Genomic DNA, 143,790 nt, shown 5'->3' with positions numbered 1-143,790 from the left:
TCATACAGTCAAACTGTGTACACAGAAGGCATCTGTCAAGGCTTCTGGTCATGAAATATCTAAGTAGGACTCAGCGTTCCCAGAAAAAAAGGTGCTGCACTGAATAGTACCCAGAGAAAGTGTGGTTAAAAATTCCTGTATAGTTAGTGAATCCACAGGAGTTATCTGCACCTACTCTCTGAAGTGTATTTCCACATAGCTCTGAACATAAGCGTCAGAACTAGGTACCTCTGATCTCAAGAGAGTTATTTTCTATGGGGATCAATTGTTCTCTGCTGCATTCAATACAAGCATTAGAGGACATCAAAACCAGTAGGAGCCAAGTTCAAAACAAGAAAAGGAGTGGGTTCTTCAGGCAACATATAGTTAAACACTGAAACGCCTCCCTACAGGATTTTTTGGGTGCTAGCAGTTTACAAGGGTCAGAAGAGACACTGGAAGTTCACAGGAGAGAAATCTATTACATGCTATTAAAGCCAAAAACCCCCTTCTGAGTCAGGAAGTCCCTGAGCTACAAGTGACTGCAGAATGGAGAGTACTCCAGAAGTATTATATATACTTACTGTTCTCATACTTTTCCCTTGACAACCACTTTTAACTAGTGTTAGAGACAGGATATTGGCTAAACAAGCCTTTAGTCTGACCCATCATAGCCAATCTTTGTGCTTGATGTACAGTAAGCCTAAATAAAAGCAGAAACTCTGGCACTCAGTGAGTGCTCCCTGAACTGTTAATAGCTACCATATAAGAAATTAGACATTTATTAAATCTACATCTGGCTTATTTGGTCCCACTCACCATTTAATGACAAAAAAAATCTCTCAAAAACTAAACAGGAAAAAATTTACCAAGTGGATAGAAATACATGGATTAGAGAGTAAGACAAATACAGGAGCAAGAGCCTACACAAAAGATCAAAGCACAGCCTTTGTGAGACAAAAGTCATTCAAAACTTCTGAAGCAGCAACTTGGCAATATAGTCAAAAGTCTTCTCAGCAGGTACTGAAAGCTTAACTTACCACCGGAGCAATGGATGCTGCACTTTGTCACTCAAGAACCTTTTACTATTATAATAATAATTTGCAGTTGTAAATAATAATGGAGAATCCAATTCTGAAGTTTATGTTAAAATGGCAAGCCAGAAAAGGAAGGGCTACAGAGAATATATCAATACCGGCAACATTTGATCTCTGTTCCCTCTGAGCACACGGGCCGTTCAGTTGCATCACGGTGTCTCTCTATTTCTCATCTCTACCACGATACCAAGCAGTAATATCCAATCATGAATGGTGACCAATCTGTACACATGTAGTACTGGGAAACTGAAAAGAAAAAGACATTTTTCCCTCCCCTAAGTTTTTATTTGCCCTTAAGAAAGCACGTTTTTGGGCTAGACACACTTTTTTTTTTTTTTGGTGATTCACTACACTAGCCGAATTTGTGGCAACTATCTGAATTTCACTTCATTATTGTTTAGTCAGTGGTGTCTTCAGATCGCTATTCTTAATTAAAGAATCAGAAAGAAATATACACAGCAATTTTTATACTTCATGATTTCCAACCAACTGTAAAAATCCTTGGTAAAGGAAAGGATGCATTTTCAAGAATTCCAAAAAGCTACGTGTTATGAAACTCATTCTTTTACAGAGTTATGTCAGAACACAAGAAGTTCATTCACTACACACCCCAGGAAGAAAGAAAGTATTAGAGAACTGTATGCAAAAGCTGGCAGATGTTAGAAATGCTTCAGTTCTTTATAACTCACTTAAGAGATCTCTTGTGTCATGCCATGAAACAATTCTATTTTTTAAATGAGCCTGCCAAGTATGTCAACCTAAATTATACATATATATTTCTGAGACTTCAAAGCACTTCCTGGAGATGCTGCTGTAAAACAATCCAAAGGATGGGCAGCTGGATAGGAACACGCGAGCCAAAAGAGCGCAATGGAAGATAAAGCAATGTTGTACGGTGCCCCCCTAGCAAATTAGAGATGCTTCAGAAAAATGATTTGGTGATCTGAACGGGGCACCTGTTCTTTTAAACTTGTCTCTCAGCTTCACAAAAATACAAAAATTTTTCTGCACAAAATTAAAGTTTGCAGACAGACTTTTCGGAAAAATGTCTCAAAATATGGCATTGACTATACTCACAAATTATGTAAGTTATGTTAAAGGTACACTACTGAAGGCTTCTCGGATTCTACTAGGTCACTGGTCAGAGGTGATTTTTTGATGGATTCATTTCTTTTCTTTTGGTAAAAGAGAGAAAGGGGATTCTCTGTTTGAACTAGTGGTGTAAGGCGATGATTTATATGCTGAACTAGGGTAGCTGTGCTACTAGAAGAGACTATATAATGTTACAAGCTAACCACACAAATACACAAATGAAACAAATATTCACTGCCACATTTCCTCCTGCCCTGAGAAGAAACATTTATGTTTGGATTTGGTTCTATTTAGTTATATTAAATCTGGCACACGTTTTGCTAATTTAGTACATCAAACCTTTCTGCCAGATATGTCTGGAGAGAAAAATGTTCTGTTCACCTTGGTAAGCATGAGTTCTGCATAAGAAGGTATTTTTTTAAAAAACAGTACATTTAAAAGAGCTAGATTCATTCACACATGAATGACTACAAGATGCCATTTCAAATGCAGTTAAAGTGAGCACTCTTTTGACCCATACTTTTTAAATTATTAATTGGAAATTCTGCATGCCAAAATCATGAAATAATAAAATTAAATTAGTCAGTCTGATGACATAAGCCTTCTGCGGGAAATCTCATACCATATGTGAGAGGACAACCCCACATTCTTCAGAGTTTGCAGAATTACCTGTTATTTCTTTCTCCCCACCCCTTTCAAACTATTTATTACGCAAGTTTAATTTTGGAAGTAAATTTAGGAAAAACACTAGTTATTCTAAATACACCATTAAAAACAATTTCAGATATTGTTCATAGTCTGCAAATGCCCAACCTGTAAGAGGGCTGTCCAAGAGGCTACAAAGCTGCTGGCTCAGAAGTCTTATCTTTCATCTGCTGCAATGATTCTCATCAAAAAGAAGTACACTACAGAATGAGACTTTATAAAACTGTTAAGTGGCCATTCACATAAAATGAAAGCTTAAAAGAGCTACAGTTAACACACACACACACACAATAAAATTAATCAGTTAAATAACTTGCAAATTTTATGAAGCCAGAATAAATGCACTCCTTATTCCAATATAAATAGCCCCACTCTCAGTCCTGAGGAATGCTAATGCTATTCTGCCATCTGTACCAAGTTTTTTTCCGTACTAGCTAACTCCACACCCAAGAAGGAATGAGCTGTACCACCAAACTGTCTGTATTTAATAAAAAAGTATACATGCTTTGCTAAAACTGCTTATTTTGCTTGGCAAAGCTTTTTTTTTAAGTAATCTACAAATTAAATTCATCAACAAAGCAATTTACTTGCCATTTTGTTTATGCCTTATATAAACCTTTGTTTTTCAGATCCCAAATACCTTAAACATAACCACTAAAATCTGAAACCAGATAACAGAACAACAGAACCATTTCTGCTGCTGAATTTAAAGTAGCATCAGCCTTTTTCATTGAGAGGCAAAACTTGATCCAGAGTTGTAACGCAGTAGTCCTCCTCAAAAGTTGTAACCGTGCACTCCTTTTCCACTAATATGCTATATAAAAAGAAACGAATCAGTAAATTTCTTTAGAAAGCTTTCTGTTAATATGTAAAAGTCCATGTGTACAGTTCATTTTACTTTGACACATTTTTCCAGATAAAAAGATAATCTAAAACTTAGCCTGTACAGTGAAAGAAATACAGACTTTCACTGAATCTCTTGAAAAGTAAACTAGCTACTTTGGCTGTTTCACATAAAAGAATTAAGGTTACAGCATGATTCAAAGGCAGGCATGCTCTCTTAGCACAGTTGGATCAAGTGGAAAGATAAAGAAATTTTTACTTCCTTATACAGTTTTACACATGGACTTGATCCAGTCTTTATCTAATATTTGCAGTACACATCTAATTCTTCACATGGGTTGTCAATTCTCCAGAAGATAATTCTGGAGAACAAATACAAGCAATCCTGTTTTAAGGTGATGGAAAGGTGGGCAAGGGATTCATGTTGAGGCAGGTAATCATGCTGACCCCGATTTTTTTTCTCTGAGTTACAGATCTCCATAATAAAATCAGTCTGCAACTATAACCTGACATTTCCAGTCTCAAGACATACTGCTTTTTATCTGGCAGCACTGCTCGTCTTTGAGACTGCAGCAGTTTAACCAGTTACTAGTATTGTAACAGTAACACATGTTTAGGGTTTACTAGTCACAAAGGCTTGTGCCATTTGAAAATACTACCAGCAGAGAGTTTCTCCCATGAGTTACAGCCCTGATAAGCATGCAAAGGAGCTCTCAATCAAGAGCAAGTCAATATGGGTGCTTTTACCTAAACGATTTAGATTAGGTTCTTTTTTGGTGCAAATCTGCCTTGCATTTATACTTGGGAGCCTTGCAGTATGCACAAGTGAGTTCTCTGGTGGTGGAACCAGTCACACACAAGGATACCAACCAGAGCAGCCCAACTGTAACATCTTGCAAAGTCCTCCAGCAGTTGGTTCCCTCCACTAGCAGAGTGCGTACCTATACCTGGCAATTGGAATAAACAGCATTGCTAGTAAAGATACAATATAGCTATAAAACCCTTTCACTATAACAGATTACAGCAAATCAAGCCCTCCTCCTTTCCGCTCTAGGCTGTACCAGTAACTAATGCAGATATACCCAATGGTTCCGTCTATGAATTTACCTGAGGTTCATATCGAGCTAACTACCCTACAGTTCTCAGAGTCATTTCTTCTGTTTCTTTAAAATACTCAATCTACTTTCATGTTTTTCCATTCTTCTGGAAAACCCTCATTTTTCCCAAACTTGCGCAATGTTAGCATTAACTAGTTTCTCAAATAGTTCCTGAAATGAGTCTTGGCCTACAGCTGTAACAATGACTGATTTAAGCAGAAATTTTCTCCCAACATTTGTTCCCTTGATGACTTTACATGGATGACAGGATTGAGAACAGCACTGCAGAAAGGACTCATGAACATTTCTGAGGCCCTATTTTCAATCCTGCCATCTTGCTCTAGCAAAGCCTTGTGTCTGACCCACATTTTGTCTCATTCTTAATATAATTCTGAAAAGTGTTATTATCTATAGACTCTATGGCCTTGGATACTCCAAGGATTCTTTGGAGTCCAAGGACTAAAGCTGTGCCAATTCTGTGCAAAAAGTAAGTTCATCCATGTATATTAAGGGAAGAGAGAGTGCAAGTAAAGATCTTTGATTACCTTTGCTCTCTCTACCTGTGTTCAAGAATGCTGAAAAGCTCTTGACAGATTTTACAGGATATTTTAGATGCCTAAAAATGTTTCAAAAGTATCCATTTGGATTTTTGAGAGAGCATTAAAAACAATCTTATCTGTAGACACTCTAAAATCTAGTCTGTTATGCCAATGTCTTACCTCGCACGCTATGCACATAAATAAAAAATGAGAATCTATTATTTGGTGATTATTATATTTTTTCGGAAATACACATTTATCTACTATTACCATTTAGCCTGTAAACACACGTTTCCACTCTCAGAGAATATACAACAAAGTACAACCCCATGGAGCTGTATTAGGTTCCCTGAGGGATGCAAGATGAAAAAAATCAAAGGATTGGGCATCAGCAATATAAGATGTATTTTAACAAGAAAACTCTTCTAGAAACATTGTTTCTTAGATGGAAATCAAAATGGTGCAAATCAGGCTTCTTTTAGAAATCCTTAAATCCTTTAAAAGAGGAAATTAAAAACCTGTGAATGTTGAGAACCCTTCTCTTACCTGTACTGGCATCTTTTACTACAATGTCAGAAATCTCAAAGAGTTTCAAAGGCAAGGGCATCTTTCGATTAGCAGCAATAGTTTTCAGTAGCCCAGGAAGGAGGCTCGTCCGTGCCACCTGCAGGATAAACACGGATGCTGCAAGTGAAATACCTTCCAACATAGCTAATACTGCATTTCCTAATTTCTTGTTTTGCTCATTTGTAACAAGAGTTTAAAAGTAGTCAGGTGCAAATATTGCAGTAATCTCTCATGCTTGAGCATCTTTTTTTTTACAATTATTAAACTCCCAAAAGTACATTTTCTGTACAGACTGTATACTGCATGGTCTGAACATACACAAGCTTAATAATAGATAGCATTTTGCAGGTGCCAGAGCTACAGCACAGAGTAGGATAACAAACAATACTCAAAGAATTGCAAAAAAGTTCCCTTAAAATATAATCTTGCTTATGCAAAAGGTAAATACTAAATGATGTTTTGTAAACATTAAATGCTATCTGAAATATTATCTTGACACCTCCTGATATAAATCAACGACATAGGCAGAACCTAAGTTCAGAACTGCTGATGATACTGTGTTTGAGCTCTCACTCTCTGTCCTAGCAAATATAAAATGATTTAGAAATGGATGCTAAAATACCTGAAGAACAATATACATTTCCAGAAAAAAAGAGTAATAATGCTTAACAATTTTTAAAAAGCATACTCTATGCAGAGCTTAGAAAGATTACAGATTGCCAGGTCTAATAATTCCATTTATGCTAACTAGCATTTCTGAATGCGGGAGTTGCTCAATCATCTGGGTGGAATTTTCTGTAATAAAACAGCTGTGTCTTGCCACATGCTGTCATAATCTGTACGGTACCTCACTTCATGGAGAAGTTAATAGTATTTCACACTGAATACAGTATTACTCAGTGAAAGAGTAACAGCAAATGAGTGCTAGCAAGTCTGGAATATAAATGCACATCCTTTTTACTTCATTAAAAAGCAGTTGTATATTTTATAAATTTTATTTTCTGCTAGTTCCTTTCTGCCTTAAATATAGGATCTGTGACACCATTACTCTCTCAAAATTGGACCTGAATTAAGTCATCTCACCTGAAATTCTGCAGTTTTGGGGTTTGCTATGTGTACTGCTTTTGTTTCAGAAATATCCATGCCAAGTTTATCTGCAATATCTTCTTGAGAACACTGAAAGGAAGAGACAAAAAACCCACCAAGGTCAAGCAGTTAAAATAGACAGTGAGCCAATGATGAAACTTGATACCAAGAATGAACAATGCAAGCGTAGCAGTGGCTCTTAGGCCCCACAGTATGCTCTCTCATATGCAACATCCACTCATAATATAAATTAAGCTCCAGCCTTAAGAATAAGTGGGCAAACTGGTTTATTTACAAATGTTAATGACTAAGTAAAATAATGCTAGGGTTTTTTTAAAAAAAGCGTTTGTTCAGGCTTCTGTCATGGATTGCTGGCATCTGTTTTAAAAACAGAGGTTCATATTTTGTCCCCTGACTTTCATTGGTTAAAATATTTTATTCTGAAAACAGTACTTATAAAAGGAATGGTACCCAAGCATTCTCACAAACAAAACAATTCCTTGGTCTCTGTGCAGAAAGTAAAGTACCATGTACAAAAAACAGGTCACATGGCCAAGCCTTCAATTTTTCATGGCAACATAAGATTCTCAAAGTTCATTGTTGTTGTTTTCATTTTTTTGAGCTGGAATTTGGAACCCATTCTCAAGGTGTATTTTTAAGCTGGTCAGTAAAGCAATACACATGCACTTTATCAAGCTCAGCCAATGTCTGTGCACATACAGCAACAGATGCTATCGTCAAGATCCACACTACAGATTTCCAGAATTTATAGCTTCTTTAATGTATTACGAAACTGATAGCAGACTAGGCATGTAATTGAGGATTTGCTGGTATACTGCAGTCTCCCAGAAGTGTTCTCTTTGCATTGGCAGCACTCTGAAAAGGGTGTTGATAGACCAAACGTGAGGAAAATGAGCAGATGATACCATCTGAAAAAGTGGATTTTTGAACAGAACAGAAGTCTTAAATAAATGCTAACCTTAGGAGGAGAAAATTGTGTTCAACAATTTTCGGGTGTGTAGCTAAACTATAGTATGTTGCTATGATGTAACTGAACACATTTTGGCTAAATCAGAGCTCCTCACAGAAAACAGTGTTATTCTGTAAGGGTGATAATTTGGGGCCCAACCCAAAGAACAGATTGTGTGTGCAAATGCATAAACAGGGTTTGTTGTGTAACACTGGGCTACAGAATGTTGTAGTGTAAATGATACTGGTCATAGGCATAGGCCTCACATCTGTGTTTTAATAAAGCGACAGTGACTCAGTAGGCTGTGGATGTCATCATGCCACGGCACAAATACAACTATGTAATGTGATAACATGATGTATTGTATGACCTTACAAAATTCTAGCGCTGCAGTTCATAAAGGTCCTTCTGTTGTGATGATGTAATCACCATCATGATGTTTTAATTTCAGAAAAAGACTGAGAAACTTAACAGAAGTTTTAATAGACTATGTATGTGATGGTGGCTCCATGTATGCTAAAATGGCCACAAATTGCACTTCGAGACAAAGGCTTTCATCAGACCTTGAAACAGAAAAATATTAGAATGTATAGTGTATGTTCAATAGCTAACTATGCCAATATCCACATACTGACATCTATTGTACACTTTTGGGGGTGGGGGGAGGAACTTAAATTTTTTTTTAATGGTAGATCAAGTTCTCTGATTCAGTTCACAGCTATGGCAAAGAGATAAGAACAAGTGGCTGTGACAAAGATGGCATTCACTACTGAAAATTTCATTTCATCAAAACATAATCCTGCTGCAAAATTTCTGTATTAGAAATCATACTAGCTGTTGGACTGGCACACGCTGCTGCAGAGACCTAATTCTTGGTAAAGCCTATTCACAGTGCTGTAACAAATAATGTGAGTAATATCTGCAACCACCATTAATAATGAATAATATTTTTAATTGTTCTTCCATGGGAAAAAAACCTCTCATGAAATTTACAGACGCATTTGTGTTCCACTAGTGTGCATTATGTCCTTTTTACAGGAATTCTTAAGATTAACTCTTTTGCTGACTGAATAACTGCGTATTGACTTTACATTTAGTGCAAGGAATCATGGACAAGTAACAATATTCAGAAAAAGAGACAAATAGAATGAGCATAATCTCTAAACTGTAGTAATATTCACCAAAAATTACTAAATTTTGATGTCTGTTTTCCAGATTATCAAACTATGATGAATTTTACATCTGGTGATAAAAAGTCTTGAGAAAGAGACTTGCTGTTTTATAATTTCATACTCTCAGTACTAAGCTAAACTAAAAACCATACTATTTCAGCTATCTTCATCTCTACACTTAGAATGACATGCCAAATGAAGAGTCAGCCAGTAAATTCGTCTGACCCACAACTCACAAAATATGATAATGTAATATCAAAGCACTGGCAAACAATCACCTGCCCAAACAGTATCAGCTAATACTGGTACCTTAAGACATGACTACCCTCTACAGTTTTGGCTGCATCACTGTTCCAACATGCAGCTAAGAAAAACATGAAATCAATATAATATACCAGGGCAAAAGTGAGAGCTTCAGTGAATCCCGCAGCTGCCAAGTCCAGTCTGAGAAGTTCTGTGAGCTTATTGAGAGGGAGCTAAAATGAAACAAAAAACAGTTTTTAACTTCCATCTAAAAACACTTTTCTATTCTTTCCCGAGGTGTTTCTGCTTGTTACATTACAGCGAAGCCACTAGGGAGGTACTATGCTTGTGTGCTTAACATTTTTGAAAGCGTCAGCCAGCTGCCTTTAGGCTTGCCTGAGGAAATGAATCTCCCAATTAGAGATTTAATATGGGCTCCCTACTTAAACTGTGTTTTGGTTTCCCCCCCCCCCACCCTCCAAGTACTAGCAACCACTGATCTTGGACTTATTCAAATCAGTGGGGCATCTGTTTTGTATCCTATCCATGGTAAATGCTTCTCAAGGCAAAGCATGTCAAAATATTTAATTCCTAGGTTCTGTTTTCCCCAAAGCCCTTCTGGCATGCACTAGTCATTTACTAACAACAGAGCGTTTATTTGAAGGGGCAATCTTACTTGATTAGCTATGGTGTACGTTTTCGGAATAGTCATCTGAATGTTGTTATAACCATAAGCTATTGCTGCATCTTCTACGATATCACATGCATGGATAATGTCTGCTCTGGTAGGAGGGATTTCAATCTCTATATTGTTCCCATTCCCTGTGACATGTGACTTCAAACACATCCTAGTCAGCAGCTTTGCAAGGTTTGATGGAGTTTCACTGAAACAAAACAAAAGAGTAGTAATTTACAGATCTTACACTATATTGACTGTTTTTTAAAGTAATCAGTGTTTCTGCTACATTGCCTTATATCCTGAAGGAACTCCAAGTGCTTTATGGAGCGCATATAGACTTAGGATTCCATCAGAACCAACTCTCAGATGAATCATGACACTAATTTTTTCCTTTATTTTGCAAGAATTGTGGGAGGCTATAAAGAATCATTCACCTTTCTTGAAAATAGGGAAAGAAGTCTTAGAAAGTTGATCCAATTACCCAACTTAACTTCTGAATTTTTGATAAACAAAATCATAAAGTGTAAACATCTTTAAAACAATGCAATAATCAATGTTTTCAGTTAGTTTTTTTCATGATTGATGTCTATCAGTAGAAACTATGTTTGCATTTGCAAGAACACACCTGATTCCTATTTTCTTGTTAATGAACTCAGGTTTCACCTTCTCTTTTCGGTAAGCAAGTTCCTAAAAAGAAAAGCAAAGCTTTACAGAATATACAACAATTGCCATTTCTTGCTATTCTGAGAATTTAATTTTGATGTTTTGCTAATCTAGCTTCTTCTAATTATGATACCAAAATGACATCCACAGAAGACAAGTGTGGTTCAAGATTCTTGAAAATAACATTGTAGTATGTGATGTGAAAGCTGTTCTCAGTTAAGCTAGAAGTTTGAATGCAGCATAAAATCCCTGTTACTGAAATTTCTGATAAAATATACACAAGTAACTGAGTTTCTGAGAGTTTCTAGTCACCAGTTCATCCTAAGACAAAGCCCTAAAGCAGTGACTAGTCATGCATGAGACCTCATGGTCTAGTACAGATCAAATGATTTCTAGGAGGAGGAAGAAAGAAAACTTTCCTTTCTCCCTCCATATTCACACATAAATCCTCTACCAGTATTTTCTTGAGGAAGCTTGTAACATTTTTAAGAAAATTATTTTGCATGTAAATACTTAAAGAAGGTTTTCCCAAACTTTTAGATACACAAATGCTTGAAAACCTTAGTGTCTAAAGCTTTGGGGATTTCTTTGCTCTGTTTTATCTAGGGAAACTATATTGGTTATTACGGGGATTACTGTTTTGTTGCATGTCTCTTCAGAATTCTATGTCTTTTCTCTCATGATTAGAGAATTGGAAGCTAACAAGGATTTCTTCTTTTCAGGATTTATTTGGGCACTGGGGCATGCAGATATTACTAAAAGAAAAAGCTGAACCACCACAAGAGAAACTCTCAGTAAAAGTAAGTCACTTTCCCTGTAATTAGGTTGTACTTGCTTGATATATATGATTTTATGAGTCCAGCCAGATCTCCATTTGTCTTCAGTCACTTACAGGAAGTAGGAGGGATTGCTTTCTTTATACTTATTAGGAGAACAAAAAAGTAAGACCCTGTTACTGCAGAGAGCTCTGCCTGGATCCCTGAATGCAGGCAAACATGCACTTGAAGTCCACGTCACATCTGAACAGATCTTTACATAGTGGGAATCTATAAACTGAAAGACTGAAAAATCCAGCATGAAAAGGCTATTTTAACTGAAAGGCATTAAAACTTCCATATCTGATAAGTAAGTTATGCTGAGGCTGATTTCAGCTGTCTACTGGTTTAAGCCTGAAGGACCTCTTCCTGCATTCATTTCTCCTGATTTAGAACAGGTAGGTTTTAAAGGCTTTAGACACAGATTATGACATTTGATTACAAACTTTACTTATTCCTGATGAAGTTCATAGTAGCAATCACCACTTAAATTTCAAACCCTAGCCTTCTTTTTGGAATATCAGACTATGTCAGTGAGACTGTATTTTTAGTTGTATCATAAATGGTTAACCGTTAAGATATTAGTGGAGCTGCATGATGAGTTTCCTAGATAAGGGGAAAATGGGTCACTGTGTTTTCTTTTGTGGGGCTAGAGAAGACCCTGACTCACTAATACCTAAATATTCCCAAAACTAAGCTCTTATACTGTACCTCAGAACCTGTATATACTACTTACATAGCAGAGAAAAAGTAGACAATGTCACCCTAATCAAACTTTGTGTAGATAAAATCCTTTCTCCAAGGACAGTGAGATATCCTCTCACTATACTTACTGGATAGATGTGGGTCTTCCCATTAGGATAAATTACTTCTGCTGCTTCAACACTGTGAGAGGTAGGAAAAAAGAACTGAAAATGTTTTTAAAACATGGACAAAATATAATGTGCTTCTGACTGGAGATTTAAACTTACCTGAATGGCTTCTCACAATATTCACTAAACATGGTGACTAGAATATCAAGGACAATTTTTGCCTACAAAAATAAAAATAATAATCACATTGAAATCTCTGTCAGCTATTTGTGTTGAATTAGACAAAATATAACTGAAGAAAATGAGGAAAAAATTGTTTTCTCAGACTCTGTTCATTCTATTCTATTTAGTAATTTAACAACAACCAAATACAGTGGTCTAGAATACAGTTTCAATTTTAAGAAGTGTTTTGCTTCTGCTACAAAGACATTTATGTAAAAACTTGAAAACGGGAAATCTTTGGTTTTCAAGGCTCTGAAACATTTGTGCATTTCTGCTAAACTCTGTTCCCAAGATATGAAGGGGTCTTTATTATCCATTGGAATTGAACCTTCCCAATCTTTTGGCTAATTAGTCATTTCACTGAAGTTCAAATGAGAAGGTACAGGCTGAAGGACTGTGCATTGTTTTAGAGTATATTGTCAATTTAACTTCATTTGCAAAATCTTTTATTCTAGGCTTATTTTTTAAGGGGTTAGGATAACAACACAATCAGGAGATTCAGATCCATGTCCACAACGCATCAAAAACAGCTCTTGTAGCTTGAGGATAATTTCCTTCACTTAAATGAAAATGATGTTTTTCTATTTTTATTATTAAAGCAAGCAGCAACAAAAAGCTGAGTCATTAGTTTGCTTAGAAGCCACTCCCCAACATGCAAACTTATTTATCAGTCATTAACATATCATTGTGTAGCTGGGTAAGTTAAAAGGGCTTTTGCTCTTAAATGTCAAGATACACACTTCAGGGAAATTATCAATGAATGCACAACGTGTATTCAAGAACAGGCAATTATAACTACTAGGTTTTCATGCTTTGGCTTTGAGTTACAGAACGTGCACTTCTGTTTGACACTAATTTGCAGAGCATCCCTACTTGAAAAAGATAACCAAGTGGAAAAAAAGTGTCTTTTCCCTTCCCTGATCCTAAATTTAAGTAGGAGACAAAATGATTCTTTACAAAGAGTGTTCTGGCAAAACAGTCTCAGTAAATATTACCTTTTTTGAAGCCTTTCAGATTTAGAAAAGTGTCCAACAACAAGAAAACTTACTAGTTTATTTAAATTACTTCCTTGTACAAACTGAACACTTAATGTCAACATAAAGACACAATGAAAATAAAACCCACAGAAAACACCACATTCTGTATAGAGCAAGCCTAGAACTGTGCTGAGGGAATTTAAAATAGTCCCACAACTTATCCTGCCCTTTCAAAAAATGAAGTCTGCTCCTTAGGGTAACTGCTTGTCTATTGTAGCTCTTTGTACTCAAGTCCTATTTCCCAAAGAGAAAACAACGATGTTACAGCATATCAAAAGCAGGAAAGATTAATTTACCTTTGTAATATCTGTGCCTGTGCATTCAATAAAGACATTTCTGCTGTTTAGGCTTATTTTTGTATGTTCTCCTAAAACATGTAAAGACAGCAACATGTTAAGAAATGTTATTACTTCTATTGAAATGACATTGATATTGACTCCATTTATGATTCAGCAAGATCACTGTCTTCTCCACTTAAAAGCCATTATTTCCACTCCACTGATGTTCATAGTTTCTACCAGATTAGCAGCTCTCTTTATTTTTAAATTTAAAAATCAAAAGGAGTAAAAAGAGCCTGAATGGTAGTGCATTTTGTTTGGGTAAGGCAGACCAGACTGAGTGAAGTGGTTATACCTGTACATTTAAAGATATGCAAATCCACATGTATTATCAGTACCCATTTGCGAAAAGCAAACTAGCAAAGCAACAGCCATCTGCTGGTTACAAAGTGGTTCTGCAGTTGTGCTTCCAGAGGATCTCATCTTTCCTGGCTTTAATAAGTATCATATCTGCATTTCATAGGGAAGCATAGAAAAGCAGCCTTGGTCAGGAATCAATGAAATTGTTTAAAAAAAGTGATTTAGACTGATGAATTGCCAAAGCTACTTTTGTGAAGAACCTAGATATCTTGACGCTATCTCTTGAGACACTATAAGTTTGTCTATACTACTGATGCAGTGCATAGGAAGGGCTCTTTCTGGTTATGAATTTTCTTTGTGTCTGTACCTGAGTCAACAGGTATGCACTCTGGCATACCAGTAATGCACTCAGAACTGTTTCTGTGCTAGAGTAAGCAAGGCAGAAGATGCACACAGGGACAGCATTGAAAGCAGCCCACTTGCAAATTGGATGCAAAGTCCCCCAGTAGTTGGTTCCCTCTACAAGTGGACTTCTGTTAGTAATGGCAGGCAGTCTAGAGTGGCTGTATGGAAATCTGCTTCCTGTTGCCTACTAGGTATAGATGTGCCATGCGTACCTTGAACGAACTGCATTGCCAGCGACCACACAGTGTGGACATACAGTCCTAGAATCATACGGCATTGTGGCAAATGAAACCTCAGTCCTTCTCTTCTCCCATTGCACCATTCAGTAGTTGCCATGGGAGGCAACGGGAAGCACACACTTAGATGCACATGGGCATTCTTGCTTACATTGTTTGACCCTGAGCAAGTCGCTTAGCTTTTGTGTTTCAGTTTCCTGTCTGAGAAACTAGGTTACAACTACATAGAGAGAAACTCAGGTGCACTGAGGATCTGAACAGTGAGGGATCTGAACACTGAGGATCTGAACAGTGAGGGATCTTGTATTCCCTTCCCGAAGATGCTATGCTGTACCTCTCTGCAGCTGGAATGTACTCAGCTCTTCTGGACTCACTTCAAAGCAGATATAACCTGACACTTCAGTGCTTGTAGATAATCCAAAATACCACTTCAGATGTTTATATTTCATTATCTGTTTATATTTCATTATCTGTTAAAAAAGTAAATTTAACCTGGAAGCTTCTCTCAAATAGACACAGAAATAAGAAATTTAGTTCAACCTTTTTAATTGATAAAATGTAAACAATACAGAATATTCATACATAGAACAATCTGAAGCTGGAATGAGCCTAACCAAGAAGGATCAAACAGTGTTTGATAGCACCTTCAAATTCTGAACAGTTGTTTTTTATCAGTCCCTGTCACAGGGTGTGAGCTGCCTTTTAAGAAGATTTGGGTTTGCTATTTAGGATTTGAATAAGGACAACTAGGAGAAGTATATCTAAAGAGATTATTGCTGCAGATTTTATCAGTCATCGTATGGAAAACATAATTGATTCTTGACCTAAGTATAAAGATACACTGAAGCTATCTTTGTTAAGGGAGTTGTTCTTGCTATGTCATTAACTGGTCTCAGCAATCAGAGTTCCCAAAAATCATGACATTTTACTTTCAGAAGAAGCCCATATTTAGCAACAGTGCCAATTAAAAAAAAGGTACAGCAGTTTATTCTTTTTAACTCATGAAAGACTTCTGGACTCACTCCTCATGTAATTGCAAAAGGTTTCACAATAACTGATTCACACTGCTAATAAATACACTGGGGTTAGGATCTCGGTAAAAAGGTCAGTATTGTGACCATCTAAAATGAAGTACAGTACAAAGCAGAATGTTACAGTTATCAGCTTACAAAATCAATTCTTACACCCTTCTTTTAGCTAAATGACTGCTGAACAATATGTCTACTGTTCTTCTTTTATGCAAACAAAATGCCTTTCTAACAAAGCATCCTATCACCAAGAACACTTCCTGAGCTTATACCACAAAGACAGAGAAGGATAAGAGAAACTAAATGCAGAGGTTTGCAGTGGGACTTCTACACTCTCTTCACTGTGAAAAGAGGAACACTAGCAGCCTGGGGGAGCAAAAAATTTGGCTGTGTTTAAACTGAAGGAAGGAAAGAAGACTATGAAATTGTAAGTGAATTAATTTTAAGAAAAAAGGTATAATCCATATTACACAGCAATGTTTCTCTTAGACCCTCTGACTCACACACACTAAACAGCAGCAACAATATAAACTAGTCATAAGTAATCTTACCATTGATGATTGGTGGCATGGACAGAACAACACCATTGCTGTCATAAATGATGGGATAAAGTGGCTTGTTTTCAATTAGGTGCAAATAGTGTCGAAGATGGCTGTCAGTCTGGAGAAACAAAGCACAAACTAAATGTCTTATTAGCTCATGTGTGAACTTCCTCTGCTGAGATACGGAATTTTGCTAGAGGGCAGGATGTGGCTTAGAGCTAGGGGCTTCACTAGAAAAAGCTTTTTGCTCTCAGAAGCAAATCTTTAAAGTGAGAGAACTGGATTCTGGGTTTTCTTCAGAAATGTTAAAAATTATTTCTTTACGGAATCTCTCACAGATGCATAAGCCATGCTGCCCAAATGCTGCCTGTGTTCACTACAGCAGACATTACACTGCCAAACCCAGACACACATTCTTACTTCATAGGAATTTTCTTTAGACGTGATAGAAATTAGCACTACAATATTTATAATTATGAGTTGCTGAACACTGACACATTTGTGCTTAAATGTGATGCAAAATTTACATCTGTTGCAATGACATGGATAGCCACTGTACCAAAAAAAAAAAAAAAGTTTACTTCTAGTCTCTCTGATACCCCTTGTTTCCTAGCACTCTCCCTCGTCTACTGTATCAGTTTAGTCAGAGATCTTTGAGGATCTCTTTATCTTTACAACCAGTATGCGTGCTCCAACAGAGCTGCATAGTGTAATGATGGCGGTAATAGCATCATTTTCAAATGCTGATATTTAAACAGGTCCATGTAAACATCATGAAGTTAGATCTGATGGATTTTTTCCCTGACATTTACCTGGTTTTATTGGGATGCTAGGCCAAGAATGGTGCCTAACTTAACTTGAGCCTTGTATAGAACTACACTTGTTTAATATGTAGTTGGTACATAACTGAACACCTTCTGCAAGTAAATTGACCAAATTAAAAACAGCATCAAAAAATCTGATATTATTTACCTCATTTTTTCAGCTTTGTACACTAAATTTCTTAGCAGTGTAGATAAATTCATAACCCTCGTACAGTGTTGTAAAGTGTATCATGAAAAGCAAACTTTGATAAATTGGTGGGTTAAAAACAAAACTACTATTCTAAGAGTTATGTTTAGCCACCAAACACCGCAGTATGTCTTTCATGCACAACAGAAGTTAAATATTACCATGGATTTCTCATGAATAATCAAAATGTGAAATGTTCATTGGCTGAGGCCGCAGAAGATAACTATGTTTTACTACTGACATCTTCTCTTAATATCAGGGATACACAAGATGTCAAGCCTTGGAAATGTAGCCTCCTGCATTCAGCACAACAAGTTTGAAAAATCACACTCACCCTATACAGATCCATAAGTTGTGAAGCTGTGTACTCCTGAGATTGATTCAAGGGCTTGAATTTAATTTCAGAAGGTGCTTTAGCTGTAAAAGTAAATGGACCAGTGACGGTGTCCAAGTCATGGGTACCTATTGCTACTAATGCTCTTTTCCTACAAGAAAAGAAGGCAAAATAATAATAACTAGTAATAATATTAGTAGGATTTGGAGTTCCTTTGAGATGATATCTCATGCTCTACATTTCCTATATATTCATAGAACTTACTGCAAATGTATAATGTCAATTTTGATAAGCTTAGAATTATTTTCACTGTGCATGCTAATGATATAAATATTAACAATAGACATAACAGTCGAAGTGAAATCTAATGGGACTGTGGCAAAAGGCTTCTTTCTCAATTGTTGTAGGAGTCATAACAGCTGTTTGCATTGAAATATACTGAGAGGAGGCAGAAAAAAGCACGGCAAGCGAGAAGGGTCAAGAGCGCTGCTATTAAGGATTCCCCTTAGCATGGATAAATATAATAACACTTTCTAATATGGAAGAGCAGTCTTAACATGGTTTTACCACTGTGATCAAATTATACACACAGACACCATATAGTGTTTCAAATTTAAGAACTAACCTGCAGATATTTTGGTGTAGTTTTTCTTGGAGGTCAATGAAACTATTGTAACGTTCTTTGGTAAAGGTTATGTTACGAAGGACTGCAGCAACAGCATGAGGACGGACTTGGGCAGCCTGCAATTTTCAACAGCAACACATTATAAATTTCAAGTGCACAGAATATATGAAAATAAAATTGAAGAATAAGCTCTTGTTCTGTAAAGCAGTAACAGAAAGGAAAATTCACAGAAATTCACTCCAGGTCTGGTAAAGGCAAGGAGGTTTTTCAGCATACTGTGTACTGGCTCAGAAAGCCAATACAATGTAAGCATCTGAAACTTTGATTTGATCTGCTAGTAGGTGTACCCAAAATAATTTGTATAATGCTCCTCCCCCTCCATAAAAATAAATCACATTGACTAGAAAATATTAAATTTCTTTAGCTGTTATTCTGCAAGCCAGATTTCCAGTCTCATTGCTCTTATAAAATTAGTACTGATAGTTCATACTTGGTTGTTGGGAAACTTTCAATAAATTTTCAAAGGTGCAGTAAACACTTTTACCTCTTCAGTGATAATCAGCCTCTGACCTTCACCCTTAGCTGGCATGATCTTTTCGTACCTAGGGAGATTTATCCTGGAATAAAAATGGAAATAAGTCTATAACTGAAACTTTCCAAAATGCAGGAAACTTTAGAAAAGTGTCAACAGTCGTTTGTAGGAAAAATTTTTAATAACATTTCTTGGCATAAATTATATTTATGCTAACTGTTTCAAAACTTAAGTTTTCTACAGTATGTTATTAAGTGCAGTACATGATGACTAGACAGTAAATAGATAACTGAAATAGAAAAGAAGCACTTAGGAAGATAAAGTCACAGCAGAAGAGTGAAACGAATTATCTATATTGGTATTTATTAGAGCATAAGGAAGCTCCTCTATAGGAGTTCTTTACAGAGAGTAAGTCTCAAATGGAATAGCAGTTGAAAAAAATTTAAAATAGATTTAAAAAAAATTATACTCTAGTCTTTTAAAATTGTATAATAGAGCCTCTCCAGAGAAATAATCATGAAGCATATAGACATTTGACAGATACAGCTGATCTGTACATCAGAAAATACTCAAAAGCCAAGCAAGCAACAAGCTTATTTATTGATCAGAAATGGACTCACATTTAAGCAAAAGAGAAAACATAGAAAAATCTCACAACTCTACATTACCTTTCTTTAAAGACCTGCAATCCTCGGACCAGTCCTTCAAGGCAAAGAAGATCATAACGGTTGGCAGGAACATCAATTTTATAGAGAACGGTATCAGATGCCCCTTCTGCCTTTCCATCACCTTGTTCTTTACTTATAATAGCTTTCTCAGATGTCTGAAATTAAGCAAAAACTGGGTTTTTAACTTGCAATATGTTAACGTTGGCAGCAGTATGACAATGAGAAAATAAAACAGAAAAGAATGTACTAATTAACAAAATAATTTAAAGGTGTAGATCACAAAGATGTTACTTACAATTTCATCAAGCTCCAAACCAAACTCAAAGCAAAGCTCATCAAATTCTTCATCAGCTGTGACAAAAAAGAAAGTGAATTTTGGTTAATAAGCAGACCTCAGACTTTTACAACGCAACTTTACGCTTATTTTGAATGTTCTCAAATGAGATAGCAAATGCTATTTTGGAAAAAAGAAGAAAAGTCATTTCAAGAATTTTGCTGATTTTTGCATTTTAGTAGCAGTTTCTTTAAGATATACTCTATTTATTGACATGTTGTTCTTACAATTATAGCGAAGGCTTCTGAACATCAGAGCCTAGCTTCACTACCAGCTCTTCAGTCTGGTTTGTCAAAGGAACTCTAGCTGAACAGCTAATGAAAAACATGAGTGCGCAATTTGACAGTTTCTGTTGACAGTACGTTATTTACCAATCAGTTTATCATACAGAGGTTGAATGAACCACTTTATGACATGTGGAATCCCCCAATCGGTAATACAACCCTGATCTGAAAATCAGTATTGTGCACCTGTATGTCTTAAGAACCTACCACACACCAAGTGCTAGATAAAATGCTGCATGTCCCTCAAATGCTCTCTCAGCCAGAAAACCAGTTTCTAAATTACATTACTAAGCAGACTGGGAAGAATGACAGAATGAAAACACAACCTAAATTGTTTGCTTTGCCTGCTCCAATCTCTTTTTCCTTTTTTGATCTGGGCTAATTCTTAAAGCAGAACTAGAACTCCAAGTAGAAACTGCAATTTGGACATATATGGTTCTTATTTTATTAGTGATTTGAAATTCCACAGCATCTAGGCAGGGGAAGGGCTAGACAATCCAAGGCAAATACAGCACTTTGTCTGGTATATGCCAGAAACTTCTGAAGAGCTAACGGTAACTGACTGTGGAATTCCCGCGTTATGTATGTCGGTGTTTTGGGATTAAATGTTGCGCTTCTCCTCAAGCCCTCAGTCTGCCCCGCGAACGCTCGCCGGGACTAGGAACGAGCCGCCAGCGAAGCAGCACGTGCGGCGGGGTGGGCGGGCTACGGCAGCTCCCCGGCACCCCCGTACGTTAATGCAGGCAGGTGGCAGCGGTCCCGAGGAACCAGGAGCCGGAGGCCGCTGCCGTCCATGCGGCAGCAGGGACCGCCCGGCCACTCCGTGCCCCAGCGCGGCGGCTGCGGGAGCAGCGCCCGGACGGGCCGGCAGAGCCTCCCGCAGCGCAAGCGCGGACCCTCGCGGAAGAGGCTGCCGGGGGCGGCGGAGCTCCGCGCGGCGCCCGGGGGAGCACGGCAACCGCCCCAGCCGCCCCGCACTCACTGTAGGCCCTGCCCAGCGCCTCGAAGAGCAGGTCACGCTTCACGGTGACAGTCGGCATGGTGATCACCGGCTCCCGCCGCCAACGCGCCTGCGCAGCCGCCCGGGCGCCGAGGCCCCCGCGGCGCCGCCGCCGGCACCCGGGGCTGCCAACCGCGCTGCCTGCCGGCGCCTGCCCCTTCTGCGGCTCCTGTCGCCGCTTCTCTGTCTCCCAGGCGTTGATGGCGCGGAGAAAATCAGTTTCGCGCCGGTGGAGCGGGGCTGCGTGGCCCCTGAGCCGAGGGAGGACGGCGGAAGTGCGCTGTCTGTGCGGGCAGAGCGCGGGGCAGCTAAACCCGGGTTACATCAGCCGCTTGAACGAGGGCCCTCAGCCGGTTTGTGACGCGCGGCCGTAGCTTCCGGCGGAGCGAGGCGTTGGCGGTTGGGGCGCAGTTAATGGCCGCGGGCTGGGGCCATGGGGCGCTGACGGCCCTGCGGGCAGGCCCTTCTGCGGCGGGCGGTCCTTGCCGCGCCTACTGAGGCCATGCCCCGTCCGGGCGGGGCCGGCAGCGGTAGGGGCCGGGGGAGGCTGCGGTCGGTAAGGGCGGGCGGCGGCGGCGGCGGGGCAGCAGGGCGCTGGCTTCCGCGCCGTGCGGCCGTGGCTCCGGCGGGCAGCCCGGGCGGGTGCTTCGTCTCAAAGCAGTGCCGTGGCGCGCCGTGGCGGCACGCTGCGTGTGCCCGCTGCGCTCGGCTGGTGCTGCAGCGGCTGTGAGCTGCGCTGGTGGAAGTGGGAGATAATTGTATTGAGTTACAAAACAGTCACTTAGGGAAACGGGAGTGTTCATCGTAATGCTGTCGTGGACACCAGTCCTTTATTTAACTGGTTGTTGCCTGGCAGACTTGAACTACCAGGAAGCATAAAGGCTCCATCCCTCAAGTGTGTGTTGAACTCTGTGGAGGGAGTAAAGAGGAGTTTGGCTTCATCTAGATGGTATCAAAGTGATAGGAAGAAAAACTCAGTTTTCATTTATGTGAGACTACCTGTGCAAATAGAGTAGTGTTGTTTACCAATTTAAGGAACAACCTGTGTTAACTTAAATATCCTTGTGTCTGTCTTTTGCCATGTACAGAATAAGTCTCACTTTGGACACTTCTCTTTCAGCTAGCAAGATGAGGCTGTGGCATTTCCATTGTCCCAATCAGTAAAATTGCTACAGCCAGCACAGTAACATCTTCAAAAGTTTCTTACTGTATTCTTTTGCAATAACTTCTACTGATATCCCAGTTTAAATGACAGAGGTGAGTGGAGGCTGAGTTGTTTGGTTTCATTAGAAATGAAAGAGTTAAAACTGTAGTGATTTGAACCGTTTTAAGTTTATCGTTAGCTTCTGGGTAAGCTCTTTAACAAGTGGCTTTAGTGCAAGCTGTAGTGTACATGCTTGAAATGCTATTCAAAGCTCTGAAAATAAGAGATGGTCTCAGATGCTCTAAGAAAAAGAGGGAAAACTACTTTCTAGTGTAGCTATACAGGTTCCATATAAGGAAAATCTACATCAGATAACTTGATGCTTCAGACTTGAAGTTTGCAACTTTAGAATAATAAAGCTACTTATATTTCAACTCTTATTGTCTGTTGTAGTTTATTTAAAGTGAAGACAGGTGTTTCACCATTTGCAGCTGAGGCTTGCTTGAGTTTTGTTTACTGCACCTGTGTGAAATGTGAGTGAAGGTTGCATGTTTCTGTAACAGTTGCTATCATGGGAGTTTATTGGGCATGTTCTGCCCAGCTTTGCTGGCAAGGAGCGCTTGCTCAAGTCAAGGTGGTAGGGGCTTGCGGGGAAAAACCCGATGTACATGTAGCAGCTTTTCCTAGACAGGTGTGTGCTAGGAGCTTGATGTGCGCGGTGCTGGCTGTGGCCGTCTCGGGGTCTGCCACGGGGGGAGGAGTTAGCCGAAGCAAGGGCTCTGGCGGGGCGCTCAGAGCGGGGCTTGCGGCCGGTAGCTTCGCCTCGGCTCGCTGCCCTGCGGCGGGCTGGCTACCGCCTGCGGCCGGGGGCCGGGACGGCGGCGGGGCTCCGCGCTGCGCCCCTCCCCGGGGCGGGGCTCGCCCCCTCCGCGCCCGCCGTGGGCTGCGGAGGGGGCGCGGCAGCCCGTGCCCACGCTGGGGCCGGGCCGGGCTGGGCGGCAGCGCAGGGCAGAGCGGCCGGAGCGCGGCGGCAGGCAGGGTCCGCACCTCCCCGCGCTGCTCTGCCTCCCGTCCCGCTGCCGTGCGCCCGGACAGGCTCAGCATGAAGGTCGAGTTCGCCCCCATCAACATCCCCCTAAGGAGGAGGATCCAGACAGTTGCGGTGCTTCAGTGGATCGTCTCCTTCCTCCTGCTCGGTAACAGCCTTCCTCCGCTTTTGCCCCCGCAGAGGCGAGGAGAGCAGTGCTTGACGCTCTTCCCCTCCCGCACGGCGCGCTGCCCTGGCCGCTGCCCCGCGGGGGGGGGATGCGCCTCGGCGCCGGTGCTCCTCTGCTCCGAGAGCTTTGGGCCATTTCTCCGCTTCTTCTGCGTTTATTTCTACCGTAGATTCTTCTTACAATACGTTCTTAAAACGCTCATGACTGTCGTCTTAAAATGCCCATTAGGTTTCTGACATCTAACACCAATGCTTTAATGAACTTGAGCATAAAGATTGATATGACTAATGTTTTCGTTACTGGTTTTGTAAAATAACTTCGTATGCTGTAATTCATTAAAAGTCATCTAAACAGGTGATAAAGATTAATAAGTGATTAATAAAGACTGATAGTAAACTGAGTTAAATCCAGCAGCTTCAGTCAATATATGAAAAACATCCTCACTGGCTTTAAGAAAGTGATTCTAACAATGTTACTAAGTAATCCTATTCCACTGATTCTTTTTTTTCCTATAGGGAATTTTCCTAATATCTTTATTAATAGTCTCCTATCACTAAACCTTTAATCACAGCAGCAAATCTTAATCTTACGGGTAGTTATCTTGAATTTGATGAAATGAGTCACTGGACAAGGTGAGCTGGGCCTTAATCCTTTGGGACCAGGTTCATGGGTTGTGTAAACTGGCAAGGCATTATTGAATATTCCCTTACAGAGCGCACTATTCTGATGTATGGAGTAACTATTTTGTGTGTTATTGTACATGCTTATAATATTTTATGATTGTCCATGCTTTGGGATTTACAAGAAAAAGGAAGTGTGTATATATTCCTTGCATATTCTTGCAAATGTGTTATCATTCAGATGTTGGTCTAATGCGTTTCAGAGAATTGTTTTTTGGGTGGCTGGAACATGCATAAATGTGAGGGAAGCATGGAAGGTATGAAGCACTGTCACAAATGTATTCTTAGCATTTGACCATTTTGTGTTACCTCTAAATTGCATGCAACTGGAATATAAACAGTTCATATTTGTGGCCACATTGCAAGTAGCCTGTGCTTTTTATTCTTTACTATCAAATCTTGGTGTATCCCATCGCTCCAGTCTAATAATAACACAGTGGATATTCAGTGGCAGTGGAAGGAAACAATTTTTATCCTAGCCTGCTTGGTAACAATGCTGCTACCTCCACAAGAAGTACAGAAGATCCCATCTGCTTACTAGAAACAAATGGGCTTCAGAAAATTCACTATTGCTGCAGTTCAATAGAAAAAGTAGGCAGCTGTCTTCTGCAACTGGCATAGCTTGTGAAGAAATGTCAAGAAAAGTTGGTAAGGAAGTTTTCTTACGGTTGGTTAAATCAAATATAGTGAATATGCATGATGGGGGGGGAAGTGCTTGCAAGAATGCTTTATTTTTTGGATATAAATTGATACTAATTATCTCCTCATGCTTTCATTGGGACGCTTACCTTTAGAGCTATTAAAGATGACCTTTTCATTTTGTATGTGTACCCCTTCAATCATAGGTCAGTAGGAATTGTCAGGTCAAAAAATTTCACTTAGTACCAGCAAAATTCACCTGGTTGAATTCTAAATATCTTTAAGAACTGAAAGATGGGTTAATTCCTAATATCCTGGATTGCCAGTCTGTCTCTTAGCATTTGTCTGCTAGCTAACAGTTACAGAAAGATCATTTGCTTGTAAGCTCTCAATTCAAAAGTGATGCTTTCAAATCATGTGAGAGATCCCCATATACAACTGAAATACTGTGTGAATTCATCACAGGAAAGATTGCTTTTTTAATTTATTTAATTCACAAATATCTTTATATGGGCAGAATTAGATTATACCAAGCAAGATCTTCTGTAGCTTCAGTCTTTCTTATGTAAAAAAATATCTGCATGTGGAAAAAATGAACAGATAATACCATATGATTAGTAACAATTTGCATTACAGATATCATATAGTTATTCCAATTAAGCAGGGTAATAAATAGGGTACTGACTTAGTTCCTAAAATCATTCATGTATGTATGTGTTGATGTGCTATAGCTTAATAAAATGGACCAGCAGATAAAGTAAAAGAACTCTTAAAAATTAGTGCCTGGAAAGAGGAAAGGTGAATCAGGTAATGGTGTCCTTTAAATCTGGGAAGTGGCATGTGAAAATGCAATTAGACATATGGAGTGAGTCACAAGGGTGACATGGATCAATTATAACTTCAAAATCCATAATATTACTTCGATATAAAACTCTGAAAAACTAGCATTAATTCTATGTTCCTGGCTATGATCCTTAACAGTAGCTAAACTGAATGCAAAAAAGCACATTCAGTGTTGGTCTTCCCCCTTCCTCTCCAGGGTTGTCCTGCTGTAGTGCTCAATAGTTTCCTGAGACCGAGGAACTGATGACTGAAAATGCCCTCTTGCTTGTGTGCCTAAAGACACAAAATACACACAGTGTGGCCTGAAATACATGTATGCAGTAGTCATTGTCACGTTGCAGTTGCTTATCACCGTGTGTAGAAAGAGTTAGTCAACTAAAACTAAACAGATAACTGTGATAGCACGGTACAAACAAGTAAGTTCTGCTTCTTTGCACAGCTTACTAGCTTGGGCTAGGTCTGCACTTTGTACAAGCACATTGCTTCTGCTTCAGAAGGTAGGCAGAATAAACATGCATCTCCCTCTAAAAAGCTGTATAGATGCACACAGACTTCCATTAAATACAAAAGGGACCTCTTTAAAATTCTGAATGTAAGTTCCTGTGCTTTCCTGTTCTCCACTTTAAAAAGGTGCCAAAGTTTGCTCTAAAGCAGAAAAAACAAGCTTTTAATGTAGCAGTGGTTCTTCCGTTAGTTATCCATAAAGATCAGGGATGTGATGCCAGAAGTAAAAATTGATTCTGAAATGCTGTGATCTATATATAGGAGCTTGTGGATTAGACAAAAGAAATGTCCATCTAAAAGTCTCCCACTCTGCACTGAAACTGCTGTATGTTTTAGTCTCTTAGGCATCCTGAAGTGCAACAAGTTAAAATAGTTAGGTAAAGTTCCATGGGGGTGGGCGGGGAAGTATTTTAAGTGGGCTTGTTTCTTTTAAAAGAAGTGATATCAGCCTGGAGTCTAGAAAACTAAAGCTATTAAAATTGAAAAACAGGAGAAACTTAAGCTATGTGGTTTCTTGCAGTATTAAACAGAAATCTAAAAAAGCTTCAGGCTGAAGTATAATTTCAAGTCATTAGTGTTTCACTGCTGAAATAGTGCTGAAGTTTTGCAATTTCAGAGTACCTACTTTAAAAAAAAAAAATAGCTGGAAGAGACAAATTTGATAAATGTAGTTTTATGCCTGTAATCACCTTTATTAGAGGTACATTGGCTTGGTCAGCTGGAGACAGTCCCAGGGCAGAGCTGGCCGCCAGTTGGAAGCTTGTGCACAGGCTGCACCGTATCAGCTTTTGAAGCTGTGTGGTGGTATTTGCCTGTGGTCTGGGTCTGTGCTGGTGTCCAGGCAAACCCCGGGCAGAAAGTCGCCTGAAGAGATGAAATCTAAAAGCCTCTAAGTACTGCCAGTCTGGCTGTGGGCAATAGCAGAGAAATTACATTGCTCCATTTTTGTACTTTAGCTTTCATAGTAAATATACCCAAAAGAAATTGTGACTGTCCATGAACGCAACCGGTGTCGCTGTTGTTCAGCTCGAAGTTGTTTTTAGGCTTGGAAATCTTTCTTAAGAATCTTGGCTGAAAGCCCTTTAGCAGCAGGGAATAGTATGTCTGATACCCTCCTGTTAGGAAGCCAGTGTGTAGGTTTTTGGTTCTCGCACAGTAGCGGAACAGTGATTTACCCTTGCTGTGTGAGGCTGCTGCTCAGCTGAGCTGTGTGCCGCAGTACTGCACATGTGAATGAAATTTGGGTTGTAGCAGTCGGGGACCAATATCTAGGCAGAAGGTAAATCAAATGGTTTATGTCAAGCCAAAGCAATTTAACCAAAGAAAAATGAATGAGTTGCTTTGCAGGTGTTGGCTTTTTTTTTTCCTTCCTCCCTAATCTACTAGAGAGTAGGAAGAAATGACAGAGTAAAGCTAGCAGGCGAGCTGGCGAGTTTCTCCTCTGCCAGCTTCTATGGGTTTGATGTAAAAAGGAATGCCGAAATTCAACACGTACAGAATTAAATGCGAAATGAGGTAACTCTGTGTTAAAATGTTTAATGTGTTAAAACAAAAACAATCCCTTTTCCCCCAAACTTGTCACAACACTTAGTTATCTGGTGCTGATTTAGTTCTTCAGCTGTAGCTGGCTAAAACTACTATCTCATTCCTCTTCAAAGCCTTCCTTAAAAAGCTCTCTTTTGTTGTCTAAGAAAATTCAGCTAAGCTGCTATAACCTCTTCCAGGCAAGCTCGATGATTTTGCTACCTTGTTTTGGTCGGTCGGTCTGTCTGTACTCCTCTGTCTCTGACATTTATTGCTGGCCCTTGGGCAGCAGGACTGTTGTATAATCATAGAGAATAACAGAGTATTTACTGATGCTTGGCTGAGTAGTACTTCTAGGAATGCTACCGCAGTTACCTGTGTCTTTGGGAAGAGATTTAACCGTGTCTCTGTATGTATTTGTTTGTCTGTCCCTCTCGAGCAAGAACAGAAAAATGGCTGTGCTGAGTCAGGCCAGAGGACCACCTGGCTTGGCGTTCTGTATGTGAGCATGAATAGTAGTGGATGCTTAAGGAGGAATAAAAGAAATGGGAAATATAAAGACTAATATACTCCCTGACATGCTGTCTCAGCATTTGGTTATCATAACTTGGGGATTTACTTTATCCAGACCTTTGTGTCTAACAGTCGGCAGTGCTCAATTCTCCATATCTCTGGTTAATCAGTGTTAATGGAAGGTTTGCTTAGTTGGGAGCTGGAACCAAATTCTGGAGTAAATGAGCCTTTAAGCCACCCTCCAAACCTTTGCATCCGAGGGTTTGTGTTTGTTCTTTTAGTAATGCTGAAATTCAGCTGCCTTGGTAGGAATGCTCAAATATCCTTGTGATGAGGACTCCGAAGAGTAACCAATAAACTCAGAAAGGACCTCAGCTACAAGAAAGACTGATGTGTGTTCAACAAATGCTGACTTCCTTGCCACCCTTGCTCCTGAAAATAGCTGCCATATATTCACGTTGACTTCAACCATTTCCTAGTGCAGTTAGTTTAAGTAGTTTCCTGGCTTGTTTTTTGCTGGGGATTCTGTAACAGGTAGTAAGTGGCAGCAGGCTCCTGTGCTTCTGGTGGGAATCCACATACAGGCAGAACTGCACAGACTAGTGGGATCTAAGCAGGATAGTACTAACATTAAGAACTACATTTTTAAAGAGACTTTCCATGTAAAAGCTGTAGGATAGTACTCTGCAGACACGATGAAACTCGCTTACCAATGTCTTGGCAGATTACATCCTCTCAGGTGTTGCATGTGCGTGTTGCCGCATTGTGACTGTCGGAGTTCATTTGCTGGGCATTCCTTTCATGTAAAATTCTGTTCTATTCTTTACCGTTTATAAATAATTTATAAAATATTTTTAGAAATTAAGGCTGATATTTCTTTCTTATGAAAGAATCCACTAAACAGGGATAATCAGTTCTGCATGTCTTTCTGAAGATCTGCCCAGATCAACTATTAGTGCTACCTTGAGGGATAATAGGAAGAAAAAAAAAAAGTTCATCAGGGACTAAAACATCACCGTGCAATTCTGTCTGTGTTCCCTCCAATACTCTGTTTCCCAAGTATCCAGCTTGGAAGTACTGCTGCTCTGAAGCCTAAAGACAAGGAAGGGGCTGTCCTGTTGTAGGTATGTCACTGTGGTTATTGAAGAACATGTTGTCTTTCATTTTTCCGCTGTGGCTGTAAGGTAAGAAATGAGATTTTCAGCTTGCTTTCTGCCCTAGGCTTGCTTTATGTATTTACATACTCGTAATGCCTAGAGAAATGTAAATACTTAAAACCATATCGCTCCCTGTATCTTCACTAGAATGTCAGTGGGATAATGATGCCTGCTTGTCACATTGTTTGTGGGGCTAGGTTCAAATCCCTGAACTCTGACAGTCTTGGGCTGATTTAAGCGGTAGCAGCACAATGTGTTTTCAGGAAGCTTTGCTAAGGACTGCAGTTACAGCAGGTCCTGCGGCATAGCTCGCTTCTGTCTGAGCTGGATCAGTTGTCAAGCAGCCGAGCGGTCTGAGCGTGAGCTACTTTATTGTGCTTTGTGGGATGCTATGGAGAGCTCGGTTCTGGTTTGGTTGATACCAGCACTGGCAACTTAGGACATATCCATGCTGGCTGAACATGGTCTCGGGCTGCTCTAAGAGTAGTGGACAAACAATCTTGGATTTGGTGGCCTTCCCAATAGATACTACTCAGGCATTTTTGACTCCTTAGTAACTGCACGTGCATTCTGAGCTTAAAATTGCCTAGATCACCCTTATTTTCCCACTCAGTGTGCTCATTTCCTACTTCCTCTCTATGTTCTATGAAACTATTTTATGAATTTGGTGCCTACAGCTGCAATCTCAGAGCCTATTTAATGAGGGAAATATCAGGCATTCAGACACTATTGGTCAGGATGCTTCTGGTGCTGCTACTGACACTATTTATAGCATTTTTCATCCATTTCTCGCAACACATCAGTATCCCCATATTATAAATAGGGAAATGGAGGAAAAGGGATGTAAACTGACTTGCTCAATGTCGACTGGCAAAGCTGGTGTTCAGAGTCCCATGGTAGTGTATACTCTTCTGACCCATGTTGTTTCCCTTTTTCCCTGTTGTTCCAATACACCACAGAGATATCTTCAAAGCTTCAATTCAAGCTCAAGTAAAAAGATGACGCTTAGAGTGTGTACTGGAAGTGTATCCAAACAGGCAAGGATACAATAAAGTGACAAATTAAGTCATTCTTCATTTGCCTGGAATTTGTTTATGAATTTAGGTTAAGTGGTTGTCGCTTATTTATTCACTGACTTCCTCAAAGGAGAAAACACTGTTTTTGTGTTTATAGGCTCATTGGTTTTGAGTCATCAGTGTTTAACTCATCTTGCAGATTATTAATGCACTGAAGTAATGAGGAGGTATTGTAATAGGAATTTGTTTCACATGTCTCATTACAAATGCAATAATAAATGGGCCTTGTCCTGCAAGGTGCTGAGCTCCTCTCAGGAACTGCTGACAGCATACCAACGTGCCCAGCACCTCATATGCTCAGGGGCATGGGATCTAGCTCTGTTTTAGCTAAAGCAAAGCAGTGAGCTTGTTGGTCTCCTTTGTATGTCTGTCTACGTAGTATTAAATAGTGCTGTCTAGCACTTTGCATAGCTGCTTTAATTAACTTTTGCATCAATGATGCTTTGACCCAAAGCACCTTTCAGATATTTGACTTGGTAACCAATACTAAAAAGCCATGCGAGTCTGCACTCAGCCAGAAGTCCTTCCAATAAGGACACTTGGGAATATTTTTACATACTAACTCTTGCATGAGAACTAGAAATTCATCACTTATCGCATTAAAAAACATGTACTTACTCAATTTTAGAGTATTAACCTTGGCATCCTGTTGAGATTATGATACCTAGAAACTTCTTTAATTTCAGGATCTCCTCTTCAGTTAGGGAACAGAAATATTTTGAACAAAAGTCATTAATGTGTGTTATTTTGAACTGTTGCCGGTGTGGGCTTCCCAGCAAGTTCTGCTTCAGGAGAAATGAAAGTTAGTGTCACATCCTTCACCCATTCTACATTTAAAAATGTTCCCTAGGACTCATTGTTGCAGTTTATGGGAGTTTTTCGCATTGACTTTAAAGGTCTATGGAGCTCAGTTAGCTGTGGTATTTTTCTAGAGCTCTTATTGAGCTGCTAGTTTGTGCAAGGCTGGTGTTGCCTGTTTAAGCAGAAAGCAAAGTGCTTCCATAGTCATGGTACCAAAGAATGGGATATCCTTTAAAACAGTAGAGTTAAGCATTGATCCCATTCCTGTTTTTGCTTATGGTTGTTGCCTTTCCCTCCCTTTTCTGGAATGAGTGAGATTCCTTTTGTCTTGCTCATTCTCTGCCAGTAACGGGAATATTCATCTCTTCTTCTCAATCAAATCAGCAGCTTTCCCTGCTTTGTCTGCTGCTGCTGGATTCTGGTGGTGCTCACTTACCCCATGATTATTGATTTTTATTCCGGGGACACAGTCAAACTAGAAGCAAGGGCAAGTTGGAACAAGTTCAGAGTAAGTAAGTATGCACGTTGTAGGAAATGCAAGAGTGCAAATAGGCCCAGTTGAGCTCTGTTTTTCAGCAGGTAGAAACCTGCTTTGTACTGACAACCTGCTGTGAGTTTTCCACTCCCAAGTCATTTCTGCTAGGAAAAGTCTTGAATGAAGCTGAGCTTAACTAGACTGAGTTGTTCTTACTCTTGGTCCATCTGCTTATTTCCACGTTTTCTGCCAAAGTTTACATTGCGTTAGCTAATTACTGATTGATTGTACTTCTGTTGTTCTTCACTCTCTTTGCAGATGTATTTAGTCCAATATGTTTCACCGATATAATTCCTTTTAGGATGTAACAAGATATTGTCCTCATGAAAGCCAGTCAGTTGTGGGACATACAAAATGTTTCAAAAAGCTGGCTTGTAAAATACCACAGAATAATGCCTGCGGAATACAACGCTGCCTGCTGAGTGCTCCAGTGCAGACTGGGTCTGGATTCGCTAGCCACTGGATAAACAAACATACACCTCCAAAGCCCAGGCTCCCTAACAAGCTTAGAGTTAGGCATCTGCTGAATTACTGTGATCCATGAGGATGACAGTGCCTGTTGCTTACTGGAAGCCAGAGTAACCAGCCCGAGGCAGGGTGAACCGCAGCGCGGAAGCAGCAGGCGCTGGCTGTGCCCGGCTTGGGCTTGCACGGGGCACAGCTGCTTGATTTGCTGCAAGAGCGCAAAATTCGTTCTGTTTAATCGAACACTTTTTTTTTTTCTGGCTTTTTGAACTGTGTATAATGCACTTTGAACTGTGTATAATGCACTTCCTATGTATTGTTCTTGTAGTAGGATGTTACGATTCTTTTTAACCCAAGTCTGAAAGTAGCAGGAGTTGGAACTGCTGTCGTGCTCTTGTAGAAATGGTGAGTCTCCACTTACGGTGGTGTGTTTAGAGACTGAATTGGAACCTGCTAGTGTTTTGGTCTTGTCTAGTGCATGTCCTTGCTTAGTCACAGAGCACTTCTCGCAGGGGGTCAGAACTGTTATCCCTACTCTATAGACTGAGAAACAAAGGGAAAAGGATTTGCCAAACACCACTCCCAGTAGAGAAGAGATCTTGCTGCTGTCTCCTCTCCCCTCTTTCCTTCCCCAGCTCAGCTGCCCTCTTCTCACTCACCGGAGCTTCGTATCCTTGCTAGTTAGTGCTTGCTGTCATCTTTTGCCCTGTCTTAGGGAAACGGGCTGCTCTCTACCAAGTGTTAAGTGTTCACTCTCGCCATGGGGAGAAGTAGAGTGTGTTGGTCCTCGGCTGCTGCTTTTCTTCTGTTAAAGTAAACCAGCATCATCTTAAGCTTATCCATCCAGTTGTGCAGTAGGGTAGGAAAGACAGACTGAGGTGAGATCCTCTTTTGCAGTGAAACAACATTCACACAACATGGAATAAGCAAACTTCAATTTGTACGTGTTTTGAACAACATCCATAATAAAAACACAAGGCTGAGAATTCAAGGTCTTGCAAGGAGACAGTTATGATTAATGCTCCTCGTGGTCTCCTTTTTTGTCTCTTGTAGCGGAGTTTTGCTGTGGGATCTTCGTAATCTTGATTCTGGGCAACTTCTGGTTTGTTGCCGTCCTGTACTCGCTGTGGTTCTACTTTGACTGGGGAACGCCATGTGCTGGAGGGAGACGGTCCCAGTGGGTCAGAAGCTGGACTATTTGGAATTACTTTAGGGAATACTTTCCCATGAAGGTGAGTAAACAGCTTCTCGGCCAACTGTAAACATTTGAAGAGGGACAGCTAGAATAGCCATGAACGCCATCACACATCTAAGACTCATCTTTGGTAAAATTCAAATAGTTACTTCAGAGTGAATTGGACTTCTGAAAACACGGAGTCTGAGATTTAGCAACAGCAAGGGGGGATAGGAGTTGGTTTTCCACTTGGACTACTTGGTTACAAGATAGGGCTCCAGTACAGTAAATGTTACAGAAATGATCATTCAGGATAGATCTATTTAAGCTTACTTTGTTCAGGTGAAAATAGGACAGTTTAAAGTGCTCAGAAGAGGGAAATAAGTTGTCATCAGTTCTGTATCCTGTCAATGTGCAACTTCCATATTTTGTTATTCTATATTTAAAAGTCCCTGTGATATAGAAGTATTATAATCTCTTCTACCATCTCATTTTTTCAGCTTATAAAAACTTCAGATTTGAATCCAAATCACAACTACTTGCTTGGCTTCCACCCTCATGGGGTGCTGGTATGCGGAGCCTTTGGAAACTTCTGCACTGGGTCAGATTTCAAGAATCTATTTCCTGGGATTACTCCATACCTTCATGTCTCGTCCATCTGGTTTAGCTTTCCCTTCTTCAGAGAATATATACTGAGTGCTGGTAGGTAAAAGCAGAATGTCTCAGCTATTGCTCCATATTATAGCTTCTGCTTAAAATGTAGCCTCTACTCCTATACCTATCAGTGGTAAATTGTTATTTCACTTCAGTTAGATCAGCACTGGCCCTAAATTAAGCCTCTGTTTTATGATGAACTGTAGTCGCAAAATAACTTGAAAGACTTGTTAGTTTTGCTGAACTATATGATAATGTGTCATTATTCAAAACTGATTTCGGTGAAATTCCTAATTGTTCTATGGCATCGTAACTGGCAGTTATAATACAGGAGATCCACTGCTGGTAAGAGCTTTACTGCAGGAAAGATTCACAATAATTCTGTTTTTGTAGTAAGACTATTCTGAGAATAAGGTCTACTGAATCTAAAACTTAATTTCTTTGCGCATGAGTGCTAATTATTAAATCCTGGATGTTAGGATCAAGCTACGTATTTCTATCTCTTAAAGCATACCTGTTTTAACTAACATTAAGTGATTACAAGTCATATAATCACTGATCATTACAGATCATTACTTCCGTAAGTAGTACATACAATACTTCTGTAAAACTCTCTTCTCTTTTTTTTTTTTCCTTTTTTTTTTCTAATTATCTAATGCTTCTAGATATGGTAAGAAAGGTAGGAAAGGGAGTAGGAACCAAGGTAGTCTGTGACTGCGTGGATTTGCATCAGCTGATTATCCACCACCCCACAGAGAAGGGGGAAGAGTAGCCTCCAGCAGCTGCAAGCTCTCTCTGGGCCGTTTGAGTGCTATTTTTCGTAGCTTCATCTCCCTTCCCCACCCAGCTGGTCCCCAAACCCTGCTCTGCCTTAAGCCCACTCGCTGTGCTCTGGGGCCCTACTTCTGTGGCTGCTGGGCAGTCACCATTCCCTCACCCTCCCCTAAACGTGCTGTGAGCACGAACCCTTGCAGTGGTCCTCAAATTGGGGAAATGATAAACAGGCTTTTTGGGCTCCTAGGTTTAGATGTTGGCCAGGGCTGTGTTTCTTAGCGCTGCCAAGCTGTGATCATGCACAGAAACAACCTTGACTTCAAGGAAGATTCTCTGGCGGGGCAGTGAGGAAGGGATATGGCATAGGTTCCTCCAGAGCTGTTCGTGATGCCCCAGTGCTGGTTTGTTTCTCTGTTTGTCTAAATTTCTGTTTTTGCTTGTTTGGTTGGGTTTTTTTAACAACAACAACAAAAAAAACCCAACAACCCTGAAACCCTGAACAACAACTAGGATCTGACACTCAACCAACAACCCTGAAATGACAGAACACACGCTGTCCATATAGTAAATGGAGTGCTTGAACCTGCATTTCCCCACTAACACTCATGTCATTAAGCCTTTTTTTCTGAAGAAAATGCTGTTCTCTCCTTGAACTATGAGGCAACAGTACTAGCTACCAGTTACTTACAAGAAGGGGGTCTTGGAAGTGTAACACTCTTTAATCATTGCCCAATGACACTTGTAACAGTGATGTAAACTCTAAAGACAGAAACTTTTTTCTCTGTTCTGTACAGCACTTGTCATAAAGGGATTATATTCATGACTGATACTGCAGTAATAATAAAAGATAACACGTAACTTAAATTCATTAAACTACAGCAGTTGAGTAAGTACAGTCAAGACAAATCTAGACAAGACCAAATTTGGGAGACAGAAATCTAGCTTTCATGCCCAACTTCTACATGAACACTGTGATTTCAGACAAGCTGTTCAACCACTGCATGCTCACAGGTGTGCCTAGGATGCAGTTCAGATTAATATCAGAATTGAACATCTGTGTATAGTTCAACATCACAGGAGAATGTCCTTTCATGAGAATGTTATTTTTGAGGGGATTTTTTCAGGTTCGCAAAGTTAAGGGATTGGTAGTTATGGAAGATGACAAATTTAAACATGGCTCAGCCTGGAAGTAGATTTGTTTTTTTGGCAGGTATGCAGATGATAGACCTTCTGTATAATACAGATTATCAGTCAAATAGTAACATGAAGATTTTGTAAGTGGTTTATTGAAAGCTATGCTCCTATTGCGTTTTTTTTGGCTTTGGGGTAAATGGTACCAGGATGAGCCTTGTAAGTAAAACCTAGGGCACAAAGGAACTCAGGACGGCTTGGAGAGGTGCCTGTTAGAAGGGAGATTTCTCAAAGGGCCAAGCTGATGTTAAAGCCTCATGCAGCAGTGTGCCTCAAATTGGCAGTAGCTGTCTCGGCTGGAATATCAGGAAAGCTTCACATTCTGCTATTCAAACCTAAATAGATTGAGTGTCAGATCCTGGTTGCTAGAGGATAAGCTGATGCAGTCACTGGGAATAGTACAACTGAGCCTCTTCTGCTTCTTCTGACACTGTGGGGCCATTGCCTTAGACAGAGCTGCTGTATTATAACTTAGAAAAGAATGAAAGGGATCAGCTTGACACTGTAGATCCTTGCCTAAGTTAACAAGTCCTCTGTTTATTCTGTTAAATCCTCTGTCTGGGTTTGTTTATATGCGCTTACTTCTGCGGTGTTAGCTGCGGCCTCTCTACAATATCTGCTGCAATTCAACTACTCTGTACTTGGCATAGGAGTCTCTCTGATAAGGAGTTATGTTGGCAGAAGAGCCTCCTCTTTCCTGAAGATCTCAGAAAACTTCTGTGGCAGGCAAGCAGAATTTAGCTAATCAGTGGGAAATCAAAGGACATGCCTAAGACTAAATCTGTTGCAGTTAGAGGTTAAACCCATGTCTTAGAACTCTGTCCTGTGATAAAATTATTTAGAAACATCATTTAGATATCATTTACAAATATTTCCTGAATTCCTCTGTACTTCTATGTGAGGTTCTACTGAGTCACTCTTAAAATGTTTGCTCCTGAAGGAATCGTTTCTGTATCCAAGGAGAGCATCTCATACGTGCTGAACAATGATGGAGGTGGCCACGCGTCCGTTATTGTGGTCGGAGGAGCAGGCGAGTCTCTGAATGCCCGTCCTGGAAGTTTAACGTTGAGCATCCTAAAGAGGAAAGGATTTATTAAAATGGCCTTGAAACACGGGTAGGTTTCCCATCAAGACTGTTCCAATAAGCAGGCTTTGAATACAGACTGATTCATAAACATAGTACATATTATATACAGTAAACTCATAATTAGAATCCGAAAGAGTCATTTGTGTATGAATGTGCAGATATCTGAAACAGGAGCCAGTCCAAGCATCTAGATCCAATCCAGGAGTGTTGAAAGCTCCTTTTTGCCTTACATAATTTGCAAACAGTAGGTGGAGAGAAACCAATAACAGTTGGTTATTGGTTTCTGTTGTTTTATATTGCAGTAGCAAAAAAAGTAATAATTGTGAAACAATATTAGTAAACCTTGGGTTTTGTTGCTGAGTGACTCAGATGTTCTTTGCTCTGTAAACTGAGGTTACATTGAAACAGTATTTCCATATCATTTTAAGCAAAAAGAAAGAAAGCTAGGCCTTATTTTATTAAATCACTTAAAAGTGTAGTCCAGGAAGATTTTTCATCTTTATTCTAAAGACTTTCTTTTGAAGCTTGTTATTTACAAATGAAAATTTTGGGAATTTGAGGTGTGACTCTCAAAGAAAAATTGGTTTATCTTTTACTGTCAAACATCCATCAGTGTTTTACTGAACAGAGATAGCATTAATATCTTTTGAGTGATTTACATAATATGAGCTATTGAGTTTTTGCTGGACTGTTCTAGGTGCCTGGTATATTAGAAATATTGAAACCAATGACTTGTTCCTACTAAGCTTTCTAGATAGCTCCCAGGATTATACACTGATGCGCTAAGCAATGAGGGGGAAAAAAACAATTTTTGACCAAATCTGCAACGGTTTTTTTTTAACCACTAATTAGAGGAAAAGACGGTTGCTGAGAAGAAGAGCTCTCTTGTTTTCAGGCATGCTGCTAAGGTCATCTTTTTTTCTAGGAACTATTCCATGTCAGAAGATTCCAAGAGGTTTTTCTATACATTTCTCTAGGAGTCTCATAAAGGACCTGTTCTCCTATAGAAAATAACATTTTAGTCCAATTAGTACTCAGAAATAAGACTTGTATATTTAAACTGGGACTTGAGTGCCTAAATGGGTCTTTACTCAATCCCTGTTTGACTGCTGATTAACCCAGTAGAATCCTAAACACCATCAGTAGTTTATTCTTTATTTTACCACAAAGTTTACAAAAGTATTTAGGTGGTTGTTTCTGAACATGTCCAGAAATCTCTCTGATCTGACAGATCACAAAGGTTGGTGTCAGTCTCACGTAAGCTGGTTTGGACTGAGGAACAAGATACTCCCAGCTCTCAGGGCCTTGATTTCAAAAGCAGCCCTAATGCAGGCTGACGAGTTCAGGCTACTCGCAGAGGACATGGATGGCCATCTCTTCCTTTGTGAAGTCCGGTGTGTTAAGTGGTGGTTCTCCTCTTTAATAAAGTGTCTCAGCATTTACAGCACTCGGCTAGGATGAAATGGGCACTAACAGACCCCTGGCTCGACCTGAGTGAACAGAAACCCACACCTCAAAGGTCTTCACTGCTAGGCTACAAGTTATTCTGGGTCTGGGCATCTTCTCATGCATTTGATCTGCAGCATCAAATATCAAGGGAGGAAGGGGCAGTGCGGAGCACCGAGCCCTGTGCTCCCCGGCCCTCGCTCCCCGCGCTGCCAGCCCAGAGAAGTGCTGTCGTTCCTGGGCTGCTCTTTTCAAATGTGGTCTGGATATGTGCGCAGAAGTCCTCTGGACTTCTGGAAAAGAAGTTTTGGTCCAAGGTAACACAACACCTGATACAAAGTGAAGAAATCCTGAAGACATAAATGATGAATCAGCTGACTTATCCTTAGTTTCATAATCAGAAGTTACTTAGTTCTTTGTTGCAACCTCTTACCAACTAACCTCTTAGTGTCTTGCAAAAGCCTTTAGTGTGCAGATTAGAACAAATCCCATAGTCTCAAGGTGCATGCAAAAATGATGTTGCACCACAAGATTTTCCTGTTTGTTTTAGTGTTGTAGTGAAAAATGGAATATATACAGAGCCATGCTATTTTCCAGGCTTTCCGATGTTTCCTTTACAGGTAGCAGGGTAACATATGAGAAATACTGGAGAAAGCAGCCTTTGAGCAGACACCAGTCAGACCAGAGTGGGAGTGGTAGTGCTTAGGAAGCCTGAGGTGTGAGGAGCTATGTAAGCTCTTGGTTTTTTTTCCATGCAGGTGGCTGTGATTGTCCATGGTACTTTCCAGCCAGCTCTGTCCTCAGTGCCTCCTTCTTGGGTGTTCAGAGTTCTGCAGTAATTCATCTTGACAAAATTACTGACAATGCTGCTATTTTACAGTTAGACTCTCCTCAAAGATAGTATAAGCTGAATAGAGTTAAAATACAGAAATTAAGATTTGAATAAAGCAAATAAAACACCTCAGTGTCCGTCAGAGATTGGTTAGGATTCTTCTGGCCTTTAATTTTTTTTTAAGCTTAAACTGTAGAATCTGTTTTAATGAGACTAAACATTCAAAAAAAAATCCCATACTGCAGGCAAGGTTTTAAATATAGTGAGTTTTTTCCTTGTTGGAGGCAACTGCACTGATTCCATCAGCCTAAGTAGTTTGTCCAGGAGGAATTCAGTGCCTTTCGTCCCAATCCAACTCATGAACTGAACAAAAATTCATTAAGCTGTGCAGGAGCCAAAGTAAATTAGTATAATTTCTGTGGGTACGATTTGACTTCTGATAGTAACAGATTAAGGCTAGTGTGTTTTGAAGAAGCTTGAAGGAAGTAGGATTTCACTAGGAGTTGGTCACCAGGGGAATTTGGCATTGGACTCATGCCTGTGAGAATGTCTACTTTTTATCATGTTTTTTTGTGTTGAAATCAAGCGTGTGCGTTACTCCAGTGAAAAGGCAGGGGAAGGCGAAGGTCTGACACCACCCAGTCAGGAGCATTATCAGGTTAGCAACAAGGCTTCTTTCCTTGCTAAAGGAGAAAATGCAGTGAAAACTGGGGTGGACTTGCTGAAATACTGATGGATAAGATTATAATTATGATATATGTATAATTATATATTTTTATGATTATGACTAGTCATAAAAAGTTGCAGCAGGTAACAGCCAGCTAAATACTGCCCAAAAGCTAGCTGCTGGCTGTGTGTGAATGACTTAAGAAAAAAAAAAAGAAAGAAAAAAGAAAAAAAAAAAAGAAAAAAATGCATTTCAGAAAAGAGTTGAATGTCTATTGCTGATGACCTTTAGAGGAGCCACTGAAGCTTTCTGTGCTGGTTACTGTGAAGCAGTCTCCACACCGCTGGTGTGAGCTGTGCCACAAGTGCAAGCGGATGTGGGATTCGCCAGTGTTCATTGTAGTTCTGACTGTTTTACAGGGCTCATCTAGTCCCAGTGTTTTCCTTTGGCGAAAACGAACTATTCAAGCAAGTTGCAAACCCCAGAGGTTCACGGCTCAGAAAAATACAGGAGAAGCTGCAAAAGATAATAGGCTTTGCTGTGCCACTATTTCATGCTAGAGGAATATTTCAATACAGTTTTGGCTTCCTACCTTACAGGCAGCCTATTCATACTGTTGGTAAGTTCCTTGTGCCTTTTCCAATGCTTTTTGGTTTAAAAATGTGAAAATGTGCCTCTAGTATCTGTGTAAATTTATAAATCTGTTCTAACAAAAACAGTTCGCTACTGAGCATCTAAGGCAAGTATGTGAGATTTAAAGCAAATTGTAGGTTTTTTACTTCCTATTCTCTACCACCTAAAAAGGGGGACTCCTTTCTCCCTTTTCCCTTTCTGTCCCATGGCTAATCTTATTCTTCATTCACGCTTCAGCCTGTGGCTCATATCCTTGGGAATCCTCAAGAGAAATCGAAGGGGTTATCCAGTCCGTGGCAGAGGGCTGACGCAGCTCCCCAGCTGTTGCTGCAGCTCCTGGATGCTGCAGTTATTTTGCAAGGTGCCCAGCACCTTCCTTTTTAGCCTTGAGGAGAAAAAGCAGTTGGGTGTTGGTGCTGGCACGGGACAAGGCTGCTGGCACGGGACAAGGCTGCTGGCAGGAGCTCCTGCCGCGGTGGCCTGGTGCCTGCTGGGACCCAGGAGAGGCCGACTTCTTTGGGGGGCTGGTCCGTAAATGCCATTGCAGCTCCCTAGGGCGTTTGTCCCCTTTTGCTTTTTGCCATGGAAAGGTCCATTTGTGTTTAGTTGAGAACATGCAGGTCATGTTGATGGACAGTTTGGAAGACAGATTTTTGCCAGAAGCTTTCATCCCTGATCATCATCTCTCACTGGAGCATAGGGGTGTGAACATCTTTAGACTTTAATGGCATTAACTAGTGCTATTGACAACCACACCTTTAAAAAGTTATGCTGGCTGTCACGTAAAGGCAACAGCTGTCTGCCTGTGTATTTTGGATAAACCATTTTTAGCCAGATTCCGCGTGACTGAATGAAGCCTGTTTGTCTGGAAAAATAATGCTGCTCTTGTATTCCACATCGGACATCCTTCCCTTCAGAGGAGGGATGATATGGTTTTAGTATGGAGCAAATCAAAATGTGTAAGACGAAGCAGTAGTAGTAATTCATGTTAAATTCATGTAGACGTGTATTTTTGAAAAAGATTTAATTTTTAAAGCCCACATTGTACCTAGGCAGGCTAAAAATGTTGCTTATTTGAAAGCCAAAAAGTTTTCAAAACACAGGAAAGAAAATGAGACATTTTCTGCACTTTTTCATTGGGTGGATGACATCAAGACTGTTCTGAACTTTAAAATGTCTTTTACTTTGAAGCAAATCTTCATCACTGTTATTTACTGCAAGAACAGGAGTGTAGTCCATGGCTAAAGCACGGGAGCGCTACAAATCAGCAAGACTAGTGTCTTGCAACAGAACTTGTTATGTGATCTCGTGAAATCCCTTATCTATAGTGTCTCTGTTTCCTCATGTTTGGAAACTATCATCATGTCTCTGCGTATGTGGAGGGCCCCTTGGTATGGCTCAATACGGCTTTGAAAGTGTTAGCTCAGCTACCAAAAGCAGCAGAGCCGCACTGAGCTCCACCCAACCACTTAGCCATGTTGACAGCGTGGGTCAGCTATCAGCCAGTTGCCCTCTTTCCGGGGCTGGGACTGATCCAGAAGCCTCGTTTCCTAAAGCAAGGAGACACAATTCACCAAAATCAAGATCTTGGAAGTCCAAGTGTTTTGGCCTGCATGAGTGAGAGTAATTTGGTTTTGCTGAAAATTATTGCTGCTTTTCAGGAATAGAACCAACGTTCAAATATGGGATTCAGCAGTTCCTTTAAAGCTGCATGGAAAATTAGGGAGCTCAGAACAGTTTCCAACTCCACAAAACCCGTCCCCTCTTAGGAGGGCAGACTGCTGCAGAAGGGCTGGGGTCGGGGGCTGATGCACGCTCCTCGAAATTCCTTATTTGATGTACAGTGATTTCATCCCTCCACCATCTTACTCAGTCCAGGGCTGCATTCTCCCCCCCAGCCATGTAAAGACTGAATTTCAGCACTGTGTAGGGCCAGAGAGCTCTCGGCAGCAAAAGTTGCAGCAGGAATCTGCAGAATCAGCTCCTTCACAGTCAGCTACACCTGCCCTGCCTTTTGTCAACACCATCCCATCCCCCTGTTGAAAGGGCTCTTGAGGAGCCTTTGTCAGGCACCTGAAAATCCATTTAAGTCATCTTTTCTAGAGACTTTCTATGTGGTCTTGGCCAAGTCTGTTGATCTCTCAGAGCCTCCATTTATTTCCAGCGAAAGAAGAACAGCTGTCAAAAATGGTAGTGACTGAATGGCATAATGACGACTGAGACTGCGAGAAGCTCCTGCTGCCGTACTGCGGGCTTTGTAACTGCAGCTCTGCCCTCCGGACCGCTGCCGAGTTCCCTTGCACGGTCACTCTTGGGCGTGCTCAGATCAAAGGAGGGCAATAGCAGATTTTGTGTAGTGCTTCATGCATGGAGTTGTTTGGGTTGGACTGGTGCTTGTGGGCCGTGCATGTCTTAGGCATCTTACGGGATTTGGGGGTTTTAAGTGCTGCCACTCCCTGGGCTGACATATGTGGAAAAAAATTATGGTACAGGTGCAGTGATAACAGTTTTGTGTAATTGGAGGATATCTGTATTTCCTTTTCATGCGTCTGTATGGTTGAGGATATTGCTATCCTTTCAGTCTCTTTCACACTGGGCACCTTTAATATTCAGATCAGAATGGAAGACAGTGAGAAGCTACAGATATTTTACTTTTGTAAGTGCAAGAGCACTTGCCAGCTTCACCTGTAAGGTTTCAAGTTTTCCTCCTTTTTCTGTCTTAAACATGTCCCGAGCCTGTAAGGATTTGTAAAAGGTTCAGATTTCAAAACCAGCAACACCTGGATGAAATGTTGGTTTGCCCTGAGGGGTGGATGACAGTTTACCTTTGCAATGAGAAGCATCTTCCAGCAAACTCTTGATTTCTGTTATTCACCTGAATGAAAGCCACTGACTGAAATGGGGCCTGGGCAAAAAGGGACCTGGACGAAGAAGAGAAGGCTGAGGCTGCTCAACAGGTTGCAACACAGAGTAGCAAACCAGCTTGCAGTTTTTTACTCCTCACTGGTACTGCTAGAGACAGGAAGAGCTGCAAAAAGCCCTGATTTATTTTTCTGAGCACAAACTAACCAGAGTAGTCCAACTTGGAAAACTACAACTCGCTAGGCATCTGTAAAAATGCTTGAGTATTAAAATGTCTCCCAGCTCAGAAGAGTATAGCCTAAGCACTAAGACATGCTCTGGCCAGGACCAGTGGGCCTGAGCATTTTGCATATAATTTTACACCTATTTTGAACTTGCTCTGCAGAATGCTGCCTCAATGGCAGGAGAGTCTGTAGCCCATGCGATTGTACTTTACAGTGTAAACTGTTCCTTCAAGTTAGAGCTAACCCCCCTCATTTATTCTTTTGCTGTCAAACTGATGAGTGTAGTTTTTGTTTGTTTGTTTTTTTTAACTCATTTTGTCTGAACTCAAGTAAAAGAAAGTGGAAAACCAGACCCAGGGCTTAGGTTTGTGAAAGGTGGGATCAGGTCCAAGGCTAGGAGGGCTGTGCTGTGATTCTGTCACCTCGCTGGGGGCTGCGATGGAGCTATCACAGGAGGGAGGGAGGGTAGTTTTACTCAAAAAGAGATGTCAGTGAAGCTAATGTTGCTGTTGTGTTTAATTTACAGTGGGCAGCCCCATCCCTGTGAAACAGAACTTGAATCCTACCACCGAAGAGATTGAACAGCTACATGAGCTGTATCTACAGAAACTAAGTAAATTATTTGAAGACCACAAAAGAAATTATGGGATCCCTGAGCACAGATCTCTTATCTTTGAATAGTGAATTACAATTTGTGATTACAAGGATCAGCTTGGAAAAAAATACTGGGTGCTGAAAGACGTCTGTCTTGCAATCTGTGTTTTGCAACCTGTAATTGTTCTTGTGTAAGCAATAATTTTAAAAAAGGATTGTTTGATTTTTATCTTATGGAAAAAAAAATCCTTAGGGTGTGATCCTGGAAACCACTGCTGTTTTGAGTCGTCCTTTTAGATTCGTCTGTACTAGATACACTAGTGAGAGGCTGAGCACCAATGTTCTTACCACCGTGGTATGTAACCATACCTTGAGCAGAGGAAATTGCCCTAGCATTAGATCAAGAGCAGGAAAAGTATAAACCCCTGAAGTATGTAATTAGAAGTTAAGAGACTTACTAGCATGTATCAAACACTACATCAAGTTGTTCTTTGAATATCAAAAAAATCCTACTGCTCTTCCATAGAAATGAAGTTTGTTTTTAGTAGATGGCCATTATGAACCATTTACATGGTAATTCAGGAATATTAGAAGCTCTCTGACCTAAATAAGATATCGGCAAAAGTGGTTTCTCTGACTTATGGAGCAGACTAAACTCTTCTGGAGGAAGAACAGTCTTGAGTTATTCTATGTGCATGCATTTGCTGGGTGGTGGGAAGCACTGAATAATGTGACATTTTTCTTTTTTTGGATAAGCTGTACTTTAGATCATTGGCTTGTAAGATGATGCAGCTTGGTTTGATAGTTCTAGTCTCGCAAGAAATGGCAGGCACAGTACAGGAGATGTTCACCAGTGAAACTGGTGGGGGAATCATGTGAATTTTGTGAATGCATGTTATGCATATTCAAAATTACTCTTATGCTAAGCACTTCCACAGAAGGAAATGAAGCCAACTTTGTTCAGTCTAGTTCTGAAACTCCATCAAGGAAAGTATACTTGTTATGCCTTTCCCCCTCCTCCCCCAAAAGGTGTGAATCCCATCTCTCCTAAGACCAAAGGACAGGGAGGCAGACTGTGAAGTTTCATTCTTTTTTCCTACTAGTCTGATTGAACCAAATTCTAAACTGCAGTTTCCTTATCTGGAAAGCATGTGGAAAGCTGTCCATCAGTGTGACACAGCTGTAATTGTCAAGGCAATGTAAGCACAGCGCTAGAGTGTAAGCACTAGAGTTTGAGAGAAGGCTTTGCTTAAGTATGGGTATCTATTTAAAAAAAAAAATAGAAATCTTGGCTGAACTTTTTCAGTTAAAATGCCTAGGCCTCCAAGATGATGATGTATGAAGAGAATTATAGTATATTATAATTTTTATATGTGAGAAATCACTGTATTTGTAAATGCCTTCTATTTGCACATGGACTCTGCAGACCTGGATTTATCAAAAAGTGTGTGTTTTGGTTTAAGCAGTTTTGATGCCTGAATGTTATGTCAGGTGCACATCATGCAGGTGCTCTGATATGACACACACAGGCTTGTTGGGCAGCCTGGGGCATCCGCAGCTCTGCCAGTTCAGCAGCAGTACAGTCTGGAAATAGCACTGTTGGCCCCACAAAGGCATTGGACACGTGTGCTTGCTGGGCTGGAGCCTTCACAGAAGAAATGTGGTTGTGGTTTGGGGAAGCATTAGAACTCTGGGGAAAAAAGATCTTTAGCAAGATGAAGGTCTTCAAAGAAAAGGGTGGAAATAGTGTGATTCCTGAGGAATGGACTCTCCATTAACTAAGGCCCCAGTGCTGAGTAAGTATTTGCCAGACACGGCTCATAGATGTTGGTCTAACCTGTTCCAAAAATCCTCCAGCAACAGTATGGTTTGCTTAGGAGAGCTGTGCCTTCTAGTGTGTAGCTGTCATTCAGGGATGACCAGCACTGAGCCAGTGAATCCCACTCTCACTTTTTCTAGGGCTATAGATGTCTTTTTAGGAGTCAGGATGACAGCTGGAGTTCTTGATGCCTAGAGAAGTAGCTCTCCTTCCCCTGACAGACTGCTGTCAGCATGCCTGCAGCTCATCTCTTCTGTGCTTTAGCTTTCTTGGTGCCCAGCGTGCTTCCCCTTGCCTTCCCAACGCTTTTGCTGCCTAATGATCGCTGTGTGTGATGACCACGTACACATACAAAATTTTGAGTGGCTTCCTATCGCTGAGCAGAAAGAGGGATTTTAGGAGCCAAGCTTAAGAAGAGGTAGTGCTGTGAGCGTTGCTGTTTGACATGAGTTTAAGATCCAGAACTATTTCAGCTTTTGGAATAGCAAATATCTAGGCAGTCAATATCCCAGGTTTGATACCTGGAAGAGGCCTCTACGGTCCTGAAGGCTATAAGTGATGAGCCCTGAGTAGTCATTGACCCATTTTTGTTTATCTAGCTGTGTGAAACTTCCATTTGAATTTGTTTTTTGCTGCTTGCCCTGATGAGTAGTGCTCATGTAGTCGTGAAAGACAGACTTGGAGCCTGCATCAGACTGCTGTCTCCTAGACCACCTGATCTAGTAAGATGCTTCTTCTCATACTCAGTCTGTTTTATCCTGTTACCTTAATGCTACAAAAGCTCAGGATGTAAATTTTAAAGCCATAGTGTGGGGTTGAGGATTGGAACTGTTTGGACTGTTGTTGATTAAATTAGCCCAAAATTCTAGGATTTGACTGGGGGGGGGGGGGGGGGGGATATCTAGTCCAGAATGTACCCTATATATAGGCTCACCTCTGAATTCCATAAGAAAAGTGTTTATGGGCTCTAAATACCATTCATAACTGGCACAGTTAGAACAAGTAGGAATTGTGTTACTTTGGCTACTAATATTTTCATTGGTTTATAACACAGGAAGATGGAGAAAAGAAAATAAAGTCTCCAGGCAATCTAAATATGTATTATTGCTCTGCATATACAGTTGCTCTGTAACTGCTGCATATTGTCTATGCTGGTCCTTCCAGCTTACCTCTTGTTAACAAATTTGCTATGCTTAGTGTGGCTAGGACAGGACTATGTTTAAATAGACTATCAGAATCTAAAACTGATATGCGCGTTGTCCTCTAAAATATTTACCTTTGTGATGGTATCTAGATTTGTAAAACAGCTCTGCAATACTGACCTAAAGACCATGGACACTTCAGAGCCCTGGAAGCTGTTGACCTATTGCAGATGACGCCAGCACTGAACCTATACCCTATCACCTTCTACAGAAAAGGATTAGTAGTTGGTACATGCTCACATTGCACAGGGATTTCACCACTTTGCTGATTTGCAGAGGCAACTCCAGGGAAGCAAGGCATCTAGCAAAAGGATGGATGCTCTGCCTCTATACCATGCAATACTGCCTCTCCAATACACTGGAGCTGACCGTGCCTGCCTGTTCCCTTGCAGATAAACATCTCTTCACCAAAATATGTTTATGAAAACCCTTACACACAGAAGCAGTCCTCTAGAACTTTTATTTCTTTAACTACAAAGCTTATTTTAGACTCCTTGATACCTTTGTGACTTTTCATGGTACCTGTAAAATACCGATTTCAGTTGTTACAATGATAGCTGTAGCTAGGAGGTGTGAGACAAATAAAGATTTGTACCAAGTGTTTGTGTTGAGTGGAATTCAAATATTTATCGTTGCTTTTGGGTAAGGAATTGGGACTTCATCCTTAGGACCTTAAGAGCATGACTGAATTCAGAGGTCGTATTAGAATAGCATATAAAGCAGCTTAGAGGGTCATAGGCATGCTGAAATCAGGTGGTCAGTGAAGGTGGATGGACTGCTCTCTGCAGTCTCCTCGGGGATCACCTGAAACCAGGCTCCTGCTATGAGTCCGAAAGGGTCTGAGGAAGAAGTGCCCCATAGCAAGGAAAGGTTGGGCTGCATCTATTCACAGCCGTAAGCAGGCACATGATGCCAGGGAGATATGCAGCAGCAATGCCAGAACATGGCGATTCCTCTGAGAAACGGGTGAAGTCAGAGCAAATCATAGCTTTGTGTTGAATTCAACTTGAGTTCAAGCATAAGTCTGAATTTAAATTGAACTTGTATCAGAGTTTTGAGGCCCTGGAAAGAACAAACCCTGCATAGGCTCTGCTTAGCTCTAGGAACTTGGGGACCTAAACAGCTGCTTGGGTTAAAAAAATGTATTGCACTTCTCTGTTGGGAAGAGGAAAACTAGACACTTCAAAACTGACTGTAGTCTGTTTTCAGTATGGCAATGCCTATACTGACAGCTGCACTGACAATTATGAATTACAAAGCCTGGGAAAAGCTAATGGTGTTTTGTTACTGTTTTAATACTCTTTTTATGGAAGGATCCCACCTTGCATTTTAGTATACTATAAAGGAAAAAATTGGTAAAAAGTAAAGTGGCTTTGGGTTGCTTTGAAGGAGTCTCATCATAGCTGTGGGTGTGTAAACAGGAGGTGCATTGCCTCTTGTTTTTTGTTGAAATACTAAAAAGCAAATTATACCTGTAAAGATAGAAACAGAGAAAAATGAGGAACGGAAAACAACTGAACCTTCATACTTTCTGCAGTGCTGCAGAAACTCCAATCCTGATCACAGCTGCCTGTGATAGGTAAGCTATGTTATGTCCATCCTAAAGGAGTTGACTTTGAAGGGAATCTGGTGGCCCGAAGGATGTATGTGTTTTTTCAGCTGATGTTTCTTCAGGTTAGTATCAATTTTGTCAGCTAGACTGCTAGAGTGCTGCCTGGGTTGGAGATCCCAACAGTCCCTTGTCTTCTCAGCTAGAATACAGCTGCAGAGAAGGAAGAGGAGGACAGAAAAAGAGGAAACTTACCTAATTCATTCATATGCTGGAAAAATACAGCAATCAAAAAAGTAACTGAAGAAGGTGAGGAACAATATCCTTTATTGCAGCCTTCCATACTGTAACAGTAAGTTTCATAAATAGAAAATGTTTCTGAGGTGGCCTTTTGCAGTACAAAAAGAAAGCGGTACTCCCCTGCCGTATGCTGGGGTCCAGAGATGCTTGTTGTCCTCGTATGCTCAACTTCGGTCTGGCAACCAGCCTCGGTTCTCTTCAATCTTGGACAGTGGTAACAGGAGAAACTGCCAGCCAAGTAACACCTTCTGTTCATACAATTTATTTTCAGTTAAATCTCTTACTGATGTGAATGGAGTCCTCTTGCTTTTTGAACGGTTAGGTTGAAATTTAACAAACCACTGTGACAGGCCAAGGAACACAGAGCCCTGCAAGCTGCTTGTCAGCTTTTTTAGCTAACAGGAATCAAGAATGGTCTATTCTTTCCTTGCTGCGGTCAACAACCGATATTGACTATGGAGAGTAGGTTCGTTGAATGGAAACCTGGCATTCTCTATATCTATTTGTAGAGCAGGGACTGCCCTGTTTAAAAAAAAAAAAAAATCTTACTACTCATTCTTAGATATAATAATATGGGCATATGTGCTTTAAAATGCATTGAAGTAAAAGTCTACACTAAAAGCGAACCTGAATGTTTTGCATGTTGCTAAAATTTGTGATATTCCTCTAAATTAGTCTTGCATAAATAGAAAGTAAAATCTAATTTTTCAAGTTAAAGCAAGCCTTTTTTCATGACTTAAAAAGGGAAGAAAATGCAGCCCTTCAGGGGAGAATCATACAAAGAAAACTTCCTACCCCATCTCCCTTGTAAACTCCTGCCTGGTAAAGGCCTGTTTAAAGAAAGAGTCCAGTTAAAACAAGAAGGCCCAAGCACCCTAAATCATTTCAATTCTTGCAGAAGATGAGCGAAACAATTTGCGAGGAAGGGTGTGCTGGCAATGTGCATGAGCTCTTAGGAGTCCCCACCTCCAGGCAGAACTTTCTTTACCAGAGCTGTAGTTACCTATGAGCGACCTTAGTTCAGCTCGGTAAAAACGTGTTTGCAGTGATGATGTCACTCACCATGTCCAGCGGGGTTGACCCTGAAGGGAAGCCAGTGGCCGTGCTGCTGGTTGGCTCGGAGAAACTGGATGACAGGCTGCCTGTTTGCTCTAGATTATGACTGATGCTGGGAAAACCTTATTCTATCACCTTTCTGTATAAATATGCAGGTGTTCTGATAAAGTAAGGCTTAAGAGCAGCAGCTTTTGTAGGTAAGATGGATAGTAATGGCTTTTCTAAGTCGTTTTCAGGAAGTCAGAAAATGCTTGAGTAGTCGAGCTGAATTCAGAAGGGTGCCAATACCTCCCAAAGCACATGGGTGCAGTGCCACAAACAAGCTCGGAATTTGCTTCTTGCTGTGCGAGGCAGAAACCTGCCGCTCCCACCCAGGGACCTGGCCAGAAGCCGCCTGGAAGCTGTCCCGGCACTGCCCGGGGAGGCGGGCGGCTGCTCCGGCGCCTTCACGAGCTGCAGGGACGGGTTTAGGTGCGAGGCGGGGGGAGGAGAGGCAGCGGAGAGAAAGGGACGCCCTGTCCCCCACCTTCTGAGCTGGTTTTCCTCTTTCTCGTGCCTTTTCTGAGCCTGTTTTTTCCTTTTTAACAGCTCTGCCGCTACCCCCGGCGGGGCCCGTCGGAGCGGCAGGGCGGCCGGGCCGTGCTGCGCCGGGCCGCGCCGCGAGGTGCCGCCGCTGCGCCGGGGCTGCGCCGAGGCTGCGCCGGCTCCGCGGGGCGGGGGGGAGCGGAGCGGGGCAGCGCGGCCGCGGGGCAGGTGGCGCCGGGCGCGGCCTCCGGGGGCGAGCGGGAGGCTCTTCTCCCTGCGAGTCAGAGGAGATGTCCTGGAAGAAAATATGTATTTTTTATATGTATATTTTTGTATATAAAAAAATACGTGTAAGCGTGGCGACTGCGGCTGAAGGAAGTGCTGAAGAGCTCTGCAGAGGTTTGCAGAGCACAAACGGCATTCAAAGTGCCGCCCAGGTTGCTCTGTGCCCCTCCAGATTCAGGCTCTGAGGATGTTTACCATGTACCTTGCTCTCTCTGTCTATAGATTTATAAAGACTTTACGAAGAACAGTAGATAATGTCAGCTGCATTTTACAGATGGGTAAAAATGAGTAAAATTACTTGCCTAATCCATCGCAAAGAGTGAATAATGTATAAATCTGGGTTGGTTGTTCTCTTTGCTGGGTATCACATAAGAGAGCTTAACATTTTCAAGCCTGTATTTATTACAGCTTCCAATATTCAGTAAAGCAGTATATATTATAGTTATATAAACATTTCTACTTCTTTCAGGCAGTTAATTGCAGATGTACATCACTTTTCACATGTTCAAGCTCTCTCTGAGGTGGATACTTCAGCAGAAATGCAACACCAAAGCAGCTGTGAAGGACTGAGGTCCCAGCCTTTAGAAGAAGATGTCAACTTTTTAGGTACCTTTTTGTCACTGTGTATTTCAGAGGTGTGTGCAAGGCGGATTTTCAGAAGCGCTTACTGTTAAAAGCTCTGTATGAAGCTGAAAGAAAGCGTGACTCCTCACAATCCGAGAACGTTAAGACCCAGAATTCAGACTTTTCTTAAGAGCCCAGCTGCCTTCAGGTTCCAGCATCAGTGGGCAAATTTTCAAAATGGTGCTGATTTTTTTTTTTACATTTGTCATTAGAGTCACAAATAAGTATTTTGGATTGCTGAGAACAGCCAAACCCCAGTCCTCGGAGCCAAGGGATAGGATGGGGAAGATGTTGAGGCTGGGAGCAGGAGGGAGGGCAAAGAAGAGAAGTAGCCCTGCTATTGCTACTCTGCAAGCTATTTGAAATGTACCATTGCTTTTTGATCTTCAGGAAAAAAAAACTATGAAAAATATTTCAGGTTCTTGAGTACTATGAGTAGGAAACTTGCTTATGTTCTGGCAGGATTTATTTTCTATCCTGTTCATTCTTGATTTTAGGCCTTCTGAGCCCCCCTCCCACCTTGTGACTAATGTTTGAACGATAGGTTTGCTTTTCTTCCCTGGCATTTGTTCCACTTCCAGCGAGGTCAGAGGTGACCTCCCGCAGTGTTTGAGCGTGCGCTGTCCTGGGGGAAACAGCAAAAAGAAGCGGGGTTGTGGGCCCGCGACCTGCCGCAGCTCTCGCCGCGGTGGCTGAGCCGTCCCTGCTCCACTGTCAGCCCATCGCTGCTGGGTGTCATCATCCCCCAGCAGACCGGCAGGGCAAAGTGCACGTCCGCATCTCAGCCTGGCATCGGCCCTCAAGCCTTCCTCCAAGCTGAGGGTGGCAGGACCTGGCCGAGGTGCAAGGAGCAGGCGGCTGCGGGCAGGAGCGTCTCCGGCTGCCGGGGCCGGGAGCCCCCACGTGCCGGCGCATCCTCTCTGCGGGGCGTCGGGGTTACCAGCCAAGGCAGCCTGAGCACAAGATCAAACATTTCCAGATACTTGTTCATCTTTTAAATTCCTGTCTCTTGTGCTTGCAAAATCTCATCAGCTTTTTAGGATACAGAAGATTTAGGTCTCTAATGTAAACAAAGTATTGATGCGATTAATGTGCACTTCACTTTTTTTATATTAGCAATGAGTCAGTTTTACTTAGCTTCCATAACTTAGTCACATGAAATAAGAAATGCTTTTAAAAACATGGAAGTTTACTATGCTGTGCCTTGATTCACACGCAGTGGCAGAGAGCCATACTGTGTATCATTGTGCTCCGTCATTGCTAACATCCTCAATCAACGCTTTGTCAGCTGTCCACTGGAGATGGAAAAGTTCATAACTTGACCGTAAAAAAAAGTTAGCTGAAGTGGAAAATATTTGTTTAGCTGTCGTACAGCACATGGGATGAGGAACTGGGCATTATTACTGTAGCTCAGTTAACTGTGTTGTCATATGAAATGCTATAGTTCTGGTTATCAGATACAACTCAAGACAACTGGTATTATTTGCCCTTCCAGAACAGGAAAAGCATTAGTGGAAATCCTGAAATATTGCATCTCATTAATGTCTGAAATTATGCATCTACTTACATTGTGTTTGCACTCTTTTGAGGAACAAGCAGGCATGATGTAACCATACTGTGGTGTCAAAGGGCATTTTACCTGAGTGATGATTGCAGATTAATCCGGTTAGATTTGACCCAAAGTGTGAGAAACTAAGGTTCCAAAGAAGACCTCTGCCTTTCCACTGTCTCCTTCCCTATAAGGGGTGACTTGTCGTGGAATTTAGACTGTTTTGCTGGCCTACTTGTATTCACTTCCATAGAAATGGGCATATATTAAGTTGTTTAGTTTGGTAAGAAAATGGTGACTAGCGATTTGACTGTTATTCTGGTTCGTGTCTTAAAGTAATGGACATCTTCCATAGGACTGCTCTTTGTAACTTTATTTAGTTTTTCATCCAAGCGTTCAGAAGTGGGGCATGGAATTAAAGTTAATAATCAAGTATACTTTTTATTTTGAAACGAGGGGTCCAATAACTTTTTTAAACCTGCTTGTTTGTTGTATTTAGCTTTTGTATCTGTTTGCTGTGTCCTGACAGGGAACTGTGTGCCTGGTTTCTCCTCCCAGGCAGGCAACTGCTGTTCTTCAAGGCAGAGGTTTCCCTGAGTGACGGGCCCGAATGACAGCAGGCCTGCCTGTCACATCAGTTGCTCTTGGAACGCTATTTGACAGCACTAATCTGCATTATGTGGGATTAAACAGGCACAGTAATTAACTTGCATAAGTGCTTTAGCAACTTTTGGCACTTGAATTGCAGCATGTCGTGTACATGGTGATGTTGAGGATGTATAACATTGGGACAGCACAGTGGGGAGTTGTGGAGAAGAAAACCAAGTCGAAATTTCAGCCATGAGCAACAGTAAGGAGAGAGAAAGAAAGTGCATACAGCCAAAACCAAATATCTCTTGTCACTTTTGAGGACCTAATGTGGGCTGAATGTTTACAGGCATCTTGTAAAGGCAGCGTGGGACATTGGGCACTGGCACCCACAACTCTCACTGAATCCAAATAGCAGCTGTGAAAGAAGCATCTCCATTTGTGATCCTACGTTAAGTGTCATTCTTGAATGAGAAGTGGAGTGGTACCCAGGAATTGAGTTCTTCAGTTTTATAGTGTTTACTCATCACAGATTATAACTTTAACTAATTCTTATCCTTGTGATTGAGAGATTGAATTCAAATGTGCATATGTAATCTGAAAAAAATAAAAAAAGGTAGGTGTGTCAAAACGTAGATGTGTCAAAAATTTCCCTCACCCACTATCCTCAGGTTTGGGATTGTACTCAGTGACCAAGCACCTACAGCCTTTAAAGGACCTACCCTTAGAAGCACTGCAGAGATAAGTCCAAAGCAGTGTCTTTCCACTGGTGTATGGCAACTCTTGAATACACCTAATTCAGCTAATTCAGATCTGCTTTGAATTAAAGGAAAAGCAGGGAAGGCTGAAAGGCATTTGACTGTAGCATTTTCTGTCTTTTAAGACATACAATGCCAAGGGAAAGGGCTTGAAGTCAGCACGAAAACTTGAGAAGATTTTATTCCCCGAGTCTATAGCATGTAATCCTGGGGTTTGTGTATGAAGCTTTCTTCACTTTTACATGAGGCAAAAGTTAGGAGTCACTAGCAGGTCATCTGAAATTCGTAGGGGTTGAGGAATAAGGGCTGTTCCAGTCTGCCTCTTAGACAACGTGGGGTTTTTGTTTGTTTGGCTTTCAGGCTCGGGGTCCTCCTGCAAGCCTCACAGCAATGCGTTCTCAAGACCTTTCTGCCTCTCAGGAAGTGTTGTCTTAGGAGACTGCACATTTCGGAGCAAAGCCCTAGGAGTTTTCTCATCATCCAGATAGTCCTATATGACTCCAGATGTTTTAGAAACTGTTGAGAAAATACATACTGCTGAAGTAAACAGAAAACTTAGGTATGGTGGATTTTAATGTTATGCCACAAACCCGGGGAGAATGCAGATCTTCAAGCTGTTCCAATTTGCAGTCTTAAAAACTTATAATAACCTTTGGAGAAGTTACTTTTGTGAATTTGTAATCAGCTCAAGAGAATTTCATTTATAAGTACAGAAGGTGTAACAACTTCCCTCATGTATTTAGAAGCAAACACAAGTGGAAAAATAGATCTGCTGATTTCTCAGTCCTTTTACCAAGGTAAAGGAGTGTCTGATCTAGTAGTCTGAATGATGGTCTGGAAGTCAGGACAGAAGGTTGTCATACAGGAAACTGGGATTCACAAATGAATTTAAAGGCTGATTATTTTGCAATAAGCAAATCAGAGTTTATTAATTGATTGCTTTGGGATTCAGACTAGGCCCTCATGCTCTGTGCCTTGGTTTACTTCTTTGGCCACAGTATTACTGTTGCTTCCCAGTCTTCCACTGCTGCAAACTGCTGAAAGCGTAGCTGGGTCCCTGAGCCTGCTGGTGCCACTGGCTGGTACAGCTGTGGCACAGGCTCATTTCCCTAGTGCCCCTGCAGCACCTGGAAATCTCCATATCTAAAAATCAATCTCTGCAAGGACTAGTAGGAGGTAAAGTGGTGTCAAAAGTAGGAAAGAATAAGGTACTTTTTGCTAATGTTTTGCTAATGTTACGATGTGATGTATCCTTTTCAGTATTATAAGGATATTCTTCTACTATTGCTTGGCTTTATTTCTATCTTTGCTGCATAGGATTTCAGAGTGCAAGACAGTAAGAGCTGGAGAAGATGGAGTACAGCATGAAGTTGTCTCGTTCTGTTTAAAGTTGCTATTCAAATCCCATTGCATTTTTTGCAAAGTTGCATCAAAAATTTTGGTTCTCCTTTCAATGAAGGTATGTATCACAGGGCCCTCGTGACACCTTTGGATACAAATGCAACTTCTCTGCTTAATACAAAGTGGTATTTGCAAAGGGTACAGTTGTAGCTCTGTGCTGAGATGAAGAAGCTCCTCAAAGGTGAGGCCATTGGGTATGATGTTTTCAGCCTCATTTGCCACTCCAGCTCGACCTATCCGTGAAGGTGTCCATATGGCACGTTTCATGGTGAGGTCCGAGTGCCTCGTCCCCAGGGAGTCTCCTGCTGCTCAGACACCGGGTGGAGTGAAAATGGGGCTGAGCCAGAGGTGGACATCAATGGGCAGTGGTCTGAATGGCTTACAGAGGCCGGGTGGCTTTGACTTAATCTGCGAGACAGCAGACCAGCTGTCATCGGGGAGTGCAGATGGACAGCTGTGTTTTAGATCGCTTGCATTAAAAAAAAATGAAGATGAATTGGAGTGTAACATATAACCATCCCCACTGGTTGTTACTGGGCTCCCCCATTGCCACCTGCTGCCAGACAGAGCATGCTTGTTCTCCCTCCAGCTCTCACTGCGGAGAGGGATTTGTTTCCTCTTCTGTTCTAGGCTGTAGTCTTGATTGCAAGTGAAAACGGCACCCTTGGCCTCCATCCAGAGTTGTAACCCAGCTGCCAGAACTTGTTAAAAAAACAAAAAAAGAAAAAAACAAACACCCAACCAACCTTCCATAAAATTTAATCTTTTCTCTGATCATGAAAGGTACCTTTTTAATGTACCAAGACTGACTTTTGATGTAATGCCAATACTGCTATTGTTTCCTTGGCTTTATTAATTTGGGTAACTTTCAATTAAATCTTCGATGGAAAAATAGCTTTCAGTCGTGTATTCACTACAAATACATCATTTGAATTTATCAGATATTGAGTAAGTGTTATGATTAAAACAGCAGTCAGAGCCCAGGTAAAACATGATATATCTACAGCAGAGTTATATAGATCTTTTATTTTAATAATTTATAAACATTTAAAATAAAAAGAATTAGAACATAATGTCCAGATTCTGTTAATGCTTGTTGCTTGCTGTGCAGCGTCCGCTAATTTTGGTGAGAGGCTCCAAGGAAAGGATCTACCACTGTAGCTACCACTATAGGGACACATATGTATGTATGTAATAGAATGATAGAATTTTCTCCAGCCAACTTCTGTTCAGCTCTTAGAGACTTTGAAAGATGGGTTTTTATAGGCTTTCTTAGTTCTCTTGTAAGGCAGTTAAAGATTCTCTCAATGTTGTTTAAAGCAATCTGAGGATTACCATTGTTCTGTTCCATCCCAGTTCAAATTTAATAATACTAAAGGGAAGGGTTTTATGCTTTAAATTAAATTAATTCCATCAGCATTTTTATAATTAATTGTGGCTTTGTTCCACCTCCTCCATGCCTTCCCAGGGCATGCCTGGGTTCTCAAGGGTGTTTTGCAAAGTACGGCAATATTGATAAAATTAAGTGAAGTCTTTTGAAATGCAAATATATACAACCCCCAGACCCCATGGATTTCGGTTTTGCTTAGATTCTTCAGAAAATTCCTGACTGATGATCGGTTTCAAATAAATCATGGCAACTGATGGCAAAAGCCCAAAGGACTAGAACGGAGTCTGGACTGGAGCTTTCCCTCTAAACTTAGTGCAAATCCGGAGCCTGACTTTATGGCTGAAGCCCACATGCAGTTGGGTGTGTTGAGCTAATACAGTGACTTCAGCTGCTTTCAGATCGTTCCCCTCCGATAAAAGCAAGTGAATGAGGATTGAATAAATTAATTCAAAGATGCCAAATTGCAGACAGTCTTAATTGTACGTAATCTAATGTAATGACAGTCTTAGGTTGTGACCACGGGCTCCTGGTATTCTCACTTCTAACGTCTTGTTCATGCCTCTTCCCCAAGGGGAAGGTGCATTTTTTTAATTCTTTTAAACGGAATCATTTCAGAAGTCAGGCCGAGAGCACGGCCACACAGACAGCAAGATGCAAGAGCTGCGGGGTCAACTGCGATGAGGACAGAGGAGCCGGGCAGCAGTGCCTGGGCGAGCCCCGCGCATGGGGCATAGCGCCCCACAGCCTTAGGTGCGGGTCCGCAGGGACAGCAAGGAGCTGGGGAGCTCGACCGCAGATGAAAATGAGACATGAGGGTCGCACCTGGGGCTGAACTCCCCTAAACTCTACAGGTATTTGGGTATGGGGTGAGGTCTTCACCCAGATGGTGTTAATAGAAAAATGCTGACCTCTGTGGGGAATGGGATTGACCGACAATGCTTTAATTTAGCAGTGAGGAAAGGAGGGCCTGGCTTGGCTGTGTGGAAATGACCTTCACCGCTTGGTGGGATCTATGATAGGAATGTCTATTGGTGGTCATCTTTCAGTGCTTAGCCACTGATTTAATTAAGAGTTTTCCTGAGTTGGGCCTGATGGAAAAAAAAGATTTTGGGAGTTTGTTGTTAGCAAATACAATATTACATCTTTTTATTTCAATATGTAAGTCTTTTCAGTTAAATGGGTAATAATACTCTATTGATAACCTAGTGATGGATTGAAAAAAAATAGAAACTAGCTTCATGGAAAAAAATGCAGATATGTTAAGAGCATTTTGTTCTGTTTTCTCCATTTGCAAACCTCCTCATCTTTCTAAGATCTTGACTGCAATGGGGTTTTTAGCCTCTACTTTGGTTATGTCAATGTACCTGATGCAAACTGCTAGTATAGATATGCTGCTATTACGTATGTGATGACCAGGGCAGCGAATACAGATTGAAGATGCAGGGTATTGACCGCAAGGAGGGACATCAGTGTGCATGGGGCAGACTGTGGAGTGTGAAGAGTCCCGTGACAGGGCTTTTTTGTTGGTGTGTTTGCATATTTTTTGCTTAGGGGATGAGCTGGAGAGAGGGCAAATGAACACTACCAGCAAGCAAAGTGTTGTCAGGCAGAGGGTACAAAATGTGGTGCTGAGTCACACATCTTCCTTTGGGCAAGGATGTCCGTCATTAACACTCAGAGCAGCGTTTGAAGTGAGCACTGCTGTGCCTCAGTGACTGCTGTTCAGCTATGCAAACAGGCACACTGCGTACGTCACTGAGGTGTTTACTCATGCACCTACAGCTGTGCTCCTAATTCGTTAACTAAGCCGAAGTCAACACCTGCTGAAGCCAATAGGCGTTTGGCTCAAGTGAGAGGGTTGTAATTTTGCTTTTCAGTTAACATGCATTGCATATAATTGAACCTGCTGCAGGAGAGGGAGGCTGATCTTAAGCTGATAATTCCTTGTTTAGATGTGACTTAAAATAACTAGCTTTGGAAGGCAGCACTGAAGGCAAGGGGAAGTGCTCTCCTGCCAGTACCGTCTGCAAGCTGCAGAGAGCACGGGAACTGTCACTCTGCCGAAGCCCAGAGGCCCTTTGTCCCAGCCTTGCAGTCACCCACTGAACGGCTGAATAAAAACCAACAGCAAGAGCTGGCCGGAGCCAACAAGAACTGAAGAGCTGGCATGGGCTGGGAACTCTTCTTCCTGTCCCATTTCAGCAGAAGCAATCTGCCACCCAAGTAGGGGAGAAATCAGTTAGCAGAGCCAAGGGGCAGCGAATGCAGTCATTTAGGCATGATCAGTAAGCCTGGTATGAAGAGGGGCTGTTATCACAGTTAGTGCATGTGAAATGGGATACAGATACACCAGCTTCCAATTATTTAAAAAATATATCCAGCTTTCCCTGGATACACACTTGTTTGGTGGTTCAGGTTGTCACAGCCAGTTCTTACTGTCACATTTTGAGATCTTAGCTCACGATGGAAAAACAAAAGCAAGTTGGGAGGTGTCAGTGGAAGTGGGTGATGAATCCCGGCACTGTAGGCAGTGCTGCCAGTGGGAACAGCACGCCGTGCACTGACAAGCTGGTAGTCTGCATCTCTCTTAGTCATCGTCGTGGGTCTAACCATAACTATGCTTTTAGTTACATGGCACCACAAGTATGCACGTTGTTTTTCAAGTATGAAAAGGTCTTTTGCTTGTGTTTGGAGTCTCTGATGCCTCTAAACTTTGATCCTAATCTCATGCAACTGTTTGAAGATCAAGGTCTGTGTTGCATGTGCCATGACAAGCAACGAAGGCAAAGGGGACGGAGAGCAGGGGTTACAGCAGCTCGGTCAGAGCATTTGGGTTATGTTCTGGGAACAGCTTGGTATAGGTAAGTTGTTCATGAGGACTGCAGTTCTCACAGGGGAGGGAAAAATCTAGCAGAAGATGAAGCAGAATTTTCAGGGGACCCAAAAGGTTTAGTTAAACAGGAGAGTTACCTGCTAGTTGGCCTCTCCTTTCCCTGGCACAGTTTTGTTGTGTTCTTTTAAAAGAGACATTGTTGAAATACAGCACCTGTTGAAATTGCCAGTTTGTGGTTTTACTGTCTGCATTTTCAAGGGAGTGTCGAAATCATCGGTTCCTCCTCTAGCCTGCTGTGTCGTGTGTGCGAGTGCTACTCCACAGCTGGCACCAAGACTACTTATTTGGGACTTATGCAAGTCAATTCCCATGTTATTATAGCATATATGTATTTCCTAAATCAAGGAGTGGATTCTGTAGACAAGAAGTGTTTCTTGAAAGCCACAATGTTGGCGTATCATTTAAAAAATCATTAGTTGCACCATGGAAAAAATCTAGATTTTTAGCAGTAAACCTAAGATTGCGTTCTTTAGATTCTGGATTCTGAGCCTGTAAATCTTTCAGACTTTGTTTATATAAGCACTGAAATCTGAGGGTTTTTTTTTTTTTTAGATGAAAACGAATTTTTCTTATATATCTGACTAGTAAATGAAAGTTAGGACAAACACAGGTTCCCACAACGCTTGGTGTGATGCCTAGCAGTGCTTTGGAAGTGTTGCTTTTCAGCAGGTTGGGAGATCACGCAGTGCCTTAGGATTAGGAGCTTGATTATTTAGTATTTCTCCGGATGAAAGATACTTACTAAATATCATAAAAACTACTAAATAAGGGTGATGAGGTGTATTCTGTACCACACTGCATGATTCTTTGCATATTTGCAGAATAGTACTAATCAACTCCTAAAATCAGACTGAAAGCTGGATTTTCTCTTGATTAAAAATGACCGTTCTTTTCATGAGGTAATTACTATCTTGTTGATTGTTACATTCAGTGCTGTGGATTGAGGAAGAACTGAGTAAAGTAATAAATAAGTCTAAATAGTTTCATGTACTGATGTTGCAAACTGTTAGATAAAGATAGAAATAAAGATAGACTAGTGTATCTTTTTTTTAAAATGACTTTTATTCTTTGAAACAGTCACAGGAAACTTAATATTGCTATAAAATCTGGTATCCCTTACACCAGAAAAATAAGGAGATATGAGTTTAATGCTCTTTATTATTATCATCAAAATAAGTTTCTTAAGAAATGTTAGTTCCCAGTGTTTTTTTTTCATACTTCCCTTGGCTTGGCAGAAACAAAGCAAATGACAGCTAATGACAGTTCTTCTAGCTGTTCCTATCCCAAAGGCATCCAGATTTCAAATGGTGATATTCCACAATATATTTTCAGTAACTTCATTTATTGTTCACTATTACTATTATATTCACTATTCTTATCCACTATTTATATCACTGTTAATTACAATATCACCAGAGTAGTATTGCTGTCTATTACTAACTTGCAAACAACCTTGAAAAAATAGTTGATCAAATTTTTCCAAAAAATACTTTATGGTAAAACAGCTGTTTAGTTTACAGATGATTCTAACACATCAGCGTGCTACAAGACTAATTGCTCTTACTACTTTAACATAAGAATTAGTATCTAATTTTAAGAGTATAATGACTTGTATTTGTCATGCCTAAGATTTTACATTTATGCATATTTTGTAGATTTATTAATAAAACTTTTATTTAGGCCTCCAGAAAACATAGTTCATTTCTACCTGTTTACTTTAGAAGCAATTATTGCCCAACTGCCCCCAGGCAACAGCAGTGCCTTAGTACAGTCAAAACTGATGCTGTTAAAGTCCCATCCTAGAGGAAGGAGGAGTTGACTCAGTATATGCAGTTGAGTTTTGTAATCTTTCAGAATTGTCTTCCAGGAGCAAAACAGGTTGTGTGAGAACACAGCCTTGATGAGCTGTCCTAATTATAATGTGTGATTTAAAATTCCAGGCTTTTGTCTAAACTAGAGAAATAGGTGTGACAAAATGCCTTTAGAAACAACCCTCATACATTAAACCAAGTACAGATATAATTTAAAATTTTTAGAGAGAATAACTGTTTCCAAGACCACTAGCTAAACAATGTTTAGTTTTCCCCAAGTTGTCATAAGCATGAAAGCTTAATATATTTAAAACACATTTTTTTGTTTATAGATGGTCTCTGTGAATAGCAGTACTATTATGTTGTAGGATGACAACTGCCACATAGGAACACAATGGTCCTTGTCCACGCTGAGTATGTTATGTCCTTTCAATGCCTAATTGACTAGCGAAAACAAGCCTAAAATGTGTGTTGTGAGTTATTTATAGTTTGAGAGGATAAAGTCATGTTCCTTGTCTTCTTGCCAAAGGTAATGAATGTTTGGATTGAGGTTAGAATTTCTTGGCATGGGTTGTCTCCAGAAAGGTCCAGAATGCAGTATTTAGGAGGAAATACTGCTCCCGTTTTAAACTGGATCCCAGTTTCAGGACCTAGCACTTCTCTGAGTTATGATATTCTCCTCCAAATGTGATAGTTTTTTTGTTTCCTAAGGGGAGGGTTTAGAGGAATAATCCTTTAAAAATATTCACTACATGTAAAAAATATATTTTGTTTCTAATTTATTACATATATTCTATATCAGAAGAGATAAGGGGTACATAATGCAGCATTTGAAGAACACACACATGATCCATTAGCTGTTCAAGCAAGGGTTCTGTAGTGATGCAGATTGTGATGTTCAGGTGTCCTCATTTATGTGCTATTAAGAAAGTGTGGTTGTAGTCTTCCTCACGCATGAACTTAATCTTAATCCTTCTAATCCTTCGACCTTTCCTGTACCAGGTGAGGATGAACTCTCCATGTGCTCCCAGATATTACTGACCTATATTCCCTAAACCAAACCACCCTATATCTGAACTTGGTGTTGTATCACTTTAATCATCAAAGAGATCACACTGTCTTCAGTTGTTTATGCCTTCTTAAGATTTACTTCAGGATAATGCGAACATGTAGGAGGATTATAAAAACATACTTCATTGCACTTTCAACTATAAATTCTTTAATGAGACCTTTTTCTTAAATCCTCCTGTTTTTACTTTCTGTATGTTTTCTGATTTATTTGTTACAGGGAGTATTCAGTTCTATTTGTAGCTTTCTCTTATGCTTTTCTAATATAGAAGAAAGTGTTAGTGTGTGTCTGTAGTGTCTATTTTAGTATTTGTTTCAGCATTTTGTTTTCTTTGGTTTTTAACCTATGATCCCTTTCTCTACTATTGCAATGATATTCTAGTGCTTATTGGATTGCATTTACTCTTTATTAGGCATATATAACCTATGAATGTTCCCTTAAGTAGTAGGCTGTTATTTGTCTGATGCAAACAGTAGAGAACACTGTAAATGCTTAATTGAGCAGATGTCATGTTCTGCTCATCGTTGCCCAGAAGAGCCTATGAATTTGTAGACCCATGAATAACCACTGGTTTTATACATGTACAAGTGTTATAAATTAGCCTTTAAGGAAATAGTTAACTTTTTTTCTTCTGCATCTACTACTGGCATGGCTCAGGTCTATTACTTTACTGCTGCATAGCCCCTGTGTCTCCAAAGGGCTTTACAGATGCTTGATGAACAAAATCCACATACAGTTTGGCTTATTTAAATACAATAAATGATTGCCTTGCAAAAAGGGTCAAGCAGCAGACAATGTAGCAGTGGTCAGCATGGCCCATAAAATAGGACACCTCTACTATATCCCTAAATTTTTTAAAGATTCACTGTCTGAACTTAGTCAAATTGGCGTGATGGCTTACTTTCCATATCTCTGGAAAGGGGAAAAATAGTTGCTACCCTTCTATAAAAAGTGCACTGAAAGCCATTCTTTGGAAGTTTCCTAACTTCACTCTAGCCTTGCTGTTCTTTAGTATAAAAGAAATCCAAGTGTGTCCAATAAACTTTACTTGTGCAGACTAAATGTCATAGGTATTCAAGTGATGTATTTTTTTGTTATGCCAATGTGAAATCAGATACAAGTGTTAATATTCAGACAACCTCAGATTCAAAATCAATTAAATGTATGAACACAGGATGCAGTTTGAGTAATGAGACTCTGACTGTATTGATCAAGAGACATGTTGCTCAGAATCTGTAGAACATAGTCTGTGAGTCACAAAATGCTTGTTACATACCAGGCGCTTTCTTTTTCAAAATGTATACAGTAATTTTGTTTCTTATGCATCACAAGACAGTGCAACTGCCTATTTTTATACTGAGCTCTTGTCTTTCTTTTTCCAGGAGTAACTTCTCTATAATCAGATGTTTGTCAGAGCTGCAGTGTATGCATGATTGAATGATTTCAAAACTTTATAGTTTAGGCAGAATGAAATCCTTTCAGTCAGTAATATCATAAAAATATGATGGGGTGGTGGTGACTGACTTCATGAAATCTTTGAGCAGACTTAAACCCACACTAGAGAAAAGGTACGTTGCAAATGTGAGTGAAGAAGTTGCATTATGAATGCAGTTTGCATGGAACACATGAGAAATGGGGGGCATTTTCCCAGAACACATCCCAGGTACGTGCAGGCACCTGATGAAGTACTGTTGTTTCCCAAACTGCCCTGTACTCAGCAGTTTACTTCAGTTAATTTTCTCAAATAACCCCACACAGTAACTTGCCAGGTAGCATAGCCTGAGCGGCCGTTTTGTGCACAAACACTGCGGAGGGCAGGCAAGATGGCTCAAACAAGGACTTGGACCTGTGCTTGACTGGCACTGTAGGTATATCTGGATGTTTTTATGGTCTATTTGATGATTAAATCATAACACACTGGTCACTCAGATAGTCTTTGGAGCCTTCTTCCTGCAGACTCGAGTCACTGCTCGTTGTTGGATGCTTTCAGTTCCTCTTGGCTGCCTTTGATGCTGTCAGCTCAACTGTAAGGTTTCACTGGCCTAGAAAATGACACAAGGCTTTTGTGCAAAAAGTTCAAGAGCAGAATTAAATTCTATTTTTAATGTTGCCTCTGATTTTCCATTGGTGACACAATTTCTCATAGTATGGCAGTTCCAGAGTGTGGCAGTGTTCCAGACTGTGCTTGGAAGGTTTTATTATAGATCCTAACCTATTTACATGATTTCCCCTAGTTGGAAATTTCAGTTTGTGTGTGTGGGGGGGAGGGTTGTTATACTGTTAATACCTAGATAGCGCTCTGATTTATTGCAGTAGGTTGGCAGTGTATCTGTGGTATTAGAAAATACAAGAGGGAAATTTAAAGAACTACTCAAAGCTGAACTATCTCTAATGATGATAAATTTTACACTATACCCTTCATCACTTTATTATTAATGTCATCAATCTCTCTCTGTCAAAAGTGACAGTGCATATTAGCACTGGGCGTGACTGTATTACCAAATGTTGTACTGAATAATTAATCATTTGAGGCATGTTGCCACAGTTTGTTGCTTTCCAGTGTAAGCTTAGAAGCTTACTCATTTGTTCCTTTATTTGGAAACAAAAAGCTTCTTATATAAAAATGAGTCGAATGTACTGATATGTAAGTGGAGGCTATTTAGCATTGAAATCTCATGCTGCTACTTCTAGAAAAAAGATTCTGTCTTTTAAAAGAACACCCCAAAATTAACAGTTCTGAGGATGATCAGTTTAGGAGCACGAACTCTTTCTGCTGCCAGAACTCTCATCCCAGCTGGCTTTCCCTGCCACTTCAGTATATTAGTTCAGCCCTCTCTTTCAAATGCCACACTACCAGGAAATCCTTAGAAACAGACTGTTACAATGCCAATCCTATTTAATTAAAAAAAAAGTCAAATGGTATGATATGCCCCTTTGTCGAAATAGTTATTGTTTGTAGCTAAAGAAATCGAACTTACAAGCAACCAATTTAATAGCGTTTTAATTTTTTTAGTTCAAATTCATATAACTTAGTGTGAGTAATACTGTAGCAATTTGTAGCTCTCAATTATCTAATCAGTCATGGAGAAAGTTTACTATTTGTAGAGCCATTTACTCTTCCCACGTTTGAAGGCTCACAATGAAATATATTCTATCCAGACCAAAAGCTGTGTTCTGCACAAACCTTTCTTTAATTGTTTCTGTTCCCTCACACTAGAAGTCAATTTAGGTTTTAGTTTAGCCATATATACCTTCTTGAAGTACTTTACTTTGTGTCCCTCCAGGGATTTTTAGCTAAAAGCTCTCATGTCTGTGATATCTGTGATACTGCTTTTTTTTCTCTAGCTTTTTTCCTGAATAGCAGTATGTAGCAGTCTGTTCATCAAGGATTAATGGCAGCCTTCCACACACATTTGCCCATTCATAGATTCTCTTTCAGAAATGCAGCTCTTAGTGGGTGTTTTTTTTAATACCCACTGGATATTAATTAGAATTGGCCATACATAACCAGATAACATTGCTTATCTGTTTTCTTTCCTGATGAGTCATTTGGCTCTACTTCCAAATCAGTATTTGTGTAAGATCACTTGCAATCTAAAAACTGCTCACTGTTATTTACTACTTGCTATTCATTCTCTATTGTTGATCAAACCATATGGCACTGTTTCTTTCTCCTTGACTGGATGCCCGCAGACTTTTAAAAGAGAAAGTCAGAATAGTTAATCAGTCTTTCTTACTGCAAATTTTAAAAAATAAACAAGCATTTGTGAATACATTAAGGTAATTAGTAGGGCCCATTAATGTTTTCACAAATATTCCTTCTCTGCCTGAATATTCCAGGGTGATGTAAGATCTTCTTTACTACCTTTAATTGTGTTATTGTGCTTTCTTCTTTAAATATAAATCAATGAATATTTTAACTTGCCAGTTCTGATCATTTAGCATAGTTTGTGTCGTAAAGGTCAAAGCCTTCCAGAATCACGAGTGTATGTCTTGCACAGTTTAAATTTCCAACTATAAACAGAGGTTATCAGTCATTTTAAATGTGATCATCGTTTCTATTATAAATCCTCAGTATCTTTGGTTTCCCAAATATTTCTGGATATTTCTGGATATTCAGCATAGAGTTATACAGGAAAAAGTGATACAGTATAAAACATGCATTATACTAAAATATTCCAGACTTTCCACAGCCCTACTCTGTACAAAACTACATCTAAGCACAAAGGCATGGTAAAATCCCTGAAATCATGAAAAACGGTAAAATTCTGCCCATGCTATATATAAACATTAGGAATCTATAAAGAGGCTCAACAGAAACCCAAATATATACAGGAATTGGTTTATATCAGTATGTTGTCATGCTTAGGCGTATATTTAAACCTGAGGTGTCTCTAACTTTGAAGTTGCTCGGTCAGCACGCTGCTGAAACGAGTTAGGAACGACAGGAGGTGCCACGCACCCGGCTATCTGGCCTGGAGCTCTGTCTCCAGCAGTCACCAGCACCAACACAGCACTGTACAGCACCAGTACACAGCAAGGTTTAAGAAATCTTACCATAAACTACTGTAATTGGACACAGTTTACCCTTTTAATCACAACTCCTTAGAAATTGTTTTAAATGCTAATGAATGAAAGGTGCAAAACTTGTTACCATTTACTAATTCTAAGTATTTTTGTTGTTTATTTGAATGGCTTACTCCTATCTAAATTAGCTTAAGATCCTTGCACTGGACAGCTTTCTAGGACATAAAAAATGCTCTATAATGAATGTCTGATATGCAATCTTGCACATGAGCAGATCCCAGCTGAGTCAGCTGTGAGGCAGTTGGTATTTCTAGTGCCCGGGAAGTACTTTTAACTGTTTTGGTTTATGTAACAATGTAGCAAACAAATCAATTACGGGCTGCAGTAATAGTTTGGATAACTTCGCTATTACCTCACTCCAGACAAGGTCAATGAGCACCGGGGGTGTTCCACACTGAAGGCCTTAGAATTTCCTGGAAAACATCTTGCTGGAGAACTATGTCATTGTAAACTCCTCATTTACCCTTAAGGCTATTAGTGATCTGGTCAACAGCTATGCCCACTTGGAATAAAGATAGGCCCTAGTCACACAGTTAGCTTTTGTATTTCAAATAACTCAAAGTTCAGGCAAGCTTAGAACACACACAATGATGCAGCCTATAATAAAGATAAGGGTGAAATGCAAAGTCCACAACAAATCTGTATCTGGAGTAAAAACGTATTGGAATCTCCCTCTCCTAAAATTTGGTGGTCTTCAGACCTAGCAGTTTAATCCAGGGCCACCTTTAATTTCAAGTTGTGGACTCCATGCATTTCTCAAAGTGAGACTTTTGCCCAAATATTGCATTGCTCAGTCAGTTGTGATTACCTGGGAGCAAACGAGAACAGGGAATTCAACGCTAGGTGTGAGGCTGAGCAGACAACTAGCTGAGGGGCTGTGCCTCACTCTCTGCTATCCAGTGTTACGTCTCATCTTTCTTTATGGAAAGCAGCTTTTATAGTTTTATCTTGAAACTTCCTTGCCTTGAATGAAATTTGAAAGATTACACGTCACAAATCCAGGATTAATTTCATTGTGCTTCTATTCACATCGTATTTATTGTCTTAAATCCATGTTGCCTCTACTAGTGTAAGTGAATGCTGTGACAGAAAGTCATTTGAACTCTCCTATTGCAGAAATGCCCACATTTTCCCTCTTTGAAAAATGAGTTTCTCCCCCTTCCAAGTATACTGTTTTACACTATCCCTTTTCACATTTTCCAATGGTGTGAAAAGTTGACATATAACCTCTTTCTACAGTTACCATCTCTTTGGCTGGGTAGTTCATGACCTTTATAGCTCAGAAATCTCTGGGCGATGTTTTCCTTCTCTTCAGAATTGTCAGTTGTGATCTCTTCTGTTCCAGATCTAAACACCTGGAAGCATTTTTTTTTCCAGTAACTGAGATGACTTATTTCAGCTGGTCTTTGGATTAGAAGTGCATACCCTGTTAACTTGCTTTCAGTAAGAGTCAGTGTGTTTCCTGCCACACTGGGACTCTGAGAGTCTAAACTGACACTGCACATGACCACATGTAAACAGTGCCTTTCCTCTGAAATACATGGTATTTATGAAGGGAAAGGTGGAGGAGCTATTTGTTGGATATACTGCATGTGCTGTGGTCAGCTGCACAGTTTATTATTGGTGCAAAGTAACTCACTCCCAAACAATCTGTAGGTAAGTTTCCGTTCAGACTGCTGCCGTTCACTTTTCAATCCTACTGTCCCATTCTGGGTATTTTGCAGTACAGATCTATGGGCTGTTCAGATCCAAGGGCTGTGTGAGAAGACCACTGGACCTGCACATAAGGTGGAAAACGAACCCAACCCTTCTGGCAACGGTGGCTGCCACGAATGTGGACACCACCATACAACCTGCTTTAATTAAATCTTTCTTCTGGGCCTTGAAACCTTGTTCCCATATGTTATTTTTATTTTGTTTATCTCTGGCAGGTGCTTATTTATTTTGCCTTTTGGTATTCAGTCTGTATCATGCTGGCTAAATTAAAATCTTTAATTCTAATTTAAGGAACACTGCAAGGTCTGAATAACTCAATATTGATAAAGGAAGTCATCAATAGTTCACAGATATGCATGAAAATAACGGCAAAGTAAAGATAATTAACATCAGTTTTAATATTGGTAAAAGAAACCCAGATTACGTGTGAGACGACTGGACAATCTTTAAGCCTAACGGCTACCGCGGTCGCCCCCGCTCCCGTGGCCGGTCCGGTCCGGTTCGATCCGGCGGCGCCCCCTCCCCGCGCGCCGCAGCGGGGCTGGCGGGCGGGGGCGCGCAGGCCCGCTGAGGGCGGGGCCCCCGCCGAGCCGCGGGAGCGCGCTTCCCCCGGCCGCACGCAGGCTCCCGCCCTCCGCCACGCACGGGGTGACGCCGCCGCGCCGCGGCCCCGCCTCCCGCCCCGCCCGCCAGCGCGGCGCGGGTGACCTGTAGTAACCCCCGGCCCGGCTTGGCCCCCTCCCCGCGGAGCCCGCCCCGCGCGCCACCGCGCTCCGGCCAACCAGGAGGCGCCCTCGCGCGCACGGGAGGAGGGCGCCCGGCGGCGGGCTGCCGCGCGGGGCCTGAGGCAGCGGCCGGGGCGCGCGGGGAGGCCGCGGCGGCGGCCGCCGAGGGGCGCGCAGAGGCGGCGGGCGGGCGGGCCCGGTGAGTGCGGCGCCGCTGGGGCGCCGGGGGCAGCGGCGGCGGGGGAGGCCGCTGGCGGGGGCGGCTGCCGCTCGGCGCGGGCCGCCGTAACGGGCGGGCGCGCGGGCCTGGCGGCAGCGCCGGCACCGCCAACGGCCGCGCGGCGGCGGTTGAGTGCGGCGTGCGGCGCACCCGCCGGCCGGGGCGCTGGGCTGGGCTGGGCTGGGCTGGGCTGGGCTCTGCGCGGCGGGGAGGCTGCAAGGCCGGGCTGGCCGAGCGGTGCTGCGGCGGCCTCGCGGGGGCGGTTGCGCCCTCGGGGCGGGGGTGCTCGGGGCGGGGAGCCGCGCATCGGTCCCTGCGGTAACAGGTGCGGGAGGGGCGGCGGCGCTTCGCCCCCAGCGGGGCGCGCGGCTGCGCCTCGGCTGGGGTGTGCGGAGGGGCGAGGGCGCGGAGTGAGCCCGGAGGCGGCTGGGATCTGGCAGCGCCGGCTGCGGTTTGGCTCGGCACCGAGACCTCGCGGGAGGTAAACATCTGCGCGAAGCCCCCGCCTTGGGGGGACAGCCCGCCGGGGCGGGGGGGGGGGGGGGGCGGCGCGGCAGCGTGCGGGTTTGTGCTGGTGCGCGGTCCCCACACAGCGAAACGCCCCTCGCGTCGTCCGCCCGAGTGCGAGCAGTGCGCTCAGAGCGTCCAGCGAAGTAGGTTTAGTTAGGACATCCGAAGTCTTGTGTTTTGTTAGCAGAACTGCAGCTTGTACAGTATGTAAATGCTTTTGCATATAGTCCTCAGTTTTGATGTACAGCTTCTGGTCTGTAAGTATAGCTGATGCAAAACCAGTACAGTTAAAAGTGATTTTAATCAGAATTTCCAGTCATGTTCTACTGTTTTTCCATCCCACTTCAAAATATTTGTTACTGGATTTAATGCTAAAATGTGTCCTCTTCATGAATCCTCTCGTGAAAGCTAACAGAGGGAACTTTTTTTTTTTTTTTAACTTAAAGTATATTGGAGAGGAAAAAACATTACAAGATTACTTGAGATACTTCTATGAACAGGGTGAGGTCCAGTTTGTGGGGCCAGTATAAAATCTTTTTAAAGTGAGCAATTGATAATCTTCAGTAAAAATTAAAACCCAGGCTTGAATAGGAACAGTCGCAAGGAAGTTAGCTTATGTACGCTGCCAGCTTTTTTTTTTTTTTTTTTTTAAACTCTTTGAAGAAAATAAACCCAACAATCCGTATATATATTTTTTATATAGCAATATACAATAGCCAGCAGATATATATATATTTTTAAGTTGAGAATTGCATTTTGTAAGGAATTACATTTTGTTAAAAAGTACCAGATTGTAGAACATATTCTCTGGCCTATTAAATGGATTTGCTAGAACCAAACATGAAATTCCTGTATTTAAAAAGCTGAACTCTCTAACTGTAACAGTGTTATCAATACAGAATTTCTGAAAAAGAGCAAAACCAATAAACCAGGGTATTTTTGCTGAAGACAGAAGTGAAAATTACATATATTTAGAGGTCTTTTCATATGATAAATGTTTTTCAGTAGTTTAAAAGGTCTGTTTAGTGTAAGGGTATTACTTTACACAAAATATTTTAGAATATTCTGGAAGTCTTAAAGAAGATTTGAGTGATCATGAAGTTTTTTTATCATACTGCACTAAGCATCACGTAAAGAAGAATTACAAAACGAAACCAGTAAGATTTGACTGGACTTAATGAGATTTTTGTTTGATTCATTTTTAAAAGTCTTTCCCCGTAGTGGACTTAGCATCTCACTGTGTAAAACTTTACTGTGGCAGGTGACTTTTTTTCTGGGTGTAAAAAGTAAAAGTCAGAAATGGTAGATGCAGTCAGGTTTGGATTATGCCCTAAGAGGAAGATAATCATCTCAGTGTGCTCGTAAGACTTTATGCTCATAACCATCTGCGCCACTGTGAGAGCAAGAACATCGTTGTATTTGCCTGTTCTGTGTGCCCTAAAAAAATTAAGGGGAGACATTTTTAAGTCTGTTAATTCCTCTTTGTCCTGTAGTTTTGTACTTCAGAAAAGGTTGAAGCTAAGCATTGTGACCGAAAAGCTTACTTTTCTTTGCAGTTGTTCAGCACATTTTTTATTGTTAGTCCCTAGAAAGTAGAGGTAGATCCAAATTCTGTGCTTTGAATGTTCAGTCTTGATGGCTGTCTGACAACCTTGAGTGAATGTGATGGATCCAATGATCTATGTGCTCAAGATTTGTGAAAACCATCACACACCCAGCCTGTGGTATGGACCCTGTCCATGCTGACTGGTCAGGAAAGTGAGCTTTTTGCTAATGGAAATAGCACTCCTTGGAGAGAAGCATACCTACCAAATTTATTTTAAAATATTGTGTTTTGTTTGGTGCTTAAGAAGCTACTGTGTGGTTCTGAAAGTTGTCCCATCTCCAAGATTCCCATTCTGCTCAAAGTAATTATGAAAATAATAAACAGCAACCTCAACCAAACATGACATCAGCAGATATTCTGGATATGGATCTATGTAACCTTCCGATTTATGTTGCTGTTATAGTATTATGTCTTATAGGCATTCTGGTATTATTATAGTGAAATACATTTCTTTAATCAAGAGACCTGGTTCAGCCTGAACGCCCAAAACATCAGACTGATGCTTACTGGAAAAATGATTCACTTTGAAGAACTACAGAAAATGTCTTGATGCTTGACTGAAAGCACTGTGCTCCTCCTGAACTGGTGAACATTAAAGCCATTTCGCAGCCCATATTTAGTGCCAGTTTAGGGCTTTTATTCCTGCTTTCAACAGGCCAATGAGTGGTTTGAACCATAATTGTATTAAAGACCAAATTTTTATCAGTGAATCTTCAAGACAGCTAGAACAAAAGCAGCATGCATGGCTCAGGACAAAATGTGAGCTAACTAGGCATAAAGCATCCTTGCTAAGGAGATCCAACTATGGCATAAATTTCCAGAAGGGAGCAGGAAGAATTGAATTCTGAATTGTTTAAAACCTGTATTTTCTTAAAAAATATGTTTTTTCAGAGGAAGAGTAACTCAAAACCTATCTTACCGAACAAGCCTTCACCTGTTGTCACAGTGACAAAGTCAAAAGAATAATGTAGTCTGAAGCTGCAATGTTATCATGCCTTGAAGACTAAGTTCAGGTGGCCTAAATTCAACTCAGGACCCTTTTCTCAGTCAGTGGAGAAATCTTGGTGTTTTTGGAGAGTAATTCAGAGAGTTTATGTAAGATGCTGAATGGGGAGCTGCCTGAAAGCCAGCTAATAAGAAATAGTAGGCAGAAGGATTTATGTGGAATTTAGGCCATCTGAATATGGCCCTAAGATGCGACTTAGTAGTACTAAGTAAGGTGCATTAACACTAAGAAGTCTTGGCTTCAATTTCTATCCATTTTGTCTGCTGATGATTACTAAGCAAATTTGCCATTTAAATAGCTACTTAGGGGTTTCCTGGCTTTGTTTCCTGGCTGAGGAATAACCAGCCCCTTTGCAACAATGCAGCTGGGGCCTGACTGGCTGGGGGGCAGCTCTCCTGAAAAGGCCCTGGGTCTTGGCAGACAGCAAGCTGAGCAGGAGTCAGCCATGTACCCTGGCAGCAAGGAAAGGCAACTGCATCCTGGGCTGTATCAACATGAGCATAGCTAGTAAGTATATTGAGTGATTATCCCCTGCTACTCAGCACTCGTTAGACCACTATGTATTAGACCACACATTAGACCATAATATTGCATCCAGTTGTACTGTGCCCACTGCCACTACAAGACAGATGTTGATAAACTGCATTGAGTTCAGCAGTGAGCTGTCAAAGTGGTCTTTGGACCTGGAGCTCCTATGAGGAGAGGCTGAGGGATCTGGGCCTGTTCTGTTCAGCTTGGAGACGAGGGGGCTTTGGGAGTGTGGTATTGTGGGGGGAGCCTAACAGCAGCCTTCCAGTAGCTATGGGGAGGTTATCAAGAAAGTGGAGCCAGGCTGTTTGCAGTGGTGGGAGGACAAGAGACAACAGGCATAAATTGAAATGGGAGGTTTTTGGATGTAAGGCAAAAATTTTTCACCATGTCACACAGTGGAACATCCTGCCCCGAACGGTTGTGTAGTCTCCATCCTTGGACATTTTCAAGTCCTGACTGGATAAAGCCTTGGATAACCGTATCTGATCTCATAGCTGACCCCATTTTGAGCAGGAATTTGGCCTAGAGACCTTGTGAGGTCCCTTCCCACCTGAATTGTTCTACAGTTCTGTTTAGTGTCTGCCCACAGAGCTGTCATGTTGCCTAAAAGTTTCTGAGACAACTTATTTGGAACTGGATACAGTGCAGCAGTTGCAAGATGGGGATTAATGCAGGTTGATTTCTCATACTTGGAGGAATATAGCAAGTACTTGAGTCAATCTTAAGAAGCTCTCCAATGGCAAGACTTTGTTTAATTTTACACTTAGAGTTGAAAGAAGTTATCTTCATCCTGAGATCCTGAGCTACATCATGATTTGCAATGTAGTAAGGCCTGAAGAACTCCTGAAGGATTCAGTAACCAGCTTCAAGATACCATTTGGGATCTAACTGTTTTGAGGATGTTGAAAGAAGTCACTTGGATAGGCCAACATCCTAATCATGCCTCTTGAATGACTATTACTGAATCCAGGACTACAGGAAGAAAAGTTCGGTTCTCCTAAGGAAGCTGAGATCTCAAGCTGTAGTAGCTTTTAAATCAAATGGGGAAAAATGCTGCCTACCCAATCAAAATTGTTTTAGAATCAGCCTGTTTTAAAACTTGCAAAGGTCTTTACTGACCTTTGTGAAGGAATTATTCTTACATGTCGTCTTGTTCTCCAAGCAAATCAAGCTAATCGGAAGTCAGGTTACTGATTTACTGTCTGTAATCCCCTAGGAGGAGGGGGAAACAATGTGTCAGTATACGTGCATTGCAAAGTAGTGTTTCTATCAGTGTTCATGAGTGTTGTTAATTACCAAGATGTGCGAGTTAATTACAGTTTCGGATATGGGACAAACTGGCTTCTCTGTTTCACGAATTTCCTGAAAGGCAGGGACAATGGCCAGAATTATCACAAGTTACTGAGTACAGATTTTTCACTGTGTATCACTCATAAACAGCAGTCACAAACTGCAAGCCTTTTCCCTTTTCACTTGAAAATTGGAAACCTAGTGTCTCATTTTTGCTAGGTACTGTATAAATGATCATCTTTACCCTGAATGCTGGTTTCTACTAAATGAAGCCAATATAAGGCTGGAATAAAGGGTAGAAGTGGCTTGCTGAAGATTAAGTAACAAAGTAGCAATAGAACTGCTCTTCCAGATCCAGTTCCCCATCCATTTGCTGCATCACTGTCCTTGTAGAAAGTAGTACTCCTCCTGTCATAAACTCGTAAGGATATTCTGAAAAGAAAACTAAGCAGTATCTAACAGCAGTTTTCCTGCATCTTTAAAGGGAAGAACTTTCTGCCTTTCCCTTTGTGTGCTCCAGAACAAAAAATGGAATCTACTCCATTTTGCTCAGGTTGACTACTAAGAGATATGCAAGAAACCTGGGCCGTCCACAGGAGGGTTTTACGTAGGTTCTGTACTTCTTCACCAGAAGACTTCAGATTTGTGCAATATCATGCATCACTGCGCATGATGACATAAGGTTTGTTGAATCAGACATATGGTATGATTTCTATGAACCAGAGTTCTAAGGCAGTTCCAGAATATGTTCTGTGAAATAGTGGAGCATAGTCTGCACTTGTTCCACAAAACCATATTAAAATTTATGAGCTTGTTAGCTGTGTAAGAACTTATAAAAACTTATTAAAAAGTTGGAAAGAGGAACATGTGTGGTGAGTAGTTTATAGATGTTTTTCAAAGTTACATGTGTCTATGATTTGTGTTTGGTGAAGAGGATGCCTTTAGTCTGTGTTTTAAGTGTGTATGCAGAAGGGAAGAGGGGAGAAGCAGGAGGTTTTGAGGGCTTTTCTGGGAGGATTTTTTATGTGGTTTTGTTCAGAGATGCACAGCACATCTGCTTTTCTTTGTCTTCTAGACTTTGGTCTTCTAGGTTTATGTGTTTGAGTGCTGAAGAAAAAAGGGGTAAGGCAAAAGGTATGGGAGGCACAGAGTGATCTCAGTAAGGTTAGGTTGTAAAGCTTGGTCAGTGATAAAAATGTGACTTAAATTTGTTCTGCAACAGTAAGTTCCATGTTCAGGTTGCAAGCAACTTGAAAAGTTCTGTCTGTAGGACTTGTCAGTCTTTTGTAGCTGAATTTTTAATTGTTCTGATTAAGCATTGCTGCAGTTTTTAAGGAAGCCATGAGCGGAGAAATGATTTTTTCTAATGGACAGCTTTGAGACTTCTAAAAAAAAATTTTCCAGTTTTGCGGTGGTGATAACTGTATAGATATTTATCCTTGCAGAGAAAGATGCTTATGGAGATTATATCTAGTTCTCTGACAGTCTGTGTAAATAGATTAAGCTAATGATATTCCAGGCATCCATGAATGAAGTACAAATCTGCTTCCCAATCAAGAGTGGTAGGGCCGTGAATCAGCGTTTGAGTGTCGTAACTATAGAACTGTTGGCTAACCCAAGCTATTAGTGGGTCTTGGAAGGCAGCTTGAAGGTTTTGATCAGGAACGCCAATATGAAATAGACATTCATAAGGAAACTTCAGTTTTCAGTTTCAAAAACCTGTGATTTACCAATAGAAAAAGTCGTATTTAAAAAAAAAAAAAGTTGTCCACATCCGGTGTCATGAATTCAGTGTTGTGGCCAGGTGCAGAGCATGACAGAATGGAGTGAGCTGCTAGCCTGACTTTTTTCTGTCCGTCCGTGGATGCTTGTATGTCTAAGAGTACAATGGTTAAAATTGTGTATATTTTAATTACAACATTACCTTCATTGTTAGTGATTTTTCTGAAGATTTTTTAAATGGAAGACGTGTAATTCTTTGGGTTTTTTAAATGCTAGAAACTCATGAAACATAGTTAAAATATTAATCTGACCTTCTGTATAATACAGGCAAAATAATTCACCTGAGAATGTTCACATAATTTCTGCAAATACTGTTAGTGCTATGGCACTTTTTTTTTAAAAAAAGGTCCATGTTCTTGATTTAAAGACTTAGCAATGGAGACACTACCCAATCAGATACTTGAATTTTTGATCTTTATATTATACAATTAGGGTCTAAGGATGTGTCTGTTTTCCCTGAATAGTGAAATAAGATTCCTTTCTTTTGCCCAAAACTCCATCTACCTACCTATTATGTATATACTGTTAATGACTTAAATTATCTTCTGTGGACAGCTGAAGAGTTACCTCATGTTTATCCCCTCCAGTTCACATCTCTGGGCAATGGATTTTGTCTTCTGATTTTCAGCACCTGGACTTTTGTAACTTTTGTTTTAAAGGGGGCACATAAGGAGTTGGAGGTCAGGATCACACTCTTGATTGCTTCTTTACATAGGATAAAATGGTCTGTAATTTAGTGAGTCCTTGTTTTGCATCTGTTTTGTGTTACAGAATTGTAAGGCAGATTCATAGCTCATTCTGCCTTGCTTTGCTTACAAGAAAAGAGAATACTGAAAAGAGAGAAAAGGTATTCTGGTACAGCTGGGGAGAAAAGTTGTCTTGATGTGCTCTTACTTTTAAGGTTAGAAAATAGGACATAATCTCAAATGAGCAGGTTAGGCAACCTTATACCTCACATAAGTAAGTTTCAGTGCTCGATTTTGAACAAAGGAGTCCTTTCCCCCATCAATATAGATATGAAAGCTAGATAAAGTAGTTCTTCAGGGAAACACTGAATTTGAGAGAATGTTTCCTTTTTCCTTTCCTCCCCCTATATTTTGTGATACTGTAAGTCTACTAGATTGTTCCAGCTATCCCTAGAATTTCAGAGCAGCTAAGAGAAATTACTTTATAAAGTGGGTTGCAGCAAAGCAGCCTACTGGTTAATCATTCTGTAATTTAAGCTTTTGTGTGTGATTCTCCCCCCTCCACTCCCACACACAGTTTTTTAGTGCAAAGAAAGAATGCTGTCTACTCCATAAATAGATGGGGTTAGGGCACAGGGAAGGGGGATGAAACAATAACAATTGAAATCTACTTCTGTGGTAGCCTTAAAGAGATGTTGTGAAGTGCTTCGTTTAGGAACCTTTTTTTAGTCAGCTTTGCTGCTCTGAGAGCAAGACTGCGTATCTATGACAGATAGGAGAGTTCCTAACTGTCTTCTAGGTGTATTTGTGATGTTCTTACTTGGCTGCTTAGCATGCATAATGTCATACTTATGTCCATAGAAGACATTATTTGTGTAAGCCCTATTTCTCCTTCTTAACTGTACGTGCAACATTTTAAGTGTCTTGTAAAAGAGTTTGGTTCAGTTTGACAAAGGTTTGTTTCATGTCACAAATTCTTTTTTGAAATTTTGAGTTAAATAAGCCAAGTGTCTTTTAATATTAGGGTCAGAAAAATTTTAGAGGAAAAGCAGATTTTATGCGTTGCAGTACAATTGGTATGTATGTTCTCAATATTCAAATATAATTAATTTTAAACAAACTGTTTCTCTAAAAACACAGCTTAGGAGTCAAGGGTAACCGTAAGTAAGCCTGTGTAGTTTGATGTTTTGGAGGTGAATTTTCACAAATTATTTTAAAGTTAGTCTAATAAACAGAAGACTAAGTTTTTGAGAATAGATTTATAACATGCAGCAAAAATAAGATTACAAAAAGTGTACTTGAAAATTTCATATTCACAGAACTTGAATGCATTTCATTTCCGCCTTTCTGTTTGTGCTGAGGAAAAGTTTCACAAATTTTTCTCTGCATTTATGTAGTTGCTAGAATGAAAAAACTGCCTTCTCCGTGTCTCAGTCCTTGTGGAGAGGTTCACTTCGTAAGGTGTTAAATTCCCAATGAGACTTGTGTAAGTTTTGTTTTTAGACATTCTTCCTGATTCTATTTTTTCAAGTTGCGTGGTAGATCACAAGTGTTCCTGTTGCTGTCTTGCTTTGCAGTTCGCAGGGGAGAACCTCTTCATTAAATTTAAAGTGGATGTTACAAAATGTAGTCTGAAAAGCGCACGTGGAATTAGGAGCATTAGTCCTTCCCTGAAAGGTAAAGGTTCCCTCTGAGGGGCTTCCAGCAAGGCTCCTTGGCCACATGAGAGGGTGAGAGGCAGTCTGGTTTGGGAGAGAGAGTTGGAGCAGCAGGGATGGATGGACAGGCAGACAAACACGTGCACGTGCGTATGTTTCTGTGGGAAGTTGTTCATTATGTTTTCTGTAATAAATCACTTAGGTGAGTGGATACTACAATATTATTAAAAAAACAATTGGAACCTGAAAATGTACTTATTTTTTGAAAGAGAAATTCTGGTGAAAATGTCAGCAGCTTAGCCTTTCAAATTAAGTGGTGAACTATCCAAGTTTATCACTTTGATACCTTTGATCATGTTGTGGATGTCCTTATTTCCTTCAACATGCAGTGTTCAATTCCTCTTGAAAGTAACGTTCATCTTGCTGATATTTTTCTTGTGAGAAACTTCTCTGAAGACTTGGACTAAATCCTTTACTCTTTCCTCTGAAGCCTACAACAACATTTTGTTTTCCCATGTTTGCTTTGTTGTTTGACTTGAGTGTATTCATTTAGTGCTTATTCTTTAAAGGGATTCTGGCTTGAGGTTATCCCAAATAAAAGGAAGTCTTTCAGAAAGAGAGAAAAGGCAGAATGTAAATACATGGAGTTACCGGATATTGGAGTAGGCCACCTGGTATTTTAAAAATGAATATAGGATAATGAGTAATAATTTCTACTGTCACTACATGAATTTGTAATTCATCTAAAATGACATGAGAACATTTTTATGCTTATGTACTTAGGGCAGAGAGAAGACAAGAAGCACCTTTTTGGCCAAGAAATTTCTGGTAGTGTTATGTTAGTGTTTTGTTTTGATCTGACAAATACATGACTAAAATACAGTACACAGCCAGACTTAAAATATGGTAACAGAACATCTCTCTATATATTTTGATTTTTAAAAAAAAAAATACAACAGTGCAGCAAACCTGTTCTGCTCCTTAGCATTTCAGGTTTCCCTGAAATTAGAAAACTCATGCAAGGATGTATTTTGTAGTAGAAAATGGCACATAAAGCCATTCTGGTTGTTTCTTTCCATTCAAATGAAAGCAGAGTCTGCCTCCCAGTGGAAGTATTTAGAAGGGTTGTCTCAAATGATTGACAAAATGACTTCAGAAGTTTAGAGTGCTAAACTGGAAGTGATAGCTGAGCTGTTATTCCACTTCTCTGGAAGCCAGAGGTTGTGAATAATGATGAAGCTTGTGGGTTTTTTTTATTTTTAGGCAGAAATTTTTCATATTGAGAATTTATTTGTGTTGGTGTTCTTGTTTTACTTCTCTTCCATGTTTCATTTGTAGTTGTGATTTAAAACCTAGTAGTGTACTTGAAGAATCATGTTTTTGTTTCTTTTTGAGAGTTAACATTGCAGATATCAAAATTACTTTGAGATCTCATGCGGTAGTAAGATACTCTGTGCATTATATTACATTAATGTTTCTCAGACACAATAAAAATGAAAATATTTAGTTTATCATTAACTACATCTCTTAAATGTTTTAATTACTGTTTATGAAAAGGAGTAGAAGGAAGGTATGACAATATCTGTAAATCAAAGTGCCTGAAATGAATGACACCTTTTTGCCATGAAGCAATATTGTATGGTGGGAAGAGGAGGAGGCCAAGATGTAGGAGCACTGGATTGTGTTCCTGGCTTAGCCATTACTTTATTGACTGACTTGGGATAAATATTTTTCTCTCTTTCCTTCTCTGCAGTACTAGTAACAGTGATGTTAACTTCTTGGGAAGTGCTTTTGGATCTTCTGATAACAATTATTACCTCAAAGCTGTGTTTATTATTCTTGCTAGTGAGGATTTATTTGTCAATCCTTACAATGTTTAGCCTGCCTTAAATAAGTTATTTTTTAACTTCTTTAAGGAAGATAATTTTAAACTGTTTTGAACAGGAAAATTTCTGAACTGCAGAGTCGTAATAGGGTTTGCTTTTTTCAGCTGATTTTAGTCTCCTGGAAGGGTATTTACATGTCATCGGTAATAGTAGCTTTAGGAGTGCCTGTTAAAGTATTGCTCCTGAATTAGCACTGAACACAGCTTGTTTTTGTTTTTCATGTGGAAACTAAACTAAACGTCCAGGCCACGCAGTTGGACTCTGCAGTGAAAGTCCTGTAGCTTGGGGGAAAAATAAAGCTGTCTACTATGTGATTACTTTATGATTGCCATTTTAGCCTTCAAATCCTCATCAATTTTACTGTCTTTCTTTTGTAAAAAGCAGAGGGTAGGCTTAGCTATCTAAGTCTCCCACTCTCTTGCAACATGCAGTGAGATTTCATAGAAGAGAGTCATAGAGGTATATAGAAGAGCTCGTGAGCAAAGGGAGGGTTTAATACCTTTCTAGAAATAGTTGGATATACCTAGAATCTGCCTAAAAGAAAAGGCAGCTCTCTGTTTTCAGAAAATTTCAATTGCTATCTAATTTAGTTCTGTGCTAAACATATTTGTCCTTCTGCCTGCTGTTGTTAGTCCCCCCACCTCACCCCCGTTTCCACTATTTGGTCTAAATGGACCTAAAGTGTATATTACTAGGAGGAAAAGAAAATGCTATTTTTTTACAAACTTTTCTAGATACTAAGATCACTTTCTATTTTCTGAAACTTTAGTTAATATAGTAGGAAGTCTCTCCTTTATTCTAAGGACTTCTAAAGTTCATGTAACTCCTACAATTATAGTATCTTTGTGCCTAACATACATACTATATTTATGCTAGTAAAACATGTTCTGGCCACCTTCTAAGGAAATGGAAGCCTCATTTTACGAATGGAATTGAGATGTGAAGGCCATCATTTAAACCCCCTTGTATTAATAGGAATCTTTATTAGCCTAGGTCTGAAGTTTAAAGATATTTAGGCTCTGGATTTCACCCTTTCTGGTTTCAAGTGCTAAAGAAAAGTAATGTTCCCTAGTTAGTAGTGAGAGCGTGAGGTTGGTCCTCCAGCTCTCCTCTCATCCTACTGCACTGGTGATGAGAGTCACAGGGTGTTTCAGGTATCGCCTGTGCTGATCTTGATTCTTCTACAGTTAAGAGCTGAACCAAGATCCAATTTACAGCATGACTGCCAGCCTGCATCTTCCTCTTTCCCAGCTGTATGTTCCCTCTCTGTGGTGGGGTTGCAGTTTGTCTGTTCATGGTTACCCAATTTAGAATAGTGGAAAAATTCTTTTTTGTAGTGTTAATTTTCTGCTGATTCAGGTTCCTGAAATGACTCGCCCTAGGCTCAAGTGAGCACCAAAGCTAGTACAAAGGAAAATTAACCCTCCTTCTCCAAGAAGGAGAAGATTTAAACTGGATCAGCAAGCTAATCTGACTCATTCCTAGTCATGGAAACACAAATGTATCAGTGCACCAGAGGGAAAGTGCTGGATTAGGTTTCAGAGATGGGCAGTCTGTTTTAATGGCAGCGCAGTGTTAAATCTGCCTGAGCCAACTCAAAACTGCACCCACAGGCCGTGCGCTTCATGAACCACCTTGGCTGCCCCAAACAGGCAGTGAAGTCAGACAGTCTCTTGGAAACTGGTTTTTTTTGGGTTAGAGATGACATGCCTTTGCTTGTTGTCAATTTGTGCCCTAATGTTTACTTTCCAGAAATGCATTTATGCACAAAGTGCCTGAATCGCCATCAGAAATGGAGTTTAGTTGTGGAATTGCTTATGTTTAAACCTTCCGAAGGGAGGAGTTTAGTTGCGTACAGAGAAGTCAGAGTGCTTAGATGGCTCTGGGAATGTGTCTGCTAGTATTTGTGATACTGAGCAGAGCAGAATAGAAATATTTAGAGAATCTGAGAAATTCATCTAGGGTTGTGTGTGAGTTATGTAGTAGAGCTGAAATCTCTAGGGGGATCTGAACAAGGTAGTTTAAAATCAGCCTAGATGTGCTTACAAAGAGTAGGCATAGGTTCTCCATGCTTCCTCCTTGTCTAGCAGAAAATCTGTGACTTTTTGAGAGAAAAGCTGCAATCAGTAGTAATTCTTGTCTCTTACTATACCTTTTTCTTTGCACGCTAGTAGTTTACAGCACGTGGAGGTGAGGAGGGCAAAGTCCAGGGACAGACAGAAAATCTCATGTTCAGCATTTAGAGTGGGAAAGCAAGGACCAGAAATGGTGTGGGAATTATTCATTCTTGGTCCACCTGCTTGAAAAAGTTCAATGCAAACCTCCAGGCTAGTAAGTAAGATTATTATAGCTGCACAATCTTACTCTTACTGATCTGACTTTCTTTAGCAAAGGCTTTTTAATAACATTAATAAACCACATATGGTCAGATAGAGATGTTCAAGAATGTATTGTTGATTGGAAGTTGCTTTGGTAGGTTTTTTTCTGATGTGTGGTGGTAACTTAAGGATTGGTGCACTGAGTGCTAAGATTATCCTTTTTTTTCTTTCCTTTTTTTTTTTTTTTTTTTTTTTGTTTAATTGGCAAGCAGAAATGTTGTACAAAGTTGCAGATCTGCCCCAAACTTGACACAAAAGAGAAACTTCATTTTAAAGTAGGGCTTGAGGTCAGTCTGGCGCAGCTGTTTCAGAGCAGCCCTCGTTTCACCCAGTGGGCTCTGGAAAGGACTCCTGCACTCCGGTTGTGGAGCCAAGCCCAGGTGCCAGCCTCGGCAAAGGTGGCCCTGGGCCGGGAGGGAGCAGGCCGCTCGCAAACCCGTGGCCCTGGAGGCGAGCCAGCGTTGGAGCTTGCGGAGGAGCCCGGGGTTGGGCAGACGGGAGCCCCCGTGCTGCGTGGAAGGAGTGGCCTCACAGAGCACTTTCCCGTCGCCGCGACGGTGGCGTGTGGAGTGGGGTGCGCCCCGCAAGCCGTGCTTTGCCAGGGATCTCGGGGTCCCGGCAGTGCGTGGGGCACAGCCTGGTCACGGAAAGCAGTGTCATGGGATGACCTGGGGTAGCGGTAAGTGTGCCCTGGCTTTGGGCTGCCTGCACTTCAGAGTCGGGGAGATCCGCTCTTCTTTAGTGATCGGAGTGTTGATTCCTGCCATTCTTTGGGGCTCTTTGGCTCTTTTTTTGAGGACTCGTGATGTTGCTGGGGTTTATGCATCGTTACTGGAAATAAATAATTTGGAAACCAGATGTTTATCTTCATTAACACCAGCACCTTCTTTTGTTTTCTTCATGTGGCACACTGTTTTTCCTCGCGCCATGATCTGACCCTGTTATTTTTGGGGCTAAATAATCAGCTGGTCTGCACTGACTTCAGATATCTGAAAAGTTTTCTTTTTTAAAAAATTTCTATCTACTTCACTTTTTTCATTCTTTCTGTACATGAAATATTTGCAGGGCATATAATGTCATTTGAAAGGTTGATTAGCTTAATGGTCCATTGACAAATTAGGTTGACCAGCTGAAGATATTCTTACGTGCTTTTTTTTTTTCCTCCCTGTTTTGAAATAGTTTTTTCTTTTTTCCCTGATAATGTCATATGGAAATAAATGTGAACAAATGGGCTTCTCGTTTTGCTTCTGTTGAATAGGTGATAAGCGACAGGGTAGTTTGTGAGCACATTCAGTTGGCAAAAGCTTCACTGTGGTTGCAGGAACATGTTGGTACAACAGAGGATGCAGTAGGATGGAAGTGGTCCCATTTCTCTTATCAGCAGTGCCTCTTCATGCATTTTTAATTGGTTGATATTCTTGATAAGTGTAAGTTATCTGAATATGTTTTTTCTTTTTAAAGTATTATAGCATCATCTTTTTAGAAATGTTTGTTATTAGGAGTGGTTCTCTGCAGTTGAGAATTGGTCACCTTTTTGTCACACCTCTTTGGTACCAATGTATTTCTGTTGTGGTGGAACCTGAGGTATAGGATCGAGTGGTATTAGCATATTTATTTGTCCCAGCAAATACACAGCAGGAATATGTGGTCAAGGGTTTGCTGTTTACTGGTTTCACTCTTCAGAAACTTTGTTTTGCACCTCCCCAGTGGACTCGGGAAGTCTAGAACTAACTTAAGATGATCACAGAATTGTAAACATTTGAGTTAATTGCAATAGAAATAAAAGTAGTCTCTAGCAGAATTAGTTATTTAAAAGTGAAATAAATTCTTTTCTCCAGGGAAAATATTTATAATTTTGAGCCTTTTGAGAATGTGGTGGAGATCATGTCTGTATGGGCAGCTGTAGATAAAACGAGCTTGCTTTATGTGATTTAATGCAATTATAAAACTTACTGGGACTGCCTCTGCCATGTATGTCTTCAACTTAAGTATTCCAAAGCTTTTTAGTGTTATTTGCCTGATTCTGTAAATCTCTCTGAGAAGTGTACTGTAATCTAGAACTTCCTGTGTTCCTTTCGTAAATTCACTTCAGCCCAATCAGCTCTTGTTTATCTAGGGAGACAGTTTAACGCCATTGTACATTAAATGTCCCTCTTTTAACAGTGTTTCCAAATGGGCTATATGAAGAGCCAGTTTTGGTCCAGTTAAACTTACATTTGCAGCACCACATAAATGTGGTAATACTATTTGCAAGACCGGTTTGGATCTTGAATTTTTTCTGCCTGTTAGACTTTGCTGGAGGTTGTCAATCAGCCCTGGTACTCACAAGTTAACTGATGTTAACTACATAACTGTATGTGCTCACGAGAGTTGTAGGTTATGGGAAGGTATGTTAACTCCAGGTTAGTACTGACATGTAAAAGCCATATTGGCTCCGTGAAAGGGTGAAGCTGACATGCATCTGTCTTCCTGTCCCCTCTAACTGTGCCCATATTATTTGTTTTTTTACATTATCTGGGCACTAGTTAGTACTCCAGTTTGTGAAGCAGTAACCTGTAATACATCTCAGTTTTTATGCTGTCTCTTACTGTAATGGACTGTTATTATGCTGAGTTAGATAAGAGAGTTTTTATGCATTTTGTTGTTACCATGGTTGAATACATATATATTTCTTGGAGGGGGAGAAGTCTGATTATCCAGTTGCCATTTTTATGTGATGTGTATGCAGTCATATGGAGAAAAAATGTTGTCTTTTTTATTATAAAAGACAGATGAAAGTACAGAGGATGTACTTTATAGTTGCTGTATTTAATTGGGATTTTCCATTTTAGATTTCAGCACAGTTGCCTGTGACAGCTCCTGTTGAGTAAACTGAGACGAGAACTTCTTGTATCAGCTGTTGTACCGGTACCTGCCACAATGAGAAGTTGCATAAGGTTTCTTTTTCTTGTTAATTCATGCTTCTATTGTAAAGTAGTTGTTATAAGCAGGTCAATTGGTAAACACATTCCTATAAGGATTTCTTCCTTTCTCATTTAACAAAAGTTTGCTTCTAAAACTAAAGGGTAAGAACAGTATTAGTATAAGTAATATACAGGGCCAAATCACTGATGATAATCCTAAACAGGATTAGTCCTGAAAACTGCCAGTTTACTTCTCCCAGGCTCTTGAATGGGTATACTGGTTGCCTTTTGTCCTAGCTGTTAAAAAGTGGTATAACTTTTTACTTGTGCTCTTACTGTTTCCCATTTGGTGACTGCTTCATGAAATAGAATTACATACAAATTGAACAGCTATTATGCATGTGCAGAAGCATCCACTTCCATAGTTTTTTATATGAGGGATGTTCTTGCATGAATTAGCAGCTCTTTCATCCAGGATTTAGTTTAATCTGCCAGCCTTTCTTGGATCACTAGTCAGGGTTTGAACACTGATTCCTCAAAAACCCCAACACTGCTATGTGAATGGATACCAGAATGGATACATATTATTTAAAAACCTGAGCATTTACAGCTAATCTGATGCAGACTGCACAAGGTAGCTAAAGCTCTTTGCATGTCACATGTTTTTATTTGTCAGTGATTAGATAGGGGATACCCGAAAACCAAAACAAAACTCGTGAAGGCACTGGACTTTCTCAGTGTCATAGTTAACCAATACTTGATAAAACTACGGAGGATCCCTTTCCCCTCTGCCCTCTATTCGCTGACCCAAAAAGCTGGGTTTACTTACCTCTTTTTATGATCAAAAGTGGTCACCTGCTTCCAAAATTAGTAAGGTGAACAGAAGTTGTAATTTCAATGCAGTGTAACCTTAAGTAAAATATTTTGTTAACTCTTCAGTCTGATACTTTTTTTAAAAATGAAATATATTAAACAGCAAACAATGTGTCCCTTTCAAGCTTTTTAAAATTGAAATAACTTTGAAAACTTTGAAAATTTCTCTGAAACATTTTCATTTTTTGAGTAGCTCTGCTAATTGAATATTAATTATCTTTTTGCTTTGAATTTTTAGGATAGCTTACACTAAAAGGTTAAAAAATGAACTATTACAGAGAAGCATAGATGCCATTCTGTTCAGCTGCATTGGTTCCATTTGCAGTAGAAGAAAGCTAGCCCTCCATGCTTGATTCGGGGTTGAGTTTTCCTTCTACATTGTCATCAGATGTTGAATCTGTATTCCACTTGTAGAAAATACAAGCTTTCTCTGTAAAATGTGTCCTGGTATCAGATTAAAACAGAGCTATATGTGCACTGAAAACATTCAGGCTTCCTGCCTCCTATTTTGGTTTAGATGAACATTTAGGCCATTAAGTTTTCAATTGCATCTTGTTTGTGTGGAAGCTTTCTAGGTGTGCGATGAAACACTTTCGTGTTTTCTCTCAACTTAGAAAGTAGGTAGGCAGCTCAGTAATAAGAGCCACTCATTGTTCCTTGGATTTGAGATAATGGTTCAGTATTTCATCTTTGGGAAACCATAAATGCATATGCGCTTCACTGTGAATGTAGATATCTGAAGGAACCATATTGAAGAAGCGTGGTTTTTTTTACAAGCCGGAAGTAGCAGGATTAGTCAACTTCCATTTGTCCATCCTCTTTTTCATCTGATAGCTTCTCTGAGATTTTTAGTGGAAGCTCGGTGATCTGACTTAATGCTCTTCTGCTGGGAGTGGCCTTAACCAGACAGAAACTTTATCTCTCTTGATGCTTACCTGAAATCTTTCTCTCCAGCAACACAGCAAACAAATAAATGAAAAGATGGGGGGGGGGGGGGGGGGAGGAAATACATCGTGTGTTCTTCAGTCATACAAGGAAAGAGACAGAGCCACTACCTTGCCACCAAGAAACTTCCTTTGTGTCGTGGCTCAGCTGTCTTTAGAACTGCCAACCTATTGGAACTGGTCCATGCTAATGAGAACACTAGAATATATTTCCCTTGCTTGCTCAAAAAGGGCTTGTACTTTTTTTTTCTCCACTTTTAATTACAGTGGTTTCATTCTGGTAACAAAAGCACAGGAGCAGTCTCTTTTGTTGAAGTTTGTATTACCTCCTGATTACAAAATTTTAAAGAAAGAAAAATTTACTCTTATTTGGCCTTTATGGCAAGAAACTGCATTTGTAAAAGCTATTCTTTTTTTCCTCTTTAATTGACGTTTTAAGTGGAAACATTATTTTTAAATAAATGTTAATATATTAAAAGAATCTCTTTGAAATGATACTCACTTTACTGAAGGGGAAACTGACGTAATTAGCAATATACTGAAGGTGGTGAATGCGTACCAGAATTAGAGTTCAAGGGCTTGTTTCCAGGCCTGATACTCAGTTTTCTGAACCAGGGAGAGACTCAAAAATATTTCCCCTTCACCTGTCCTGTGGGAATGTTTCTTAAACCCTCTGTTGGGAGGCAGCCTTTATGAAATCATAGGCATAACATAATTTATGATTTGTAATTCAAAGGAAACATTTCCAGGTTTGAGATTTTGTGGAAGGCTTCAAGTGAGTCAAAGAGCTCTTGAGAGACCTTGGTGCGGTTATTTTGGAAATAATAAAAAAGGTTCCTTTCTTTTAGCCTGATGAGATGGGAATAAGGATGTTGGAATACCTGCAAAATCAAATGGAAAACTGCTATTCTAGAAGGTCTCAATGCCTCCCTACCACAGAAAAGTGTAAAACTCAAAGTGGATATTTTTGCAAAATCTCAGTTGTAAAATACTTGGTGGTGATGTATGTTTATCAGACAGGGAATTTCTTTGGAGAAGAATTTCCAGAAAATATTAAAACACTTGCTTTGAATTTTTTTACTCGTCACAGTGTTTGGTAGATTGTTTTCCTACCTTGGAGGCACAAAGTTACTCAGCTTTACATGAAAAATGAAATGCCCCCCCCTCCTTCCCTGAGTTAGGCAATGCAAAATTACAGTCCAATTTGTAACTTCCTGAAAAATGGATAAATTTTTGTCATGTGAACTCTGAATTCAGCTTTAAAACATTATGTTCTATGCCACTATCAAAAGTAGCTTATTGGCTGGCATATGATTATTTTCATTAAGTATCCTTCAGTGACAGCCTAAGAACATAAGTCTCTTCAACTGATTATTGAATTTGCTCTTTAGCCTATTTAAGTTTTTTTATTTATCATCACTTCTTTGCTTTTGATCTGAAAATTAAAATATACACAGTTCCATTTTTCTTTTTATATCCTTTTTCCTTGTGCTACTCAATCCAGTAATTCTCTACCTTGAAGAGCTCCCAGGCTTTATTTAAATATATGTCTCTGGGTGCTTTGCAGAACAGGCCTGGATGTTGGTTGGTTCCTTTGAGTCCTGCTATATTGCCCATATGATGGAGCGTTACAGAGATTCCTTTGGTTACAACAGCTTTTTAGGGAAGGGGTTGATACTGAGATACTTTTGCTTGGAGTTTTAAAAAAAATTTAGTGGTTTAGAGAAAGATGGAATTAATCTGATCCTACAAATGTAAGGTATTGATCTGTTCTCAAAAGGATCTAGAATTCTGATATTTATGAAGTAAGGTCTCTTTCCAGTACTAGTAAAAGAGCTTAAATGATTTAAACATCATTTTTCCTATTAAAAAAATCTTTTCACTAGGTTTTCAAAGAATAAATGGATGTTGTAAAATATAACAAAGAATAATGCAAAGTGCATTAAATACTCTATGGCATTGACACCATATTTTGTGTGTAAAACTTTACCTCATTTACAAAGAGTTACCAAATTTATGTATCTTATCTACTTATCAGTTTAGTTGTTTGATTTATATTACTGTTTTTAATATAGTTGTATAAATACTTTTAAACAGTTAAATGAGTGAAATGTTTTTACTGTGAGACTGTTTATTTTTCTTTTATATGTAAACAGTAATTTTTATAACTGATAGCTCATTTGCTGTTGCAGAAATTCATCTTTAGACATCATGAAAAGTCCTTGCTATCCGTAATGATTTTAATTATTTTGTGGATTAAGCCAAACTTCTTGTCTTCACAGTAGAACATATTAGAAAGTTGCCTTATCTAGTTCTTTAGATATGATAATATTAAAGGAAAAGAAAAAAAGTTGAAATGACTATCCTGGCATCATCAAGGAGCCTGGAAGAAGTTGCACAGTCTCTTCATAATGCTGTTGCTAGGGTATATATATTTTTAAATATTTTTAGCTGTTTCCCAGATTTTCCCAAATATTATTTAGCTTATTTTCATATGACATATGAAATATTTAGCAATATGACATATTCATATTTAGTTTATTCATATGACAAGTGCACACGTTGCATACAGATGCTATGGATGAAACCTTATGGATGATGGAATGTCCTTAGGTATAAAAGAACCAGCAAAGTTCTTTGACATATAGGGGCTTCATGGAGGAAGGTTACAATTTCCTTTTCTTATATAGGTGTCCCAGTCCATATATTGTTTAGAAAGCATGTGGACAGATTTAGTGATCAGGTACAGAGAGGTGGCATTGCTTGTTTTCTTAGGGCTTGTATGAAGTTTGATCATTTACAGTCGAAGGACATAAAGGTTGCCAGTTAGGATATTCATTTAAGTATTATACTGTGGTTGGAGACAGTCTTTGAATTTGTGGTTGGCATGTATTTATATGAATGTGTTATGTGATTATACATGTAATTTAATTAAAAACTGAAGTCCTGAATTCCTTAATAACTCTGTTTTTGTGTTTTATAGAATCAGGAAAAATAAAAATTTTAATATGTACTGCTGTCTCTTAAACGGGAATGGAAGAATTTTTCCCCAAGTATCAGTGTCTTGTGATGTTCGTTAGAAATAAGGGTTTCTACCCTAATTTCTCTGATGCATAAAGAGACCTATTTCTGATATGGATTGTAATAATATGTTTGAAAATACCCCTCCCCCAATACAAAAGCTATAGAGTTGATTGCTAACTTTTTCTTTTCTTTTTCTAGATCTTTTTGGATCTCCATCTAACTGATACATGTTTTCAAACTCTCCCCTGTAAGCTTCGCAAGCAGCCAAAATGAAGTTGAAGCATAACATCAACCCTGTTCTTCTACAGTTTATAAACTTTATAATCTTGGTGTACTCCTTTATAACATACATTCCATGGTACATACTATCAGGATCAAGGGAGGCTATCGCAAAATCCAAGCAGGTTAAAGCTAAACCTGTGAATAACAAGCCTGGGGGTGCATACAGATCTGTTAACAGTCAACACTGCTTAGCTTCAGTTTTATATCCTGGGTGTGATACACTCGACAAAGTTTTTAAGTATGCTAAAACTAAATTTAAGGACAAAAAACTCTTGGGAACACGTGAAATATTAAAAGAGGAAGATGAAATCCAGCCATCAGGAAAAGTTTTTAAAAAGGTACGTGCATTTGCAGTTTGCTTTCAAGATTCTTTTCAGCCAGTATTTACTTTTTGGGGGGGGGGGGGGGGGAGGGTACAAAAGTTCAGCAAAAGAAATTGGGGGAAAAAGTAACTTTCTCTACTTAGATTAAGTAGTCATGCAAAGAGTTAAATAATCTAATTCTCGCTCTTTCATTAATCAGCATTTAAAACAAATCTTAACCTTCTTTTTGCATTCTTGAGTAGATATCCTTTGTTATATCTTCAAACAAAGAGGGGAAAAACAAATGTGTTTTATATTAAAAAAAAGATTTAGCAGATATGCAAGCAGATAAAAAGTTTTAGTTTTCATTTTAGGTGAATAAAATATTCCCCTCTTTGTGTTATTCAGAACTGTAATCACATATGTATATAGAAAAAGCAGTAGGTGCCTATACTCAAATGTGCTTTTCCAGTAAACTTACTAATAAATCAACAATTTACAGTTTTGCCCTGTGTATTTAGGACTTAAATGGAGTTCTGGTTTGAAAAAGGATTGCACAGACTTTCATTGGAAGAATTTTTTCTAGTCTCCTTTAAGGCAACCTACATCTTTGGAAATCTGTAATCGTAAGGGGGCAGAAAAACTTCTTATGTTGTTTTGAAGGATTAGGGGGCCTTTTAAGTTCAGGCCTGTGTTGTTGATTGCTGATTTGTATCTATTCAGAGGCACTTAAAAAAGTAGTTTTGCGTGAGGGAGCAAGTCAGATTCCATTAAGAGACTATATGTACAGATATGTGTTAAAGTTCTGCCCTTCCGTTTTAGAAGAGGTTGCTACCTTCATGTTATAAAGATCATTTTTGGATAAGACTAGTCTTCCGGCAAGGGAAACATTTATCTCTTCATGTAATAAGGAATTCCTTAAATAACACTAATTTTAATTCTAGTATTTGCGTATAATATTTAAAGTAGAATTTGGTTAATATCACAATATTTGTTTAATATGGCAAAGATTCATTCTGTTAAAGCCGTTATAGAAGCTTTAGCTGTTAGTTAAACTTCCTGCTAGCTGTGGAGTTAGTTTCTCGGTGAGAAGGAAATGCTGTTCAGAAATGCTTGCCTCAGAGAAATGGATACACACAGACTTTTTTGATGCACATTTTGCTGCCTCGTTGACCTGAAAAGAAACAGAAACAAGTTGATGTTGAATGCAAACTAGGTTTCTCATTAGTTTTTTGGCAGTCAGTAACCTTTGTTCTGTTTTTCAAACCTAATTAGTAGTGTAAAGCTTAAGCACTTAGGAGTTTTAGCCTTTTGCATTATGCAAGTGAAGTATTTTGAATGTTAGAAAGCTGAAGAATGTTGATGTTGATCTACTTGAATTACTTGTTTCGAAGTCTTCAATTAGGTAATTTTGACTAAGCTTGACAAAATAGTTCATTATGGTTGATTGCCATAATTGCTGTTGTATTATTTTGTTCCAGGTGGTGGCATTGTTGCCTAAACTTGCTTTTGAAAAAATTTTTCTTTTTTTTCCATTAAGGAATACAGTATTGTATTAATACCTCATAAGATGTTAGCAAGTGAGTAAATCTGAAGGTTTTACAAGATTCCTTGTTGATTCAAAATGTTAGGATTCTTTCTTTTGTTTTTTTTTGTATTTTATGCCGTGCATCTTTTTACTTCCTGTCTCTCTTCAGTAAAGGCAACTTGTCAAGGTTTGTTTGGTGCAACTTCTTGGAAAGGTACATGACAGTTCCAAATCCTTACATGTAGTACATATAATTTGTATACCTTAAAGAGTTTGCAAAACTTGTTAATTATTTGTTTTCCATTTCAGAAATTGAACATGCAATGGTGGGAATGACTGGTGTGTTTTTGAGGTCATCTGCAAGTCAGTGGCAGATCTGAATGTAGCTCATGGATCTGTGTACTGAATTGCATTACCATCTAGAAGAGGTCTGCTGTGCAAACAGCAATGGGCTAGATTAACCTGATTAATGATCTGTTAATTAATACGTTAAATTAATATCCCTCAAAAGTAAAATACTGAGCCTGTGATGCTTGGGAGAACTAAGTGTAGTCACAGTTCTATCTAAATTTGTTTAGAGCCAGATGTTTCAGATGAGATACTACTTTAATTTGCTCTCAGTTGGAAAGCACTGATATGCCAGAAAATCTGTAATTTCTTGACTTTTTTTATGCTATTACATTGTTTGAAAGATTGGTTCCTTTGTAGTTGCCAAATTGAATTTACCAAAGTAACAGAAATTAATAGACGTTAATAAAAATATTTATTTTTGCTTGCTTTGTTGCATTTTACAGTATTTCATACGTAGTTTTTCTGTTTTCTTCCGCAGTGTTCTTTAATACATGAATTAGAGAGCATACTTACTATTAATTTTATGAAATATGTGTTTCAGTCAAGATAAAATAATGTTGAAAGTATTTCACAGCTTAAGCCTTAATTGGAAAAAAATGCAGAGCTTATATTTTTAAAATTGGTATGAAAAATAACTTTTATTTGTCTATGAACTTGATTCTGCTGGTTGATTATTTTGTGTGGTCTTAGCTACAGATTCTATTTTCATGTGTTTGGTTAGTATGTGGATTTTGTTTTGTTTGTGGCTTTTTTTTTTTTTTTTTTTTTTTTTAATAAAGAGTTTATAACCAAGAACAGAATTAGTGGAAACATGGATAAATATAATATGGAAAAGTAAACGTGATTTTTGGTAGGGGAAAGTGATCTTTTCAAGTCTGTTATTTTGGAAGGCTGTCACAAGCATTAAAGTATGTAATTCAAATATTTTTAGTAAATTGTGTTTAAGTATGTTTAAAAGCTGATACACTAGGTGGCAGTATTTATCTTTCTAACTTATTTTTTATTAATTTTTTTTTTTTAAGAAAGAGTGTTTATGGGTGCTCTCTTTTCTGATGCACTGTTTGATTTTATGCCTCTGTTTAATTCTCAATAGTCTTGACTTCTTGGGCCCTTCTCTTGCAAACCCTTGGACAATTACCTGACTTTACATGTATGAGTGGTTATCTAGAAGGAAGAAGTTGTCCAAGTTGTAAAATTAAGCATGAGTATGAATGTTTAAAAGATTATGACACTTAACATCAGCTTTAACATCTGTTTATAGTAGAAAACTGTGTGTTAGAAAAAGTTTGTGAGAAGGTGCTGAGAGAAGGGCCGAAAAGGGAAATGGATTTGGAGACAAGTACTCAAACATAAGGAAGGATGAAAGAAATGATCCTGTGTATCCTGTAAATACATACTGGGAAATGCAGAAGAAAGACACATATGAACAGAGGCAGTATATTAATAAGTTATAGAGTGGGAACAGAGAGATTAGGCATGGAGAGGAAAGGTATGTGGCAATTTAAATTTGTGTAAAGCAGTAGGAAAGTTAAAATTCAAAAATAGCCTTGCTGAAAATGGTCTTTTCATCTGTTTTCATGCATCTAATTTTAAGAAAGGAAAGCACTAATAAGACCACCTTTTACTAATTTACTTTACCTTACTTTACTATTTGTATAAAAATGGTTTAAACAATCAGGGTAGATTATTTAAGGAAAAAATTAAGGAAAAAAGAATCACAGGTGTTGGTTAGAAAGATCCATTTTCAACCATTTAATGATTTATTATTTCAGCTTTAGTAAGTTACATGGTGAATTGTGGAAATTGCCAAAAATGGGTAATTTAGTGATTGGCAAATTTACCAAAAATAGTAAAGAGACTCTGCTTGCTTATCTTAGCTTAATTATTTGAGAGCAGTATATGAGGGTGGTTAGGGTGTCACCTGATTCAGTACTACAAATTGCTTTCAACTGATGATCTTGTCAAGAATTTCTGAGTCTATGGAAAACACTGAGTTTGGGAGAAAATGTCCCAAATTGGAATTAACCCCCAGATTACTGAACTTTTAATGGACAGGAAGATGTGTAATACTTGTTTTGGAAATAGTAAAATATTGCCACACCAGAAATACCTTGGCGTTTCCAAAATGAAATGCACTGCCAGGTTGCTCTCCGCAGGGTCTGCCTGCGAGCTCAGGAGGTAAGGCAGCCAGCGCCCAGGCGTCCTGCCGCGCGGCCCTGCTGCCAGCGAGCAGTGGCTGAGCTTGGTCAGTCGGTACCGTTTCTGTAGTTCTCTGACGAGTTACAGTAGAGAAATGGACTGTGATCTTGCCTACCCTGGTAAGGTTTTGGACTTTTTGGCTCTGAAACAGCCCATCTGCCAATAAAGCTAAGTTTCTATAAATGATAGGACAGGAAAAGCTGAGCAGATATTCATCTGAGAAATGTTTATTTTCTGGTGAAATTGCTAAGTATTCCTATGTTGGCGAGTATTTCTTTCCAGTTTTGAATAATTGGTATTTTCAAACAAAAAAGTTGCGTGAAATTTCCGAACAGGTGTATGTGTACCTGTCTTGGGGTAAGAAAGGATTGTCCTGCTAAAAATGTAGATTAATTGGTAATATTCAAGAAGGTTGAAGTGGGTACAACTCAATTACTCAGTTGCAAACTTCCGCAGTTTGGAAGTGTTCTGATAGCAGAAATCTATTAGAATTTATTTTTCTATTCTCTTAGAACTTGGGAGAGAGATTTTTCAAATCCATTTCATTAACAGAGTTGATGCAGAAATGCGTAATCATTAGAAATGTAGCTACGTACTTAGTTTTTACAGCCCACAAATTGGAAATCTAGTTAAACCACGTAAATGTTGTGTGGAAAACAGAATGGGAGGAGGAGAGAGAACTTTGCTCTTACAGTTTTTTCTAGTTTTTTTCTTTAGTGTTTGCTTGCATTTATTAATAATGCTGTGTAGACAGAGGAAAGCTCTGAAATACTTGACCAATAAAACTGATATTTTTCAAAATTGTCAAGGTGCTTCTATAACTAGACAGGTAAGGTATAATAATTTAGGGTCTGATTTTTCAGTGTAAAAGCTTTCTGATACTCTGTCTGCATATGAAAATTTATAAAATAATCCTCAAAGAAATAACTTATCAGTCAGTGGAAAAAAAATGGTACTGTAAGGTACGAGTGTATACATGGAAATCTATGGTAAGTTAAATAGTGAACAGTAAATTCAAATCCACATATACCGTGCACAACTTCCACATGGGGAAGAAAAGTGAGATGGCTTAATCTTTTCCACATGACTTTTCAGTACTGAGATTGGCCAGTAAATTCCATTTAGGTCTTCTGTCTTGCTTTTGTTTAGCAGTGAAAAATGGCAAAAAGATTGCTCTTCCTCCTCCTGACATTTGTTTCAGAACAAACAAAGGGAATTTCACAATTTTTGACTGAGAAGCCATTCATATGATGCTTTCTGAATTCCAGTTTCCTCAGTATTTTTCATAAGAATGAGCATCTAAGTACCATATATGTGTGACAGAATCTTAGTCCAAATATCCAAGAAAGCAGATATAGGGAATGTGTTGTACTAGCTAGCTCTTTTCATCCTTCATTCAAAATAAAACAAACCTTTGTAAAAACTAAAAACACGTGGGTCGGATATCATGGCCTTTCAGGGGGCTTCTGAAGTCACAAAATATGGTGGGAATCCTGTGCTGTGAAAACAGAAAATGAGGTGATAACATGCATGGAAATGTTGCAGCGTTTGTGTGTTGGAACTTCCATATTTCCTATAATTTTTTTTAAGAATATTACTCATTTTCTTGAATAAACTGTTATAACTGAAGCAACTTTTGTTTCAGACTTCTGTATTTTGTTCACATGGTTAAAGATGTAAGGCTTTCTGTTTTCTAAATTAAATTTATTATCATTATTAGGTGATCCTTGGCAAATACACCTGGCTTTCTTATGATGATGTATACATTAAAGCTGTTAATTTTGGAAATGGCTTAGCAGTATTGGGTCAGCAACCAAAGACTAACATTGCTATCTTCTGTGAGACTAGAGCTGAGTGGATGATTACAGCACAGGCTTGCTTTATGTGCAACTACCAGCGTAAGTATGCACCTCTCTTAAAATTTTAATGTCTCTTTATTTTATAGCACAATCTGAAAATAAACCTTCTCCTTACTTCATTTTAAACACTAAGAAAAGCTCATATAAATTAAAATCAGGATATAGAACATTTAAAATGTCAAATTAAAAAATCGTTACTGCACAAGGTAGTGACTCTGCACTTTGTAGTGTTTTGTGGAAACGTGTATCTGTTTGCAGCTGGAGTATGGTTTCAGTAAATGTATCTTGCTCAATGAATTTGTAACAGAGAGCTTTACTTTCTCAGTACTCTCGCCTCAGTACAGATTCCCAGGTTTCTAAAAACAAACAAAAATCACATATAAATTCATTGATTCAGTTTAAGGAGTTGATGTCAAACCTTTATGTATGCCTTTAAGTTTTATTTTAACTGGATATTTTGTCAGTTCTTCAATTTTGATCTGAGTTAGAGTTTATCATGCTGTTATCCCCCTCCCAAAATGAAAAAGAATGAATAAGTCCTGAACTTACTTTAGAGAGCTCTTTCTAAAAAGAGTGTTGGTCAGTAAATCCTTCTCTGCGAAACCCTGAGCCATTCCTTAACTCAGACCTTAGGCTGGGCCTCATTTATTTATTTATTTATTTATTCATTCATCCCCCTCCACGGAGAAATCTGTTGGATCCTTTCCTCACCTTACTGCAGGGAATGTGTTCGTACGTCAGTCTCATTAATGCTCCTTAGTGTCTGGTTACCTACCCTACCCCCATCCCGAGACAAGGTTCGGTGGCACGCTGTGCTGTTATGTTCCTTATCTTCTTGCAGAGTAATCTAAAGGTCAGTGCCCTTAACAGCTGTTGGGCTCTTCTCTTCAGTGCCACACTTACCCTCTGTTTTTAACTTGTCTTCATTGAACTCTATCCCTTCCTTTAACCTTAGCCCTAGATGACAAGACCACACTGAAGACTTGGGAATCAAATTTTCTCCCTAAGAAAGTTAGGCATTACCATCCTCAACTTGTTCTAGAGTGTGCCTTCTAATATCAGGGGCACTGTCACTCCATTATTTGTAGTTTGCTAAATGTTAAGCGTGGCCCTCATTCTATTCCAAAGTTTATTAAAACTCAAATCTGCTTATTTTCTCATGGAGTGGCCCAATGGTTCCTATCCTAAAGGTACTTTGGCCATTTATTTCCAGTGGAACTTTATCACACTCCATTGCATCTCCTTTATTAAATCCTAATTTAACCTGAATGCTGGTTTAAGACTGCGTTCAAGGACAGGCTTGAGGAGTCCTAACTTCTACTTCTGAAACTCTAAGACTGCTCTCCTACATTTGGTTTGGGCGAGCTGTCTGTAATCAGTTTCACTGTCATTCACAGTGTCTAAATTGTCTTATGTTAGCTGGATCCTGAACCCTAGAAGTGGTCTGAGATGAGGTTCTCTGATATCTGCTAGAGTGATATTCCTCATTTTCTCATGGATTGACCATAAGAGAAGTGTCTTGTGCCCTTTTTTCTGATGACAGTCTTAGTCCCATTCTGTAACTTCCAGTTTACTTATCCTTTAGTCTTCTGCTGCTTTACTGCTGAGACCACTACCTGTTTTGAGGGAAAGCTAAGTATACTCGAGAAGGAGAACAAGCTTCCTTGGCAGTTGCAGAGTGTGTTGGAAATGCCTTTGAGGAGTGGCAGAATAGGACAGCCTGGCTGGAGCTGACCCTGCTTGGCTTCACTCCCCTTTGAAACAAGAGACAGGGGAACAGATGCAGAGCCAAGCCTCCTCCTTTCTCTGTATTTGAGTAATGTAGAAGGGCCTAACTGTGTCCAAGGTGCATCTCAACCATGGCGAGAGAGCCTGCTGTGTACTCTTACCTAGTCTGATCCTATGTACCAGGATATGCATAGGAGTCATAAGCCTAATTTTCTCCTTGAGAAACCTCTTGAGTGATGATCTCAACTTGCTGTAGGGGGATGTGTTTTCAAATGTCCATCTCATTGTCACTCCTTGATATCTAGTTCAGTTCTCTGTAAGGGCAGCCTGAGGAAATGGACTAACAGGAACCCGATGAAGTTCAGCAAAAGCAAATAGAAATTTCTGTATCTGGGCTGTGATAACCCCATGCACCAGTACAGGCTGGATAGAGAGCAGCTTTGCAGAAAAGGAGCTGGGGCTTTTGGTGGACAGAAAGTTAAACATGAGTCAGCAGTGCCCCCTTGCAGTGAAGAAGACCAACAGTGTCCTGGCCTGTAGTAGCAAGGTAGCTGTAGCAAGGTAGGTTCAGGGAAGTGATCTTTCCCCTCGTTGGGCACTGATGAGACCACATCTAGAGTACTGTGCCCAGTTTGGGTTTTCCCAGTACAAAATGGACATTGACATACTGGAGAGAGTCCAGTGGAGGGCTCCCAAGATGGTCAGGGGATTGGAAAACATGATGTATGTGTTTCTGGTAGGACAGGAGGTAACAGACTCAAGTTCAAACGCAGGAAAATCTGTTTAGGTATTAGGAAAACCTTTTTCTCTGTGAGGGTAATTAAATGCCAGAACCAAAGCCTAGAGTTGTTGTGGAGTTTCCATCCTTGGAGATACTCAGAGCTTGATGTGGCCCTGAGCAGCCTGCTCTAGTGACCTGCTTTGAGCCGGGGGGGGGGGGGGGGGGGGGGGTGGACTATATGACTTTCACAGGTGCTTTCCAACCTAAATTCGGTCATATTTTTGCCCTTTCTTCATTGAGCAACTGCTGCTAACTTTTCTCCTGGAATAGAGATCTGCACAAGCTGTTCTCAGAGGAGATGTCTGCCTTGGTTTGTAATTACAGTTCTCGCAATATATTGTGTCGGTTCCCTGTTACTGCTTTTGGGATCTATTAAATTCCTAGTGACCATCTCGGGAATAAAATACAAATGTTTGTGTCATTTGTTTTATCTTTGGAAGTAAGGGACATTTACAAATTCTAGGAGTATTTTGTAATTTGAAAACATCTGACATAGTGGATATCGTGTATAGAATGGTATGCATGTGTTTCTGGTTTTGTTGGATTGATGTTTCAAAATTCCCTTTCTGAGACGTGCTTCAGCACACTGTCTGACGTGATATTTAGTGTGTAAGCTGTATGTGATCTTACATGAACTTGGCTGACTTGTGTGTTGGCAGATGATGATACTATCATGCAGTATTCACGTAGTCATTTTGCAGATCGAATTACAAAATTCACTTGTTTTAGTAGTAATGTGGCAAAACATTGCTAAGTAACTTATTAGCTTCAGTTTTCAAATTTTGTGAGAGCAAACTGTTCTGATAGTGTTGTGATGTTATTTCAGAATGTGAAATGCATTATATTTTATGGTACATGTGCAAAATTTATGCCAACATAAGCTACTCATGCTTCCTATCTAGTCTTGGAGAGAATGCCTTTTGTACGTTAGTATTAACATGAGTAAAATCATTTTTAAATTAGGTATTGCTTGTGCAGATAACAAAGGGTTTGATGATTAGAAATACCTGCACGCTCTCCTTACATATTTGTACATTGTTTGAAGCTAAGTAAGCCTTGCAGGAGGTAGAAAGGGACTGCTGGTTAAAAAATAGAAAAAGAATGCTAACAAATACCTTTTTTTTTTTTTTTTTTTTTTTTAAGTATCTTTTCCTCAGCTGTGTGAAGCGCTCTTCACCAGTGTGAGCAGATAGAACACCTGAGTCTGTAACTAAATCATGAAATAAATAGGAAAGGGTGTGCATCCGCTGGTCAGTCATGCCCTCCCGAAGCTTCAGCAGAAGTGCTTTTGTCAGGATAGATTTCGCTGAAGCCTTTAAAAGTATGCTTTGCCTTTTCTTTTGGATATATGATGGAGGATGACATACTTGGTTTGAAATTTTAGTTGCAGAAGTAAATGGCAAAAATTCTATTTGTTTTTTGGGGGATAAGGCTTTGCTTTTGTATAATGAGGTGGCAGATTCAGCATTGTACAGATTTTTCTTTTTGTCAGACATTTCTTAGTAGTATTCCTAGCATAAATTCAAATACAAATTTTGAATTTATGTCTTATTTGTAATATTGCTTATGTAAAGACAAGCACAAAAAGAAACCCTTCTCAATATGACTCCAATAGAAAAGGGGAAAAAATTAAATACCTAAACCACTCTCAGATGTGTCTGAAAAAGGTTTTAGGTGTTAGTGTAGAGAAGAATTTCACAGACCAGAATGATTGCTCACTTTTCTTTCTCCATGGCATCAGTACACCATCTTAGAAATGGTATATCTCTCTATTTCTTTGGCTCTATCATGTAAGTATGAGTTGTTTTTTATGTATTTATTTTGTAGATGAGTAATTAATTATATAAATGGTTATTTGAGAGATTATACTTTTCTTTCCAGCTGATGTGGCGTCTCAGTTGTGCTTGTTGGCTTGGGGAAACTGAATTTCTGCTAGATGTTTATATAACAGGGGTCACAAAAGTAAGTAGGGAGAGCTCGTGGGAACTAGTAGAGGCACTCTTCTGGACTTTGCTCCCACCAAATTAAAGCAAACACTGTGCATGTGCATTTGCCCTGCAACAGTTCTGAACTATGATAGACTGTTTTAACAAGGAAAAAATAAGTAGAGGTCAACTATTTACTTTTCTGTGCAAGGAAACTGTCTGCTTTTGAGTTCTTCCTTAGTTTGCCAATACTGAGTTAGTAACTCTTTGAATTTCAAACTCTTTGAATTTCAAGTCTTAGACTGCAATGGAGTTTTCTCTTTCTCTGCAGTAAATGTACTGTAGTTAAATCTCTAAATTATAATAGGGTCTTTTGTTTTAATAATTGTCATGTTTAATTTTTCAGTGAACTATCTAGATTGAAGTACAAAAGAAATTCAGGTATCTCGTGACAAAACTTCTAGCATTGATGTTGTAATTTTTAATGATTGTGATAATTGATCTTATAACTTCTTTGAGATGTGAGCTATACTAAATTGCTATACTCTCATTTTGTAATATGTTTGGAAAATAGAAAATTAGCTTTGTTTTAAGAGCAATATCTCCCTTCCTTCCTGAACTGCCTCTTTTTCCCTTAATCTTCTCCTATGTATAACTCACTCTCTTTTCTCAAGCAATTCCCATAAGAATGGCAGAAAATGAAATTTGGTTTTAAAATGGTTAATATGATAGAATTATGGTTTAACACTGTTCCTAATGAGCTACTCTTAAAATACACAAAGCATTTAAGGAATTGACTGTTAGAGAAAACTTTTCTTTGCTTGTGATACTGTGTTCTCTCAGTGTTAGTTATATGTCTAATGGTTGTGGTGATTAAACCTTTATTAACTTGCTTTAAATAGATAAGGGAATATGATAGTTAAAGATTTATTACTGAGTGTGGGAATCAATCTGTTGATTACATGTATTACAATGTTTTAATAACTCCTTATGTGCAATTAGACTCACTGTCTAAACAGTGAGCAACAGAATATAGGAATTCTAAAAAGACAGATAGCTGCCTTTTTTTCCTGTGTACAAGAGGACTGTTAAACATTGTGAAGTATGCATTAAATTAAGATCAGATGCCTGCATTTAAAATGATAAAAGCCATGAAGATCAGAGAGTAGGTTTAGAAGAGAATTACACAGGAGTGGGTTTGATAATTCTAGTTAGAGCTTGACATATAGTAAACAGTCATATAGACGGTATTCGTTATTTATTACTTTTGTGAGCCATTGAAAAATTGCACTATTTTTAAGTCTGTGTAATGTACTTTTTTTTAAAGTAGGAAACTACTCCATCTTTATACTAATGTTGATGAACAGATTTTTGCTATTTTGATTCACATAAGTAGAATAGCATGAAGCCTTTCAAGTTTACAAAAAAAGTGTAAAATAGAGATTCAAGCTTTTCTTTTTCTCTTCTCTTTGTTTCAGTTGTTACTCTGTATGCTACTCTGGGAGGCCCAGCAATAGTACATGGATTAAATGAAACAGAGGTGACCACCATCATTACTAGTAAAGAATTGATGCAAACAAAATTGAAGGTCAGAAAAATGTTATTTATTTGTGAATCTTTCTCCAGTGTATCTGGTTCATTATTGTTAAAAGGTCTGTGTAGCTGTATGAAGCAATGACTAACTTTCTTGCCCTTTTATAGTGCAGATACTTCTTTTAAAACAAGATTTATATAATCTGTCTTCATGTACAGATAACGTAGTAGTTAAGTTTCGGTGGGATTTAGGCTCTGAATGACTTCTGAGAATAGGAGAATAGCTCTACTGAAGAGAAGCAATGCCACTTGGAACAACACCTTTACAAAAAGGTGTCATGGTTTCCGGGTGGTTTTAGTGGCGTAAAAGATTGACAGCTGAAGCAAATGGGAGGAACAGAAAACGCATAAACTGCATATGAATAGCTAAATATGATAATACTCCTGATTTATTGTTGGATGTCATCCCAACAGAAAATGACTCTCTAATCTGAAGACTAATCCTTGAATAGTTAGTGTTGTTTTCCAGTGTTGAGGAAACCTCAGTAAATATTTTCATTAAAGTAGTTTAAAGAAGATCTTCCTGTTTTATTTTTGGTATGGATGTTATACCTAGCATGTTAGTTAAAAAGAAAATACACCAGAATAGTCAAAAAACATGTTTAAAAAAAGTATTTTGTCTGACTAAACTTCTATTAAATAAGAATCAGAAATGTGATAACAGTAGTTAGGGCTTTCAATTTGCTGCCTTAAATAATTAGGATTCTGGGAGACTGACTGATGCACAAATTTAAGTCCCTGGTTTTAAACTCTAAAGTGCCGTAACAGGTCAGTGAAGTTGCTTGGCTGTTTTCAGAAGAACTTTTTGGACTCAGTTGTTTCTTTTCTTCAGAGGCTTTGATCTCTGAGAGTATGAATGGGTTAGAGTCAGCCAGTCTTTACTGCGTATTAGTTACTGCATGGAAACTGTCTGTGGTTATGCTATAGCCCTGAAGCACTTACTGTTCAGGTAACTTGCCCCTCTTTTGTTACTGCCAGGCCAGCAAGAATAGAAAGGAACTAGCGCATGGTAACTCTGTGGTCACTTGTTCATCTGGCAAAGCTCTGAGTGCAGGGTCCCCACTGTATTCCAAGACCGTACTGCCCCAGAAGAACATGCAAGCAGAGCAGTGAATCTGCATGAACTTCATCTTACTATATTTTGTAGGAACAAGACCTTTCACATAGAGGAATACAGTTGTTTAACTAAAAACTATGCATTACTGCATTTTTGAATGAGAATTCCCCAAACATTATTTATTCTTTTAAGTTACCAGAATGTCACTGGATATGTTACAAGCTAAAATAAATGTGCTTTGTGAGAGAATGAACTTCCTCTGCCGGAGGTGATAATTATCTTTCACTTGAGTGTTCATAGTTGTTTTAGAACTCACATTTTGCTTGTAATGCTTAACTGCTGCTTGAACAATCACTTTCTGTGTTCTGTTAGCTGCTGCATATTTTAAATAGTCCAGTAATCAAGAAACAACATAGGAATTACTGTGAGCTCAATGTTGCCCGTGAGGTTTTTTGTCAGTGTTCTATGAAAGTGGAAAGGCAATTATCTCTACAGATCTTTCCTGTTGTATTTGTGGGCATTTCTTGAAGTAAGCCTCAGATTAGTAAATATTTTGAAAAAACTTTTGGACTTCTAGGTGGAAAGTTCAATTAGTCCTGCAAATCTAAGGGCAGAAAGTTTCAAACTTTGCAATTGTCTGAGCTAGACAAGGTTATCCTCCAGTATTTTAAATCCTCTGATATTTTAAGTCAATGTTTTTCATTGTATACAGTAGAGAGTTTTTTTCCTTGTTGGCACGGACCTCACATTTGCTTTCTGAACAAATGTTCATTTCCACAGGAAATCGTTTCTCAAGTTCCACGACTGCGGCATATTATTACAGTGGATGGCAAACCAACAACATGGTCAGAGTTTCCCAAGGGTGTCATTGTTCACACTATGGCCTCTGTGCAAGCTATGGGGGCCAAAGCAGACACTGGTAGGTAATCTTTGCTTTCTATGTGGATCATCTAAACTGTTGTCCTACTTTGACCCTGTTGAGTAAACTTGGGGAAATTGCAGGTCTCAGGAAATTATGCAACGATTAGCCTTTTCTGATCTGCTTTATCTTTAATTAAAAAAACCAATAACAACAAACTTTTTCAGTAAAGTAGAGTCAAATCCTTTTAATGAAAACTGTCTTCTATATAAACAAATTTCATGTAGGTTGAAGAATAATTTTTAGGATAATCTTTGGGCTAGGATAGGAATTTAGAATGTATTTGTATAATCAGATTTATTAAAAACGGGTTATTCGGAACACACGGAGAAAAGTAACTCCACATTTTATGGCAAATGACATGAGTGATTTGCAACTGTTAAATTTTGTTAAATTCACAAATAAAATGTAAAATAGCTATTTAAATCTAGATAGATTCAGAACTCAATCCCTTTTATTGCATTTCTGAAAACATCAAATTACTATGTAAATTTCTGGAATTCTGTTTTCGATTGATCTAACTTTTTAGAATTAGAAATCAGTATTTCAAAGACTTCTAATTAACTCGTAACAAATTTTCTTGGCTCTAAAGAGTTGCTAAATTTAGTATTTTAAGATTTTGTTATATTCAGTGGTTGCTTTCTTCTGTTCTTGTTCTGTGTTTTCAGAATCTGTTAATTGCTGAAGGCATATAAATGTTGGATGGAGTTCTGTTGTAGAAGCAGGGTGGGTGGTTAATCCATCTGTTGATTTTTCAGGGAAATGGCAGGTTTGTTCCCAGCATGGTGGGCTCTCAAACTCTCAGCTTCTTTAAAAGATTGTCTTCCCTTTTTGATGTGCCAGTTCTATGTACTACTAAAACTGTTTCAGGCAACGTTCACAGAATAAATTATGCTATAATTTGAGTGGCTCAGGCTTTGTTAATCCAAGTGCTATGTAAAATGAGATATAATCCTCCTTTAATCTTTTAAATATCGCATACTGTAAACTGTAATAAAGGAACATTACATTTGTCAAGTCGTCCATTCAGAAATTATGAAATACTGCAGTTAAAATTGCTTATGGTCAAGCACGTTCAATTAGCATTATATTAAGTAAATGTGCTCCTTTTATACTTCTTTCCTCTGTGTCATTTATTGTACGGAATGGACAGGGTTCAGTGAGTGGGAACTATTAAATGTGTTTTCACTGTTCTCATTTAATGTGTATGTTATGCCAGAAGTATTGCACATGATGTATGTTCAGAGGAGAGTTTGCATAATTGTTCTTTTATTTTCTTGCTCTTAGTTTAGGAATTAAGAAAAACACTTTATAGATTTTTTTACTTTATGCACTTAAATGCTTTAATCCTATTAAAGCTATTGAACTTTATTTAAGTACTTACAGAATTTGGACCTCACGTCAGCTCAGTAGTGCCTTGCTGTGTGTGCTATGAATGAGGCAGTGTGTTGCCACTCTGCTGGGAAAGCTCATGACAAAGTAGCTTTGTAAATGAGGATTTACATTGCGGTAGCTAGAATTAGTGCAACATACCTTAAAAACATGAAGCCCAGTGGTATTTTGGAGGAGAAGTTAAAGCTCTGTCCGTTTTTCCTCTCCTCTGCAGGAACACAGGAAGCATACTAGTCTACAGAGACAGCAATTTTTCTATTCAAGTCACTCAAAGTATAGCTAATACAAAGAAGTGCTCACTCTCTGTGAAGGCACATAAGCTCGACCACAATCTTTTTAACTGAAAGCGAAATGTAATAGTGACAGTTATGTAGTTATGTATCAGAACAATTGCTATAATGTATTAGTATTGAAGATCTTCCAATCTGATAGGTTTTCCACACATTATACATTCTCTTTTTCAATAAAAATTATTGGAAATTACAGGAAACAAACAGCAAGCAAGGCCTGTACCCTCAGATATTGCGGTAATCATGTACACAAGTGGATCCACAGGAGTTCCCAAAGGAGTTATGATCTCCCATTGCAACATAATTGCTGGTATAACTGGAATGGCTGAAAGGATTCCTAATCTGGGGTATGTACCAACAATGCTTTCCTGTACTTGGATGTAATTTTAGATTATCTGTTCTATACTGCTTTGTCTGTGACACACCATACTACTGCACATTGTCTGAGCATCTTCCAGTACTGCATTAAATGACATGATTATTTCATGTGCTGGTTGTTCTCTCGTCTTCTGTATTTGGGGAAGACGGTATGCTGTGGAGTGCCTTGTGTTGGCTGAGCTTGCTAAGAAAAGACGCAGTTACACCCACACCCACACCACCTAGCAACCCTCATTACATGGAGCAGTAAGTGATGAGATTTTTGATGTTCTTGGTTTGGTTTACATTCTTAGATTGTCACTTGAGGAAAACAAGTCATCCTCGTAGACAAGCTTTGCCTGGTTAGGTGGCTCCTGTGTGCCAGAAATGCAAGCTGTTTATCTGAAGCACTCTTACTACTAGCTCTTCCACATTTTTCTAAGGAATTACTGTAGATTACTTACTTGCTTGTCCGTATAGTAATTTTAGCTTTCAATTGAAAATATGACATTGCTAAGAGAGAACTTAAAGTCAAATGGCAGTATTCTGAACAGAGTAACTGAGATGAATCTTTTAAAATGTGATACTAAAGCCTGTGAGACCACTTTGCACAGAGGGGTTGCAAACTACCCTAAGCAGTACTTCCTTTCATTAATGTTAAATTATATTTTTTTCCTGTTTGGTGCAGTATTTAATCTTGTCCACAGAGTTACCTTTGCAAGCATAAAATACTGTTAATTGTTTTGGGATGAAGAAATGTCACGCTTTGTTCACTTTCCTTAACCTTGCAATGGGTAATACACAACTTCTGAATCAAAAACCAGTATTTGAAATGTGTCCTTAAGTTCAAAAGCATTCTTTCACTTTTTCCAGTTCTTCAGTAAGCTCTGTGTAAATTCAGCATACTGACTTTTCTGAGGACTCTAATAGTACAGCATAAACCTATCTTTTAACGATTCTTCACAGGGAAAAAGACATCTATATTGGCTATTTGCCCCTTGCCCATGTTCTGGAGCTGAGTGCTGAACTTGTCTGTCTGTCTCATGGATGCCGCATTGGCTACTCATCACCTCAGACGTTAGCTGACCAGGTATGTTGTTGATGTATGTCAAGTCCATATAGTAAAATATTAGTCATGTTAGATCTAATAATATTTTTTTTCAAATGTTACAGCAAATTCCTTTTTTACAACTTATGAAATAGGATTTTGGTGGTTATAGCTACTATTCTGGACTAGTTTTAACTGCTAAAAGATAATATAAATACAAATGATAATTTGCAAGATGTACTATATAGTTTTGTTTCACACATTAAAAATCTTGGATATGTCCTCCAGTTAACTTATTCTTCACTTTAGTCCTCTAAAATAAAGAAAGGAAGCAAAGGTGATGTTACTACACTTAAACCAACACTAATGGCCGCTGTCCCGGTAAGTGACTGAAAGATGAATCACTTTTAAAATAATTCATAATTCAAATTTTTAACAACAAAATTAATGCAATTATTCTTGAAAATAAAAAGGTAGAACCTTGAATGTTAAGCTAGCTTAACAGTATTTTCTGTATTTATATATATGTTGGGATAAATACCATATGAATGTCAAAATTTGAAAAAATTTAAATAGTTATGGGTTTAGATTGACACTTTTAATTAGTTACATGTTCATGACAGTAAACACTGTGTGTGTATATATGTATATGTGTGTACACACACACGTACACACATAGGTTAAATGCAGCCATCATGTGATGAAGGTGGCCCTTGGCATAGACTTTACTTTTTTGATGATTTAAAGAGCAGGAGAGACAACCTTATTAGGCCTTTTGTGGGAAGAGAAAATATTCTTTACACCTCATAGCATTTTAAAGACAGTAGTTGCCTATTTAGCAGTGTGCTTGGTTCACAATAATTTCAGTGGAGTGCAAAGTGCTACTCAAGAGATAAATGGACTCCCACTTGCATAGTACTTCATAGAATAAAGATAGTTGGCAGCAGGCAGATTAAGGTTGAGCAGTGCTCCTACTCAGATGTTTGCTTTCCTCAATTTCCCTAAAGATCTTGCTGTCCTTTAGCAATGGACTAAGCAGCAACTGGGAGTGATTTCTCATTTGAAATATACTAGAATTTGTAGGTCATGTTCTCTTTGAGTTGTATTGAATTTAAGATTGCTGATACTTTGAGTTAAAGTTAATCTTTTTATGTAACTAGGAAATTATGGATCGGATCTACAAAAATGTCATGAATAAAGTGAATGAAATGACTAGTTTCCAGCGGAATCTATTTATATTGGCCTACAATTACAAAATGGAACAGATTTCCAAAGGCTACACTACCCCACTGTGTGATAGGTAATTTTAAGTTTATTTTTTAATGGCACCAAAAAATATACTCATCTAAGCCTTACCACATGATCAAAATCTGATTTTTTGTGTGTGTGTGTGTGTGTGTGTGTGTGTGTGTGTTTTTTGTTTCTATGTTTAGACTTTGAATCAGACACTAAGAAATCTGAATGAGGTATAAAAGAAATAGTTTTTTTAATCATATTTACTGATATGATTTATCAGTATCATTTATTTAACTTGTAGCTGATTGGAGATTTATTTTCATTGTATTATTTCCATCTAGACCTTAATAATGGTTTTATACATTCTGTGGGCAAGATGGAAAATGTATTCCTATAGATATGTGTAGATTTCATGTTTTCACAGAAGTGAGACTAGAAGATACTATAATTACAAAACTTCTATAGTTTATTTCAAATATATTTGAGGGGAAAATCATTAACTTCATTGTCTTAGTAAATATATCTTCTCAAGACATTTACATATCTTCAAATTAAAATGTGGAAGTGAACTTAGAAGTCTGTGCCTGTGTTTTCGAAAACTTCCAGGTTTTCCTTGAATGTCATAAAATTTATCTGAAGTTGGTGAAAACTTTCAGTTCAAATATGAAATTAGCTAGTCCCCTTGTTTTGTTTTTAAGCAACAAATATATCCTCTTCTCTTTGTATTTTAGCCTTATTTTCCGGAAAGTACGAATGCTGCTAGGTGGAAAAATTCGTATCCTGCTTTGTGGAGGAGCTCCACTCTCTGCAGCAACTCAACGATTTATGAACATTTGTTTCTGTTGCCCTGTAGGACAGGGGTATGGACTAACTGAGTCAGCTGGAGCTGGAACAATTACTGATGGTTGGTGCTGATGCATCCTACTGAGTGCTGTGATCCGTACTGAGTGCTCTGCTTGTATAATCTTTGTTTATTCCTTTTGTTTGTCACCAAAATAATTGGGAAATCCTGGGAAGTACTTGTAACCATAAACTTATAAAACTGTGGGAGGGCTAATTCTGACACATTGTGCTAGATTTGGTGATCTACGTATAAGACAAATGTTCTCATTTGAGACAGAGAAACTTGTAATAGTATGAATGGGATTTTGACATTATTGCGCTTACCAGTTCAACTGAAAAAAAAAGTTTCTAATTTTGATGAGTATATTTGATAATACTTTAGTATATACTTTAGGAAAATGAGACACATTTTCCTTCATCTATAGTGGAATGGAGAACCCTTACCTTTAGAGAAGAATTCTTCTCCCCACCACTTCTTGTTTTATAGTATAAATAAAAGCAGCTTCTGTTTACAATTGAGGATCTCTCTTTTTCTGCCCTTCTGTGATGTGCAGGGAGTCTCAGAGTGACGTCCTTCACTGGTTCAGTAGCATCAGTTAAAACTGGTCATAATGAAACACAGCGCAGAGTACTGAAGCTCCAGGCTTAAAAAAAAAAAAAATTAACCACTGATTTTAAGGATTAACTAATTCAGTTCTGTTCTTAAAGTCTAGCCCCACTCATTTTTGGAGCATATAAGCTGAATTTTTTTAGAACCCCAGAGTTGTGATCACTTGGAGGCATTTTCATTATTGTTTGGATAAGGGGAAACTTAAAGCAGACAATTTTTGTATGTTTCTCTTGGTAAGATGGAATTATTTTACTTAGAACAGTTAAGTGTTTCCTTTTTTATTTTTTCTGTTCTCCATGCTAAGTAATATTAAAATATAGGACTGAGACATCGGAAAGTGAACCAAAATACAGAATCACTGTATTGTTATGAAGTATTGCTGGTTACCATTTCCTTCAGAAAGAATCAAGCAAAAACTATTTAAAGTTGTCATGCTACCTCTGCAGTGTGATCCGTGTAGACAGCTTATTGTCAAAGTGACTTTGGCTATTTTGGTACGACTGGAGGTATCCGTAGATACAGCAGTCTAACTTCACAAGATAGGGACTTAATCTGCATTATTTTGATATATACATTGGTCGTTCTGAAAGTTCTGTTGTAAGAATTAAACTAAAGAAATAAATAGTTAATTTTTGCTAGATGAAATGCATGACAATAAAGATTTTTCTAATCAGTTCTGGTGAAGTTTTTTATGAAAAATGCTTTTATTCTTGAATTCTAGTTTGGGACTACACTACAGGGAGAGTAGGAGCACCTTTGGTCTGCTGTGAAATCAAACTAGTGAACTGGGAAGAAGGTGAGAATTTCTGTACGCAATTAAATTTTAGTGCATTTGCAAGAACTTTATAGAGCTGTTTCTTTATTGGGCTTTGCTCTGTTCATGGCTTTCCAACATGTAAATTAAAATTGCTGCTTGCGATGTTAACTTGTGATGCATCTCAGGCGCAGGAGGCAACAGCTAGCTGATATTAAGGTAGGTGGAGGATTTACTTCAGGAAGCTGAAGACCTCTATTATTTGTTGAAAAGGAAGTAGCTAGGTTGTCTAGATAACTTCAGATCTGAAGACAGAAAGCTGATACATGCACTTTGGGAGGAGGTAATAAAAAGATGATGGGGTTAGTCCAACTCGACTTTGTTGTTCCACAAGAGAATAAGGTTATTCTGCTGTGTTTCAGTAGTACTAATTAAAAGACTATTTTTTTTTTACCTCCTTATTTTACCTATGTAGGTTTGATTTTTGAGGGGAAAAATAAAATCAATTCCTCAGTTATTTTTAAACTTGCAAATATTTAGGCAGAAGTTATCAACACGTGAATGGCATTATGAATAGGTTGTATTATGACTCTTTTGCTATATTATTTCTTTCAAGTCACATTGTAATGGTTATATGCACATTGTGTACATGTAAACAGCATCCTCCCCATTCTGATCCAGATTAACATTCTTGTAGGAGGGGGTATGATGACTTCTGTGTCGTGTCTTGGAGGTGCTCGATTTAGGAGACTTCAACTTCAGTGTGTGTATGTTGCCTCCCATTGCCATTAAGAAGTTTCAAAATAATCTTCGTAGTATTATTAAGAATCAAATAAATAAAGCAGTGGCCTATGGAATGGAAGCTTATTGGATTTTCTATAAAATGTTTAATTCGGTTTCAGGGTTCTTTAGATAATTCCTTCTTGCTGTAGGCTTTCATGTATTGGAAAGTAGAACTGCGTAATACTTAGACGAGTTTAGGGGCTAATGCAAAACTTTAGAATTGTTTTTTTCCTAAAAATATGAAGTAAAACTGTCTTTTTTCATTCAAGCTGTATGACACCAATACAGCATGTTAATCTCGGAAGAAAGATTGCACAGATGTTGCATTTGACGTGTTTGTGTGTGTGTGTGTGTGTGTGTGTGAGAGAGAGAGAGAGGGAGAGAAATTCACTATTAATAAACACACATGTTAAATCTCTGTTTATATGCCAAAAAGGATTGGACTTGTCTTTACTCTTACTGAACTATTTATGTAGTGTTTTCAAGTGGTATCTTTGACAAAGGACTTACTAAAGTGGTTTATTTTTATATTTAAATAATACAAATAACAGGGATTCTGGCTTTGGAATATATTTTTAGTTCTTATTAACTTAATAAAAACTGTATTTTTAGGTGGGTATTACAACACTGATAAACCATATCCTAGAGGTGAGATTCTTATTGGAGGGCAAAATGTGACTGCGGGCTACTACAAAAATGAAGGACGAACCAGAAAAGACTTCATTGTTGATGAGAATGGACAGAGGTGGCTCCATACTGGAGACATTGGAGAGTTTCAACAGGATGGATGTCTAAAAATCATTGGTGAGTTATGGCAAATCTAGGTAAATACATATATGCGTGTGTGGGTATATGTGTGTGTTTATTTTATGTATTTTAAAATGTACACATGCACGTATTCCTGAGCTGCTAGTGTTAGTAACTGCAGATCTGCGTATCTTGGCATGCGGTCAAAAGCTCTACCATATATCTTCCCAAGGAAATTCTGATATCTTAACAATGTAACCTCAGTTGTCTGTTTTTCAAAGTTGTTTTTTAAAATAATTTCTTTAATTGCTTTCTTTTAAGACAGTCTTAACATTGACTCAGCTGTGATGGTGAGACTGAGTAATAGTTAAGAAAGGTAGGCTGACGAGCTAGATTAGCTGTTTGATTTTATAATTTGTAGTAGGAGCCTGTGTTAAGCTTCTAATACTTTGACACCTGTAGGCACAAAAATAGGTATCCTAATAACAACCACGTGCCTTTCTTGAAGTCAGTGGATGATTCAGGGTGCTCATTAGTCTTGAAAATAGGTCTGCAACTGGAATTCTTAGTACTAAGCATATCTGTTTTATTTTATGGGCCAGATCTTAGGTCCCATTGCAGCTGCCTTGTGCTGACAGATAAGACAAAACTACCTTGCCTGGTTGCACAAAGAAGCATACAGGTGTTAGAGCCAAGGGAAAGGTGGTCCGGCTGCCATCACAGCTGGGTGGATAAGGCCCTGTGGTCCTGTTTGTACACAGCCCCAAAAAAGCAATAAGCTTAAGTAATTCAGACTTAATTTTCAAATCTGACTGTTGTTTCAAATAACAGATGGACAGTTGCTCTTTAAATAGGGTTTTAACATAAGAATAAATAATAAAATGTCACCAGATGCTGTTTCCTGCCTTAAGTATCTGAACCAAACAGCACAAAATATATGTTTCTAGCTGAACACTGGCTTTTACGTAATCCTAGCTGTGTTCCATTGATGTGCTAGTGCTATCATATAGAAGGTGCTGTTTTAAAGGTAGAAAATACATATAATTAAAACGTGGATCATATTTAGGTAAGGGACAGATCAGTTTTGGAATTTGATATTAAATGTGCTTGGTATGTTCACCAAACATGGGTCAGCTTACATTTTGGCAGTTATACATACATTTCAGAAAAGGATGAAGTCAATGTCTCTAACTTTTCTGTTCTATAATTAACATATAAACCTTTTTTGTCAATAGATCGTAAAAAAGACCTTGTAAAACTCCAGGCAGGAGAATATGTTTCTCTTGGCAAAGTAGAAGCAGCTTTGAAGAATATTCCACTGGTAGATAATATTTGTGCATATGCAAGCAGGTAAGAGGCAGCTCATGTTTTGATATCGCTGTATTCTTTTGTCTGTCCTACTGAAGCCATAAACAAAATATTGTGCCACTCAATGTGGGATATTTTTTTTACCAGTTGAAAAGTTATTTTATTTATAATACGATGAAATAACTTTTTCTATCAAAAGTAAAGCAACTGGAATCTGGTTTTATTTTTCCCTTTCCAACTTTTCCTTCATTCTTTGGAAAATACTCAGAATGAGTCTCTTTTGTTCCCTTTTTCCCAATCTGAAAAACATTTGATCTTTGTTTGTGTTCATCAGAGACATCCCTCGAGCACTTCAGAAGTGGTATTAGCTTTGGAAGTGCTAGCACACCTTGTTCCTTGCCATTTTTAGCTGTGATCTGTTCTTCCGAGGGAGTACTTCTGTACATTCGAGGAAGGGAAAAAAACAAAAACAAAATTTCCAACAGCCCAGAAGCTGGATTTTGTATTAAAAGTATTTTTCTTTCCTAGTCCCTGCAGAACACCAGCAGAAGCATTGAAGCTTGAGATAAAACACTATGTAAATACTATGCGAACACACAATTAATAAACAACCATCAAATGTCCTTACAGTTTCCTGAGTATACTACCGTATTAGGCGTACGAGGGCTCAAACATGTCTTAAGTTTTTATTTCTAGAATTTCCCACCTTATATATGCTATACATAAGATAGACATAACAATAGTCTAATGTATAAATATATTTCAGATGTTCTTGGTTTCTTGCTGTCAGTACAATGTTTGGAAAGCCATTTTGTAGCTTCTGAATGATCAGAAATATTCTGATTCATAGTGTGGCCAAAAACTCGCCCACTTCATAACTTTGAAGAAGGCCAGGAGTAGTAATAGGTAGAAAATTAACTTTTTGTTCACCTGGTTTTCTGTGTTTTATCTTAATTGTCAGTAGTCACTATGCAAGTATAAAGTTTTGATGGTTTCCGAAGATGCACTGGACATTCTGCTGCTGGGAATACTTTCATTATATTTGTTTTTATTTGTGGTTTTGGCCCTTTGGGTGAGAGTCATGTCTCCTTGTGTCTGAAGTTACATACCTGTTCTGAGTACCGTATATAGTCAGTGGAGAGAGAGGTTATTCCAGATGGTGATTTCTGCTGTTCTAGGATTAAAATTCTGGTTGTACTACCAAGTTCTGTTAATTTTGCTAGATCAACAAAACATTTACAGTGTACTAGAAACATACTTATACTTTTTGCTAATAGTAGCTTCTTTATTGACCTCTTTTTTTTTTCTTCACTGTGTCATATGATCAGTGCAGCAGAAATGTACTGCCATTATTTTTTGATATACTTCTCAACATAACTTGGAGAAAGAATTTGGCTCTTCAAGAGCTGGGCATGAACGTAGAGTGAGTAAGCAAGAGAATTCAGCTCTGGTAATGACTTTACTCTGCAGAATAACTTTTTAAATATTCTTCTTTGAGAATTACATTTGCCTTTAACATTTACAAAGGCTTTAAATATATATTTATACACACACTATATATATATATACATATAAATAAAAAAAAGTTTTATTATAGTACTTGGACAGTCAACTCCACATATTTGAAGTATGTGCCCATTTAGAGCTTGAAAAGGTAAAATAAGCTACTTCTTACTGATTGCAAAGCTCCTTCTCAATAACTAAGATAATGAATTTGTGGCCTAATCTGGTTCCACATTGCTGTAAATATCCCCCCTAACTTGCACAGTATCTAGTATGCTGAGTGTCTGAAGAAATGGAGGGAGGAAAGAGTCTTCTGATTCATCTTCCAGTAGAAATTAGGACAAATAGCTGTTCTTCATTGTGAAAACTTTTTAAGGGCTATATTTATTCTTGGACTTATCCTGCCTTTACAATGAACTATAACTGTATAGGATATTTTTTCTCCAGTATGTGATCAAAAGATGTAGAAGGGGGACTCAGCAGAGCACTATTCTTCCTATGTATACAGCTGGGTGTATACACAGTGCCCTGGCCAAGTTTGTCCTGTTGTCTCAGAACTGTAATGGTATTACTCCAGTATTCAGAAAGACTTCTTACAGACTAAAATTCACTCATCAGACAGGTACTTGACTCTGATAGTCCATGTCTCAAGTATTATTTAAAAATAGGAAAACCTATGAGCAGTTTTTAAAAGAGTTCAAGTACATTAATGGTTGTTTCTCTGCTGTTGCTTTATTTCTTCTTAATACTTTCGTGTGTATAATGTGGTAAAAGTAACTGTGTAATACAGATGCTCTGAATGATTGTCCATATGCACATTTCATTGTGGGTATATATTCACCTTAGCAATGTGACCTCAGAGACTTTTGGTTAGCAGTGCCTATGACCTGTCTTGTATCCTGTCTCTCCTTATACTTTGCCTGAGTGAATCCCTCATACAGGAGGAGTACTTCATTTGTAGTTGTTAGGTGTTTTACCTCCCACAAACAAAAGGACAAGGAGGGCAGACTGCTCTTTTACTAAGGGGTTAAATCTGTGACTTGACCTTAATCTTGGGGTGCAAAGCTCCGCTGAACGTGGAAGCAGGAAAGCAAAAGTGTTTGTGCAATATCACTGCTTCAGAAATTATATTCATTGACTGCTTCAGACAAAACACTCAGTGAGATAAAGAATAAAATGCTTGCTGAAAAGGATTCATAATAAGATTTCTCTCAGAAGAGGATCCCACAACTTTATCAGTATTCCCCCTATCCAAGACACGCTCACACGATATCAAGCATCACCTCAGGAAACTGAGTTTTGTTACTTCAGGAATGAGCAAACATAGGGCAAAAACCAAGGAAGTTTGAAGGAGGAAGCTCATGAAGAGTTGATAAGGACCAGACTTTACAGAATAGAAATGATGATACCAACATGCAGTGCCACCATAGATGTCTCTTATGTTAGGTCTGAGGGCCATACTTAGGTAGGATCCCAGGAACAGTAAGGGAGGGTTGTCTAGTGGTTGTCTCGTGTAGGAGAAGCTTTCTGGCAAAATCTCTTAGTATGGAGGGGATAACTAAGAATCCATAACTGTGAAGATTGCTTCCTTCATGATATTGTTAAGACTTTCAAGGATGAAGAAGCTAGAAAGTTAGTAAGATCTGCAGCAGCAACAGCAGTAGAGATAGTTTAGAGTCGTTTTTGTTCTTGACACAGGTTAGTCAGGAACAGACATGCTCTGGAGGTAAATATATGGCTGCAGAGGTGGTGATACCAAGACTTCTTAGGTGTCAGGATACTAACGCAAGAAGTGTGGAGCAGGAAGAGAGTCTGGGTGCTTTAATATACATCCAAGAAAGATATACGGAGTAGACCTGAGGCCAAGTTACAAGGGCTCAGTTCAGAATATAGCATGAGTGTGTAGAAAAATCAGAGAAGCAAAGACAGAAGATGAGATGCAAGTAGTAAGCAATTCTAAGGCTAGTATGAAGTCTTTCTGTAAGTGCACTCATAGTAAGAGGAAGGCCAGGAAAGGTTTGGAGTTAGCCAAGGGGCCAAGTTTGTCAACAGGTGATGTGAAGGAAGCCTGTATTTGTAACGGGCTTTTGTGCAATCTTCATCAAAAAGATGCCGTCGGATGGCCATTACAATTGATACAGATGACAAGAAAATTTCAGTGTAGAGTAACCTAGAGAGTATTTGGAGTTAGTATTTTAAAATTATATTGGAAACATTAAAGAATAAGCTAAAGTAATCTTCATCAACATCTGATTGTTGGCTATATGAAAATTCAGCTGACTTAAATTACAGAAAGGAAGCGCGAGGATAGCCATGAGGAACAGCCACTCAGTGGTAAGGGTAATGAAGCATTGGCACTAGCCTTTGTCTGATGTTTAACAACATCAGAAAAACATCTGTTAGATGTAGCTTTTCCAGCTTCAGGACAGGTGAATGAATTAGGTTATCATCCAGGATCCCTTTCAGCTCTCTGGTTCTGTAATCTGCATTGTTAGTATGTGTAGAGCTTCCCTGTGAGGTTCTGTTCACGTTTCCCCTAAACTTTACACCATCTCACAAATGTTGAATATTTGTTTCAGTGTGAATTATGCTTCAGGGTTTTGCAAAGGCTTTGAGATCACACCTCCATATGTTGTAGGCATATCAGACCAAGATTTCCAACAGTTGAATGAGCCTATGGACAATCCCTTGAAAGGGAAAGAGAAGCTGCTTACCTTACAGAAACGGGCATTCTTTAAGATGTGTTGTACATATGCTCATTCCACAACCTGCTCTCCAACCGCTCTTCACTGCAGTCCTCTACTCCTCTACAGTAACTGAATTCTGCAGTTGAGAGGAAACTGAGGTAGGGAAGCCGCACACCAGTCTTCATTCCAGGATGCAAAACATGAGGAGAGGCAGGGTGCATTGACATCGTATGGGTACTGCTTCCCCAAAGCTTTGACTATGAGGCACAGTGGAATATGCATATGGAAAGCACACCTTGAAGCAATCCAGTTGTTGTAAGGTAAGTAACTTCTCTTTCTACTTACTTTTAAGCAGGCAGAAGTAATTTCTATGAGAGACTTTGAAGAGATTATCAGGTGAACAAAAGGCAACTGCTAAAGAGCAATATATCTGTGTGAAATGCAAATTGTCCAACTTCAAATGTTATTTCTGAGGTCTTGTTAACTTTACAAAATTCATACTAAAGTATTTTATACTTCTCAGTTTCCATTCTTATGTCATTGGATTTGTTGTGCCAAATCAAAAGGAGCTTGCAGAACTAGCTCGAAAGAAAGGATTTAAAGGAACCTGGGAAGAGATCTGTAACAGTCCTGAGATGGAAAAAGAGGTACTGAAGGTGCTAACTGAGGCTGCCATGGCAGGTGAGTAGCCAGGTAGTTAGTATTTTCCTTGTGGAGAGTAACGTGTATAAAACATAAGCGTATGCTCTAAAAAATACATCCTTATGCATATATATTTTGTTATGCCTTCACAAAATATATATGAAGTGAACTTTCTTATAAAAAACCAAAATCATGTGGGTCAGAGTACTGGGTCAGCCGTTTTGGTCCACATAGCCTTTAAAGCCTTCTGCCCCTTGCACTGGGGCCACTAACTGAGGGAAGAGTACAAGAAAAGGGCAAACATGCCAAGCTCAGTTAAGTTCCCCAAAAAACGAGTTTCTGGTGTTCATTAAGATATCCTATAGTATCTTCTTGGTCTCCAGCTGTTGGTCCAGAAGAATCTGGGTCTTGTCTAGATCCATGATGTATCTACCAGTACCCTGAGGGTGCCTTGGCTGCCACAGTCTTACACATGCTGCATACCTTTGCATAAACGATTGAAATAAGTCCACTGATACAGGCTCTCCTAGCCTGCAGTGACTTGTATCTTTGGGACTTCCTAAACTGAAAGTAGCGTCTTCACACTTAATTTTTGGTAGACTTTTCTTCTCTTAACTATGCTAGTCACATTTTAAAGTCATCTAAATATCATGTATCAGTATCCATAGCATCTTGTGGCAGACTTGCACAGCTCAACTGTGGTAATGTGAAGAAATGCCTCGTTTGTTTTAATCGTGCTGCCTGTTAGTTTAATTTGATTCTCCCGAGTTCTTGCATTGGAAGAGACAGTGAATAGTCACAGTGGCAGTCATGATTTTTTTTCAGTGTCTATTTACTTCCACCTCAGTTGTTTCGTTTTTCAGGCTAACTGGTCATAGTGTATTTAGCTATTCTAGCGCAGAATTATACAGTGGCACGGTGATATTTTGTTTGTTTGTGGATTTTTTTAATAATAATTTCTGCCTTGTTTTTTGCTTTTGACCATTACTAAGCACTGAGCTTTTTTCATACAACCGTCAGTTATGACCACGAGATGTTTCTTAAGTCGTCATTGTGGGTGTTTTGTTGTCATATTCATTCTTTTACATTTGTCTGCATTGAATGTCTTTTGGTGTTTTATTTTGCAGTAACTCAGTATTAGGAGGTCCTTATGCAGCTCTTTGCAGTTTACTCTCATCTTTACAACCCTAGATAATTTTATACTTCTAACAGTCTTTATCTTGTTCATCCTCATCTCTTTTCCAGGTTGCCTGTGAATATCTTAAACTCTTTGGTTAGTATATTTGCAGACTTCTGTTACTGGAGCACACTCTTACGAGGAGTGCATTCTCATCTTAACACTGGCAGACATTTTTCCTTGCCACACATCACTAGTCCATTTTACTTCTGTGTGTGCGCACACCCAAAAAAAGTGATTTGATGGTTCAACAAAGGATTAGGGGTCCCCTTTGCTGGTACAGTTGCATGTGTTTGGCATGTGCCTAATAGAGGATGCTGTGCAAAGCTATCTGTTAATTGCTTTGTACATGTCCTGTTATTTTCTGGATGCTATCTGAAGCAAGTTAGAATTGTGCATGGAAAAAATAAAACATTTAGCTAAAAATTAAGGCATGGCTTTAAATTAAAGCTTCCTATAAAGCAATGGCATTTGGAACGGTTGTTTCTTATGGTAGCTTTCCAAGTTGGACAATGTTTTTCTTCATTAAGATTACCTTTGTGCAATTGAAGAAGCTGTTATTAGTGTGAGTAAACATCCTCAGAGGAAGCTAGTACAGAGTAGGTACCGTGTTAAACTTACTCTTAAGCTTCTTTCATAATGTGTCCATGCAGACAAATCCTTAATGTATTGCTTTTGCAAGTCCGTAAGTTCTGTTGTATTTGGCACCATCTTCCTCTCTATGGAGGACATCATTGTGGCAGCAGACTGCTGGTGAGTGAGAAAGAAGCTTTGTCTATGATTGCTCTTTCTGTGATGTGGCCTGGTTCAGAATTTAAAAGGTAGACCCAATGTATTAGGATGTGGTTCGATGTTACATTATCTTCTGCAATAAAACTTGCTTTGTTTATCACCACTGCAGTTTTGCTGAAGTAATTCTTTGTGTATTTTCTGCACTATAAACCAAACCACCAAAATGATCTGGTTGGAAAAACCTGTTGATTGATGTTATGGGTTATAAGGCAGTCTCACAAACAGTTGTACTGGCACAGGTGAGATGTGGCATGGGGTCAAGGATAAGTGGATGGGAAACTTCTCAACTAGGTATGACTCTGGAACTGAAACATGGACCTAAGGCCTCAGCCCTAAACATTCATCAGCTGAGTAACTTTGTATAAATAAATGAAATGATTTTTCCACACTTTGAACTGGAATCACAGTCTTAAAATTGCTTGAGGAAAGGTGAATATAAGCATTTTGAGTGGAAGTGATGCAGTGTCAAGGGGAATAACATAAGCAGGAAGAAATCTAAAAATGTTACATTGCAAAGTATAATTATGTATCTGTGGAAATTTTTTCCATTTAATCTGAAAATAGATTTTTTCTTTAATTTAGCCCATCTGGTGATTAATTTTCTTAGGGTTGTTTTTCTTCTGTTGTGTCTGAAACTATAGCAGAAGCTCTTGCAATTAAATACTGCTCTGTGCTAAATGTATAATACGTGGACTGGGGGGCCATTTCAATAAGGGAAGTGGCTACTGTATGAACTTACTCTTCTTGAACTTTTTAGGACTATCAGGAAAAAAAATGCAAAAAAATTTTTGCAGCATATATAGTAGGGATTTTATGACTTTTTATTATCTCCAGAAGATGAGTATTGTGGCACTAACATGACAACTTATATTTTGAGGAAGTTGTCTTCACGCATTCAGGCATTTCTTAAGTTAGGGAGCAGCACAGCTACCCAAACATCTGGGGTTTATTTCAATATTTCTGTGGGAACTGGAGAATAATTACTGATAGATTCTGTGTCTCTGCTTGTGGCCACACTGAGGTTTTTGGAGCTAACCATGGGGGGTTTGAGGAGCACTTCTTTGTTCACATCACGTACTTTTCTGTGTGAGAATATGGTTCCTCCTCTTTATGGTTATTTATGAAAAAATGGTTACATTTTAAATCTTTTATTAAAAATGTTTGTTTTTACAGCTAATCTGGAGAAATTTGAAATACCAGTTAAAATTCGTTTGAGCCCTGATCCTTGGACCCCTGAGACTGGCTTAGTGACAGATGCATTCAAACTAAAACGCAAAGAGCTTACAGCATACTATCAAGTGGACATTGATCGAATGTATGGAAAAAATGTAAAATAATTCTTTTTCTGCACCACTTTGCTACAGTGAGCTTGGATCAAATAGGAAATACTTGAATCACCTGTCTCAACACTTGAGATCAACACAGAAAACCACCATTCCTCATTTGCAGCTTAAACTGTTACTTCTGATAACACCACCATTATGACTGACAAGTTTAGTAAAATGTTACGGCAGCAAACTTGTGTCTGTCTCCTTTTTTTCCAGTTTTCTCTGCTACCTTGTCAGTGTGTGGGTTTTCCTAAGTCTTTTTGGGAAACCATGATTTTGAAGCCTCAAGTTTTTAAACGTTTATAAATCCTGTATAATGTTTTGTTTGTATCTTAAAGTTTGGATGTATATACAGAGAACTTGGCTATAGAAAAAAATGGTTATACTGGGGGCCTTTTTTACCTAATTATTTAAATATAAGAAGGTATGGATGTTGTGAAATTATGTAAATTGAAAATGCTTATAAATTTGATCACTGCTGAACAGAGGACCAGGTTATTTGCTGCTGTGCCATTGTTCTGTGTAAAACTGAGGGAAGAAAATGTGTGACATTCCAGCTTGTGTAATACACCTTTAATATGTGCCTAATGCTTGTTTTTATTTTTATCTGAAATGAAAAGATGGTCAAGGCACAGCTCCGCATAAAGGCAGGTACTCTGGCAGGTGTTAGTTAAAGCTTATTTAACACAAAAAATGCTATTAATGCAGCAAAAGTCTCACCTTGGAATACAGAATACAGGAATTACTTTTTGAAATATCTTAAGACCATTTCATACAATAGTTGAATTATTCAGAGCTGGTAAGAACTCTTGGAATTAATTTCGCTTAACGCTAAGTTTGGAAATGTCTTTTTAGTACAGGGACTGTAACAAATTGTCTCTTTTTTTCATTAGATTTAGACAACACACCAGTTTGTTCTTTTGTTGTTTCTAAAACTGTGATAAGAATCCTGTTCTAGCTGCAACCCAAATGCTTTGGAGGGGATTTTTAAAGTCATAATGACAGTTACGTTCTTAGCTTCCATGGTGCCTAGCTGCCCTTTGTGCCATTAAAAATCTCCCTCTTACTTTTGTGTTCTTTTGTTCAGCATTTTTTGCTTTAAAAACTTATTGGAATTATTTGTCAACCAGTCATGTTTATGTTACCTGGTTTATTTGTTACACTCAAATTTCTTACTTTGGGAAGGAGTCTCAATTTCTGTTTTACCATAGATATGTCAATGTTGTTTCAAGAGCGGTGGAGCCTCTTCAGGTCTTAAATGAGAGCCTTTAGATTTGTTGCAGATGTGAATTTTATTTTCAAAATATATGTAGAAAGAATACTTTAATCAGGGTTACAGTGAGAATGTGAAAAGGTATACATCAGTAAACTTTGGAGTAAATACTCAAAGGGCTTTAATTTGGAGATACTGTTGTGTGTATTTTATTTACTTGTAGTACTAAGAATCAAGGTCTTAATGCTATGCCATGGTAACATACAGCAATTCTGAACAGCAGAAACTTTGTTTGCAGGAGGGAATTGATGCTGTTAACGTTTGTGAAGTTTTGACATGGGAATTTTGGGAGATGTTTTGATAAGGAAATTCTCATTAAAATACAAATTCTGAAATATTTAAATTATTCTATCAGTTGTAGAAAGCAGTTCTATTGGAGATGAAAGTCATCAAGTAGGTTCCCTGTATTTACTTTAATTTGGGTAAAATAATGAGAAGGTTTTTGCTATCTTCTACGTTAAGTTATTGTTGCACCTACTGTCCATGGATTTCCCCTGCTGCTGTCTGTGGAAAAAACTATTACTGTTTGGTGAACTTTGGTTTAATTTGTCAAATGGAATATAAACAACGAAAAGAAATCAGAACCACGTTTATGAGATTAATGCCTTCAAATATTTAGATCATGAATATAAACTTCTGACAAGTAGAGGCAAAACTAATGTCGGAAAATGACTGAAGAATCAGTATGTGGAAACTGCCAAGTCTGTAGGGAAATGTCATACAGTATACTAGGCATTAATAATACTTAAATATCTGTCTGCACTCCATCAGTTTTCATAAACGGTTTGCACTCAGCACAGGATTGTTAAATTTTTTTGATTTTGGTGAAAATTAATAAATTGCTGAAGTACTGCGTATATCACTTGCTGCATTGGCAGCAGATTTAAAGGAAATCTGCCTCTTGATTAATTCAGAAGGGATCTGAAATTAGTATTTTATTCTGCTAAGAATTTAGATGCATTTTTCGATAAATTGCATAAAAAAATAGGTACTTTAAAATGGTTTGGAAGTATTTTGCATTTTCCTTCTAACCCAATTTCAAGATTGGATTGCAGTCTAAATGTGCATTTGATTTTTTTTCAGTTCAGTTTTTATGCATTTAAAACTGATTAGATACAGTTCCTCCTTTAGACATCAGATTCATTTGGACACTTATTTTTTCTACAATATGTGAAAACAAAGCAAGTTTAATAATTCTAGCCTCAACATTGAAGATAAAAAGGCCTTTACAATATATGTATGGGCTTAAAATATTTTTGGTAAGTATCTATTTCTCTCAAACTATAACAAAACTTAGAGTTTAATCCTGCTACATTCTGAGTACTTTCAAGTCCTGTTGAGGCCACTTGTCCAGTGGATGTCCACACCTCTCAGAAGAGATAAGATTACGCTAAGTGACCAGGGCTATAGTGGGAAGATAACACAGTTGCTGTTCAGATACAGGGCTTCCTTGCTTTGGCAGCCTTAGTCCTGTAGGCTTATATGCCTATTTGATAGTTTGGCACCATGTTCTCACACTGTGCTCTTGCAGTGTTGAGCAGAACACTTCAGGGGAGTTTGTTGAAATCCTGATGGTACCTGCATGGATGCATGACATGACAGCCAGGAGTTTTTTCTGTTATCTTTTTTTTTTTTTTTTTTTTTTTTTTTTTTTTTTTTTGTCTTCCGATCTCCAGTGTAACAAGAAGAACAAAAAAGCCTGATGGAATGTATTTCACGTGTCCTAAATGCTGTGGACAGCTCTAGAGTAAATTAGGAAAAGTGCACAGTTAGAAGTAGCAGTCTCCATCATGTGGTGACTTCTGTAATGAAAAGAGCTGTAACTTTTAAACAGTCTTTCTGAGTATAAGAATAAAGGGTATATACTGTACCTGAAGGGCCCTAAAGGAGAGGGGTGCTTTTTGACAAAACATTTGTAAATATGACTTCCCAGGATTCTGAATCATTGGGAATTGTAGCTACTTATTCTGTTGTGAAAATTTACATAGCATTAAAATATATTCCATTACAAAAAAACAACAACTGACTGACCTAGAAATTCCAAGGATGCACTGAATCTCTTTTTAATTCTTACGATTATTTTAAAAAATATTCCAGGATATCAGGCTAACTTCAATCTAGATGTTGTAAGTGTTCTTTGCAGAGAATAGTGTTTCTGGAATATGTTAGGAAATTAAAAATTACAAGCCAGAAAGACCTTGCAAGTTTACTGATGCTGCTACTATTGCAGTTTACATACAGAAGAAAGACTGTACCTCAATGGGAAGCTGTATCTTCTCAGCAGTAAAATGTTTTGCTGAAATGAAAGTGGAAAACAATGTGCAATTGAGACTAAGAACATAATACATACCTACATGTTACTGGTTTTATAGTTAGGATGCAGAGAAATGTATGGAATTGAAAGTATACATAAAAACATGCTATAAAACTTGTAAATTTGTGCAGCAATTGCTATAGGACGTGAGACTCCTTTGCAATAACCTTTATCCTGCTAAAATTGACAAGTTTTTATTCTTTACTAAAATTGCATTTAGGCTATGTGATGCAGCATTTTTATTTTTTATTAACGTGATGTATTAACTCCTTTGGACTTGTTATAAAATTGTGTAGATCTGTGTCTTTACTGGTAAAAGGAACAATCACCTTCAAATAACATATGCGTTGGACCAGGCTAAAAAGTTAATTGAATGACCAGTTGTATATTATTGTAATTGGTTATTTAACGTAAACTCATTTTCATTGTGAACTTGGTTGTTATTATGAACTGCCTGAACATTGTATATCATAATTCAGTTATATTGTATGAATTATTTATTTGTAATTGGACATCATGTTTCAAAATAAATTAATTTTGCAAATTAGGCCCTAAACCTCATTTTAAATGGCATTTCATTTTTCATCAATCTGAGTTTAGATAACTTACAGTTGTAAATTAGTGAATTTTGTGGACTTGAACTTATATTTAGCTATTGATATGATTCCATTTTTAAGAATGGTAATGGATTAGGGTAGTTCAAGATGTTGCATTATCAGAGAAATCAGTTTGGTGGTATGTCCTTTCATTTTGCTTCCTGTCTCACATTACTGGGAATCTTTTTGCAAATGGCTCCATTTCTGCACTGTGTGTTTTGATGTCTTGACAAATCTCTATGCTAATACTCATGTGCTTGTGCTTTGCAGGTACTGAATATGCTGCTTGGCCACTTGTGTTATACAGATACTGCTATGTGGATATTGCTTCTATGTGTTAATGCTGTTGACAGTGAGTGTGTATCTTTGGATTAGGTAATAGTCACCCTTCCATGCAAGGCTCACCAGTTTGAAGGTTAAAAAAAAATGATATCTAATATAGGGGAAATTTAATCAACTCATTTCTTTGAAGCTAGAATTTCCAATCCTGTCAAATCAAGATAAATGTGATAATTTTAAGATGAATGCAGGAAAGTTAATTATATGATTAGTTTTTGACTACAGTAAAGTTTACTTTCTCATTTTGTCTATTTTATTTGCATATGCTCTACTATTTACCCTCTTAAGAGCACCAACTATGGTGGCATCTTGCATAAAGCTGTAAGGTTCTGATGTTTTTTACTGTCTATCTAAGTGTGCTACCACTTGCTTTCAGTGTTAGATTTTCAGAGGGGTTGTGGGATGAGGGGTAAGATCCCAAAGTAATGTTATATGCTTGCAATTCAACTTTATAAGATGCTGAGCACTTAAATTTAAGGTTGTGATTACAAGCCCACAAACTGTTGCTTACAGCAACCCAACCTGTAGGCATCTCAACTTACTAGATGCCTCCTTTTTCTTTTCTTTTCATTTACAAGTTCCCTGGATTCATACAGCTGTAGTGCTGGCTAAATGTCAAACTTTCCCTGCGGAATAGCTGGTCTTTATCTTTGTAATCAGCCATGAGAAGGCTCCAGCTTCCTCCCGATTTTTGGTTGTATTCAAAGTTATTTGTTTTCTTTCCCTCTAAGACTGAATTTTTTTGTTTTAAATTCATTTAGGATAATATGACACATTTTAATTGATTTTCCTAAGGCATCAACAGTTGCTAAAATCCCTTTGGGAGACTCTTGGATAAAATAAAGAGAAGCAAGCAGTTCTAAACTATTATAGTGGCTAATTTCAGAAAGGATACATATGTAACTGTTTTAGGAACCTTAGTTTTCAGAAAATATTGTGCTAAGGAAACCATTAGATTGGATCAGAATAATAGATACAAGAAGATTACAGCTAAAAAGTTGAAGGCCTAAATTGCTGTGGTTATCAACACCAGAAGAATCCAGAGGAGACAGCAGGGAAAGGGAAAACCTAAAGAGCTGAAAAACAGTGAGTCAACTATAAAATTATATAATTATAAAAGAAATGAAATTTTCCTTTAATACTTAGGAAGAATATTTCTGAAAATCTTAATGGAAATTGTATACACGCAGAAATATAATGACAATAAAAGTTAGACCAGGAATGACATATGTGCTCTATGTATGGAACTGTTGCTGTACTTTACATGCCACCACATGTTAACAATTTGGAAATTGCCTTGCTGCTTTAGTAAGTAACAGGTTGTATCTGGGCCTGCCAGCCAGTTGTAACCAGATGGAGGGAGTTTTTGTACTGTCCTATTTTAAAAGTTCTGTTGCAGGCAAGAGAAGATGAAAAGCAAATGCTCTGTAAAATTACTGCTCTTTTCCCCCAGAAGTCTTGTGCATAAAGCGAATATATCTGCACTCAGCAAACTAGGGGAAAAGATGATACTATGCCTTTCCTGTATACTGGGGAAGTAATTAGTAAAAATTCTTCTTGTTCAGGAGGAAAGGATTGAGCAGTTTTCACCTAACTTCTGAGGTGCCAGAGATGAGAAAATTGAAAACCCAAGAATAAGCCCTAGAGAAGAAAGTACTTGGGTATCAAAGTCTAATCTTTGTTCTGTTTTTGAAGGATTTTGCTAATCCAGGTTGAGCCAGCCAAAGATAATAGAGCCAGCAGGAAGAAGCCTGCTGAGGGCTGCTGCACTAGCTGTGCACTGTAAAACCCAGAGTTTACAGTAAACTTGACCATGTTATACAGTTAAAATAAAAAAATCTGAAACCTTCTATTTAATTTTAGAAACATTATTTTTAAGCTTATTCTTGTCCATTTAGCAACTCGGCCTCTTTTTTGTGTTCATTTTCTTTCCATCAAAGAATATGTGGAATAATGGTGTTAATTCTGATGTTTTAGCAGGCTTTGCAAAAGGGATGGAAGGGAACCTGTAATTGGAGCATGCCATGTGAGCCATGACATGGCTCTTTGCTTGCCACTTTGCTTAAGGAAGAATTTCTCTCAGACGAAGACAAGTGAAGGACTGAAAAGAGCCAAGTTATTCCATCAGAATATGAAATAAAATGTGAGGGTGGTTGAGCACTGGAAGAGGTTGCCCAGGGAGGTTGTGGCCTCTCCATCATTGGAGATACTCCAACTGGACACAGTCATGGGCAACCTGCTCTAGTTGACTTGTTTGAGCAGGGGGTAGGACCAGATGGTCTCCAGAGGTGCCTGCCAACCCCAACAGTTCTGTGACAGATGACACTAGGCTACATGAAGGAATTGATACTGTCTAAAGGAATTGATAATAACAAGACTCCTGCCAGTTTCTACTGTCAGCTGAAACCCTCCAAGAAACCTTTGCTCGCCAACATCTTCCTTGCTGAAAGCTGTGTAGCTTAACCTGCTGTAAGTTAAATCTTGACAGGGTTAGCCCTAAGAATTACATAGGGCAAAGCAATGCAAGTTTACAGAGTACAGCTCTCAGTTCAGTCTCCACGTGTTTCTTGTCCTAGAGCTAGCCCTTCTTAAAAGGAAATATCTTTTAAGCAGCTGTGTGCCTTCATGTTTTCTGTCTGAGGAATGGAGAGGTTTTGGGGGGAAAAGGAAACATCAGAAAACAAGCAGAATGTAGACAAGAAAGAAGCTTAGAGCCTTTTCTCTCCCTACTCATTTAAAAAAGTGCTAGTTGGCTACGCCTATCTGAACTCCATGTGACTCCTTCCCAGCTAGCTCAGCTATTTTTTTCACAAGTCTAATGTTTAGAAAAGAGGAAAAGAGAAAGCAAAACTACCCTTTGGAGGAAGACTAGTTAGGATTCTTGTGAAGGTAACTTCTAGTAGCAACTTCCATAATTCAGTTGACTTTGATTACAGTTTTGGTTTTGGGGGAGTAAGGTAAGGGAGAAAAACTATTGGTGGAATTGAGAGTTATAGAGAATACAATTAAAGTTTGCATGATCTTTGTAAAGTAGCACTTCCTTGGTCACTTACTCTTTTCCACAGCTGCCTTTTTACAGCAACATCTTGGAAGTAGTTTTGCAAATATCCTCTGAATTTGAAGAGCAGGTGGCAGATGGGAGCTACCTCAGTCCCTCAGCCATGGCTCCTTCAGGCCACTCTCAGCAACCTTTGGCCTTTTGGGAGAGAACTTCCCCTTCATCAAACAGCTGCTCTTAGGATCTCTCTGACACTTTCAGCTCCTTGCTCCCCCAGCCTTCTACAGCCCCTAAAAATAACTTGCTAGAAGAGGCAGAAATACAGTTTCTAAGGTGGTTTCAGGGGAAAATAAAACAAGAATACCCCCCCCCCCCCCCGCCAAATCCTCAACATTCCCCAATGTTCCTACCACTTTTGTTGAGGGGAAAAGATATGTTCTTAGAGGAAACCAAAATAACAATTGCAGTGTTTGATTTCTATAGGCAAGAAGGATTCCAGGGAGCAGTAGTTCGATTAAAATGTCTCCATTTGATAAAGCAGGAAGATGTAGGAGAGTAAGACTGCTAATGAAATGAGCTGTATTCCCCAGAACTGTACGATAGAAATGATTCTTCCTTTATCTTGCAAACATATATGCCTGTATGTTATAGTAAGTTATATATATATAATATAGTATAGTTCTAGTATGTTTGACAATAGCTTGGTATTTTAACCTATATAGTATTTTTCTTAGATATGATGTCCTTATTTTGTCATTCTAACCTATATCACTGTTACTTCTACTTTAGGACCCTTAAGACAACCGTCTTAAGACACTGTTACTTCTACTTTAGGACCCTTAAGACAACCGCCAAATTTTCTTCAGCAGGGAATGTCTGCTAAATCTTGCTGGCGGGTTAAGGAGATAATGTCAGAGATGACAAGTGAAAATTCGAGGAGAACTATATAGGCAGGCCTTTTTTGGTAAAATATTAAATGTTACCAGGAAATAGCTTTTGCATTTGGATAATTCAAACCAGCTTTCTGGGACAGAATTGATCTGCGTAGGCCTGTGTACGTGCTTCTCCACGCATGTGCCTGTGTTGGCCAAGTGCTGTGGCAGTTTGGATAGAGGGCTAGAGGGAAGGTGGATTAAGGTAGTCCAGATCTCAAAGAGTATTTTTAAATGCCTGTTTTAATATTTAATAATTGAATTAGAGAAAACATCTGTAATTTTCAGCAAGACTAGGAGTAGTCTGTAAGATTCGAATCCTGAATTTCTTAATATATTGGTTTAAACCAAGTGTTTAATTCCTTCTTTAAGTGGAAAAGTCTGCTTAGCTTTAACAGGCAACTCTGTCACCTGTCTCCATAATGTTCAGCTATTTTAAAATGACTACAGGTTAATGCAGTAACCCCTGCAGTCTTCCCTGTTGCATGTACTGGAGGTTGCCAGTGAGGGAGGTATTGATTTCACTGATGAGTTTACACAGCATTTGTGAGGAGGAGAGCTAATGGCTGGGTGGCATTTCAGGCAGGTTCCAGTAGGGGATGGGAGCACCTCACCACCATCCTGACCACCACCACATTTTCCCTGCAAGGATGGGTAGGTTATGTTTACTGTGAGCATATGTACCCTTAATAGCAAAACAGCCACATAAAGTGAAATATTCCATGCACATAACACCAAAAGATAAGATACTGTATTTCAGACTTCGAGGTTATGCAGTGCTGCCAAGCATAAAACAGCAGGAAAACAGCCATATGCCACATCTTAATGTCTAACCCCTGAAAATAATCTCCAAATATCAGCTACTTTCACTGAGTGAATTAAGATTGTGTTCTTGATTAAAAAAGAAAAAAAGTGCAAAAGCAAAATGCCACAAGGTACAGATAATCTTTTGAGGGCGCAGGAAGGCACAATGGATGGAAATGAAGAGTAATCAAAAAGCTGTTTTTTTCTTTTAAAATGTTTCTGATGAATACTTTTCCACCTATTAAACAATTGCAGTAAGTAGGTTTAGTTTATTTTTTCTCCAAAACTGTAACACTCTCTATTTGTGTGTTTTTGTTTTGTTTTTGTTTTTTTTTTTTTTGGTAATTATTTCCAGGTAGTTGAAATGCAGTTTTATGAACATAAATGTCTTTAATGGAAAACTTCGCATGGCTTGCCATTGATCTGTGATCATAGTAACTGCTTTTTGGAACAGGCCCAGTAGATAGTGACTTTAATCCCTCTGAAAGGGAAGGATCTTCCTATAGATCTTTCTGTGTTTCTGCTACTTTGGCTCCTAGAGAGAGTGGGGAGAAATTCTGAAATATGAAAATACTAATGGCAAGAGAGAGTCTGTCTGTTGTATCTAACTCCTATTCGGTGGGATAGCTCTGTATCCGACTCTGGTAAGAAGTCCTGGATGAAAGCAGAGCTAAGATTATAGCTTGTGCTTAGCTAATTAATGCAGACATTGTTTTAGAGATTTACCTTAATGACACTGATCAGATACAGTTCAGGTTTTCTTCTGCATAAGAGTGACATCAGAGATCTTGCTGCAAACTTGTTATTTTTGATGCCATTCCTAGTATACCCTTTTTTAAAAGCTTAAGTGTATAACTGATAAGATTTAAAATGACTTGCAAAGAATAGAGTCCAACACAGTTTTCATTATTTGAAGTCGCTGGAAGATATCTTGTGGATGCTTAGCAAAATATAAGGGAACTAGTTGCTAAAAATCATTAAGAATTTTATGTCTAATCATTTGGCTGCTCTGGAATCTCACCCACATTTACTGAGTGCTGCTGCCAATGCTCTTGGGAATGAAATCTTTTTGCTTTGTTTTGTTGCAGTTCATGACTTAACTTCAGCTGGAACAGACTGGTTGTGTAACAAAAGTATCAGGAAGACTCATAAATATATATGTGGGAATATCAATGAGCTATCTGGCCTGTTCAGAAATCTCATCCTCTTTCTTCCCCTTTCCTGCTAAAGTTGCATATGAGTTATAAAACAATTAAAATAGATTTTGAAGAATAATTTCTGTATTAAAAACACGGTAAAAATGGGCTGATAAATTTGTGATTTACTATGGGACCACTAGTATACTTACATGCGTGTACACACTCACACACTGATGTGTTCAAGCAAATGTCCTGCAGGCCCTGCCTTGCAGTAGGTTAGGAAGGTGGAATATAGTCCAGATTCAGGGCCAAAAGATTTTGGTTGGCCCCCACCTCACGGGGACCAGCACGGTTCTCCCGGGAATGGCAGTTTCCGAGAGCTGGCCTGTGGTCTGCCTGCCAGGACAGGGGCATTTTCAGCTGAGCTGTTGCTTCTCATGAAGAATGGTATGAATAACTGTACTAGCATTGCTCTCCTCAGAGACCTGTTTTTGTCTGAAGCCTTGATAAGTGGGTCTCTTTGAAATTATCTCCCATATAATTATTCCTCTGAATCTCTAGTATTAGATTATCTGATGTTTTCCCAAAATGCCGGTTTACAGAGCATGCTTTTGGCGGTCTGTTATCAGTGGGTTTTCCCCATGAGTGACTGCCTTTAGATCCTGAACTAAAAGAACCATGATGGCTGTGGATAGCCAAACTTTAGTCTGCTCAAATATAATTATCCGTCCAGTGACTGCTATGGTGTTTCAACTGAGTACACAGAAAAGTTTCTGTTCCTTTACATGGTGTCCAGTATCCAGGATCTGCTTGCTATATATTTTCTTCTGTTTATATTTAGCAAAGTACCATTGATAGTGGTTTGCAATAATTTTCCTAGATTTGGGACTTTCTCCAGAGATGTTCACAGTGTTACAAAGGGATGTCTGCTTTTAAACCCTTTTCCTGTTTACTTCTATCAGCTTTATCTTCTGTCAGTAACTTTTGATTATACCATGCAGTGGTCAGGTCTTTATGGAGAGGCCTTTTTGGTAGCTGATGTTTTTGTTCTTGTTAATCTTTTTCTAAAAATTGGACTACATTGGATTTAGATACAATGGATACAGTGTCCTGCTCTTCTGTTTTTTGTGCAAGAATGGTCCCCACTGTTAGTCTGGATAGAAAGGAAGGGCTCTGCTTCAGAAATGCCTGCAATCGAAGCCAAGGCTTGCTTTCCTCAGCCCCGGTGTTGAGGCTCTGTGAATGACAAGCGCTGCTGGATCTTACGTTGAGTCAATGTCTTTTTTTTTTTTCCTTTTTGTATTAGTCTAAATATCCTGTACTTAAAATAAACTGAGGCAACGAATTGCCATTTGGACCCTTACAGTTTCATTGCATACCAGACACAGAAGGGGCTCTCTGGTAGCCCCTTCGCCACTACCCTCCTCTAGTTGCAGCAGTGGCCTCGACAGGCTTGGCACTACCCCGTGCCTGCCCATCGCCCGTTTGCACAGCAGTAAAGAGTTAATCACTTCCAAATCTCAGAACCACTTCTGACCTTCTTTGCTTCCCTGGAAGCATGAGACTGCACTGCATGATGCAGCCCGGGATCTGCCGGCTTTTCTGCCGTACAGCTTTTCCCTATCTTCTTGTGTATTTTTTCCTGACAGCTTTTCCCCTAGAGACCAGCTTTGCTCCCATTGCCGTCACACATCTTTTGCAGAATGCAGAGCTGATTTACCTCCTTCTTTTCCTGCCTTAGCTACCTCCCTGGACTGATATTTTCAAAGATGAATTGTTTTAGCTTTTTCAGATGTCACGTTCTCGTTACAGGAACGAGGTGGCCAGCCCCATGCCTATAATCTCGGAACACGTCGTTCTGAGAATCTGTCACAGCCCACAGTTCACTACTGAAACTTTTCCACTGTATTTTGCTATGAAATATGTAACTAGCTGTCTAGCAAGTAGAGGGCAGTGTAACTGTATCACTTTGAGTCTGTCTATTGAATTTGGGCATTTTGCAGAATTCCTTTACTTGTGCATTCCCAATGCAGGCTCAGGAAGAGAAGCGTTAGTTTGAAAATGCAAAGACTTTTCCATTTTTCCTGCAGTTACCAGCACTTGATTTCATTTGTGCAGTTTCTGGACTGCTCTAGCAACATACACTATCAGTTTAATAATCTTTCTTGTCTAGCTTCCCACTATGCACTTCTGCTGTAACAGAAGTAGCAGCTGGTCCAAGTCGGGCAAGCTGGAGAGTGCTGCGTATGGGTCTGCGTGCTGGCAGTTCCTCAAATACACTGCAGGGAAATTAATGGTAAACAAATACCCACAGCCGCAAGTCTGTGTTTATCAGCCTGTTGCATATTTTACAGCTATCTACGCAGGGTATGTGTGTCTGACATCAGAAGGTTTCACTCAGTCGAAACCCCTTCCTTTCTCCTTCAGTAATTTTTTGTCCCTTCATCAGTGGTGCTTGCAGCAAGCAGCATAAGCATTTGAAGTACTGCGATTATCTGGTACGACAGTGAGTCAAACAGCCATGCAGGCTAGTCTGTGAATCACATGTGCTGGGAAGAAGGAACTGCTGACATATACCAGATGAGTTAGCATTACCATCTTTCCATAAAGATTTCTTCTTCTTCTTTTTCTTCTTCTTCTTCTTTCCCAGAATGGTATGTACAGAAAACTGCCATGCTCTGAGTATATGATTCTGGTGTTGCAGAATATACTTTATTTAAACTTCTGTAATGTGATGGACTCTTGCAGAAGGATGACATGGACAAATTGGAAAATGTAAGGTAGGTAGCAAATGCTAAATTATTAAACTGCATTGAGCAATCAGTATATGGTGGGAATCCATTCCCCTGTTCTTTCACAGGTTCTCTGCTTTTTTTTTCCACGTTGGAAAATATGCCAAAATAAACCTTTCAGTTTTTTATGATTAGGTCATCTGCGAATATTTTTTTCAAGAAACCATAGAATTACCAGAAGATACAGACTTATCCGGTCTAAAATGTCTTGGAACGTACCCTGTCTGGCAGAGCCTTTTTAAGGGAAGAGTTTGCCAACATGCATGATATGTTGCATCAACTGCCTTTTCTGTAGGGAAGAAGCAGCCGAGGTCCTCTGAATAACAGAAGAATCGGGGTAATCCAGTGGGTGAGGACAGGCGTCAGGGCACCGGGTGTGTCTGAGGGGCTTGGGCAGAGGTCTGGCAAACTCGGTCAACCACTCACAAGTAAAGGAGAACTGAGTGCTCCTGTGAGCACAGAGCTTGTTTCTCCTTTTCTTCTTTCCCCTGGCTTCAGGTACAACGTGTCTCCTTTCTGAAGCTGATAAAGAAGGGGAGGAGAATTTTACATAAGTTTTCTTTCATCCTGGAACTAAAAATCCTGCCAGGAAGTGATTGCCAGCAATTGACAGAAGTTGGAGCTGCTGAGCCCTTAGCCCTCAGGTACACGTCCCGTTTTTGCATATATGCAGGGGTTGTGGGACGGTACCTGGGACTCTGGGGACAAGCCACCCAGAGTCCTTGCAGCCCCGCGCTGCCGGCCCTGCTGGTGCTGCGTGTCCCGCGCCTTTCTCCCTGTGCTGTGCCTGCCGCCCTCCGGCGCTGCTGCACGAGCCCTCGCCGGCACGCTGGTGCGTCTTGCTGCTGCTAACGGCTTTGGGCCAGAGGCACTGCTGGTGTCTCTGCACCTGCGTATGCCAGTGGTCGATCCTCCCTCCCTCCCTCCCCTCCTTGTAGCTTTAGATTTTTGGATCTTTTTTTCCAAGTCCTAAACCAATTTGGGATAGCTGCGCTCCTGCACTTTGAGTCATTCGGCTCCTGATTGTTTCCATCTGTCTGTCTTTGTTTGTTTACTGTTTCAGGAAAGTTCCCGTAGTCCGCAGAACAGCTTCGCTGCCCTGGAAAGTTCCTGTACTTGTAGTCTTGTAGCCTGTTGCGACTTGCAGATTCCTCTGCTGGTTGTGTACAGCAGAGACTTAGCAAATGCCTTGCAGAGCACACACTGACCCTGTTTACAGCTCCTGTTCCCGGCTGTGACTGAGGCGATAGTGTACTCACTGGCTTTTCAAATGTTTATTTAATTAAGAATTATTTTTTTAAGTGGTTATTTCTCTTCCATGCATCTTATTTTCCCTTTTGCACCTGCCTGTGTCTCCAGGTTTCATGCGTTGTTCCCTCAGCACGCCTGCTCTGACCCGAGGCAGAGGTGTGGAGGCTCTCGCAGGAACACCAGAGCTGAACGAACTTTGACAGATCGTCTCTTCTGAGGAGTCGGGCCCTGCGCAGCCGCCTCTCCGTGCCGTGCTCGAGGCCATCCATCACCGGGAAGGAGACTTGCCCGTGTGTGATGACGCTAATTTTCTGACTGAAAAAGCAGACGTGCGGTGTGCTTTCCCATAAGCAGTGTCATGGTCTTTGTACCACGTGCAGCCAGCTGCTGAGTAAGGGTTTGAGCCAAAGCCCACTGAGTCAGAGGGAACCTCTCCTCGGACATCAGGAGCCTCCAGAGCCCTTCTGCAGGGGCTCAATGTCTTTAAGCAATAACTTTATACAGTGAAGGATGCTGATTTGGCCAGTAACCTTCAGAAGAGGCTTCAGAAGGTTATACCCAGCTTCTACTTCTGAATAGTCTAGCTTTGATTTTCCTCACAGTTCCACTGAAGAAACCCGTTAGTATCTTGTTTGCCCTGTTTTGTATCATACTATGATTTTTTGATTTTGTTGCCAACACCTTTCTCATAGTTTTTGGAGACAAACCAATAGCTTTAAAGATTAATAGCCTGCCAAAATGCCTGCAGGATCTCCACATCTGATAAAATAACTACCCATAATTTACAAATCTTTTAAATTTGGAAGCACATGTGGACCACGGCAAAAGAACTTCTGTTTTAACAGAGTAGAGAACTCTTTTCAGTGTTTTTTGTAAGAATAATCTCTATACTTTCAGGACATTGTTCAGTCTTTCTTACTAGCTCTGATGAAAGTGAAACCTTTGCATTAGCTCTGTAGTAAGACATAACTCAGACAATTGTTTGTTCCTTAATTTCTGGTGAAGAAAGTTGTAGGTTTTATGTATGCTCAACAGAAGGTGTGGCTCTTAGTGTTATATAAAGACTGAAAACAAGTAATCTTTGAAAACATAATTAATTACTAGTATTATGCATAGTCACTGGAATCAGCTACATTGTGTAACTTGTACTATACCTTTCTGCACAGAAATGCATCTTGCTCTCCAGAGATGTACTTTATATTTCCAGGAGTTTTCAAGACAAACTTTCTTAAATCAACGAAAGATGACAAACGTTAATGCCAGGGACTTCCTGCAGTCATGCTGTCCAGTGACCTGCTTGTCTTCAGCTTCCGTTGGCTGCGTAGGATAAAAAGCCTATGGGAGAAAAGCTCGTCAAGTCCAATGGACGTTGTGATACCGCTTTGGGGCTGCATAGCAGCCCCCATACGCCTTCTTTGCATTAGTCAAGCTGTTCCTTTATAATTTCCTTTGTTTCCTACCTGTTAGCATGGTGTTATGGATTCTTCCCTGTAGCTGGACCCATCACAGGTTAGCTTTAAGTTCTGCCCTTAATTTTGCAGATGCAACTGCTATCCAGGTCATCCCAGTAGCTGTGGGATTACACTTGTTATATGGTACTCATTTGCCTACTTTGCGGCTTGCAGCACTTCTAGCTAATTTAGCTGCAGCCTCTCTCTCCTCTGTTCTGTTCCTCATCAGCTGCTCAGTCATGAGTTCTTGTTATAGCCAACAGATCCTGAAATTGCCTTATGGCTTTCTCTTTCAAAGACATATGTGGAGCCACCAGGTATAATAAAACAATGTTAGCTTCATTATTACTTACTAAATAAAAATAATTCTCTGCATTCACTTGGAAGAAGTAGAATTATCCCACATTCATCATACAGCTGCGGACACAGGGAACAGATGGGGAGAATGATTGTAGAGGAAAACATCTAGGAGTAATTAGAGTAGGTCCTTTGAGGAATCTGAATTGTACAACATCTCTTTCTACCTTACCTTTTCCAGATTAATTCTCTTCATTTCCCTCTCTTCATCTGTTGGCCTGCTTTATTCCGGAGCTCCCATCCGAAGCAGTCTCCTGGGGCTTTCGTGATGCTGCTCGGTGTCTCTTGGGGAGCCCCAGGGTGGCTGCAAGCGCGGGAGCTGGGAGCTGCCGCAGGCCAGCCCTCCGCAATGAAACATGCTATCTGCCTGAGTCAGCGGCGTTCCCAAAAGCGTGTGATACCGAAGAGATCAGAAAATCGGCGTCGTGGAAGCCACTGGCAGGGCAGCTCCCCTGGGAGGCAAATAATGCGTTAGCAGAGGAGGGAATCAATAACTTGGTCCTTCTGAGGTTAGAATAATTAACTTGATTTTTTTTATTTCCCAGGCTAATAAGCTGAAGCCTTGGTAGTTTAAAAGCATGTAATCTCCACTGATTTTTCTGGGCTGGTCCAAGTGATGATCTCAGATGGGTGCTGTACGAATAACTTGGGGCTCAGTCTGAGCATGCTTATATCCTGAAACTAGAGTTAAAAGAATTTACAGATGACAACAGGGCATGAAGGGTGGCAATAGGTATTTATCCTATTCATTTAGATGCTATTTAAAGTGTTCCTCCAGGTAATTTTCATGCTGCCTTGCTCACAGCTTTGTCCCGAATTCGGCCTTGGTGATGGGGGCACAGCCCCGCGGGCACCTTGGGTAGCGGCGCGCTGTGCTGCGTGCCGGGGCGAGGCAGGGCCGCGGGCTTCCCGCCCCGGGAGGCGTCGCTGCAGCGCGGGGAACGCACTTCCTTGACTCCATCCACTCCCATGTGTAACACTAAATATTTATCTTCTGGCTTGTTTGTTCTGGTTTGTTTTACTTTTGAGGACACTGTCTGTCCTCCTTTCACCTTGCAGGCCTTGCTCGACCGCCTTCTGGTTCATCACGTGCGTGCAGCCAAGCAGTCGTAGATCACGGAGCTGGGCTCCTGCCTTCCCTTTTTGACTTGTGCCTTTTATTTCAGTTAAATCATCTATCCCGAGAACTTTTACAGCTCTAGTTACTGCATGCACTTCAGCCTGATGTATTTATCCTCAGCGCTCTGTGGAAGTTAGGAAAGCCGGACCGTTTTCATTTCCAGCTGGAGAACCGAGCTTGGACACGGTGCCCAGGAGCCTAGTTGCAGAGTTTGGCACAAAACCGCCAGGGCCTGGCCCGGTCGGCCCGGCGTTGCGGTGGCTTGTTTGGCCCTGTAGCGAGGTGTCCGTTCCCCGGCCACGTCCGCTGGTCTCCTCTGGGGCCTGCTCTCGAGGACAGAGGTGGCTATTCTCATTGCTGACCTATTCAAACAGTACTTGCTTTTCATCTGACGAAGATCTCAGTCTATTTGTTCGTGTTGCTTTTGGGTATGATTTTTGCAAAATATCTTTCTTTTTATTAACGTGTCTACACGCACCCACTGTTTAGGATCCCAAACAGCTGACTGTGTATTTCAGGGTTGAGAGGGGCTTGCACATATGTAAGTGACAATAAGTGACCTTTGGATTCAACTTTATTTTAAAACATCTCTAAACTAAATACTCTCATATTTAGACACAAAGCTGTCAGAACTCAGCAATTATCCCCAGAGGACCTGCAAGAAAATATCAGTATGGAATGTAACCAGCACTTCTGCTGATCAGGTCTCCTCTGGAGAAAAGGAGGTTGACTGGGTACATATGCTTCAATAAGGATATGTTTGTCTGTGGGGCAAAAGAAAATGCTTTTGTTAGGCACACCAAGCGCTCAGTGAACTGGCCACCTGGGTTCTGTAAACCAGGGTGGTGGAGTTATTTTTAACCAGTGATGCTTGAGAATGCAGGAAAACGTATATGGGAGGATGAATCATAATTGTGATGGGGAAGAGAGAGATTAGGGAAGTCTGGTAATCAATTTGGTCTTCCTGCATAAATAAATCACCTAATGCCTAACCCTTTTCAAACCAGCAATTTGTCCCCAGCTCCACCAAGTGTGCTCTGGGGAGTGGAAGAATGTGTCTAAATATGAAACATATATTAACACTGGGGGAAAAAAAAAGATGTAGGAGAAAGAAAATATCTTGACAAATTCTGGGTTATCCTTGGTCTTAAAAGGAGCCTGCTGAACAAGAAAGGCAGCTAACTATGCAGACAACAACTTAATTAAAACACAGTGACAGCATTTCTTCAACTTTTAGGAAAAAAAGGGTTTAAAAAATTACCATTGATACTAAGAGATCGTAGAAAGGCGGAGGGAGCCTCATACCCACAGGGTGCGATTCTCTTTCTGCCGCTGGTGGGAATGATCTTGTGCAGGCTCAGTAGACCCTGCTTACTTGGGTCTGTTTAGAAAAGCAGCCACGAATGCTCTATGCTGTTGCAGCCAAACCTACAACCTGAATTTGTGACGTGGGTTTAGGTGGCCAGAGAGAAATGAAGCAAAATATGCGGAGGGACGTGGCCGGCTCGGGGCTGGCGCTGCCCCTCTGCTTCCCGCGGCGGAGCCCTCCGCCCGCCCGGGGCCGCGGTGGCCCGACCTGCCGAGGGGACCGTGCGTTAACTCCGGCGTGAGACACTGCTAACAGGAGCACGACTCCCCCTCCCCAAGCACTTGCTCTGTTAAAAGGAGAACTCGCCAGATTATTTGCTTTTTGACAGTTATTTGGTAAGTGGCTGCTGCCACTTTTTTATGGACCAGTTACTAAGTGATGCTAATTACTAGATGGGAACTTTTTGCTTATCAGCTGAAGTGAGCTAATTTCATCCAATAGAGCTTTTTTTAAAGCAGTTTCCTTCCAAGGTGTCACCTACAATTTGCTTTTTTCAAGGTTTTATTTACCTATCTTTATTTTGGTCTCTCTTTGAATGACAGGAACTTCTTAGCCACCAGAGGAATGCACTTATGGGACTAACAGGTTGTGGTAATGTTGGTAATTTGTCAGTGAATCAATTATAATCACGCTTGTGTGTGAAAAACAACTTGCTGAACAGCAGTGAAGAAGTTCATTTCCCCCTGAACTTGAGAGATTCATACAAGAGCAAAGACCAATGATTCTGGCTTGATTCCTATCCATTTTGGAACTAGAAAGCAAAAAATATCATTAGAAATATCTTAAGATTCTTAAAGATAAGGCTGTGCTGCCCATATCTTTAGTTTTGAAGGAGGCAGAACAAAGTTATCCTTTAATTAGAGTCCAAACGTAGCATCATCATAAGGGTTATAAGAACCTCCCAGGGTTTTTCAAGCTTTGCTTTTCATTTCTTTTCTCACCCTTGTTCTCTCCTGGTTCGGGAGCTGCTGTCTATAAAATCCCTCTCGATGACAGAGGGAATGGCTAACTTCTCCTTCCTTTCCTCTAGCTCTTTTTATGTCCCTAAAGAAATACCACTAAGTATTGTAGAGAATTCTCTCTCTGGTCCTACTGTATTTATTTTGAAAATATTTTGAGTGTTTCTACAATAGGAAAACAAAGTCAAAATCTCTCTCTCTGTTTTTTGCAATCCCTCCTTTGTAGTTTTCCTGGCTTAGTCAGGAGCTTCTGAAATCCCTAATGACCATCTCCCCCCCGCAGCAGGAGGGACTTAGTAGCGCTCTGCCTTGTGGCACTGAAACAGGGGACTTGCACAGAGGCAGCAGGAACAGCTCAGATCAGAAATCTTCCCTTCTCAAGCTCACATCATCATACCAGCTCCAAAACAAAATGTACCGGCTAGGGCTATTCATACCTC

At 39.5% G+C, this 143,790-nt stretch overlaps 3 protein-coding genes and 1 long non-coding RNA gene across 8 annotated transcripts in view; 3 read left to right on the top strand and 1 right to left on the bottom strand.

Moving 5' to 3' along the window:
* The window catches only part of FARSB (phenylalanyl-tRNA synthetase subunit beta), a 41,968-nt gene extending 20,576 nt beyond the window's left edge, over positions 1-21,392 (bottom strand). The window contains exons 1-15 of the mRNA XM_026109758.2: positions 21,238-21,392; positions 19,933-19,988; positions 19,638-19,792; positions 18,982-19,054; positions 18,438-18,553; positions 17,813-17,963; positions 16,477-16,585; positions 13,915-13,985; positions 12,519-12,580; positions 12,381-12,432; positions 10,695-10,756; positions 10,067-10,274; positions 9,543-9,623; positions 7,003-7,095; positions 5,899-6,016 (exon numbers count right to left, since the gene is read on the bottom strand). Of these exons, the coding sequence (XP_025965543.1) occupies positions 5,899-6,016; positions 7,003-7,095; positions 9,543-9,623; positions 10,067-10,274; positions 10,695-10,756; positions 12,381-12,432; positions 12,519-12,580; positions 13,915-13,985; positions 16,477-16,585; positions 17,813-17,963; positions 18,438-18,553; positions 18,982-19,054; positions 19,638-19,792; positions 19,933-19,988; positions 21,238-21,295 (1,465 nt within the window). The 5' untranslated portion in view covers positions 21,296-21,392. The remainder of the gene's footprint in view (positions 1-5,898; positions 6,017-7,002; positions 7,096-9,542; positions 9,624-10,066; positions 10,275-10,694; positions 10,757-12,380; positions 12,433-12,518; positions 12,581-13,914; positions 13,986-16,476; positions 16,586-17,812; positions 17,964-18,437; positions 18,554-18,981; positions 19,055-19,637; positions 19,793-19,932; positions 19,989-21,237) is intronic.
* Positions 21,393-21,581: 189 nt separating this feature from the next.
* MOGAT1 (monoacylglycerol O-acyltransferase 1) lies at positions 21,582-48,111 on the top strand. 3 transcript variants are annotated; one of them, XM_064516925.1, is made up of 7 exons: positions 21,582-21,785; positions 22,376-23,595; positions 33,407-33,585; positions 34,028-34,229; positions 37,087-37,261; positions 40,598-40,797; positions 44,424-48,111. In XM_064516925.1, the coding sequence occupies exons 2-7, from the start codon at positions 22,971-22,973 to the stop codon at positions 44,576-44,578; spliced, it is 1,536 nt and encodes a 511-aa protein (XP_064372995.1). In that variant the 5' UTR covers positions 21,582-21,785; positions 22,376-22,970; the 3' UTR covers positions 44,579-48,111. The 3 variants fall into 3 exon arrangements, with proteins under 3 accessions (XP_064372995.1, XP_025965545.1, XP_025965544.2); XM_026109760.2 differs by lacking the exon at positions 22,376-23,595; XM_026109759.2 differs by lacking the exon at positions 21,582-21,785 and having other exon boundaries at positions 21,821-23,595.
* A 22,182-nt stretch (positions 48,112-70,293) lies between these two features.
* On the top strand, positions 70,294-127,804 carry ACSL3 (acyl-CoA synthetase long chain family member 3). 3 transcript variants are annotated; one of them, XR_010390515.1, is made up of 16 exons: positions 70,294-70,537; positions 86,723-86,827; positions 91,834-92,255; positions 98,018-98,195; positions 104,069-104,178; positions 106,021-106,159; positions 108,038-108,188; positions 109,165-109,288; positions 109,556-109,627; positions 110,407-110,546; positions 111,214-111,386; positions 112,657-112,731; positions 114,085-114,276; positions 115,455-115,569; positions 119,844-120,037; positions 120,241-120,328. XR_010390515.1 is itself a non-coding variant. In XM_064516923.1 (16 exons), exons 3-16 carry the CDS (start codon positions 91,905-91,907, stop codon positions 123,663-123,665), a joined length of 2,142 nt encoding a protein of 713 aa, XP_064372993.1. In that variant the 5' UTR covers positions 70,297-70,537; positions 86,723-86,827; positions 91,834-91,904; the 3' UTR covers positions 123,666-127,804. The 3 variants fall into 3 exon arrangements, 2 of the variants coding, with proteins under 2 accessions (XP_064372993.1, XP_064372994.1); XM_064516923.1 differs by lacking the exon at positions 119,844-120,037 and adding an exon at positions 123,502-127,804 and having other exon boundaries at positions 70,297-70,537; positions 120,241-120,398; XM_064516924.1 differs by lacking the exons at positions 86,723-86,827; positions 119,844-120,037 and adding an exon at positions 123,502-127,804 and having other exon boundaries at positions 70,297-70,537; positions 120,241-120,398.
* A 9,059-nt stretch (positions 127,805-136,863) lies between these two features.
* Positions 136,864-139,187, top strand: LOC112988898 (uncharacterized). Its single transcript, XR_003260651.2, has 2 exons — positions 136,864-137,487; positions 138,203-139,187. It is a non-coding gene; the product is annotated as an uncharacterized LOC112988898 (long non-coding RNA).
* Positions 139,188-143,790: the final 4,603 nt, after the last annotated feature.

This window comes from Dromaius novaehollandiae, chromosome 9 (assembly GCF_036370855.1).
Source record: "Dromaius novaehollandiae isolate bDroNov1 chromosome 9, bDroNov1.hap1, whole genome shotgun sequence".
Lineage (NCBI taxonomy): Eukaryota > Metazoa > Chordata > Aves > Casuariiformes > Dromaiidae > Dromaius > Dromaius novaehollandiae.
Note: the sequence above shows the minus strand (reverse complement) of the source record. Positions and strands in the feature narration are given on the sequence as shown.

Coding starts and splice junctions, on each gene's coding strand:
- MOGAT1 (XM_064516925.1), top strand. CDS start 22,971: ATGGGAGTTTATTGGGCATGTTCTGCCCAGCTTTGCTGGCAAGGAGCG. Junction 23,596..33,406: donor CGTCTCCTTCCTCCTGCTCG/GTAACAGCCTTC, acceptor TGTCTCTTGTAG/CGGAGTTTTGCTGTGGGATC. Junction 33,586..34,027: donor GGGAATACTTTCCCATGAAG/GTGAGTAAACAG, acceptor TCATTTTTTCAG/CTTATAAAAACTTCAGATTT.
- ACSL3 (XM_064516924.1), top strand. CDS start 91,905: ATGAAGTTGAAGCATAACATCAACCCTGTTCTTCTACAGTTTATAAAC. Junction 106,160..108,037: donor GGGGGCCAAAGCAGACACTG/GTAGGTAATCTT, acceptor TGGAAATTACAG/GAAACAAACAGCAAGCAAGG. Junction 111,387..112,656: donor AGCTGGAACAATTACTGATG/GTTGGTGCTGAT, acceptor CTTGAATTCTAG/TTTGGGACTACACTACAGGG.